General features: G+C 36.0%; 1 protein-coding gene across 19 annotated transcripts; it reads left to right on the top strand.

Moving 5' to 3' along the window:
- The first annotated feature begins 22,699 nt into the window (after window positions 1–22,699).
- RBM26 (RNA binding motif protein 26) lies at window positions 22,700–107,346 on the top strand. Of its 19 annotated transcripts, none has more exons than XM_043581249.1 (24): window positions 22,730–23,266; window positions 53,923–54,041; window positions 54,660–54,796; window positions 57,065–57,153; window positions 57,827–58,044; window positions 59,767–60,027; window positions 60,802–61,041; window positions 61,469–61,639; window positions 62,004–62,159; window positions 66,828–66,939; window positions 68,034–68,193; window positions 71,119–71,283; window positions 71,974–72,105; window positions 73,314–73,385; window positions 81,014–81,139; window positions 81,508–81,582; window positions 83,225–83,392; window positions 84,916–85,020; window positions 88,150–88,350; window positions 90,673–90,759; window positions 99,161–99,274; window positions 101,026–102,220; window positions 102,870–102,928; window positions 106,622–107,049. In XM_043581249.1, exons 1-22 carry the CDS (start codon window positions 23,196–23,198, stop codon window positions 101,113–101,115), a joined length of 3,069 nt encoding a protein of 1,022 aa, XP_043437184.1. In that variant the 5' UTR covers window positions 22,730–23,195; the 3' UTR covers window positions 101,116–102,220; window positions 102,870–102,928; window positions 106,622–107,049. The 19 variants fall into 19 exon arrangements, with proteins under 19 accessions (XP_043437199.1, XP_043437246.1, XP_043437312.1 ...); XM_043581230.1 differs by having other exon boundaries at window positions 106,619–107,049; XM_043581264.1 differs by having other exon boundaries at window positions 22,700–23,266; window positions 62,019–62,159; window positions 101,026–102,928; window positions 106,619–107,049.
- The last annotated feature ends 36,833 nt before the right edge of the window (window positions 107,347–144,179 follow it).

Genomic DNA, 144,179 nt, shown 5'->3' with positions numbered 1-144,179 from the left:
GTAGTTGTCAAAATTCTTATGTAATATGATACATCTCTGCAGTCAACTATCAATGGTACTCCATGAAATGCTTGGATTTATTTCCTGTAGTGGAAACTAAGGAGAAATGGAACAAATATTTTTGCTTCAACCTATCACTAATTTCTTTTATTTTTACCTCATTTATGAATTTTTTGTGACAATGATTCTGATTGCTACTACCTCAATTCTTTTTCTAATTCTCTCTACATGATAGAGAAAATTTTAGACTGGTCAAATGTGGCAGTTCAGAGTTATGATACTCTTAATATGAGCTTGTAGATGATCCTAATTTTTTGCCTTCTCTATTCTTATGCTCATTATTCCATTTCAGACCATCATCAGTTTATTATGTGGAATTTCTTGGATCCAACCTTTGTTCACTAGACCCAATTCTCTGCACTGACACTAATCATTCAAATACATCATAATTTTAAAAATTCCTTAGAAAACAACTACCTACATGAACTGGAGAGTGACCAAAATCAGGCAGAAACTGGAGGGAGGGCAACAATTGAAGGAAGTGGCTACAGGTTTAGATATTTATATATAATTTCTATCTTGAGGGCAGACTCCAGTGAAGGAGCTAAATTTTGGAGAGAAACCCACATTTTAGCTTCAAGAAATAAACAAAGCATAGAGTTTGGGATGACAACTATAGCTGGAAAGAAAAAAGGAAAATTTCATATAAGAGAGGTCCAGAGTTCCAAATACTCTGCTCATATTTTAGTTGAAGCCTAAGCTCTAGCTGTTCAGGGTATATTTAATGTAACCCAGGGGCACTTGGGTGGCTCAGTTGGTTGAGCAGCCAACTCTTGATTTCAGCTCAGGTCATGATCCCAGAGTCCTAGGATCAAACCCTGTATTGGGCTCTGTGCTGAGCATGGAGCCTGTTTGAGATGCTCTCTCTCTCTCTCTCTTTCTCTCCTTCTCTCTCTCTCTCTCTCTCTCTCTCTCTCCCTCTCTCTCTCTCTCTGTCCCTCTCCCCTGCTGATGCTTTCTCTCTCTTTCTAAAATAAAAAGAAAATAAAAAATAAAAACATAAAGTACCCTAGATAAGGCCAAAAGATCTGAACAGAGATTGCAGCTGCTGCCCTCCATAGGAAAGATCCTGTGAGTTCAGTGATGTTAACTACCTTAAACAACAACAAAACAAAACACAACTCTTAGCCAACTAGGAATAGAAGCAGAACTTTTTCAATTTGATAAAGCACATCTACAAAAATCTGAGAGCGAATGTCATACTTAATAGTGAAAAAACTTGAAGTTTTCCTGCTAAGATCAGGTACAAGGCAAGGATGTCTCTGGCATCATTGCTTTTCAACATCATACTATAAGTCCTAACTAATGCAATAAGACAAGAAAATGAAATGAAAGTTGTACAGATTGGGAAGGAAGAAATAAAACTGTTTTTGTTCATCGATGACATGATTGTCTATGTAGAACATAGATTGTCTATGTAGAACCCCCCCCCCCCCGAAAATTGACAAAAAAACCCTCCTGGAACTAATAAGCAACTATAGAAAGGTTGAAGGATACAAGGTTGATATAAAATCAACTGCTTTCCTATATACCAGCCATGAACAAGTGGAATTTGAAATTAAAAATACATTTACCACATTAAATTAGCAGCACACCCCCCCCGGAAAAACCTATGTATAAATCTAATGAAATATGTACAAGAGCTGTATGAAGAAATTCCAAACAATGAAGAAAGATTTTATGAAGATGATCTAAATGGACAGATATTCAATGTTCATAGACAGCAAGACGCAGTAGCATCAAGATGTCAGTTCTTCCCAATTTGATCTATAGATATAGTATAATCCCAAACAAAATGCCAGCAAGTTATTTTATGGATTCTAAAATTTATATGGGAAAAAGTCCCAGAATAACCAACTAAACACTGAAAGAAAAGAACAAAGTTGAAGAACTGAAAGATTTACTATAAAGCTACAGTAATCAAGACAGTGTGGTACTGGTCAAAGAAGAGACAAATGGACCAATAGAACAGAACAGAAAGCCCAGACATAGACCTACATAAATATAGTTAACAGATATTTTGTAAATTGAAGTATGACTGACATATAACATATTAGTTTCAGGTGTACAACAAAATGATTCAATATTTGTATGTAATGTGAAATGATCACCACAATAAGTCTACCCAAATCTGTCATAATATATAGTTAAAATTTTTTCCTTTTGATGAGAACTTTATATAAAAGATTTTTTAATTGGGGCGCCTGGGTGGCGCAGTCGGTTAAGCGTCCGACTTCAGCCAGGTCACGATCTCGCGGTCCGTGAGTTCGAGCCCCGCGTCAGGCTCGGGGCTGATGGCTCAGAGCCTGGAGCCTGTTTCCGATTCTGTGTCTCCCTCTCTCTCTGCCCCTCCCCCGTTCATGCTCTGTCTCTCTCTGTCCCAAAAATAAATAAACGTTGAAAAAAAAATTTATAAAAGATTTTTTAATTAAGCTTTTCCTTTTTTAAAGTAGGCTCCATGCTCAGCATGCAACCTAACACAGGGCTTAAACTCACAACCCTGAGATCAAGACCTGAGCTGAGATCAAGAGTCAGACACTTAATTGACTGAGCCACTTAGGTACCTCTTTGACGAGAACTTTAAAGATCCACTTACTTAGCAACTCTCAAATGTGCAATACAATGTTATTAACTATATTCACTATGCTGTACATTATATCCCCATGACTTATTTACTTTGTAACTGTAAGTTTATATTTTTTTAATGTTTATTTTTGAGAGAGAGAGAGAGAGAGAGAGAGAGAGAGAGGAGAGATCGTGAGTGGGGGAGGGCCAGAGAGAGAGGCAGAATCCCAAGCAGGCTCTGCACTATCAGCACAGAACCCCAAATGGGGCTCCATCTCACAAACTGTGAGATCATGACCAGATGTGAAATCAAGAGTTGGACACTCAACTGACTGAGCCACTCAGGTGCCCCCAGAAGTTTGTACTTTTTGACCCAGTTAACCCATCATACCTCTACCCCCCGACCTACCAATATGTTCTTTGGCAACCACCAATATGTTCTCTGTATCTATGAGCTTGTCTGTTTTTTTTGTTTTTTTTTAAGATTCCACATATAAGTGAAATTATATGGTATTTGTTTTTCTCTGTCTGGCCAATTTCACTTAGCATAATGCCCTCAAGGTCCATCCATGTTGTTGCAAATGGCAAGAAATCATTGTTTTTTACGGTAGAATAATATTCCAGTGTGTGTGTGTGTGTGTGTGTGTGTGTGTACCTTTTTTTAATCCATTCATCTGTCAGTGGGCACTTAAGCTGTTGCGATGTCTTGGCTATTGCATATAATGTTGCCATAAACATGGGAATGCATATCTATTCAAATCACTGTTTTCATTTTCTTTGAATGAATATTTAGAAGAATTGTTGCATCATATGGTAGTGCTAATTTTAGTCTTTTGAGAAACCTACATGTTTTCCATAGAAGCTGCATCAATTTACATTCCCATCAACCGTGCACAAAGGTTCCCTTTTATCCATATCCTTACCAACACTTGTAACTTTTTGTCTTTTTGATAATAGCCATTCTAACAGGTGTGATGTAGTATCTCACTGTGATTTTGACTTTCATTTCCTTAAGATTTGTGACAATGAACATATTTTCATGTGCTGTTAGCCATCTGTATGTCTTCTTTGGAAAAATGTCTATTCAAATCTCTGCTCGTTTTTTAATGAGATTATTTGGTATTTTTTGCTATTGAGCTGTATGAGTTTCTTATATATTTTGGCTATTAACCCCTTATCAGACAATGATTTGCATACAGGCAAATAGGTTGCCTTTTCATTTCACTGATCATTTCTTTTGCTAGCAAAAGCTTTTAGTTTGATGTAATCTCACTTGTTGATTTTTGTTTTTGTTGCTTTCACTTTTGGTGTCATATCCAAAAAAACCTTTCACAAGACCAATGTCAAGATCTTTTCCCCTAAGTTTTCTTGTAGGGGTTTTACAGTTTCAGGTCTTATAGACCTTAAGTCCTTAATCTATTTCAGTTTAGTTTTTGTGAGTGGTTTAAGATGGGGGTCCAATTTCATTCATTGTTTTGCATGCTTTCCCAATACCATTTATTGAAGAGACTATCATTTTCTCATTGATTCTTGGCCCCCTTGTCAAATATTATTTGATCATATATGCATGGGTTTATTTCTGGGTTCTTAATTGTTTCATTGGTCTGTATGTCTGATTTTATGTCAGTACCATGCTGTTTTGATTACTATAAGTTTGTAACAGAATTTGAAATCAGGAAGTGTAATGCCTCCAGCTTTGTTTTTTCTCAATATTGTTTTGGCTACTTGGGGTCTTTTGTGATTCCATACTAATTTTAGGCTTACCTTTTCTATTTATGTGAAAAATGCCATTGGAATTTTTATAAGGATTGCACTGGATCTGTAGATAGCGTAGGGTAGTATTTTAATAATTTTAACAATATTAGCTTTTCCAATTCAGAAAACTGGAACATTGTTCCATTTATTTGTGTCTTCTTCAATTTTTTTCTTATAGTTTTCAGTGTATAGATCTTTACCTACCTTGGTTAAATTTATTCCTAAGTATTTTATTATTTTTGATACTATTGCAAATGGGACTGTTTTGTTTCTTTTTGTTGTGTATAGAAATGCAACTAATATTTGTATGTTGATTTTGTATCCTGCAAATTTACTGAATTCATTTATTAGCTGCCATGATTTTTTGGTGAAGTCATTAGGATGTTATACTCTATTGGCAGTCGTGGAACATTTTGCTACCCATTTGGAAAAATGAAGTTGGTTCCATAATTCACATTGTGCTTCAGAATACAGTTCAAATCCAAAAATCAACTTTAAAAAAAGCCCCATAAAATTATTGGAAGAAAACATGGGAGAATTCTTTATAACCTGGGAGTGGGGATGGATTTTCTAATTGTGACTCAAAATCTAAAAGGTTGTAAACAAGATCGATAAATTTGACTATGTAAATATGGAAATTTCTGCATGCTAAATATATACCATAAGTCAAAAGACAACAAAGTGGCAACACATATCACAAAGGGCTAATTGCCCTAATAAGAAGAGAATGCAATGTAATAAGGACCAACAAACCAACAGAAAAATGAGCAAAAGATTACGAACAGTAAGGTCATGAAAAAGAAATACAAATGGCTCTGGCACTGATGTTCTATTCACTCATAATAAGAGAAATGTACATTATACCTAGATACATGTCATCTATCAGATTGGCAAAATTCAGAAGTTTGATAACATTCAGTTGACAAATATTGTTATGAAATAGGTACACTGGTCCTGAGAGAATATAAATTGATAAAAATCTTCATACATGGTAACTTGGCAATATCCATCAATATTATAAACTCATATGTCCTTTTACCTAGCAATCCCATTTTTGGGATTTTATCCTTCAGGTATACTCTTTACATATACAACTTGGTACATGTATATAAGGTTATTATTGAATAATTATTTGCAATAGAAAAATATCAGAACCAACTCAAAATGTCCCACCAAATGGGAACATGTAAATAAATTGTGATATATTCATAAAACGCTTGCTATCCACTATACAAATGTTTTAAAAAATGATTAAGTTCTCAATTGTAGACTATGGAAAGGTTTCCAACATATATTAGTGATAAAACCAAGATACAGAATAGGGTGTATGAAATGCTACTTATTGTATAGGAAAAAGTGCATTAGAATGAGACTTTATATTCATATGTGTCTGTGTATTCATAAATAAATTCTGGAAGGATACTTACAAAAATAATAACGAATGGTGTTTTTGTATGTGGAGGAGCTGAGAAATGAGTGAATGGGAATATGTTCCTGTTTTATTACATATACAAGAATTAAGCTTAAAATGTGTCATATTTTATCTACCATGTTTAATGTTTTTAGCTGGAAAGTTTCCATTTTAGTTTCGTCCACATTACCAGAACCAGAAATCTTGGTTAGAAAAATTTTTTGGAAGTGCAGGCTATTGGAAAAAGTAAATGGAAAGAATGTAATTTCAATTGCCTGACATTTCTAAATAAACTAAGTGATATTGATGTCTTCTATGTGAATATATTTTAACTGAAAGACTTTCTATGAACACATTTTATTATTTAAATGATAACTACATATTTTTCAGAATCTAACACCTTTTAAAAGAGAAAATATTTTCAATAGTAAGTTAAAAAACATAGCAAAAATGTTTGAGCTCCCTCTGCCGGCTCTGTAGTAGCATATCAGAGTGTATTTTGGTTTTATTTAGAAACTAGCACATGGTTAATGCCATTAATTCATTTGCCAATATTAAAGAGAGTAGTTTTAAACTGCGTGTTTTCCATAATCTTATATACATTAAGTTCTGCTAATATACCACTAATATTAGCAAGTAAGATGAGCATTTCAATATAAATGTTAAAGTTTTATTCAATATGTCCCTGTTCCTCTTAATACATCTTTAAATATGGTACCACTTAAGTGGATTGTACAACAAAAAATCTCTACATGCACAATATATACACGAAGGAGTATTTTAGCTTTTTAATTTATTATGGCTTTCAAACTACAGTGAACATGTTACTGTTGTGTTGGTATATTAATGTTTAATAGATTAAAAATATCATATGCATATTTTGAAGCTAAGAGGAATATAAAATATTTGCATAGCTAAAAAATAATTTACATGACAATTCTGAGTATCTATAGTTTTTTGTCATGGCAGCGCAATCAATGATGTACTAAACTACGATGTGCTTTGCAAAATTACAAGTTACCTCTTCTCTTTTTATGATTTCTATTTTTATCTTCCAGATCATTGATTAATGTCTCAGTGGTGACCATCTTATCCTTCTCTTTATCTACTAAATTCTTTAATTTTGAGAGGGGTTGAACTGAAATCTCTTTAAGGATGCCTTTTAGAAAAAACAATTCAGGGGGAGCCCGGGTGGCTCAGTCGGTTGAGCATCCAATTTCAGCTCAGGTCATGATCTCACAACTTGTGAGTTCAAGCCCTGCGTGGGGCACTGTGCTGATAGCTCAGAGCCTGGAGCCTGCTTCAGATACTGTGTCTCCCTCTCTCTGCCCCTAACCCACTCTGTCTCTGTCTCTCTCAAAGATAAATAAACATTAAAAAAATTTTTTTTAATAAAACAAAAAAAATTCAGGTTTTCATCCCTCTTTTTTTATCAGTTTCATGTTTCTCTTGTTCAGTTTTTTATCAGTTTTTTATCAGTTTCATGTTTCTCTTGTTTATCAGTTCTCATGTTTCTCTTGTTCATATTACTCTCTTAAACTACTTGTGTTTCTTGTTTCATGTGTTCAATTCTGGTTGCTGAAAAATTGAGAATACCTCATGTAGTGGAAGGTAAAGGTGTTTCCAGTCAATGGTGTGCTGGAGCTGGCTGTTAGCACCCTGTAAGAGCTTATTTTCAAGAATTTTACAAGCTAGAGGTTTATACAACTTGTATTAAAAACTATCTAAGCTTAAAATTACATCAGTTGTATTTTAAAAGGCAATAAATACTAAAAACTTATCACTTCTTATTTACTCTATTTTATTATTATTTGTACACCTTAGGTTATTTACAGCTATTGTATCTTCATGGTAGAAATACTACTGTATAATGATGTGTTCCTGTGAATCTCTTTCCAACTCTGCATTCAGTGATATGCTGATAAACCGAAATTGGCTATTTTGGGAGCATTTACACTATGGAAATTGGCAATTGCTACAGAGCTGGGCTTGATTTTTTGTTTCATTGATTGTCTAGATGTAAAAAAATGATGCATAAAATGTTACAGATACAAGCATTTGGTAAAAATCAGCAAAAACATGGTCAGAATTGATTTGTTATATGGAATTCATAATAAAGAGTATTATATATTTTATCATTTGTTGTGTGCTACATATCTTTTACAGCAGTAAAACTTATATACATACATATGTATCCATATATTCTATTTTCTAGAAAGCCAGTTGCTAAATATTAACCAGCACACCACCAGTCTCTATCTGCAAAAGTAGTATACGCAGGCAAACAGTCAATTCTCTGCCAGGGTTCCTGGAGGAATCACTGATGTCCTACTCACCCAGTCTCATTAGAAGTGCTGTGGTTTTCAAATATGTCCACACATTCTTTGATGCACCTCCTTTCTAAAGATGAGGCCTAATTCTTTTCCCCACCAAATGTGGGCTGTATGGTGACTCTAAAGAATGGAATGTGGTGAAAGTGACAGTGTTAGATTTCCCATGCTAATTCATAAAAGACACTGTGACTTCTGACTTGCTCTCTCTTGCATTGCCTATCTTGGGGAAAACCCACTGCCATATGATAGAGGACACTTAAACATCTATGAAAAGAGGCCCATGTGGTGTAGAACTTAAGACTCCTACCAACAACCATTTTGGAAGAAGATTATTCAGCCCCAGTCAAGGTTTCAAAGACTGAGGCCCCAGTAGCCATCCTGACTGCAACTTCATGAGAGACCCTGAGCCAGAACCTATCAGCTAAGCAGCTCTCATTGATCATTACTACTTCTTCAGCTCCAAGTCAGTCTTATATGATGATAATTTCTATTGGTTTTGTTTGGGGGTATTTGTGAGCCTGAGTGTTTTGTGATTTGAATTTGCCTTTTGGACATCAGCTCTCAAATTAAATTAATATCCACCTTCTAGAAAATTATATGCAAAGAAGATCATTTATTGAAGGAAAAGACTCAGAATTTTAATCTTGTTAGTGTTACTGTTTTAAAGTTGCAACTTTTAACATGCCAACTGTGATAACATGCTTTGTCCTACAACTTACGTTGGAAGTAAAATCGCTCATTGGGTGAAAAGATAGGAATATAATCAAGCTAAGTCAATTAGCTTCTCTATACCTATTATTCGTGTCTTGAACAGAGAAGCTCAGAGTGGGTGGTTGTTATTGTGTCATTGGAATGCAGGAGCATTCAATAGAAAAGGTCCAGGAAGGAACAAATTGGCTTGTACGATTCTTAGAGGTGTGCTGGTTCTGTTGCTTGGGAGGCTTGTTGTTAAACATTTTTTGATGCCATGAGTTACCTTAATTTTGTTTTAAAAAATCTCCTTGATATACATAAATCAACTATGAATATTGGTTGAATGAATGATGGAATGAAAGTTAAGTCTGTGTCAAAAGAAGAGTATATGTTGATAGAGAGTATAGGCCTCAGTGTACATTGGCGTTTGTAACAATTAATGTTTATATAACTAGCCAACTCAAACTAACCACCACCTAGTGGCTTAAAGGCATTTATTATTTCTCATCATTCTGTGAGTTGCAACTCACATTATGAGCATGATACCATGATAATTACCACGCAGAAGACCACCAAAAAGCAATAAATGACAATTTAAAAATGTATCATCTTATTACTCCCATTTTAGAAATGAAGAATGTAAGGTGCAGAAAGCTTAAGTAACTTGCCCAAAATAAGCCAAGGCATCATGATTCAGACTCTGGTGGCCTAACTACAATTCAGGCTCTCATTGGCCACACTATATACCACTGCCCCTAGTAGGAACAAATATAGGGCAAAAGGACCAGGTCATTCTTAGGTTAAGTTAACCAGTTGATACAACTAATCCACAAGCACACTCTAGAGAAAAAAAAAAAAAGATAATTTCCTTCATTTTCAAAATGTGCAGTTGAGGGCTCATTAGCTGTTGCCACCACTTTTCCCTGATGCTGTGAAGACCCTGAATGCCATAACAAAAATTGACACAGATCATCACTTGTCCAGAGTCTGCAAAGATCTTTCTGTGGTCACAGCTCCTGATTGAGAGCACCTGTCATTAGTTAAATAAGCAAATCACTAGGTTGTAACAAAAAGGTCAATACAAATATATCTGCTAACTGGTTGATGCACCCATGTTCCAACAAACCTGATTGAAGCTCCGCCGCCCAAGGGCAATCAGCATTTCGGTTCTTAGCTTTTTGGATTATCTCTTGCTGTCCAAGGGGTAACACTGGCTGAGGACACTATTTTAAACCAATGAATCCCAGTGATGCATGCAAACAGGGGCAGGTCTGATGCAGAAAGGGGCAGGGATGGATAAAGCTCTGTCAAGCCCCCTCCTCTTGGCCCTGGCACTGCCCTCTCTCTCTACACTGCTAGCTCTCCAGACATCTGACTGCCTGCTCTGTTTGGGATGTTCTGTACTTCCACAAGCTAAAAGATTTCAGACTCCTTAAGGCCATGTGGTAGAACAAGCTCTGAAATCAGGCAAATTGGGTTGAAAATTTGGCTCTACCACCTCCCACTGTGCTATGGGCCCAAATCCCTGCAGTCCTCTCTGCCTTGGTTTCCTCATCTCTACAGTTGAGGAATGAATAGTATCTACCTTATGGGATTGATGTGAAGAATAAATGCGTGTCAGCTCCCAGAACCCCATAAATAAAAGCTCCTATTCAGGAACCTGGATTGATTGAAGATGATGACATATTTTTTCTTTAATTTACAAGGACATAGACATTCAAATGGGCCTTATGCTCTACAAAGCAATTGCTTTAAGAATATCTCTAAGCAGCATTTTTTCCCTAAAGGTCTCTTTGCTTAACACATTCTTGGAACTTTTCTTCTGAAGTTGCCTCCAGCATGAATATCTTTACTGGTGACAAATCTCTTTCCTTTGGGGATGCATTATGACCAGAATGGTCAATCAGAACCAAGTTCAGTATTAAGAGGGGAATCCTTTTGGTTAAATGGGGGCAGGGGACGGGCAACTGTAAAGTCCTAATCTGGTCCGAATACGTGTGTCCAGCTCTATTCAGCTGCCACAACTCCTCACTCAAGGCACTCAGAATTTCTCAAACCTCACCATTTCCTGAACAAGCAGAGCTTTCCTGCTCCCAGGGCTCCACACCAGCTATTCCTCCTGAATAAAATGGCATAGCCTTCTCTCTCTGATCCATCTGGAAGTATCCTGCTTAAAACTGTCCTGCTCCAGCCCACAGTCAACTCTTTTGTAAAGCTTCTCCTCTACCAATGAGGCACATCAGCACAGTGGTTAAGTAAAAAGATGTGAGAGCCCAAGAACAGGGCTCAAGAGAAGCAGCAAAGTGGCCTGGGCCTGAATCCTGCCTCTACAATGTAGTCACAAGCTCTGTGATCTTAGATGAGTTACTTTATTTCCTCATGAATCAGTTTCGTCAACAGTGAAATAGGATAAAGAGTGGTAGCTACTTCAAAGGTCTGTTTTGGAGATTAGATAAGCACCTAGAACAGTTCCAGCAAATATTTGTCTAATGAAGTCCTAGATCTATAACATCTTAACTAGGTTAACCATTTTGCATCTCAATTTCTTGACTTTAAAATGAGGATAAGAAAAATAACATCAATTTCATAGGATTTTTGAGGATTAAATAATGTATGTAACTTGCCTAGTACATTATCATATATAGAGCTTTACATATGGCAGGATTTCAACAAATGGTAGTTAAAAAAAAAGTTGGCTGTTTCTTCTGATCTCCATAATGCTTTATTCATATCTCTATTATATCAAGTTATAATAGCCTAGACTGGGAACTTCTTTAGAGGACAGGAGCTTTGTCATTATTCTTTAGATAAAGGGAAAAACTAGTTAAGCTAGCAACCAGGATGTGAAAAGGGAACTAAAAGTTGAAACAGAAACCACAACTTGCAAAACTGTATTGTCACTCACAAAATAGCAAAACTGTATAAACCCATGACATGCACCACAAACTATCTTCGGACCCTTAATACCTACTCATTAGACCCATGGTATTCTGAATAAGACCACAGGCAAACAAACTAACCTAACAAAGTCATGTGTCCTAAAGATAAGACCACTGATGGTTCTAGCAACTTTCTAATTTACAAATTTTGACCAATTCCTGCCAAGGCCATCCTGACTAATTCTGGTTCTTCAAACTCTATAGGTATTCTTTCATAACTGCCACCTGTTGAAATTTGAACTCTCCATGGTGTACACTCTCCCTTGCAGCAGCCAACTAGTAAACCTAAATATGAAGAAAAATAAAGGAAAGGAAAGGAGAGAAAAGAAAGGAAAGAAAAAAGAAAAATACTGTCTATTATACATTAGATATTTGGAATAAAACAGTGAATGGTAAAAAAGCTTTTGCCTTCAAGGAACATAATCCTTCAATGTGGTAGACAGACAACTATTAACCATACAAGGTGATATAATTATAACAGGAATAAATACTGTGAACACTCAGCCCAGTCAGAAAAGGTATCCCAGAGGCAGTGGTTTTTAAGTTAAACACTGAAGTGTGATTAGGAGCTAAATACAGAATAGAGTTGGGCATGGGAAATGCTCTAAACAGCAGGGGCTCCTTGTGCAAAGGACAGAATAAAGGGCAGTGTGTTTTGGAACAGAATAAAGGACAGCTAGGAATAGACTGAGGATTTTATAGGCCCAATGCATCAAGAATATTATAATGCTTTGCCATTTGAAATTCAAAATTAAAATAATGCTAATGATAAAATACATGCAGAAAATTCCTTCTGTCTGGTTTTTCTTATCATGTTCAGTTTGATACTTTAAAAGAAATCCCTTGGATGCCTGAGTGGCTCAGTCGGTTGAGCGTCTAACTCTTGATTTCAGCTTGAGTCATGATCTCACGGTTTGTGGGTTCAAGCCCTGCATCAGGCTCTATGCTGACATTGTGGAGCCTGCTTGGGATTCTCTTTCCCTCTTTCTCTCTCTGCCCCTCCCCCATGTTTTCTCACTTGCACTCTCTTTCAAAATAAACATTAAAAGAAAGAAAAGAAATTCCAAATTCTCTAAAAAATATATTCATGTTCCTGTTTTGATGTTTTCTTCAGAATATACCAGTTCATTTATTGCAGAATGCATTATTGTTTATTTGGGGAACTACAAATACTTTGGTAAGGCAGTACTGTAGAGTGTGAAAGGTGAAGAAGTGAGATGAAGCTGGAGAGCTAGACAGATACCAATTAATGAAAGATTTAGTAAAATGTGGTTAAAGATGTGGTCTTTGTTGTTTAGTGATCTGAGTTCAAGCTCTACCATGCTTGAGCACTCACTGAATATATTTAGGCAACTCAAGACTTTAATTTCATCAGCTATAAAATGGGAATGCTCAATTGTGAGGATTAACATTCTCTCTCCCTCTCCCTCTTTCTCCCTCTGATATTCTGTCTCTCACACACTCTGTCTCTCTATGGCACTTAGCATGGTGTTTAATACCATAAAAGATGCTAAATTTCAATTAGGTATTATTATGAATAAATTTGTACTTCAGCCTGGTAAATGGGGAGTCAATAAAGGATTTTAAGTGGTAACATGATTAGCATGGACTTTTATGGATTTCTTTGGCTTCAGTGTATAACCTGGGTTGAATGACAATGAGTAGATTCTAGGTGTACTTATGAGGAAGACTCAATAAATACTAAAGATTGATTGGATGGAGGGTGAAGAGATATATGCATACATGCAGGTATATACATTACATATTCATACACACATAAGCACACATTTACAAAGTTCTTGTACAAACTGCTATAGATGATGACAGGTATAAATCTCCAGTATCCAGATGGGGAAAATGTGTAATATTAAAACCATCTGTCAAGGAAATCATATGATATGATGTTTACGCTGTCAAAATAATTTGAAATGGAGTAAGAGGAGAGGATGGAGTATCAATGAAATAAGATTGATCATGGGTTGATTATTGTTGAAACTGAATAAGAAAGATTATACTCTTTTCTGCTTCTGTGTATGTTTAATTTTTTCCAAAATAAAAATAAAAAGCATTAAAAAAAATCTATTGAGGTAGGGACCTCGCCTGTCTTGTTTACATCTATATTTCCAGGACCTAGATACACACACACACACACACACACACACACACACACACATATATATATATATGATGAATATATATTTGTTGAATGAATTAACACTGGAGAACAATTCCTATAACCTGAGTGAGAGTCTGACAGCTTAGGTTGAGAGCCAAGACTCCTGGGGTCCCTTTATCTTCATGCTACATATAGCATTCCATTAGCTATTGTAAATATGAATGCCTGAAAACAAACAAACAAACAAACAAACAAACAAAAACATCCAAAGAGAAAGCAAAGCAGATCGACAAAGTTCATTTTGGAATTCCATGAGAAGTAGGTATTTACATGCTTATATGCATAAGATCCCCAGAGAGCTTCTGTGGGGACTCTGCCATATCATTTCACTTCATTGCTTTTTATCCAACAAATATTTACTGTGGAGATGTGTTTGTCCTTCAAGCCAAGAATCAGAAGAAAATTGTATATACCCTTCCCTTCTCATTCTCCACCTGAAATAAGGAGAGGAACAGTCTTTTGGAGAAAGTTCACCTAGATGCTTTGTTTTTGTTTCCATAGTAGCCCTAGGACAAAATTGTCTATTATAAAAGTAATGATGTAGAACCTTAATTAGGGCTTTTGAAATTCAAGCCCACTTTTATTGAAGGCCAGTACCTGACCAGAGGAAAATGACCAGTGACACTGAAACAACAGACATCAGCCACAATTAAATACCCACATGAGACACTCTCTAAAGTTTTAAAGCTGCGCTGTCCAATAGGGAGACACTAGCAATGTGTGGCTATTGAGCACTTGTGATGTGGCGTTGAGGTGAGCTGTAATTGTAAAGTATACACTAGATATCAAAGACTTAGTAAACAAAAGAAGTAAAATATCAATAAATTTTATATTAATGACACATTGAAATGACAGTATTTTAGATACTATAGGTAAAATAATATATATTAAAATTAATTTCACCATTCTTTTAACTTTTAAAAAAATATGGCCACCAGGAAATGTAAAATTACACATGTGGCTCCTATTATATTTTTATTGGATAGTGCTTTTCTAAAATGGAAGAAATTTTCCTCTTCTTTAAAAAAAAAATCTTTTTATGTTTATTCATTTTTGTGAAACAGAGACAGAGTGCAAGCAGAGAGAGAGGGAGACACAGAATCTGAAGCAGGCTCCAGGCTCTGAGCTGTTAGAACAGAGCCCAATGCAGGGCTTGAACCCACTAGCCATGAATTCATGACCTGAGCTGAAGTCAGACATTCAACCAACTAAGCCACCCAGGCGCCCCTGGTTTTTTGTTTGTTTGTTTGTTTTTTAAGTGGAGAGAGGAGGTAGAGAAAAAGAATTATACAGAAAAGATCCTGAGCAATGGTAAGAAGGTGAGAGAAAACAATATATGTCAAAACTCAAGGAATTTCAACACAGGGCTCTAACCTACAAACCATGACATCATGACCTGAGCCGTAGTTGGATGCTTAACCGACTGAGCCACGAGGGGCCCCTCCTCTTCTTACGAAGAGTTCAGTGTATTAGTAGCACAACTTCTAGTCCTCTTACTCTGTACTGCTCTGCTAGGTTTTAGATCCCTTCCATTAAAGTACTGCTATAGGGAGTCATTATAATCAATTACGGGTATAAATGGAGTGCCCACTAAAGAATTGGTGATTGTCCTTCAAATTCTTTTATTGCCACCAGAAGTACTCTGATCTTATTAAGGGGGAAATGATAGTATGTCCTCTGCTCCTAGTTTACACTATTAGCAACTGCTGAAGGGTTTCCTCTTGAATTACCTAAGGACATACTTCACCACGGCACAAAGCATTATTTCTCTTTCCAAGTTATTGGTTTCTAGTCTCAGATGAGAAAACCATATTCCCTTTATTAACATGATCTTGATTCTACTTCTAGGGAAATAAAAATCCTAGCGTTACATTAAAAGTGATTTGCCTCCTTTTTGTTTTTACTTAAAACTCCAAAATTTGAAAGGGGACCCCCTCTTGCACTGTTGGGGATGCAAACCATTCAGTGCTGGGAAACACTGTGGAGGTTCCTCAAAAAATTAAAAGTAGAACTACCCTATGACCCAACAATAGCACTACTAGGAATTTATCCAAAGGATACAGGAGTGTTGATTCATAGGGCACATGTACCCTAATGTTTATAGCAGAGCTTTCAACAATAGCCAAATTATGGAAAGAGCCTAAATGTCCATGAACTGAAGATGTGGTTCATATATACAATAGAATATTACTTGGCAATGAGAAAGAATGAAATCCTGCCATTTGCAGCAATGTGGATGGAAGTGGAGGGTATTATCCTAAGTGAAATAAGTCAGAGAAAGAGAGATATCATATGTTTTCACTCATATGTGGAACTTGAGAAAACAGAAGACGATGGGGGAAGGGTGGGGGAAAAATAGTTACAGAGAGGGAGGTAGACAAACCATAAGAGACTCGTAAATACATAGAACAAACTGAGGGTTGATGGAGAGGTGCGGGGGTAAGGGGAAAATGGATGATGGGCATCGAGGAGGGCACTTGTTGGGATGAGCACTGTGTTGTATGTAAGCGATGAATCATGGGAATCTACCCCCAAAACCAAGAGCACACGCAATAAATAATATTAAAAAAATAAGTTAAATTAAAAAAATAGATTAAAAAACTCCAAAATTTAATTAAGCTTTCTCTTATGAGATGTTCAGGTTTTCAATTCATCCTGCCACATTGAAACCTTCTCAATGGCTTCTCGTCATATTTTAAATGAAATCTTGTTTAAAAATCTTAACCTAATTTACCTAATTTGACCCACAGCTATGTTTACCTAATTTGTTTACCTAATTTGACCCACAGCTATGTTTCCTCCTCATTCAACATGCTTTCACCTCTCTGGCCTTTAAGATGCTGGCCCTTCCTTACCTTGAACATCCCACAAGCTATCATGTAGGCTTGGAATGTTCATCTCTATTTTGTTTTACATGGCTAACCTGTATTCATAATTCACTTTCCTAAACCATTTAAATAACATACCCTCAGAGAAGCCATGTTTGAGCATTTCCAGTCTAAATTGCTCAAATGGTTCATATTTCCCTCCTTATAGTACCTAACATAACTTGTAAGTATAAGTTTTTTCTTATATGATTATTTGTTAGAAGTCTGCCTTCTTTATTAACTTGTAAGCTCCTTAGGGCATGTATCATGTCTTTTTTATCTACCACTATATTCTCAGCAAGTAATGGCATGATGATATGGTATTGTCAGCAAGTAGAGCAGACCTTCAGGAAACATTTGTTGAACATTGCCATTAGAAAGGCCCAGTAGAGTACAAGGGTTGAACACAGGAGATAAGGAAGTAACTGATCAAAGTACTCAAGGAGGCCACTGGGGATTACATTCAGAGCATTTGATGGAGGATAAAGTATATGTACACTAAAAAAATAAAATGACAGGTACTAAATCAATGATGGACAGAGCAAGTCAAAGGCTTGTTAGAATGTATGTTTTGGGAGACAGTGTATTTTTTTTTTAATGTTTATTCTTGAGCGAGCGAGAGAAAGACAGACAGAGCGTAAGTGGGGGAAGAGCAGAGAGAGAAGGAGACACAGAATCCAAAGCAGGCTCTAGGCCCTGAGCTGTCAGCACAGAGCCCAATGTGGGGCTGGAACTCATGAACCGTGAATCATGACTTGAGCCGAAGTCAGATGCTTAACCAACTGAGCCACCCAGGAGACCCAGGAGAAAGTGTATTAAATTGAGTCAGGTAGGGATGGTTTCAAAGAAGTAACTGGGCCAGAAAGTATGGTTAGATTTTGTTATTAACTATGAATTTTTTTAATTTATGAAAACAGAATTAGTCAGATGACTTAAGTTGTATCATAAGTTGGGCTCTCTGGGGAGATGCTGAGATGAGTTAGAAGTACAAAAGATTTATTGCAGAGTGGCACTCGTGAAAGGGAGAGAGCGGAAGCAGGACTGGGCAGGGGGAGCCATGTGACTGCCATGCACGTCTGACAAAGCTTGTCTTCCTAATGTTGAGTAGGTCTTTATACTATGCTTGACTCAGTCTTTGGCTGAGGATGGGCATGGGGGAAGGGGCTGCCCTGAGAATAGTGTAACTTAAGCTTGAAATCTGAGGCAAACCCAAAGTTAACAGCCGGAGGCTATCAGCTAAGTACATGCCTTCAGCTGGGCAGTGGAGTCCTTTCTCGAGGCAGATCTGAAGTGTACCTGCGACTGCCATACATTATAGGATGCCAATTCAACCCAAATTAATCTATAAATTCAATAAAGGATTTTTTTTGATAAGCTCAACAATCTTCTTGTAGAAAGTATTTGGAAAAAGAAAGGTTTATGTTTAGCTAAGTAAAATTTCAGGGGAAAAAAGAGCAAAAAGGAGGGATTTGCTCTGTTAAGATAGTCTGTAAGATGATGGTAAATATAAACAACATGGCACTGGTGTAGTCATAGACAAAGAGACCAACTAAGTTCAGAACCAGAGCCATATATAAATAGAAATATGACATATGATAAAAGTGGCATCAAAAATAAATGAGGAAGGGACAGACTATTGTGTATAATTACAGAGAAAAATTGGCTTGCCATCTGGAGAAAAATAAGCTAGATCCCCACCTTACACCAAATAAAGGAATATATTCCAGAGAGAATAACAATCTAAATGTGATTCTCTGGAGAGTAATGAACAATAAAGGAAATAGAAAATGTAGGCTATTTTTGTGAAGTCAAAATGCAGGCTGAGTTTTTAAACAAGAGCCCAAAGGCAACACTGAGAGTGATAAGATTATATCCATCAGCTAGGAGAGAGAACTGGAAGAACTCAAGGAGGAGTTACGTACACTATACAGAATATTCCTAGGATGAGGGCAGCTAAGGAAACCACAAGGAGATATAAGTCTGTTAGGAAGTGTCATTATGACTTGCCTGTCCAAAATATTTTCCCCTGCCTCTACCTCCTTCCTATTTAAAATTAAGCACATATCCTTCAATAAACATTTTTGAGCTCCAGACACTGTTAAGTATAGGAAGTACAAAGACGAATATGCTTGAGTTCTAGTCCTTAAAAAGTGCATAATCTAGTCAGGGAGACAGAGCAGAAAACTGAATGTTTTAACTCCTATCCTACAGGTAGAAACCAAGAGGCATCTACCTTCACCTAGGACATCAGTGAGAAGCTGTTTTTTTTTTTTAATTTAAAAAAAAATATTTTTTTATTTTTGAGAGAGAGACACACACAGAGTGAGAATAGGGGATGAGCAGAGAGGGAGACAGAATCTGAAGCAGGTTCCAGGCTCTGAGCTGTCAGCACAGATGTGGGGCTTGAACTCACAAGCCACAAGATGATGACCTGAGCTGAAGTTGGACGTTTAACCGACTGAGCCACCCAGGCACCCCGAAAAGCTGGGTTTTGAGCAATGAGGAAAGTCATTCCAGGCAACATCACTAACAAAGAAACAGGACTTTGAAAGTTTATTGGAAAATGTTAAGTAGGTAACCTAATAGTGGACATTCTGAAATGTTTGTTATTGAATGCAGAAAGTACTTTATGGAGATTATTTTAGTCTTCCCTTAGCAGCATTGATAATCACACTAGCTAATTATCACCTTTGAAGGCACAGCCAAAGAAGTACTAAAGTGATAAGGGGTAAATGTTAATGGTTAAGAAAGAGAAGCATGCTGCAAAGCACTGACGACTAAGTGTGGAGTAGTAACAACTGTATAATGGATTTAGAGGAGGAAGAGGTTGCTGTCAGCTTCATTGGTCAGGGAAGATCTCATGGAAGTGCCAAAGCTTCACTTAATCATTCAAGAATTGAGAACTGACTGTATATATCAGGAGCTGTGCTTGGAGCAGGAACTTCAAAACTCAAAACTACAGTTACTGAAGGATAACCAGATACTTGCAAAAAATAAAGCAATGAGTGTTATGACAGAGGCAAGCATAGGCTGATGTGAGAAAACCTCAGAGGGACTCTTGCTTTAGAGCAGGGAGGTCAGGGATGGCTTTCCAAAGGTGATGCCGTATGCACTGAATTATGATGGATGAGTAGGATTTCATCAAGTGAAAGGGAAGGAAAACCATTCCATTTAGTGAGAGTGGCTCCATTTAGTGAGAGAACACACCTCCCTCAAGGAACATGGAATAATAGCTCAAAGTAATGGCTGAAAGGCAGTGAAGGAAGTTTCTTTTCTTTTTTTTTTTAATATTTATTTCTGAGAGGAGGGGAGGGGCAGACACACACACACACACAGAATCCAAAGCAGGCTCCAAGCTCTCAGCTGTCAGCACAGAGCCCCTTGCAGGGCTAGCTCAAACTCGTGAACTGTGAGATCATGACCTGAGCCCAAGTTGGATGCCCAACCAATTGAGCCACCCAGGCACCCCTGTGAAGGAAATTTCTAAGGCAAATAGGTAGAGATTTGATTATGAAAGGCCTTTTATAGAATGTTAAAGAATTTGGAATTCTATCCTGAAGACAACGTGGGAGTTGATGAAGATTGTAAGCAGGGAAGTGACATGATTAGATTCAAGTTTTACAATGATTACTATTAAAGGCAATGCTGATAAAGGCAATTGAAGATGAACTGATAATGGGGGCAGCCTAAGAGGCAGGGAGATTAAAAGGCTATTGCTATTACTTATGGAAAATAAAAAAAGACTTCAAACATATACTAGCAGTGGTACTAAGAATGGGTAAGGTTTGAGCAGCCAGAGAAAGAAGAAGAGGCATTCCTCGTAGAAATGATAGGTATAAATGTTTGGAGAAGGGGAGGGTGAGCAGATCAGTTTGCCTGGAGTATACAGTATTTGACAGAAGAAAAATGATTAGCTTTTGGAAGGCTGGAGCAGAAGGCCAGGTACGGAACAGTTGGTGATGAAGTTGAAAACAATGTTGGAGTCAGCCCGTGACAAACCTATCAAACAGGCTAAACAATTAGGATGTTGCTTTTCCCATAGCAATATTAAATTAAAAAATCATTTTTAGGGGCGCCTGGGTGGCGCAGTCGGTTAAGCGTCCGACTTCAGCCAGGTCACGATCTCGCGGTCCGTGAGTTCGAGCCCCGCGTCAGGCTCTGAGCTGATGGCTCAGAGCCTGGAGCCTGTTTCCGATTCTGTGTCTCCCTCTCTGCCCCTCCCCCATTCATGCTCTGTCTCTCTCTCTGTCCCAAAAATAAATAAACGTTGAAAAAAAAATTTAAAAAAAAAATCACTTTTATTGTGGTAAAATATACATAAAATTTATGACTTTTATCATTTTTAAATGTACAATTCAATGACATTCAGTACATTTACATTGTTGTGCAACCATCAACAATGTTCCTCTCCAGAACTTTTTCCACATCCCAAACTGAAACATTTTACTCATTACAGAATAACTCCCTACCCGCCCAGCACTGGCAACTACCATTCTACTTTGTATCTCTGGGAGTTTGGCTACTCTAGGTACCTCATAAGTGGAATCATACAATATTTGTCCTTTCCTTTCTGGCTTATTTCACTCAGCTAAATCACTTTAATCAACACTCTGATTATTCAGTGGTTGAATTCTAATTTCATTCTACTCTACATGCTATATTTTAAAACAAATGTCTAGCTTTCTTGATAATCTTTCCCACTTATTGCTTAAGGACACTTCAATCTAGCAAATTATAAAAAAGGGCTCCTAAGGGCAATTTTACTCTACCACTATCTATCATTAAAGAGCTTTTCATTGTCTACTTACTCTAAGCGTCTTTATATTGGAAATTATTTTCATTTCTTTATAGTTTTACAGGTACTAGACCTTTTGCAAAATCCCACCTAGTAACTTTTTTAAAATTTTATTTTATTTATTACTTTGAGAGAGAGCGCGTGCGGGAGCAGGGAAGGGGCAGGGAGAGAGAGAGACAGACAGACACAGAATCTGAAGTAGGTTCTAGGCTCTGAGCTGTGAGCACAAAACCCAACGGAGGCCTTAACTCGTGAACCGGGAGATCACGACCTGAGCCAAAGTCGGAGGCTCAACGACTGAGCCACCCAGGCGCCTCCTACCCCGTCCCCGCCCCCACCTCCACCTAGCACCTTAATGATAGTAAATAATAGCAAATAGACCAACTCAGGCAGGATCCAAACTTCCTCAGAAGGGAAGTTAATGTAGGATGCTGATATGAAGGCTCTGTCTTTTGATACTATTTATTTTCCCTATCTGTGACTGAATCGGCTCTACATAAAGAGAATTAAAAACACACTGTTCTTATCTTTAGCCAGGGGAAAGTCTGAAGTTTCAGATGCTTGAAAACTATTAGAGAACTAATAAGATTATCTCACCTTTCTTTTGGGGCATCCCTAGATCATTACTGTTCTACCATCAAGTTGAGTAATTCTGGACAAAACACTAATCCTCTGGAAGTTTCACTGGGTTAGATTATACCAGCCTGTGCTTCCCAACCTTGTCCACACCACAGCACACACTATACGGTATTGCAGGACACTGAGATAAACGGAGGAGGCAGTACAGCACACCTGGAACCCACTGGCCGCCGTGCGTCCTCGCACAACGTGTAGACGCTCTCAAGGAGCGCTCCAGTCCGCAGGTTCTTTCCGGCTGATGCGCCACAGCCGTCTATACACAGGACGAGTGGGGCTCCCGCTGTTTCTGAAGTCAGAGGCCTTTCCCTCCGTGCATAAAAATAAAGTCTTTATTCCATAAGCGGACCAAAGCGTAAAAAGGCACAAAGGCCTCAAACGAGGCAAATACGCAAAATATCAAAGTACCGCACTCGCCCAGCGCGCTCTCCGCCGAGCTTACGTCTCTTCCCAGCAGGCTCCGGGAGTCACCGCGAGACTTCATCAATTCTCGCGAGATTTATCGGCAGCCATCTTCTTGGGGGTGCTGGGAGCCGGGAAGACCCCCCGAATCGTTCCCATTGAGCTGTCCTTCGTTTTCGCTTTCTTCACTTTTGCCTGTTCTGCGTTGCCAACACCACCTGGTTCCGAGGCTGAGAGAAAGCTCGGATCTGGGCGCGTGTCGACCTCCCGGTCCAAGAAGATTTGCTTGGGTGGAGGGAAAGGGGAGGGCTCGGGCAAACCGTTGCTGCCTCAGCCCGGGCCGGGGTCCGGGGACGGGGAGCTCCTGGCACCCCGTGGATTCGCGGCCTGCGACGGTACCCGCAGAGCTGTTCGCCGATCCGGGCTCGCGGGAACCTGCCACCGGCGCCTCCCACCGCGGCCCACGCGGGCGGCGCGCGGAGGAGGGGGCGGGGGCAGCGGCGGCTGTAGCGGCCGAGACCTGGGCGGGCGGAGGAGTGTGACGGGCCTCGGGGCCGCTGTGGATGGTTTCTAAAATGATCATTGAAAACTTCGAGGCACTCAAGTCCTGGCTCAGCAAGACTCTCGAGCCCATGTGAGTATCCGGGGGCTACCTCCTTGCAGGGATGGAAGTGGGAGATAGGCGGACACATAGATCTGTGCAGTTTCCCCCAAGTGCCTGTGATGGAGGCCGAAGCGGTGAACGGAGGTCCCAGGGTTTTTTTGTTTTCTCCTTCTTTTCCACCGTCGCTCCCAGGTTTAGGAGAGCCTGAGCTGACCTTTATCTTATCACCGAGTTGGTCCTTGAACTGGTATCTTCTCTTGTTTTCCCGTTATGTGTAGATCGACCCCAAGCCGCGCACACATTTGACGAGGGCCCCCAAATCGGTTTCCTTTCGTTTAATGAATCCAATCATAACGTCTTGCCCACAGACTAATATACCTTGTTTCTTTAAGTGAAGTGAAGTGGCCCTTATTAGGGATTAGGGCAGTTGTAGTGCAGGCCACTCACGTTTTACATAAATACAGTCCCTGAAAGAAAGGCCACGTTTCCCATGTGCTATCTGGCTCATCCGCACCTCTTCTAACTGATTGAAGATGTAACAGGTGCTAAGGTACCCAGTAAGATTCCCTTTTCCCACCTACACGTTTGTTAAGTTGGAGAGGAGGAAGAAAATGTTATCTATCCATATGGAATATTTAGCAGTTTTAAGTGGGTTGCTGTAGATGGATTGTGTGTGTGTGTGTGTGTGTGGAGATTTGTGTGTTCAGGGTGCCGGAATGTTTTAGATTGAAAAAATGAGTGTTTTAAGGATTTGTCTTTACAGTAATACATACAAAATATATCTTGATCCAGGTGCTTTATCAAGATTGGTTGATTTATAGTAAACAACTTAAAATATGGAAAATCCACTCATTTAATGAGTTTATCCAGTGCCTGCTATGTACTCTGGAAGGCTTTGGTAGAGCTTTTAAATTCCGAAGTTGACAAGACAATAATAAAGGAGTATTAGATAACTTAAGATAAAAATAGGAATGGCGGTTGTAATAATACAGGATCATATAAAAGCGTGATTAGAAGACTTCTCACAGGAGTTAGCGTTTGAACAACACTTGGGAGAAAACCATCTGTGTCAGAGTCTGGAGAAAGACTTTTCCTTGCAGAAGGAACAGCAGGTGCAAAGGCCCTTTAGCAGATATGATCACAGTGTGTTCCAGGAAGACAAAGAAGGCAATGTGACTGCAAGGAACCTTGTGATGGGGGTGGGAGAGAATGGAAGGACATGAAATTGGAGAAGTTGTCAGGGCAAATTATGTAGGATTTTCTAGGCCATGGTCAAGAGCTAGGATTTCATTTATAATGAGAAGACCTTAGATAATGTAAAGCAGGCAGGGACTGGTTTGAACTCTTTTTTTTTTTTTAAATATGTTTATTTATTTTTGAGAGAGAGAGAGAGACAGAGCATGAGCAAGGGAGGGAGGGTAGAGAGGGAGACACAGAATCTGATGCAGGCTCCAGGCTCAGAACTGTCAGCACAAAGCCCGACGGGATCCTGACCTGAGCCACGAGATCATGACCTGAGCTGAAGTCAGATGCTTAACCAACTGAGCAACCCATGTGCCCCTCATTTGATCTTGTTTTTTTTTTTTAATTTTAATTTAATTTTAATTTATTTTATTCTTGAGAGAGAGAGAGAGGGAGATACAGAATCCGAAGCAGGCTCCAGGCTCTGAGCTGTCAGCACAGAGCCTGACGTGGGGCTTGAACTCACAAACTGTGAGATCATGACCTGAGCCGAAGTCGGACGCTTAACGGACCGAGCCACCCAGGCCTGTTCTTGTTTTAATGCTGCCTGCTTTGTGGAGATTAAGGGAGCAGGCATTAATGTGAGGAGACTGTTCTGAGGGCATTGTAGGCAGAAATGTGAGTAGTTTGTATTAGAGTGGTCGTGGAAACAACAAAATATGTTTTATAAGTGGATCTTATAGAACTTGCTGATATTGATTGGATGTGGGAGATGAGGGAAAGGGAAATCAAGGATGATGACCAAGAAGTTAGCAACTGGATGGGTGATGATAGAGAAGGCTGGGAGAACACATTGAGGGGAGGGGGAAAGATAGTTGGTTTTGATCAGTAAATATAAAGTGTTTGTTATACATCTGAGTTAGATGTCAAATAAGTTGTTGGGTTATGAGTCTAGAACTCAGGTGAAGACTAGAGAAATTTGGAGTCATGCAGATAGTATTTGAAACTATGGAGTTGTGGGAGATTTCCTAATTAAGAATGTGTTGATAGGGAAGAAAGGAGGGCCAAGGTCTGAGGTAGAAGGTTGAGATTTATGTTACTAAAGAAACAAAAGAGGTGAGTTGTCAACTTGATGGGATGTTACAGAATGGCTGAAAAGGATGAAGGCAGATAAGTGGCCCTTAAGTTTGGAACGGTAGAAGTCATTGGTAGCCTTAGCAAAACAGCTTCATTGAAGTGGGGTGCTCTAGATCCCTTATTTCAGCAAATGGAGAGAAAATACGCAACAGTGTAGTGTAGTAGTTGAGAGGACAAACTCTGGAACCAGAATGGCTGGCTTTGAATATCGTCTCTGCCACTTTGCCAGCTGTTTAAAATTGGGTAAATTACTTAACTCACTGCCTCCTGTTTCCTCATCTGTATGGGGGAAATAATGAATATGTATTAATCTTTGAACACTGCCTGGCTTGTAATTAGTGTTCAATAAGTACTAGGTGAACAGAAAACTTAAAATGTTTTAAGTTGAAATAGCATTCCTTTTTAAAAAAACTTTTTTGAATATAGTTTACACATAATGTTACATTAGCTTTAGGTATACAATATGGTGATCCAGTATCTTTATATTTTATGCCATAATCTAAAAGAAGGTTATTTATAGTTACTTCATGTGTATGCTTGTGTTTTTATTCAGTTTTAATAAAGCATATAGTTACTTCATGTGTATGCTTGTGTTTTTATTCAGTTTCAGGTATCATATAGCTTACTCAGATGACTGTAGCACTGCAGTCATTACTGGTAGAATAAATAAGGCACTGCTAGCTAGAGTACAGCCTAAACCCTGGTAGGAATTGGAATTGGTCCTTTCATAATGTACATTGCTGTAGTAAAATTGAGCCCTTATCCAAGTTCCTGTCCCTTTAATTGCATTTCAGATGAATTCTTGGTAACTTTGAAAGCTAATTCCAATTATTTAAGATTTGTGGTTTCTAACCTTGGTTTTGTGAAACTTTAAGGTGTATTTGTTATCTGAAAGGATTTTTTTGTTTTACTTTAAAACTATAATTGCCAAATAGCACCTGTTTGAAGGAGAACATTTGAAGGACCAAGGGTAAGATGTAACTCAGAACTTGTATGGAACTATCTAGCTACTCATGCTAGTAAAGCATCTCATGGTTTTGGACTTCCTCTGCATTTTGAGTATGTTAATTCAGCAAACATTGAGTACTTAATCTGCTTTGTACTGAGCGGTGTGTTAGATATTGGGGATAGTGGGAAATGAGCAGAGAGGACTATCTTCGCATTGTTTACCACTTAGCAGGGAAGACGTGTTGAACAAGTAATTACAAGGCCAGTGAGTGTTACTAAGTCCAGAATGCTGTCAAAATATATGTCTGGGAGGTCAGGAAAGTCTTTGCTGATATGGTAACATTTGATCTTAGCCTGCAAGGATGAAGAGCAGTTTGCTAGGCCAAAAAGATGGGAATGGAGAACTGTGAAAGCATCCTAGATTTTGAAAAACAGATTGTATGAAAGCCCAAAAATGGAAGAAAAAAAGTGTCTTGGGGAAATTGAAACAAGTTGGAAAAAATAAAAAAAAAGCAAAGGGAAGAATAGCAGTGGATAGCTCAGAGAGAGAAGCAGGAACATTCAAGACTTTGTTGAGTCATGTTAAGGATTTTGGATGTTAATTGAAGGATAGTGGGAAGCCAGTGAAGGGTTTTAGAAGCCAGAGAGCTTTCAGATTGACATAAAAACAAACACGAAACCCAGCCTGGTTGCACTGTTTTGGCATGAAATGAAAGTTGGCAGATCTGCATTTAATGATTGTAAGGTCTGTAGATATGTCAGGGTTTTGAGTTTTGTGGGTTTTTCACATAAATTATTGAAAATGTAGGTGTTAAAATTGGCATCTTAAAATACTTAAGATTGATACCATATTCTCAAACATTTGCTTAGTCATGCTTGCTAATAATAAAATGAAATTAGATGTTGGTCTTTAACATTCATTTCTTTTTGCTAATTTGAAGTCCTGGAAAAAATTTTAAGCTTTTTTTTTTTTTTTTTTGATGTTCGGTTTTTCTGTTTTTGTTTTCTAAACAGAAAAGATTTTCTGCTGTATTCTAAGACGTTTTTATGAGTTTACACATCACCAAGTGTGGTAATTTAATAAAATCATGGACTTTTTTTAGCTGGAGGGAAGCCTTAAAATCAAGTAAAAATAAAAAAAAAACTCCTTAATTTTTCAAAAAATGGAGAGGCAGATAGACTTAATGGTGTACCCTTATTTTGTGACCTTAATAGTAAAGAACACAATGCCGCGTTTTGTCCTCCTGCTGCTGTGTAGTGCTGTGGAGGTAATGTGTAGTGGAAAGAAGCCAAGCTTTGATCCACGTGGACTGGTGTTCACATCTCAGTTCTGCCACTTAGTGAGTAATCTAAGCAAATGAACCTCCTCTTTCCTTACTGGTATAATAGGTAGAATTATACTTCTTCTGTAGTTGAAAGAATTGAGACACATTTTTAAGAGTTTACCCCTTCGACCTTCCTTAAATACTGCTTGGTTGAACACAAATAGGTTACATTACTTGCTACTGTTACTATTATCACTACCACTGCTGCTGGCTACCCACCTGTATTTGCATACATTGTTGAAAGGTTTTGTATTACTTCCAAGTTCTATGAGGTAAGCACTGTTACCTCCATTTTGCAAGTGATGCCACTGGGGCACTGAAGCAGGAAGTTAAGGTACTTGTCCAGAGTCACACAGCTAGCTATAGCATGTGACTAAACAGTAATTTAAACTCAGACTTTTTTGATTGTAGAGCCATGTTCTTAATTTACTACTACACAATACCATGTATTCTTTCTTGTAACTGTATGCACTTTTTACTGTTACATTTTCATAATACTAGCTGCAATTATAAAGGAATAAAGTTCTAAAGTGTCATGGTTATCAGTGCTTTACAGTGTAAGAAAGAAACCTCTTCGGGAACTTTTGTAGTCTTTCTCCCTTCACTCACACTTGTTAACTATACCTTTCTCACCACGTTACAATTATTTTTGTTCCTGTTTTACAGGAAGAACTGAAAGGTGGTCTTTTTACTCCTGAACTTTATTCCTGTTTCCCTCCTTTGATCTTTCTCTTTTTACAGACCCTTTTGGGCTTAGAAACTCATTTTCCTGGTCTTTAAGGAAGAAGAACTCAGCAACAGTAGTAGTGAAAACAAAAAAATAAAATCATACTTCTAGTTACTTTCATACTAGCTTTAGCTTTCTTTTCCTTTTACTAGTAAATCTAGAAATAGTAGTCTTTATTTTTTCATTCCTTTGCCCCAACTATTTACTTCTTAATCCCTTGTCATGTAGTTTTTTTCTGTTTATATTCAAACCAAATTGCATATTTCAGCGTTACCAATTTATGTTAATTAAATGTAGAGATTTTTATATAAATTTTATATTCTTTGTCCTATATGTATAACATTTAACAATGTTGATGCTGCCTTTTTAACATCACATATCTTGAATCTCTAATGCATTGCTTCTCTTTCTTCGCAAATCAGCCCTACCCTTTTTAGTTCTTTTTCTTGCCTTTTAATTGTATTTTTTCAAGTTCTGTTTCCATGCCTTTTTTTCCTCAACTGTTTCTACTCCTGTCCTCTCTTGCACATTCATTTTCATGGATGGTTTCTATTATAATCTGTGCCAGTGGTTCTTAAAAACCGTGTGTGTGTGTGTGTGTGTGTGTGTGTGTGTGTGTGTTGTAGAGTCTTTGAAAGTTTGATTAAAGACTTCCTTCCTTAGGATATTGCATATGCTATATACACATTTGCATTGAATTTCAGAGCTTTTCCAAGAGAGCCTCTAGTTTCTGCATTACTTTTTCACATATGTACCTTTAGACTTGATCAGTCTTCAAAGCCTTAACCTCTTATTCCAGTTGCTAGCTAAATACCCACCTGGTTCTCCCATGAACTTCAAATTACATTTCTGAGAATAAATGTTCTCTGAATTCACTGATTTCCATTTCATTTCCTCAGATTTTCCAGGCTTGGAATTTTATTTTTTGGCTTTTCCTTACTTCATTCCTTTCCTGCATCAGTTAATCATTAGGTCTGTCTCTTTCTTTCCTGTTTTTTTTTTTTTTCAACGTTTATTCATTTTTGAGAAACAGAGCGAGACAGAGGGCACCTGGGAGAGGGGCAGAGAGAGAGGAAGACGCAGAATCCAAAGCAGGCTCCAGGCTCTGAGTTGTCAGCACAGAGCCCAGTGCAGGGCTCGAACTCACGAACCGTGAGATCATGACCTGAGCTGAAGGTGCCCCTGTCTCTTTCTTTTAATAATTCTTAATAATGACATTGCTCAGTAGGGGGCCTCGCACTCCTTACCTAAACTTTTGGGTTTTTTCTCCCCTCTAGTTCCATCCTGGATGCCCAGCCTTGTTTATATCTTCTTGTCCAATCAAAATCTTTAGCACTCCTAAATAAGTTGCGTACATTTAGACTTGGCTTTCAAACATATACAGTAATCTGCTTACCTTTCCAGTTTGTATCTTCCTATTTTTTGTGTGTGTGTCTTAATTTCAGCAAGGCTGAACTTTCATTGTGATTCTGTATCATCACATTTGTATCATGTGTACATTTGTGATACATTTGTGATACATTTGTATCCTGTGTGTCATGTATATGTGATTCTGTATCATCACATACTGTCCCCTTTTCCCAACTTTTAGAAGGTAACATTGAGCGCTTATCTTATGCTAATCATGGTGTATTCATTGAGTGTGAGCTAGATTCTGTTATCTCAGTTTTTTTTTTTTTTAATTTTTTTTTTTCAACGTTTATTTATTTTTGGGACAGAGAGAGACAGAGCATGAACGGGGGAGGGGCAGAGAGAGAGGGAGACACAGAATCGGAAACAGGCTCCAGACTCTGAGCCTGACGCGGGGCTCGAACTCATGGACCGCGAGATCGTGACCTGGCTGAAGTCGGACGCTTAACCGACTGCGCCACCCAGGCGCCCCTGTTATCTCAGTTTTAAATATGAGGAGATTGAGTCTTAGGAAGATTAAGTAATATGCTTCATTCATAGCTAATAAATGATGGAGACAAGATTTGAAACAAGACATTTTGATATTAGAGCCTTGTAGATTATGATATACTGCCTTTCTCTGTTTCACTTCTATATAAGTTGAAATCAAAGGTCAAGGGTGATTCTAGTTCTTCCAGGAAGTTATTTATAAGATCCATCCATTTGGAAGGCGTGACATGATTCTCCGCCTGGAACTAGTTTGTGTCGATTGTGACAGTCATCACTTGCACACTTGTTTAGTAATCCTTATTTTATTTAAAAAAAATTTTTTTTTCAACGTTTATTTATTTTTGGGACAGAGAGAGACAGAGCATGAATGGGGGAGGGGCAGAGAGAGAGGGAGACACAGAATCAGAAACAGGCTCCAGGCTCTGAGCCATCAGTCCAGAGCCTGACGTGGGGCTCGAACTCACGGACCGTGAGATCGTGACCTGGCTGAAGTCGGACGCTTAGCCGACTGCGCCACCCAGGCGCCCAATCCTTACTTATTTTAGCTTCATTATTAGAATCTCAGGTTCTTGAAAGTAGACTCCAAGTCTTAAATTTTAAATGTCTTCCTGTTGTGTACAGCACCCAGTACAATACCTTGTGTGTGGTATGTTTAAATGCACTGGTTGATATTTGTAGTTTATATAACCATAACCTAAGCAGAAACGAGTGTAAACTATAAAATGTGCCATACGTTAGGGGCACCTCGGCTTTCTCAGTTGATTAATGTTCCTGCTTAGAGGTTGTGATCTCACGGTTTGTCAATTCAAGCCCCGAATCGGGCTCTGTGCTGACAGTGCAGAGCCTCCTTGGGATTATCTCCCTCCCTCTCTCTGTGCCCCTCCCCCGCTTATTCTCATTCTCTCACTCTCTGTCTCAAAATAATAAATAAATAAACTTAAAAAAAAAGAATCTACCGTACTTTAGAATTTTATTTCAGAGCAGCAGATATATGAGCAGTTTGAAAAGTTATTAATTCCTGGGTCTCTTTCTCTTTATTTTTACTTCATAGCATCTTCAGATTATGTAAAGCTTAAGTGATTTTTTTTTTAGGGGGAAAGGACAGTGAAGAGTATTAATGACATTTACTCAAAGCATTTTTGAATACTGCTATGTGCAAGCTGCTGGCCTCCATGGAGCTGCCCGGAAAAGAATTAATATATGGTAATTCTAGTCTAATGAATTTTACAGCTGGTAGAAGAGTTTTTCTATAATTAATTATTGGCTAAAATATTTTTCATTGCCTTCTTCATCCCTTTAACATTTGTTGAGTTGACTCATCACCACATTTCACTGCTGCATAGCAACTTGGCTTTTCCATGTGAACGCTGACTAGTTAAAATGGATTTAGCATTTTCTATATGTTTTAGCACTTTCTTACCTTGGGCTTATAATGTTTTCAGATAAAATTATTCTATATGCATAAATCAAGAGACAGGGATAGTATTATTAGCAAAACAGAAAGTAAGATATTCCAGTGTTTGGTGTCTAACATCAAGAATGACTAATTCAGGCGTGAGCTAAATGGTTTCTGGGAATTTTTTGTCTTCCTCCTGCTTCCTTAGCCCCAGAAACTAGAAAATGAGAGAAATGAGTGGACGGTATAAGCCCTCCCCTACCAGACTTATTACTTACTCCCATTACCTCTTCTCAGTGGAAAAATCTCAGTGGAAAAATCCTCAGTTAGTCTACAAATAATAACCTCAAATTGATAAAAGTTTATTTTTAACTTGGAGTCATATTTACTATTGTATATGTGTGTGAAATAATGAAATTCACTTGAAATCTGGTACTCAGTGATTCTTGAGCTATTTTACCAACATACAAGCAAATAAGTTTATGTATTCTTTCTGCTTCTTATATAATTAGTATCATACTTGGATGTCATTCTGTATAATACATAAAAGTGTTGTCTTTTTTTTTAAGGCTGCATAGTATTTCAGTGGATATGCCATAATTTAACCATCTGTATTGATGAACTGAATAAATACTATTGTAGTGCATACATTTATCACATGACGCACCCATATATACCCATCACTTAGGTTCTGCTGTTAACATTTTAGTGTATGTGCCACTATCCTTTGATTTTTTCAAAGTAAATTGCAAATGTCAGTGAATTTACCCCTAAATACTTATCATGCATATCATAAGAGTTCAGTATTTGTAATTTTTAAAAAGTTGATATAATTTATATACAGATCTTAAAGTGTACTCTTTGATAACTTTGACAAATGCATACATCTTTGTAACTCAATTCCCTATTAAAATAAAGAAGATTACCCTCATTCTGGAAAGTTTCCTCATTCTCCTCCCCATACTCCCATCTATCCATACAAACAATCACTATTCTGATTTTTTTTAATTTACTATATATTAATTTTGCCTATTATGGAACTTCATGTAAATGGAATTTTAAAATGGGTACTCCTGAACAAGACTTGTTTTTACTTCTCAAGATGTTCTTGAGATTTATCCATATTGTTGCATATATCTGTAGCTCCTTTTTATTGCTACGTAGTATTCCATTGTCCAGTGCATGCTGTGTAGTTATAATAATGCCTATGCTATTTTTAGTTTTGACTAGTTAATTGGACACAGTTTTTGTTTTTAATCAAAAATAATACATATTTGTAATAAAATTTGAACAGTATAGAAATATAAACTAAAAGTGAGTCTTCCTAGCCCCTTCTTGATCCCTGTACATAAATACATAATTGTATATATATAAAAATATACACGTATTATGTTTATTTAGGTGTGTACAGTTGACCTTTGAACAACCCTGGTTTAAATTGCATGGGTCCATTTATACATGGATATTTTACAGCATTTTGGATGTATTTTCGTAATAACTCTCAACATTTTCTTTTATCTAGCTTTATTGTAAGAATACAGTATGTAATCATATATAACATACAAAATGTGCGCTAAATGACTGTTTCTGCTCAGGTCATGATCTCACTGTTTGTCACATCCGTGGGTGGCTCATTCAGTTAAGTGTCCAATTCAGGTCAGGTCTTGAACTCAGGGTCATGAGTTCAAGCCCCACATTGGGCTTTTCCTGTGCATGGAGCCTACTTTAAAAAAAAAAAAAAAAGAAGAAGAAGAAACAAAGATGTTTGCAGGAGTCAAAAGTTATACACAGATTTTTGACTGTGTGGGGTTGGTGCTTCTAACCCTTGTTAGTTCAAGAGCTGACTGTAATTTTTTAACATAGGATAATTTTATTCATTTTTACTGTAACTGATATTACAGGTAACAGACGTGCTACATATCCTCTCTTATGAGTATATTCTTAAGTAGTTTCCTGTGTTGTTTTGTTTTTTTCCCAGTGGTTCCATAGTATTATGTTATGGGAATATACTATAATTTGCTTTTTTTTTTTTTATTTTTAATGTTTATTTTTGAGAGAGACAGAGTATGAGAGGGGGAGGGGAAGAGAGAGAGGAAGACACAGAATCTCAAGCAGGCTCCAGGTTCTGAGCTTTTAGCACAGAGCCCAATGTGGGGCTCAAACTCATGAACCGGAAGATCATGACTGGAGCTGAAGTCAGACACTTAACTGCCTGAGCCACCCAGGAACCCCTATAGTTTGTTTTAATAGTGCTTTATGTAAGACATGGTCATTAACTTTTTAGGAAAAAAACACCTTAGTGGGGTGCCCTGGTGGCTCAGTCGGTTCAGCGTCTGACTTCATCTCAGGTTATGATCTCACTGTTTGTGAGTTTGAGCCCCTGCTTGGGATTCTCACTCTCCTCTGTCTCTGCCCCTTCCCCACTTGCACTTTCTGTCTCAAAATGAATAAACAAACTTAAAGGAAGAAAAACATTAACTTATTTTCTTAAAGTATTAAATTCCTGCACATAGTTACAAGAAGGAAAACTTCCCAGAAGGCTTTGAAATGAAAAGTTAAAGTCCTCTTCATATTTCCTACCCTAGCATTGTTAATATGTAGTGTTTATACTTTTAAAACAGCTGATTCCAGTTTTATTGAGTGATTCTTCCATAGTTTACTTAGCCATATTCTTGTCATTTAGTTCATGTCCTAGGTTTTTTTTACTTTATAAATAACTGCAATGAACATCTTCCTGTATGTAGTTTGTTTCTTTTCTCTTTCTCTCCCTTATTCTTTCCTTCCTTTCCCTCCCTCTCTTTCATTCTATATCTCTCTCTCCTTCCCTCCCTTCTCTTTTTTCTTTGTTTCTCCTCACCCCCACTCCCAGTCTCATTAGAGAAGAATTCTTTTCCAGATGTCACCTAATGCTGCTGTTGGAGGCCTTTTTAACATTAAGAGATGTGTATTTGAAAGCTTAACCAGGTGTACTTTTGGTGGTGGTGGTTTAAATCCAGTAGTTCAGATGAACTTGTTTTATGAAGTTGCGTACCGTGTTGTGGCAAGTAATTTCTCTAGTTTTCTTGCCTCAGCCATTTAAAAAGTGGCAGAAGGAGAGATAATATGTCTGTATAAATTCTGGTCTGTTTTTGCTTTGTAACTTTCTGTGTCCTGCTATTTCCTACACTCCCTGCTTCTATGCCTACATTCCCCAGTTACTACTTTTCCATTGCTTATGCAATTTCCATTGCTGGCAATTAAAAAGTTGTTATGAAAAAACGTCTATACAAACCTTAAATATAAGGTTCATACAAATCTTTTTTTTTTTTTAATTTTTTTTTCAACGTTTATTTATTTTTGGGACAGAGAGAGACAGAGCATGAACGGGGGAGGGGCAGAGAGAGGGAGACACAGAATCAGAAACAGTCTCCAGGCTCTGAGCCATCAGCCCAGAGCCTGACGCGGGGCTTGAGCTCACGGACCGCGAGATTGTGACCTGGCTGAAGTCGGACGCTTAACCGACTGCGCCACCCAGGCGCCCCAGGATTCATACAAATCTTAAAAAGTTACTGCACATGATAAATAATTGAATGATTACAAATTATGCATATAAGCATTAAAATATGCAGTTCAGCAGGTCATTTGTTGCTCTTTGTAATAGTTTCTTTTAATTGAATAAATTTGCTGGGTAACTTTGTGTAAGTTTAAGGTATAAAGCATGTTATTTTGATACATTTATATATTTTCATATGTATGATTGCCAGTGTAGTGATACTTATCACATAATTATAATACAATATTATTGTCAGTGTCCATTATGTTGTGAATCAGGTCTCCATGACCTATTTACTATTATTTACGAGTTGTACCCTTAAACACCATCACTCTTATCTCCCTTCTCCCCCCACCCCCACCCATTCCCTGGTAACTATCATTTTACTCTGTCTTTAATAGAGTTAACTTTTTTAGATTTCAGTGTAATGTGCTGAAAGTCCATCCATGTTGTCAAAAAGGGAAGATATCTTCCTTTCTTGTGGCTGAATAATATTCCATTGTGTATATGTACCATATCTTTTTTATCCTTTTATCTGTCCACGGACATTTGAGTTCTTTTCAGATCTTGGCCATTGTGAATAGTGTTATGATTAAAATGGGAATTCATATATCTCATCAAAATCCTGTTTTCGTTTTCTTTGGGTATATACCCAGAAGTGGAATCATTGGCTTGAATGATAGATCTTTTAAAATTTTTTGAGGAACCTCCGTGTTACTTTTTGTAGTGGTTGGGCCAGTTTATGTTCCCACCAATAATGTAGAAGGGTTATCTTTTCACTACATCCCTACCAGCATCTGTCATTTCTTGTCTTGTCAGTGGTAGCTGTTCTAATATGTGTGAGGCAGTATCTTGTTGTTTCTGCATTTCCCTGATGATTAGTGCTATTTAGCATCTTTTCCATGTGTCTGTTGACCATTTTGATGTCCACTTTGGGCAAATGGCTGTTTAGTTCTCATTTTTTAATTGGAATGTTTGGTTTTGTTTGTGTTTGAGTGACCGTGTTCTTACATCTTTTGGATATTAACCGCTTCCAATTTATGCTTTACAAAAATCTTCTCCCTTACTGCAGGTTGTCTTCATTTTGTTGACAGTTTTGTTTGTTCTGCAGAAACTTTTTAGTTTGATGTAGTCCCACTTGTTTGTTTTTGCTTTTGTTGCTTTTGCTTTTGGTGTCTGCTTCAAAAACTCATTGCCAAGACCTATGTCAAGGAGTTTATCATGTATATTTTCCTCTAGGAGTTTCATGGTTTCTGGTCTTAAGGTTAGACCTTTAGTCTATTTTGAGTTAATTTGTGTATATGGTATAAGATACTGGCCCAGTTTTATTTATTTATTTTTTTGCATATGGCTGTCCCAGTTTTTCCAACACCATTTTCAAATTATTATTTTTATTTTGAGAGAGAACATGAATGGGAGAGGGGCAGAGAGAGAGGGAGAAAGAATCACAAGCAGATTCCACACTGTCAGCACAGAGTCCCCACATGGCACTCCATCCCACGAACCATGAGATTGTGACCTGAGCTGAAATCGAGTTGGATGCTTAATCAACTAAGCCACGCAGGTCCCCCTCCCAACACCATTTATTGAAGAGACTATAGACTGTCCTTTCCCCATTGTGAATTCTTGGCTCCTTTATTATAAATTAATTGGCCATTTGTGTGTGGGTTTATTTCTGGGCTTTATTCTGTTCTGTTGATCTGTGTGTCTGTTTTTATGCCAATACCATGCTGTTTTAATTACTACAGTTTGTAATATAGTTTGAAATCAGGGAGTATGGTGCCTCCAGCTTTGTTGTTTTTTTCACAAGATTGCCTTGACTATTCAGGGTCTTTTGTGGTTCCATACTAATTTTAGGCTTATTTTTTCTATTTCAGTGAATAGAATATGTAGGTTATATATGTGTATATATATATATATATATATATATATATGTAATACATATATATATAATGTATATGTAACATATATATGTATATTTTATAATAGAATATATACATTATATATTTTTTCTATTTCAGTGAAAATGACATTGTAATTTCTATAAGGATTGCACGAGCTATAGATTGTTTTGGGCAATGATGGACATTTTCACAATATTAATTCCTCCTGTCCATGAACATGGGATGTCTTTCCATTTGTTTCTTTGATTTCTTGTATTTTTTGTTGTACAAATCTTTCACTTCCTTGTTTAAATTTATTCCTATATATTTTATTATTTTTGGTGCTGTTGTGAAAGGGATAGTTTTCTTTATTTTTCAGATGATTCATCATTAGTATAAAGGAATGCAGCTGATTACTGTATGTTGATTTTGTATTCTGCAACTTTACTGAAATCAGTGATTAGTTCCAAAAGTTTTTTGGCTGAGTCTTCAGAGTTTTTTATTTATTTATTTATTTATTTATTTATTTATTTTCCAACGTTTATTTTTGGGACAGAGAGAGACGGAGCATGAACGGGGGAGGGGCAGAGAGAGAGGGAGACACAGAATCGGAAACAGGCTCCAGGCTCCGAGCCATCAGCCCAGAGCCCGACGCGGGGCTCGAATTCACGGACTGCAAGATCGTGACCTGGCTGAAGTCGGACGCTTAACCGACTGCGCCACCCAGGTGCCCCCAGAGGTTTTTTTTTTTTTTAAATAGATAAAATCATATCATCAGAAAATAATGACAGTTTTACTTTTTATTTTCCAATTTGGATGCCTTTTACTTTTTTGTCTAGCTTAATTGCTCTAGCAAGGACCTCCAGTAGTATATTGAATAAGAGTGGGCATCCTTGTGTTATTCCTGATCTTACAAGAAAAGCTTTCAGTTTTTCTCCATTGAGTATCATATGAACTGTGAGGTTTTCCTATATGATAGCATTTATTGTGTTGACTTCTGGCCCTTCTCTACTCAGCTTGTTAAGATTTTTTATCATAAAGGGATATTGTATTTTGTCAAATGCTTTTTTTACATCTATTGAGATGATCATGTGATTTTTGTTTTTCATTTTATTGATGTAATGTATTACATTTGTTGATTTGCATATGTTGAACCATTCTTCCATCCCAGGGATAAATCCCATTTCGTTATGATGTATAATCCCTTTAATGTGTTCTTTAATTTGGTTTGCTAATATTTTGTTGAGAAACTTTGCATTTGTATTCATTAGGGATGGTAGTCTGTAGTTTTTTTGTTTTTTTGTTTTTTTGGGGGGGGGTATTCTTACCAAGTTTTGATGTCGGTAATGCTAGCCTCATGAGTTTGGAAGTGTTCCCTCCTCCTTGCTATTTTGGAAGAGTATGAGGAGGATTGGTGTTAACTCTTTAAATGCTGCTTGGAATTCTCCAGTGAAACTGCATGGTCCTGGAGTTTTCTGTGTTGGGAGTTTTTGATTACTGATTCAGTCTCTTTACTTGTTATTTGTTCAGATTTTCTATGTCTTTTTATTCAGTTTTGGTCAGTTGTATGTTTCTAGGAATGTATACATTTCTTCTAGGTTATATAATTTGTTGACATAATTCTTCATAGCAGTACTTTAAAATTTTATGTATTTCTGTAATATGAGTTGTAATGTTTTTCATTTCTAATTTTATTTTTGTTTTTTGAGCCTTCACTTCTTTTCCTCTTAGTCTAGCTAAAGGTTTGTAAGGTTTGTTTATCTTTTCAAAGAACCAGGTCTTTGTTTCATTGATGATTTCTAATGATTTTCTGGTCTCTATTTCATTTATTTCCACTCTGATCCTTACCATTTTCTTCTTTCTGCTAACTTTGGGCCTAACTTATTCTTCTTGTTCCTTGAGGTGTAAATTTAGGTTGTTTACATGAGCTATTTCTAATTTTTTAATACATGCATTTACTGCTATAATTTTTCCTCTCAGAACTGCTTTTGCTGCATCCACAATATTTGATATATTGTGTTCTTATTTCATTTGCTTTGATATAATTTTTTATTTCCTATTTGGTTTCTTCTTTGATCCATTGGTTTGGAAGTGTGTTGCTTAGTTTCCATATATTTGTAGATCTTACTTTTCTCTTGTTAGTTTCTAGTTTCATACCATTGTGGTCAGAGAAGATAGTTGGTATGAATTTAGGCTTCCTAAGCTTGTCATGATTTGTTTTGTGGCCTACCATATGCTCTGTGTTGGAGGATGTTCTGTGTGCACTTGAGAATTTGTTTATTTTGTTTATTTTGTTAGATGGAATGTTCTATATGTCTGTTAAGAACACTTGGTTCTGAAATGTGGTTCATTCCAGTGCTTCCTTGTTTATGTTCTGCCTTGATAATTTATCCTTCACATAGTGGGATATTGAAGTCTCTCATATTTACTTACTGTATTGTCTGTTTTTCCTTTAAGATTTGTTTTAGTTGATTCATATATCTCAGTGCTTAGGATTTGGGAATGTATATATTTACCATTGTTATATCTTCTTGATGTATTAACCCCTTTATCATTATATAATAGACCTTCTTTGACTCTTGTTACCCCTTTTGGCTTGAAGTCTAGTTTTTTTCATGTGTTATGGCTCTGCTCACCTGTTTTTTTGTTTTTTTGTTTTTTTGGGTTTTTTTTTGGTTTGTTTGTTTTCTTAGAATATCATCTTCTGTCCTATCACTTTTCAGCCCACGTGTCATTAGAGTGGAATGAGTCTCCTATTGGCAGCATGTAGTTGGGTCTTGTTTTGTTTATATATCCAGCCACTTTGTGTTTTGCTTTGTTAAGTTTATTTTGAGAGAGACACCCATGCGTACAGGGGAAGGACAGAGGGAGAGAGAGGGAATCCCAAACAGGCTCCATGCATGGCTTGATCCCACAAACCGTGAGATCATGACCTAATCAAGAGTCAGATGCTCAGATGATTTGAGCCACCTGGGTGCCACCACTTTGTGTTTTGATTGGTGAGTTAATTCATTTATGCTTAGGGTAATTATTGATATGTAAGGATTTACTACAACCATTTCATATTTTTCCTTCTGGTTATTTTGTTTCTCTCTTGTTTTTCCTTTTGTTTCTGTCTGTAAGTTGGTTTTCCATGGTGATTTGCTCAGTCTCCCGTTTTTTGATGTTTCATGTATATGCTGTAGATTTTTGCTTTGTGATTACTATGAGGTTACACAAAACATTTCAGAGGTAATGAAGTCCTTTTTCTACTAATGAAAAATTTGTCTTCATTTTCCTATAATGGTTCTATCCTTTTACTCTTCCCCTTTTATATTTTTTTGATGTTGTAAGGTATGTCTTTTTATATTGTGATTTCATTATCAGGAGGTAACTATAGTTATTTCTTAATACTTTCTGAAATCTTTATGCTGTAGTTAAGAGTTTAATATACTATCTTAAAAAAGAGTTACAGTATTCTAATATTGAGTATTCTGAGTATTTATTACCTTAATCAGAATTTTCTGTACTTTGGTCTTTTCATTTCAGCTTGAGGCACTCCTTTTAACATTTCTTACAAGTATGTCTAGTGATGGCGAACTCCCTCAACTTTTGTTTGTCTAGGAAAACTTCTCTTCATTTTTCATAGCTCAAAGATAACTTTGCCAATGGAGTATTCTTGATTGTTTTTATCATTCAGTGTTCTGAATGTGTCATTCCATTCTCTCCTGGCCTATAGAGTTTCTGCTGGGAAACCTGCTGATAGCCTTACGGGGTGGGGTACCTTTGTAGGTTACTGGCATTTTTCCTTGGGCTGCCTTTATAATTCTTTATTGTTGACTTTTGACAGTTTTCATACAATGTGTCTTAAAGAAGTTTTTTTTTGTGTGTTGGTATAATAATGTGTTTTGTCAGCATTGTGGAGTTGTATCCAGTTCTTTCCCTGGGTTTAGAAAGTTCTCAACTATTATTTAAGTACACTCTGTGCTCCCTTCTCCCTCTTTTTTTTTTTTTTTTTTTTTGAGATACCCTTATTATGGAGCTTGAACTCAAGACCCTGAGATCAAGAGTCTACTGACTGAGCCAGCCAAGCACCCCAGGGTTTTTTTTTACTTTTTAAAAATCTTAAATCTGGGGCTCCTGGGTGGCTTGGTTGAGTGTCAGACTTTGGCACAGGTCCATGATCTCATGGTTCAGGAGTCAAGCCCTGCATTGGGCTCTCTGCTGACAGTGCAGAGCCGGCCTCAGATCCTCTGTCTCCCTTTCCCTCTGCTCCTACCCCGCCTCTTTCTCTCTAAGATAAACATTTAAAAAAAAATCTTAGTTTTTTCTCCCCTTCCACCTGGATCATTTCTATATTACTATCCTCGAGTGTGCTAATTCTTACTCTTCCATATGATCTGTTCTGTTTCCAGGGTATTCTAATTCATTCTTCATATATTCATTTCTTCACCCCAGAATTTCTTTTTTCTTTTTTTTAGAATTTTAACCTGTCTGGCAGAATACTCTTGTTTGTTAATTTTGTTCCTGGGATCATTTATTGTCTTTCTGAGTTTTTGAGTGGCTCATTGAATTTCTTCGTACTAGCTGTTTTATAGTTGTTTTATAGTCTTTATCAGTTAGATTACAATATTTTATGTCCTTTGGGTTCAGTTGCTGGAAAACTGTCATTTTCTTTTTGTGATTTCATATTACAGATGGAAAGGGCCTCTGCTCCATTTGAAGTAGTGAACACCTTTCTTATTTAGGCAAGGTTTTGTTTACTTTGATTCTTAGAATTCAACAGATTTGTAATTAGGAGCCTTCATTTTGTTTTCCAGAAGGTGGCACTATAGCACAAGTCTTTGGTTTCTCTTACCAGAACTAACTCATATTAAGGTTGTAAGCAGATGCATTAAAAGGAAAAAGAAAAAGTAGCAAAGGTGGCTGCAGAGCTTGAGGAGAGGTGTATATTTAGCACTTGGGGCTTTGGGTATGCCAGGGGCCTGCTGGGGAATCTTCAAGGTGGGGTGGGTACCAGAGGTCCATGAGTTATTCTCTTACTCCCCCTTTCCCCCTCCTCCCCCTGGCAGATAGCAAGAGACACTTTCCTTCAGTTTTCTTTGCCTACTTCCCTTTCCTTCTGCTGTTCGCAGGCACTGTGGTCTCTCTTCAGAGAGAGCAGCTGGGTTTTGCCGCCACTGCATGCATGGTCAGGTAGACAGACTCCTAGTCTCCCGCCTTTACCTTCCACCTCCTGTGCCAGAAAGGCTTGCTGGCTTGCTGCTGGACCAGCCACCACCTTCTTTGCTCTTGTTGCAGCCTCTCTGGTTCAGTCCACTCACTTTAAGGTGCACAGATGGATAGATCTCTCAGGTGTCCTGGTATCCCGTGTGGAGGTACTTTTTTTTCTCCTTTGGTTATGGATGTCCAATTAGGTGTAAAGCAAAGAGGAGAGAAAAAGGGAATGACTCAGGCCACTGTGATGCTGATGATTGTAATACAGTTTAAAATGTAAGAAGTACTTTAAGATATGTAATTTAGGACTTCTTTGGGGCATTTTATAAGAAATTGTCAATGTGTTATATGTTTGTACTATTTTTTAAATGATATCTCCAATTCTTTAAAAAATTTTTTTTTTAATGTTTTTATTTATTTTTGAGACAGAGAGAGACAGAGCATGAGCAGGGGAAGGGCAGAGAGAGAGGGAGACACAGAATCCGAAGCAGGCTCCAGGCTCCGAGCTGTCAGCACAGAGCCAGACGCGGGGCTCGGACTCACGGACCGTGAGATCATGACCTGAGCCAAAGTCGGAAGCTCAACTGACTGAGCTACCCAGGCACCCCCTTATTTTACTTTTCATAAAGTTTAATTCTTTATAATAGGAGACAGTGCAAGACACAGATCCCATTTTGAAAACTGTTCATAAACTTTCAGTGACCAGTCTGTGAAGTTTTTCATGCACCTTCTCAAATTGGATTGTGTTAAAGTTTTGATCTTCTGGTTACATTAAATAGCCAAAATTGGAAAAACCATTCTGCGAGGAATTATAACTATTCATTTTGGTTAGGAAGAGTCTTTTGAATCTAGCTAGCGTTTGTTGGTTTCAGAGTAAAGAATAGGTTTTATTGCCATGCTGAAATGTTTGGACATTTGGGAGACTAGGTTATGGAATACTGGGGAAGATCAAGCTGGGGAGTAACTTAATTAGATCTTTTTTTTAAAGAATGATACTGTGGTGTGTAGAGATTTGATTAGATTGTAATATTTTGGAGACATAATATTAGTTAGCATTTTTTTTCTTGTAGCTTTAAGAGTGAGTTGTGAATGCCTGAACTTGGACTTTGGCAGGAGGTACAAAGAGAGATGGTGATATTCTTGGGAGTTTCTGTACTAAATGTATATGAAGACCATATCAGCGGTGAGGGTATAGGAGGAAAAGGCAATGAGGAAGGACTTGTCAGTGTGCTAGGAGATGTTTTATTGACTTTTTTTGTATCTGTGACAGATCTTTAAACTTGTTAGTACACCTTTATATGTGTCATAATTGGTCTCGACCTAAACTGAGAGTTGTTTTTTGTGAGTTTTTGTTGATAATGCTCTTGATTTAGTATACCCTTACATAATGTGATAATCAGTAGATATTTCTCAACACATTGTGGTCGGGTCTGGGGTAAAGGTAGACATAGTTACCTAGAATCTCTGTAGGGGAAACAGACAAGCATACCAAGAGTAACAATTTATTTATTTATTTATTTATTTATTTATTTTTAATTTTTTTTTCAATGTTTATTTATTTTTGGGACAGAGAGAGACAGAGCATGAACGGGGGAGGGGCAGAGAGAGAGGGAGACACAGAATCGGAAACAGGCTCCAGGCTCCGAGCCATCAGCCCAGAGCCTGACGCGGGGCTCGTACTCCCGGACCGCGAGATCGTGACCTGGCTGAAGTCGGCCGCTTAACCGACTGCGCCACCCAGGCGCCCCAAGAGTAACAATTTAATAGTGATAGAAATATGTGTAGATCTTAAGGTCTGGCAATTTATAAAATGTTTCTACTTGGTTGAATTTTGTTATTATTTATCTCTCCCAAGGTGTTAAAATTTGCTCATGAGTGTTCAGAAAGGGGGATTCTATGACTGCTATTTCTATTGGATAATTCTGCTGCTTCTTGGTCATGAGAGAAAACACTTCCTAACTTCTTCCTTCCTTAGTAACTGAAGGAATGAAGTACCTCAGATTTGGTTTATAAGTAGGTAGAATGTGAATGAGTAACTGAAGGGGATGCCTTTGGAGGCCAGAGTCCTTTCCCAGAAAACTCAACTTTTCTGTGAATTGGAATGTAAAACATGTACTGAAATGTGGGGTTTTATTGTGGGCTGCCGTATCAGCACCTCACTTCCGGTCCCCACTTTTCTTTTAAGAAAGAGTTCTGTGACAACATGCTATAACCACACGTGTCTGTGCTCAGTTTGCCATTTGGGTTATTTATTACTCTTTGCACTGAACAATATAGAGGTTTGTTTCTTTTTTCTTTTTTCTTTTTTTAAATCCAAGTTACTTAACATATAGTGTAATAATGATTGCAGGAATATAATTTAGTGGATTCATTGCTTACATGTGTTTATGTATAATACCTAGTGCTCATCCCAACAAGTGCCCTCCATAATGTCCATTGCCAGTTTAGCCCATCCCCCCACCCAATACCCCACCAGCAACCCTCAGTTCTCTGCATTTTAAGAGTCTCTTATGGTTTGTCTCCCTCTCTGTTTTTAACTTCTTTTTGCTACCCTTCACCTATGTTCATCTGTTTTGTTTCTTAAATTCCACATATGAGTGAAATTCTGTGATATTTATCTTTCGCTTATTTCGCGTAGCATAATCCACTCTAGTTCCATCCACATTGTTGCAAATGGTAAGATTTCATTCTTTTTGATCGCTGAGTAATGGTTCCATGAACAATACAGTTTTACAATCTGAGTTAGTGGGTCTTATCTTTGAGAAGCTGACGACTGACTTTGTCTTTGAATTAGATACTTAGCAGATACTTTCTAAATGAATTTTAAAGTTTATTTATTTTGAGAGAGAGGAGAGAGTGCATGCACAATAGCGTGAGCAGGGGGAGGAGCAGAGAAAGGGGGAAGGAGAGAATCCCAGGCAGGCTCCGTGCCCAGCACAGAGCCCTACTCAAGGTGGGCCCAATCTCAAGACTGAGACCATGACCTGAGCTGAAACCAAGAGTCAGATGCTCAGCTGACTGAACCACCCAGGTGCCCCTCTAAATGAATTTTAAAACAGTGGTTCTCAAGTGTGGTGGGAGGACTCCTGGGCTTTCCTGAGATTAAGGTCTGTGAAGTCCTCACTTTTCCAACTATTCATCTGTTTGAGGTCAGATTTCTCTATGTATTTCAACCAGAATAGCATATCCCAACAGATTGAATATAAAAGTAGATATTAGAATTGGTCTGTTTTCTTTTAAGCCATACATTTAATGGTGTTTCCAAAAATTGTGAAACATCATCAGTCCTCTCACTACATTTTTACTTTGTTGTGGAAATATAATTATCTTTTCATACAAAAAAACCAAAAAAACAAAAAACAGGGTATTTAGTTTCAGAGGAGGCTATTAGTCATGGAACTCTGCCCATCCCTGCCTTGTGTAGGGATAGGACCCAAACTGGAGAAGATTAGTTATTTTCAAGGACCAGGGGCAGCTGCCTTCCTCTGGATTCACTAGCTGTCAGAATGCATAAGCCTGGAACTGCTCAGGGTCATCTCTGTTGCCACCTGGAGAGGGCCTGCCTTAAAATGAAGTGAATTCTGGGCAAAACAGAATGGAAAAGAGGGTCCTGGTGACATCATTTCAACTCCTGGATCCAGCTATGCCTAAAGTTAACTTTAGCTTTACACTTCCCATTTATTAAATTCCTCCTTTTGATTACCCCGCCCAAAGGGCTATTTATGTTAAATTGTAGATTTGTTATTTTTTGACTTATATTTATATAAATAATTGTTATACTTATTTTATGATTTGTTATTTTATACTAAATAATTTAAATTATTTTCAGTTTTAATTTCTAATTTGGTAAATACTGATAGATGTAACCCTTTTATTTTTTAAGTTCATTTATTTATTTTGAGAGAGAAAGGAAGTGCATGTACACACGAGCAGGGAAGGAGGGGCAGAGAGAGGGAGAGAGCGCCCAAGCAGGCTTGTGTGGCTTGAACCCACAAAACATAAGATCCAAAATCAAGAGTTAGACGCTCAACCAGCTGAACCACCCAGCAGCCCCAGATAGATGTACCCCTTTTAAATAAAAGCTCTTTGGTGTTCTCTATAGTTTTTAACATGTAAAGGAATCCTGAGACCAAAATGTTTGAAAACTACCATTGTTAAGGTGTTGCTGCTATTTCTTGGGGGTAATATAGGGAATGAAAGAACTGACTGAACAGTTTTCAGTGTTGTAATTATATATATTGTGGTAAGTGTTTGCAGTGATAAGTGATTTGTATGATGCTCATGGATCGATCATGTTTAGATATGCTTATATTTTATATTGTAGAATGAAGTTGTGTGATAATTCTAAAGAATAACCTTTCTTTAAAGATTTTTTTCTCTGAAGGTTTTTGCGGTAGCTCATTACTGCATACAAATAATCTATTTTTGCCTCCTTACTTGAATTGAATGAAGCTGTATAATAAACTATGGCAATTGAGTTTTTCAGTATATGCATTATGTTTGTTGCAATGGATTTGGATTTCTAAATGATAATCCTAAGCATAGAATAATAGAACTATGACTTTGATGCAAATTAGATATTTTTCTTGAATATAAAGTGAAAATTTGGTAGGAACAGATGTGGGTGTATATCCGTGTTCTAAAGTTACTGAGTTAACATATTTAAATTTAATTTTTAATTTCCACTGCCACCTCCAGCTACACCTTCTCAAGATTACCGAAAATGGAAGCTTGGGTTCAGTTCCTTCATTTATCTTCCACTGAGTTTCTAAAGCCTTGCTTGAGAAACTTGAGTAAAACAAAACAAACTTCTTTTTGAAAAAATGTACTAGAAGGGTACCTTTTTTAATTTTAATGTGCCATTACTATTTTGAAACTCCTAAATTAAAAGGTAAAAACTAATATGAAAAGTGTGTCAGGAGGATTAATTTACAATCATTGTAACTAGGGGCAATTTGATTCATGCTGTTTAAAGTATTACTTAATAAAAGTCTCTTCCTCTGGGGTATTTTATTACTTTTTTTAATGTTTATTTTGAGAGAGAGTGAGCCTGTGCCCACAGGAGAGGGGCAGAAAGAGGGAGAGAGAATCTCAAGCAGGTTCCATGCCCAGCACAGAGCCTGACATGGGGCTCCATCCCACAAACCGTGAGATCATGACCTGAGCCAAAACCAAGAGTTGGGGTGCTCAACTAACTGAGCCACCCAGGTGCCCCTGGGAGATTTTATTTTAGCATTTGACTTTCTGAATTGCTTTGGCTTCTCCAACTTACTTAGTGTATGTACTTCCCTCCCCAGATACTGTTGGAAGAGAATGACCTTAGATGGTCACCCGTGCTAATGCTTTTCACTATTATTACTCTATCCTTAACATAAATTCAAAGATTGTTAAAATTTTACTTTTATGTCTTTACAATTTTTGGTTTAAATGACTTCATAGTGATTTGGACTTTTAATTTGTCAAAGCTCACTGAAAGAGTTAATTTTAAATCTTTACAGAAGTGAGAGGTTAGAAATCCAGCTGTTCATGAATGCTGTCTTTGCTCCATTCCACTAGACTTCTGTGCCTCAAGTGTCAAATAAGCATCCACTCCAGGCCTTTTCTCTTGAGTTCCCTTGGTCTAGGCTGTCCTTTTTCCAGATAGCCCAAAGCTGGTTTGTACTCCATTTTGATCCCTGTTTAGATTCAGTTTAATGTTACTTCATCAGGGTCCTTCCCTGATGATCTTATCTAATATGTATTCATTCATTCCTCTCCTCTTTCCTGTTTCTTCCTCCTTCCTTTGCTTCATTCCTTTTACTCTGTTTTATCCCCATACTTTACCTCAGAGCACTTGTCTACATGACAGTATGTTGTGTATATCTATGTGTGTATTGTGTCGCCTCACTATACCCCTAATGTAAATTCTATGAGAACAGGAACTTAAGTTTTCTCAAAGTTGTATCCTCGAGATCTAGAATTGCGCCTTACGTAGTACATGCTTAAATATTTTCAAAAGATGATTGTGATATTTGGAAGATAATCAGTAAATCATGTTATTTTCAGTACTTTATGAAGATGAAAAAGAAAGGATCCCTGAGAAAAGTGAGCGGTTGATCTAGTGAGATAGATTTGAATATATTTTCTTTCTCTGTCTCAGTATTTTGTCTTAGATGCTGTGTTAGGCCCAGAGGCTACTTATGTGAGTAAGAAGTTTTATTTTTGGACTTTCGTATGTTTTTGGTAAAATTCTCGTATATAATAGTGAATATTTTGTTTATAATGCCAGGTAACTTAATTTTTCTTATTACTAATATTTACAAGTCCATAATTATAAACAATACTGTATTATCTTATATTTCATATATCTGCATGAACAAAATTAAACCTAAGGGATTAAACTCTTACAGTTTTGTGAGCGATTTACTATCCATTCCAGTGCTTATCTGCCAGGGGCTGTTCAGCTTATGCTCAAAACCATTCTGATGATGGAAAACTCCCTTTCTTCTAAGCAGTTTATTCTGCCTTTGGGAGGCTTCTGGTTATTAAAAAAAGTTCATCTCTATTTTAAGCCAAAACCTGTTGCTTCCACTTACTGGTTCTAATTATATCCCATGGAGGATGTATTGAATACGTGTAATCTTTTTTGTGATAGCCCTTCAATTATTTGAAAACCCACCAAGTTTTCTCTGACATTTCAATTTTCCAGGCTGAGAATCCCTAGTAAGCTATCTGATAATGATACTCATTTACTATTCTGGTCATTTCCCAGGAATCCGTTTGAGTTTGCTTATGTAGTTATAAAAGGTGGTACCTAGAAATGAAAGCTTTGGCTCTCTTTACTGTATAGGAGAGCTGCACTGTCCTCTTTAGTACTTAGTTTTTTATTTTATTGCATCTTTATGATTTAAGTTTTTCCCCAACCACTTCACACTTTATCTCATATGACTTAATAACTAAAATACCTAGTTGTTCCTCTTCCACTCCATATTTCACAAGTGGTGTTGGCAAATCATGTCTTATGCCTGCTTTATTTTGTAGTTTATGGTTTCTTTGTGTTTTGCCCACCCAGCCCTCTTCAACCCCCAACACACACACACACACACACACACACACACACACACACAAGGGTAATTGGAGTTGGGGCACTCTGTGGTTAATTTGATGTTTTATTGGCAGATTATGTACTTGCTTGGTTGAGAAGTACTTAATGGAACTTAGATTGAGGGAATTTGGCCTGTTTTCTAAGATAGGGATGAAGTTGGTCACTAAGTGTTCTTTGTACTGAAACTATTTTCAAAATCTGTTCTTTCTTTCGCTGTCTCTGGTGTGAAAGGAGATTGCAGTCTCATTTTTCTTTCACTGTTTCTAGAATGCTAGTAACATAGCATAGGGTAAAGTCTAGCTCTGACAAGATATATTCATTCAGTCTACAAACCCCTCATCAACAGTGGCAACTGGTGCAGTAAAGTACCACATGAACAATCTTGCTTGCCATGGAGACTTTTTAAATAGCCCCTTACTATTTTAATATGATTTTCTTTGGTTAGGTGATTTAAACGTTTTTACTGCATTAATTTTGCATAGCAGGTTATTGCAAGGTGTTCAGGTAATGTAGCATTGGCACATTTAATTAAGATAGAAAAGAGAACACATATTTTGCCTTTTTTTTTTTAAATTTGTTTTTTCAACGTTTTTTATTTATTTTTGGGACAGAGAGAGACAGAGCATGAACGGGGGAGGGGCAGAGAGAGAGGGAGACGCAGAATCGGAAACAGGCTCCAGGCTCCGAGCCATCAGCCCAGAGCCTGACGCGGGGCTCGAACTCACGGACCGCGAGATCATGACCTGAGCCGAAGTCGGCTGCTTAACCGACTGCGCCACCCAGGCGCCCCTATTTTGCCTTTTCTTCTTGATTTATGACATTGTGGCATATTACTTCTGTAGTTCAGATTTTTTTACTGAACTGTAATTTTCAAGTACATACCATTTTTATTTTTAAAAATAAATATGAAATCTTATAAGATTTAAGAAAAATTGCCTCTCAAGTATAAATTTACCCATTTTTCTGTTAAATGTGAAATTATAAACCTTGCTTCTACCATATAATTTACAGTCTAACAGATTTTAAAAAGTAATTTGCCCTTTCAGACAATTTCAAGCATTTAGAATATTTGTGTATGGTAGTTGATTTGCTGTGGTGGTTGTTATTTTTATTGGTTTTTGATTTGATTCAGTTGCTTCCTGTAGAAGATGTTGAGTAATCATTGTTCAGAAATGATTCCGTCCTGCTGTTTTATAAAATTATAGTCTGTAAACCATAATATTACAGAAATCGCAAGGGTTTTTTTTCTAGATTTTTAGCTGGTAAAATTTTAATTGACTTACAGTGTCCTGTTTAGAAAAATAATGCAGCAACAATGAGATAGATTTGGTGTTTAGTTAAGAGAAATATAAAGTCACAGTTAAGTCATTAGAAAAGCCATTACTAAGTTGAAAATTCACCACAACAGTCAGACCAGTGTTGAATTAAATTGTAGCATTTGGACTCAGTGTAGAGAGTCTGAATTGGTTTATTAACAGCAGTGCAATAAAACAGTATAACACAGTGATAGTATTATGTATCACAGTGATTTCCAACAAATTGAAGTTTGTTTAGCTTATGTCTGGTTAAGTAAGTGTTTAGTCGACTGTGTTTATTCAGGTTACCTAACATGAATAGGTATTGTTTCAGGGTCTCTCATGCAGTATTACCAGATTGCTGGATCTAAGTAAAGCTATAGGTACATCATGAGATTATATTTGTCCCATTTCTTCATGCTTATTTTTATCATAGATGTAAATATTTCTATGCCCATTATGATAAAACATGAAAAAAATTGCCATAAATCATTTTGTCTCTTTTCTTTAAAGTGTGGGTTTAAGTACGTACATTGAAATAAATTTCAAAGGAAAAGTCTTAAAAAATTTTTTTCATGTACCGTTGGAACAGATTTCTTTTTTCTTCTTGTTTAGGTAATAGCCCATTTCAAGTCTTTGTAAATAAATGGAAATAGATCTATGAGGAAAGTTGACTTACGATTACTAACAAATTACCCTGAAACTTAATTTAGTAGCACAGCAGACATTTATCACCTCATGACCTTTATCATTCCTGGGTCAGGAATTTAGAAGCATGTTAGCTGAGTATTTCTGCCTCGGAATCATGAGATTGCAGTTAAGCTGTCGATCAGTTCTGTAGTCTTCTCAAGGTTCTACTGAGACTGTAGAATCGGCTTCCAAGCTCACTCACATGTGGTTATTGGCAAGAGACTCAGTTGTCTGGCTGTTGGCTAGAGCTCTCATTTCATTGCCACATGGTGCTTTCCATAAGGCTACTTGAGTGTCCTTGGAACATGGCAGCTGATTTCTCTAGAAGTGAATCCAGAAAGAGCGCATTCTTCTGCTGTTCTGTTTAGTTAAGCACCTAAATTGAGCCCTCTCTCAAAGGGTGGGGAATCAGGCTGTACCTTCTGAAGAGAAGAGTGAAGAATTTGAAGACATACTTATCACAGCAATGTAGACTAGGAAGTCTTACGTATATGATAAATGCTATATACTATTTTCTTAATAGAGTAGTTGTCAATTCTGACACTGTATTAGACTTAACCTGCAGCCTTTATGAAACATTGAAGCAAAACATAGATGGTTGTATTAGGCCTGTTGATTGACTTGCATTCAGGTTTTTCCATAGGTGTTTCTATTGTACAACCAAAGCTGTTCACTGTCTTTTTTTAAGATGTACTTTTTGATTCAGTGACATAGGTTATCGCTATACTTTTGTAGAACTGTTACAGAATAGAGCTAAATACAGAATGTACAGTTCATAGCACAAACTAGATTAGTAGATATTAATGCTTGGCTATTGCTAGTATTTTATTGTTATTCACCCTGACTTGTAAAATGGTCATTAATTAAATAGGTAACAATCTTAGCTTAGTTGAAAAAGAGTTATCTGACTTTGATGGCCCAGGCATCAAAAACTTTCTCCCCTCACTCTGTTCCTCCTTCACTTGTCCCCGCTACCTGCTCCCCCGACTCAAAAAAAAGAAAAAAAAAGAAAAAGAAAAAGAAAAAAACAACCAATAACCATAATTATTTGTTTATACTTTCACATATTTGTTATTCAAACATAAGCCAATCCAAATATATAATTTCTTCTCTTTTTCCCACACAAATGGTAATATACATGGTTTTCTCTACCTTTTTAAACTTGCCTCTTAAATTTAACAAATTCATAGGGAACATTTCTGTAGTAGGAAAACTTCTTCATTCTTTTTTGCATTTTTTTGGTGTATCCCATTCCTTGTGTAGATTGACTATACTATAATTGCTTTTTCCAGTCCTCTGTAAATGGACATTTGCATTTTTATTTTCAATCAGTGTGACAGTGAATGACTTGTACATGTGTCATTTTGAGTATGTAAGTATGTCTGTGAGGCAACTTCAGAGAAGTAGAACTGCTGTCCGTTGTACTTGTGATTGTAAGCTGCCATACCTTAGGGGCTACTGCTTTCCTCACAGCAGCCACGGTGTTTGAGAAAAACTGCTTGTATGCTCATAGTCTTATCTCCAGAATATATTTTCATATTTTTTAGATTTTTGCCAATTTTATAACCAAAAAATAATATTTCAGTATAGCTTAAGTTTGAATTTATCTTATGGATGAGGGTGTATTTTTACTCATATTCAGACTGACTTTTCTTTTTCTGTTCAGCATCTATTTGTATTCTTTGTCTTTTTTCTTTTATGGTTTTGGTCTTACTAATTGATAGAAACTCTGCATATTAGGAGAATTCACCTTTTGCAAAAAACAATTTGAGCTTTTTTTATTTGTCTTTTGACTCTTCATTCTGAAGTTTTGCCTTTTTTTTGTACAATCAAATTACTCTTGTGATAACTTGCCATAACTCAAAAAGTCTTCATTATTCCAGAGTTCCAAAGTAACTGTTTTATTTTTTTCTGGATACTTTAATGCCCTTTATAAAAGCTAAAGTTTCTGTTGTTAATGTACTATGTAGTGGGTTTTCAGGTTTTATTTTAGTGTCCTCTCTGTCTGGATTTTCTTAGCTAATTTAGTTATTGGGATGGAGGGGAAGCCTTTTTGGATTTTTATTGGTGCCACACTAATACTATGTTTTTGGTGTTTTGATACTGTTTTTACTTTGTTAAAACTTCTCTTTTAAATAATAGTAAAGCCTGCTGAGTTTTTAATACATATGTTAGTATATATGTGGAAGGATACTGAGTAATGGCCACATATATCATGTAAAATACATTACTATAAGAGAGAACTTCTATTTCTTCATTGCTTTATGGGCGAGGTGCTTTTTACATATATTAACTCACTTAACTACCGTACTGAGTCAGTTTTATAACTGGAGTTTTTAGAATGTGTAATTGCTTATGGCTAAATTTCCTTCAACATTGTTTTTTTCTTCAGCTGTGATGCAGATCCATCAGCCCTAGCAAAATATGTTCTCGCTTTGGTAAAGAAAGATAAAAGTGAAAAAGAGTTAAAGGCATTATGTATTGATCAACTGGATGTATTTCTTCAAAAAGGTAAAAAAAAAAATCTTTGGTTTAAAAATACTAGTTTATTTCAATAAATCATTTAAAGGAAGATTTTCCACAATATGAAAGAAACTCAGAGAACAGGCTCTAATTGTCATAAACAGTATATTACTGATGTTAGCCATATATGGAAGCTTTTTTTCCCTTAACATCTGTATTCTCTTTTTTAAAGCATGCTGATACTTTTCCTTAAAAGATTAAATGACTGAATGCTTGTTTATTTAAAAATAGTACTGCTTAAGAAACTGCTTTGAATGTTGTCTAGATAGTGCTTCTAACTTTTTTCATGTTGCCACCATCTAGATAATGATGATATTTATGTTTGGCACACAGGGCACGGGGTACATGGAGACAAGTCATGGATGGAAGCAACTGGCCTAAAAGCCCTGGCCATCCTAGTCCCTCTACCCTGAAATTGAATGGATTAGTATTACCATAGGATTTGTGCCATGGCACACTGGTTGGAAAGCTCTTGGTGTTATAGTGTTCTAGATTTATAAAAGTCAGTGTATATTTCATCATATTGAACTCTGATGTGTAGAGGGGAAGAATTGATGTCTTAGCAAATCTCTTTAATCTGTGGGGTTTTTTTGGTTTTATTTGTAGAGACACAGATATTTGTGGAAAAACTTTTTGATGCTGTGAATACAAAGAGTTATCTACCTCCTCCAGAGCAGCCATCATCAGGAAGCTTAAAGGTAGAATTTTTTCAGCACCAAGAAAAAGATATAAAAAAAGAAGAGGTAAGAATTTGTGTTAAACCTTGGATGTTCTTTAAAAGCATATAAGGAGGGGCACCTGGGTGGCTCAGTCAGTTAAGCGTCTGACTTCAGCTCAGGTCACGATCTCACGGTCTGTGAGTTCGAGCCCCGTGTTGGGCTCTGGGCTGATAGCTCAGAGCCTGGGGCCTGCTTCCGATTCTGTGTCTCCCTCTCTCTCTGCCCCTCCCCCGTTCATGCTCTGTCTCTCTCTGTCTCAAAAATAAATAAACATTAAAAAAAAAATTTTAAAGCATATAAGGAATTAGGGGTGCCTGGGTGGCTTAGTTGGTTAAATGTCCGACTTCGACTCAGGTCATTACCTTACGGTTCATGAACAAGTTTGAACCTTTCATCGGGTTCTGTGCTGACTGCTCAGAGCCTGGAGCCAACTTTAGATTCTTTGTCTCCCTGTCTCTCTCTCTCTCTGCTCCTCCCCCCACTCATGGTCTGTCTGTCTGTCTGTCTCTCTCTCTCTCAAAAATAAACATTAAAAAAATTTTTTTAAACATACATGGAATAATTAAACTGAATTTTACTTTTTGTATTTGTATTGAGATTTCTCAAGAACATCCCTTGGAGCAGTCATAGGATTTAGCCTGTTGTCATACTCACGGCTGTGATTTCTTACAGCAGAATCAGCATAGGGAAAAGGAAAAACTGGGTGTTGCAAAGTCTGGGGGAAAATAGGCACAAGCTTCCATAGGCTTCTTCCAGTGGAATCACAGAAGATCTTAACAAGTAGTTCAACACATGTGAACCAGGGAAGCTCTTAGCGACTCAGTGCCCAGGGTTTCAATTTAGGGCTGGTCACACATGAACCTTCGGCCTAATATGTACCAACATTTCAAACTCCCAGAGGAGAGCATGTGTGCAGCCTAAAACCATATTGTTTACACAAACAATTCAGGCATATAGTGAGCTATTATTGTCAGGGAATGATGGGAATCCTTCAGAAATCAAAGTTCACAGATGCAAGCCAAGAGCTTACCTTACAAGAAGCAGGCCTTTCTGAGGCTAACAGTCTCAGGTTTACTTTTAACTCTTTTATGCATAGTATCTTACCCTATGGACTCGCATTAAAAAAGGCTTTTAAGCAGTGTTTCTTGAAGTTTGGCCTAGTGATAGGATTTCCATTTTTCATCCAACATAGAACACTTTTGACAGTGAGAGGCTCCTCCCAGAGGGATATTGGAACAACTGGCATAAATGGACACAGTTATATTATCCTGTAGACTGCCTGCATCAGAATATCTTAGACTTCTTGTTAAAAATGGAAAACCTTGAGCCCTGTCATATTTACAGAAGCCACATGTTCAATATTTCCTCTATTTGTTTATCCTCTAAATCCTGTTTTTCCTGGTAACACCTGTTAATGTCCTATGCAACCTGTGTTCTAGACAGTACAGCATGGAAAATTCTGGCCTCAGAAAAGTAGCATTGGTAAAGGGAATATTTTCCAGGGGTGCTTTCTATTAATAATGTAATATGAATGGAGGCCCCTTGTAGAAAGGAGGAATGTATAGCTGCTGTACTGCTATGAGAAACTTGAAGAACTGTTTCACCTTGTTTATTGTTTTTTCATATGTCTCTCTTTCTGACTTGGTTAGTTTTTTGTTTATTTTTGAAAAAAAAATGTTTTTAAATTGTTTTAAATGTTTATTTACTTTTGAGAGAGAGAGAGAGCGCGCACATGCACACACAAGTGGGGGAGGGACAGAAAGAGATAAGGAATCCGAAGTAGGCTCCAGGCTCTGAGCTGTCAGCACAGAGCCCAATGCGGGGTTCAAACTCAGGAACTGTGAGATCATGATCTGAGCAGAAGTCGGACGCTTAACCAAATGAGTCACCTAGCTGCCCTTTGACTTGGTTAGTTCTAATGCATTCTCCTATATTTATTAATGTGTTTGGTGCCAGACCAAATTCATGAAACCAAAACATGAATGTATGTTGGAATTTTGAAAGAAGGAATAAAAGTGGCTTTAGACTAATAATGTTAAAATGAGAACACTTGTCTAAATGTTTTTTCACAGCTGTTACTAAGATAAACATTTTTGAGTCTTGTTTGAATTTACTTTAACTTTCAACAAGCCTTTTTTCTATTGTTAAATGAAATGATTGTACTTCGAAATATATATTTTTAATGCTTTTAGAAGAAAACGCTTTTCTGTTTTAATATCAGTTAAGTCACTGAAATAGTAATATGGCAAGGAATAACTTGCTAAACTTAGCAAATTTTTCTTTGTATATCAGATCACAAAGGAGGAAGAGCGAGAGAAGAAGTTTTCCAGAAGGCTAAATCATAGTCCTCCCCAGTCAAGTTCCCGATACAGAGAAAATAGGTGATCGATTTATTGAACCATGTTCACTGTTCATACATTGGATATCTTTTATATGAATGCTTAGACTGATTATCTTTTGTTTAGGGGCAAGTAGTGTGTACGTTTCTATTGGTCTAGGACAGTGCAACTCAGTCCTTTCTTACCAAGAGTATTTGTGTCAGATTTGTAGGTTCTGGAAGTGATGTTTAGAAAAGTGCTTGGCATGCATTAATTATTGCTATTGTTTTTATTTCCATCTTCAAATTCCAGTGAAATCTTAGTGTGAGAACGTTTTTTGCATGAATTTTTCCCTTTAGTGTAAATAAATTATTTTTCCCCACTAAGGCTTCAAAAGCATTTAGAGGCCAATTATATGTGATACATGCCTGTAAGTATGAGTTATATGTACAAGATTGTATGTTCTATACGACAGGATGTACAGATGCTAAATGTAAAAATGTCTTTGTGTATAAGACAAAGGACTGAGTTATTTGGGAGGTTTTTTTTTCCTTTAAAAGGTTTTAGAGTTCTTGAGCAGATCATGTTCAGTTTTTTCAGTTTGAGTTTCCTATATTTGCGGTGGGTTAAAGAATCATAACATTATAAGAATTAAATAATACTTTCGCATTTAATGATTCTTTTCCTGTATCCACTTAAAAATTATTTTCCTAAAAGTGATCATTTATTTCTTTAGAAGTCGTGATGAGAGGAAAAAAGATGATCGTTCTCGCAAAAGAGATTATGATCGAAACCCTCCTCGAAGAGATTCATACAGAGATCGGTACAATAGAAGACGAGGCCGAAGTCGCAGTTACAGCAGGAGTCGGAGTCGAAGTTGGAGTAAAGAGAGACTTCGTGACAGGGATAGGGATAGAAGTAGGACTAGAAGCAGAAGCAGAACACGAAGCCGGGGTAAATAATTCATATATATGTATATTCTGATTAGCATTCTTCTATTGTGAAAAAACTGTATTTGAGGGTTTTAAAAACAGTTTTAATTTTTGTTAGTGTTGTCTTCATTTTTTCCATTTTGATGTATTTTGTGGTCCAAGTGAATGCTTTTTTAAAAATTTCTTCTAAAATTTTTATTTCATGCACATTTTAACCACAGTGAATCACTACTGCATGCCTTTCAGAATGACTGAAGGTGAAAAGGCTGACTCTATCTAGTATTAGTAAGGATGGAGATAAACTGAACTCTTTGGAACATACTTTTATAGTATCTTAAAAATTAAATCTATACATACTGAATGACCCAGCTATCCTAACGCCTGAGTATTTATGTAAGAGAAACAGAAGTGTATTTCTACGGAGACTGTACATGAGTGATCATGGTACATTCATTTGCAGTAGCCAAACACTAGAAACAACTTGGATGTCATGTGAATGGATAAACTGATGCATCCGTACAGTGGATGAAAAGAACAGAACTTTGGATAATGTGTGTGACACAAGGATGGATCTCAAAATAATACTGCTGAGTGAAAGAAGCTAGACGAGAAAGAATATATTTATATATAAAATTTTAGAAAATGCAAATTAATCTATGGTGATAGGAAACAAATCCGTGGTCACCAGGCATGGAGTAAAGGACAGATGACTTATTAAGGAGCAAAGGGTACTTTTGGGGGTGATGATTATGTATTAGTGTGTATATTATTTTGGTTACGGTGTTTGGTTTCACATGTGTATACATAGATACAATTCATTAAATTGTATAAATGTATTCAGTTTATACCTTAAAATTAAGAAAACAATTAAATTTCTCATTTCAGATGTGTGTATTTGCAAGAGCATGTCATTTCCAACATGTATAATTTTTCTTCCAGTGTGTGTTATTGAAAGGAAGAAACCATAGGAGATAAAAACAACTAAAACACCTTCAAATAGAACATCTTTACTCAAGCTTAGATTTTTTGCTACTCTTTCAGCCTATATTGTACAGTCACCTTTAGTTATTGGGAAACAATATTTATTTCTGTTATACCAAGTCTGCGTATAAGCTTTATACTTCTCTGTTACTTTTTTCTTAGTGTTTTCCTCCTCTGTGATCTAGGTGTACTAGGCCTTTCCACATATCGCTTTATGTAACTAGTCTCCTTAATCCTTTTCTCTTTCCTTGGGACCATAGACAGCCTAGATAGTGTTTTTGTTCATGTTTAATATGAACTTTTTTTCCTTCCTCTTCGCTCATCCATTTCTATCTTCAATAAATAGCTTTCACCATTAATATTATTAATAATGTATGGTATTTATTAAAAAGGCATGCTAGGAACTTTAGGTAGATGACAAATGTTCATCACAGAAAAAATAACCATATTTTAGTTCTATGTTTTGTGGGCTGAAGTTATGCATTCTAAGATTGTAGTGAAGAAAATCTCTTTTTTTCTGTAAACAGAAAAAATGTTCATTAAGTATAGCAACATGATATGTAATTTTATAGTATAGGTCATATTGAAAAGAAACCGCTGATCTTGGAACATTGTATATTCATTTAGTAGTTTTCAAAAGAAAAGGAGGACTGTGTAAAATATGAACATTTTTTTCTGTTCAGCAAAATTACCACTGTTTTGTAGATCTGGGACTTCTTTTTAATAGAGTATAATTTTATAAGTCATTTATATTTTGTTGCAGAAAGGGATCTAGTAAAACCTAAATACGACCTGGATAGAACAGATCCACTAGAAAACAATTATACTCCAGTCTCTTCGGTACCCAATATATCATCTGGTCACTACCCTGTACCTACGTTGAGCAGCACTATTACAGTAATTGCTCCTACTCATCATGGTAATAACACTACCGAAAGTTGGTCTGAATTTCATGAAGACCAAGTGGACCATAACTCATATGTAAGACCACCCATGCCAAAGAAACGGTGTAGAGACTATGATGGTAAGTCTTTCTAATGTTTCATGATGGACTGAGTCAGTATTTCCAGTTGACAGCATTCCATGAGTCTAGATTTTATAGTTACTCAAAGATAATTAATGTATTGGAAATGGTGGTAAATTAGTCTTAGGCACTTCTTGAATTCCTCGTATTATTTAAACCCTCATTAGTCACCACTGACTGTTGTATACCAATTTAAAGATATTGCTTATTTACACATAAATCTTAATATATTTTTGAAGTTTACCAAACAAAAATATTTACTGAGTTATTTGAGAATCTGCTACTGAAACATTCTTGACAAAACTTACTTCTTTAGAAGTAAATAGTTACTGGCATGTAAGCAGAACCTAGACATGTGACTCTCACCTGTATAAGAATTTTATTAATGAAGACTCTTAAAGTTTTACTGTAAAAGTTTTATAATTTGTATTAAGGCTGTAGTTGCAATAGTCTTAAAGTTTTTGGTGAGATTTAAATGAAATATTTCTAGTGACAAAAAGTATATATACTATATAATATGTATATTACGTTATAAAAGTTATATATTATGTCTTGCTAGCTAAGTAGACTTATTTTAATTTGGTGATGTATTTTTTAATGTGTGTGTTAGCTATATTATCTACTTCAAAATTATATTACTGGAAATTAGATCTTATATAGTTAAACTGGCCCAATATTAAAATTTTTTTATTTTTAAAGGTCTTGCCTTTGATAACTTATAGAAAATTTATATATCCAGCACTTAACCATATTTTTAATTATTCTTCCTTACAGAAAAAGGTTTCTGTATGAGAGGAGACATGTGCCCTTTTGACCACGGAAGTGACCCCGTAGTTGTAGAAGATGTGAATCTTCCTGGCATGCTGCCTTTCCCAGCACAGCCTCCAGTTGTTGAAGGACCGCCTCCTCCTGGACTTCCCCCACCTCCACCAATTCTTACACCCCCACCTGTGAATCTGAGACCCCCAGTGCCACCACCAGGCCCATTACCACCCAGCCTTCCACCTGTCACAGGTAAGTAACTACATTTGCTTGCTGGTGCCTAATATCTGTCTCTTCATAGTCTTTACAAAGTTAGTGGTTTGATGCTTGCTTTTGTTAAGAAATATCTAAAGTAATCCTATAGTTGCCTGCTAAAAACTAAGAGCAAGGTACTCTTACTTAGAATATACTCTGACTTCGCAGGCTTTGCCAGACCTATGGTTTACTGTGGTTTGGAGTGGCCCTGACTTAATGCACGTCCCTGATGAATCCCAGCTGCCAGTAGTCCTTTATAGCTTATAAGACAAACCTGTTTTTGGTATACATTAACAGGATATCTTACCTTAGAAAACTAATACAGTTGTAAGAACTTGGGAGTTTGTAGATATTATAATTGTGCTGATAAATGAGAATATCATGTTTGGATATATAGTAACTTATTTTATTTGTTTGCTTTCAGATGATATTTCTTATTCTTTGGTTTTGACAGGACCACCACCTCCGCTTCCTCCTTTGCAGCCATCTGGCATGGATGCTCCCCCAAACTCTGCAACCAGTTCTGTTCCTACCGTAGTAACGACTGGCATGCATCACCAGCCTCCTCCTGCTCCACCCTCTCTTTTTACTGCAGGTGCAGTTTTGCCCCTCTTTGTATTCATAATGTAATGAAGTTTTAGAGCAGAGTTTTAGGTAGGAATATAAAAATGTCTAGAGACTGACTAGCTCTATTAGATTTATTTTTCTCACTAAAATCCTATAGAATAAGATGTAGCTGTAGCGAATGGATGTTAAATGCAAGTCCTCATTTATGATTTGTTTCAAAAACTAAGTTATATTTTGTTTAATAACATTTTCATTTTTATAAAACTAAATTTTCTTTTTGATACATACAGCATGTTAGCTGTATATTAGAATATGTTGTGTAATGTACTTTTTTTTATTATCAATGTAAAAATATTACCAAGTGGCGTTTTATAATTGTTTTTTAATTACAGTTTTTGTATTACCAGATACATATGACACAGACGGCTACAATCCTGAAGCCCCCAGCATAACAAACACTTCCAGACCTATGTATAGACACAGAGTGCACGCACAGAGGCCTAACTTGATAGGACTGACATCAGGGGATATGGATTTGCCACCCAGAGGTACCCCGGTTAATCTTCTCTTCTTATCATTTTCATATCATGAATGGCAAGACATTTGTAAAGAATGTGGTCTTGCATTTATTGGGGTTGAGAAAGGGATGGTGATTAAGTTTATTCCTCTGATGCTTTGGTCTCTCTTAAGAGAAAAGGTAGTGTGTGATTCTCTATTTCTGTTACTGGTGCCACTTTATTCTGCCACCTAAGGGGAAAGGAATTTCCCAAAAGTACATATTTTCTAAGGTAGCTTTTTGGGGTATTTTCTATCATTTGCAGTCTTAATTGGTTCATTTAAACTCTTGAAAATAATGCTTAATTCCTGAAAATAGATATTTTTTTCATAGATTGGATAATGAAATCAGCTTTACAAACTTGTGGTTGATATGCATTTTACATGTATTGAATTTGTTACATTAAGCAAAAGGAATTATTTTTTAGGAAGTGACTCATTAGCTTCTAAAATTCTCTTAGAGGAGACAGACTATATGATAAGATTTCTAAATGAGAGAAGACGATAAGAGTTTTGATGATAAAGTCAGAAGCTGGGGGGACCTATGTATAGACTGCTGGGAGCAAAACTGCTGTCCTGGGGGTGCAAACTGATAGGAAGGTTCAGAGGAGGGAGAGCACTGGTATTTGTTTGAAAGAGGGAGCGTTTGCTACAGATAGTATTTGACATCAGGGGATGAGGGATTGTTAGACATAATGGAAAATATTATGTAGGCCAATACTTATAGATCTTTTTCCTTAATTCAACTAATTTTTAAATCCCATTTTCTTTCTAGTCTTGCCTTGCTGTCTTTTTTTTCTAGTCAAAAAAAAAGTCATGCCTCATTAATCACAAATAAAATAACCCAACTTGTTAATTAACAGTCAATACCTAATGTGGTTTAGTAAGCTTGTGATTACTATACTTGGCATTTTTTGATTTGTTTGTTGAAACTCTCGGATTCTGAGCATCTAACTTCAGTGTTCAGAGCACTTTTTATAATAGAGATATGAGGAACATTATAATTTATATCCAGTTTAATTTATATCGTCTTTGACATCAGAGGAAAGCATTTCATGTGGATGCCACCTTTCCCTTCATACCTTTTAAATTCTCATTGAGGAATTCTTAATAGCTATCATTAACAACAACTAGAGAAGAAAAGATTTAACAGTTTTATGTAAGGGACATAAGATTTCTCATAAATGAAAGTTATAAGCCACTTAAGATTGTGGCTCTTTATCCCTCAAATCTCTTACTTGACTAGTTCAGAGAAAACCCTTTTTTTCTTTGGTCACTACTTAGCACGTATTTTCTTTTCATCATGCCAATCAACACTTCTTGCTCTTACTGGAACCTCCCACGTGAAGTCATCTCTTACCTTGCTGCTTTGGAATGGCATAAATATATGCTACTACAGATCAGTCTTTACTAGACCCATTCCAATGCCAGGCAAACTTTTTTGTTGGTTATTAAGGAAAGGAAGAAGGACCACACTCCCTGCAAACAACCTTGCAACAATGTAGAAGTTGCACTGAGGGTAGTTTCAGCTCCACATGCTTGTAGTTACAAGTTACAGGAAGTGGCCCTGTTGAGAGAGAAATGTCTAGTATATATGGTTAGAAATTTAAATGCCTTTTCCTATAGAATCATTGTACATAGTGATTATTTTTGTACTGTTCTTCAGATACACCCCGTACTATTTTGTGACCTGGTTTAGGAATATATTTTCCAGTAATAACATTGTTTCTCGGTACCACAGAACTGATTTAGCAGCCCATTTAAATTGAGTAGTATTTATACTAATATATTCTCAACTCTTGTCATTCTTTCTCCCCCTAAGAAGTTTTCATCTTTTGCCTATTTGGTTTGAAATTTATTGTCCTGGATGCATAATTAAAAGTTTTTAATATTGTTTATTATATAATACTGTATGTACATTTCTTATAGTCTGTAGATGGCCTTAATTTAAATTTGTCACAGACTATTATGTGATAATTATATCATTATGTTTCATACTTTAAACTTATGAGGAATTCTCATTATTAAACAAATGAAAAAATATAGGCGCATTGATGCCTTAGAATTCCTAGTATAAAAGTGACCGAGGGGCTCTGAGAATTGTTCTTTTCAGATTTCTAAGGAGGTAGAGAATTTGATGGATGTTCCCTTCACTGGATATATATAGAAATAAGGGCTGAGTGGTTTTTCATTTGCTGTCAGCAAAAAAAAACCAATTCATTAAAAGGATATTGGGGGAAAAACTCAGTACATATAACTAATAGACACGTTTGCTAATTATATACCAAGAAGAATTTGCTTTTGTTTTTTTAACAGTCTTAAATAAATAACAATGAAAGAGAATCTGATAGAGAACATAGATGAATTGGAACAAACACATCACAGTGACTGGGGGGAAAACTTACTACTGTCTCTCTTAGTGAACCTTCAAGTAAAGAACATAATAAAGTAAAAAAGGATATTTGATAGCTCAAAGACTTCAAAAAACCTACTGATCCAGGCTTGGGAGACAGGAGTAAGGTCAAAAATCCTGTTGCAGAGTCCTGCAAATCAAGAGAAGATAGGAGGAGAAGGTGATCAACAGCATTTAATACTCTTGAGAGGTCAAATAAGAGAAGGATTAGGATTTATTTATAAGCTTAAGCAACAAGTTAGGACATCAGGGAATTTAGGATAAACAAGTTAAGTTCAGTAATGGAAGCAGCTGCCAATTTCCAGAGGAAATTGGTGGTAGGGAAGCAAGTTAGCAAATGTAGACAGACACCTCTTAGGAAATAGCTGGGGGTGGGGGGGGTGGGTTGGGAGGGAGGGAGAGAGAGAGAGAGGGAAACACCTGTGTCTGGAGAGGAAGTAGTTTCATGCAGTTTCTTTTAAAAATGGAGTAATTTGGGGGGCCTGGGTGGCTCAGTCGGTTGAACGTCCAACTTCGGCTCAGGTCATGATCTCGCGGTTTGTAAGTTTGAGCCCCATGTTGGGCTCTGTGCTGAAAGCTCAGGGCCTGGAGCCTGCTTTGGATTCTGTGTCTCCCTCTCTCTCTGCTCCTCCCCTGCTCTCACTCTGTCTCTCAAAAATAAATAAAGATTTAAATAAATAAATAAAGATTTAAATAAATAAATAAATAAATATGGAGTAATTTGAGCTTGCTTCAATTTTTTTTTTAATGTTTTTATTTATTTATGAGAGAGACAGAGACAGAATGCAAGTGGGTTAGGGGCAGAGAGAGAGGGAGACACAGAATCCAAAGCAGGCTTCAGGCTCTGAGCTGTCAGCACACAGCCCAACGCGGGGCTCGAACTCATGAGCTGTGCGATCATGACCTGAGCTGAAGTCGGCCACTCAACCGACTGAGCCACCCAGGCGCCCCGAGTTTGCTTCAGTGTTAATGGGAGGGAAATGTCAGTTTAGAGGAAGAGGCTGAAGAGGGAGGAAAGCAGCAGAGCTGTGGGGCACTGATTTTGCCAGTTCTTTATGTAGAATAAATTTCTGGAAGGAGAATCCAGAAGCAGAAATCCAGTTAGTACAGTAGATTACGTGAAAAGTAATGCAAGTTTGTACTAAGATTGTCTCAGTGAGAAATGAGAGGAAATATATGCAAGATGAATTGAAGGGATATGGGCAGAGTCAGAAATCAATATGATTGGGAGAATGTTAGTTTCATTGATAGTAATGTTTAACAAAGATTTTAAAACATACATTTGATATAAAGATAATTTGTATTTTGTATATACTGTAGTGAATTTTGAGAAACCTGTAGGATTTCCAGAAGATGGCCAAAGAAAACCAACAAATTAAAAATTTAGGACTTATTCTTAGAGCAGAGCTTGTGTGTGGTAGAAAGATTGATACGATCTTCTGTGTGGAGATCATAGTTGTAGCCATCCACGAGAGAGATTGTGCTGAAAAATCCTCAGTTCCTTTGGTTAGCTATTTGTTCAAAAATACTAAGAATAGGATATATGCAATCAATGTATCCATTATATTTTTCTGTGTGGATTAAGGTTTGCATGTTTTAAGCTTTAGGGTCATTTGGGAATAACAGGTTAAGTGTACTGTGCTTGTCAAATTCCAACAAAGTAAATGTAAAGTGTTGAAAGTAGCAGATATATATAGCTCTTCTGCACTGTATTTCAGTCTTGAATATTTACTTTTTAAAGTCAAGTATACTTTATGTTACTATGTTGGTACTTAAATAGGCAACTCACTTCAGTCGCAACTCTGAGTTACCAGTTCTTAAAGAAAGGTCATTGGATTAATATTAAATTTTGAATCTTTTAGGTTGTGCATTTGATTTCAAAACTATGAACTCAAAGCCTCAAGATAGTTTATTTGTTGTTTATTTGTACATTTACTTATTTATGGTGAGGGTGATGGCAAATGGAAACAGTGATATGGATTTTACCCTCCACACCCCCAAAAAGTAGCTTACAAAGTCATATTTAACTTGACATGTAAGAATTACTGAGTCTTCTTTACTTACGTATGACATGAACTCAAAATAAGTTAAAGTCCCTTAAATTACTATATGTGAACATACATTTAACTATTTCTTCCAAGAATGTATATTTGGACAAAAGCCAGAACTTTGTTTTCACTCTGCATTTAAGGAAATAGCTATGATAAACAGAAAATATTAATCTGTGCTCTCTTTTCTTTTCAAATAGAAAAGCCTCCTAATAAAAGCAGTATGAGGATAGTAGTGGATTCTGAATCAAGGAAAAGAACCATTGGTTCCGGGGAGCCTGGAGCTCCTACAAAGAAGACCTGGTTTGATAAGTAAGCTGGCAGGGAAAATTGAGGAATTTTATTATGCAGTGATTTTTAGAATACTGGAATATTATTATGACAGTATAGTATTCTCTTTTAAAATGAACGCTCTATAACTTTGTTCTATAGGCGATGCCACACTAGTGTGTACATTGGTTTCCAAAAGTTTTTAAGTTAATTGGCACTTGGGAGGCATTTTCAAATGGAATTGGTGTGGTAGTTGAGGACACAGTTTTTCCTCTTTCTGTCATCCTGCATCTCCCCATAAAACACCCCTTCACTTAGAGATGTCACTGAAAACTACCTATATAAAGGATAGTCGTGAGCCCATTAAGGAAGGAGGTTGGGTCTGGTTTGGGAGGAGGCTTTAGCATGTAGGCCAGTCCTGTTAAGAGCTAGAAAGTGATCTTTTGGGGAGCAGGGGAGGCTGGATAGACACAAATTGTCAGGGAAGGGCTTCAGAGAAAGAGGTAAGGAATCTGAATTTTGGGGTGCGTGTGATGATTCTCTTATGAATATTTGCAAGTTAAAGGAGAGGATCACACTTTCATACTTTAATATCATTTAATAATGGCTAATACCTAGTTCTGGCTCTGCCTGTAATTCTGTGATTTAAGGCAAGCAGGGTAACTTCCCTGGGCCACAGTTTTGTCCTTTATTCAATAGTCAAATTTATGGGCTATAGTTTTGACATTTTTTCTGAGTTGGAAAGTGGTTGAAACAGTCATTTCTTGTTTTTAATCAGTGTTTTAGAATAGGATACATTTCAGTAAGCTAGCTTTTGCAGAAGTACAACAAAATTATATATGCAAATTTATTGAAAGAGGGTGCTGGATCTTTCCTGCTAAGAATTTTAAGTAGGAATGGATTTAAAGTGGAACATGATAAATGACAAGAACCCTTCTCATTTGGCTTCTATGAAAGATATATATACTACTAATGGAAATTTCAGTTTTTGGAAGAAATTTGAATTTTCTTTATCAACCAGTAATTTCAGTTTTGAAAAAAAAATTAAGCTTAAGTTGTAAAACCTCATTAATCTGTACTTGATAGGGGTCAGGATTTACAAATGAATGTATTAATCAGCTTGATTTTTGTTACAGGCCAAATTTTAATAGAACAAACAGCCCAGGCTTCCAGAAAAAGGTTCAGTTTGGAAATGAAAATACCAAACTTGAACTTAGAAAAGTTCCTCCAGAATTAAATAATATCAGCAAACTTAATGAACATTTTAGTCGATTTGGAACCTTGGTTAACTTACAGGTAAGAGCTATGAAGTAATTTTGTGGTTTTTGCTTATTTTAGGAGGAAACTTAATACAGTAGAAGAATACTTTTATAAAGGAATACGGAAAATTTGCTTATGTTCTAAATTTGGAAAATTGGAAATGAAATTAAACTATATTTTTGAAATATTGTGTGATTTTGAGTAAGTTTTTTTACTTTCAAAAAGCAGGAGTGTGATCACATTTTATGTACTGTTTACCTGATAGAAGTTATCATAGAATTATAAAAACTTTAAATCGTCAAACTAGGAAAATCCAGTCTTTATAGTAGTGTTCATTTCCTTAGTTTCTCCACATTATTACTGCAGAAAGTTTCAGTCTGATTATTTTTGCTGCCTGTATGTGTTGGGAAGCATGTAACAGATACCTTTGGGGCCCAAATACCATGTAATCCATAATTAGTTTAAACATTTACTTTTTCCCCTATCACTTTTGAATGTCCTTCAAGATTAAATATCAATGTAATTTGTATTTGACTTCACCTAAAATCAGACCTTGGCTGGAGTGTATGTTAACTTGTAAGGTTATTCAGTATTAAGTTTACATTATTAGGTATACTGAAAGTGTTAAATAATGTAGGGCCTTTTTTCCCCCCATTTTTGTCAGCTAAAATAATTCTTTCCATTAATCTGATGAAAATAAGAATAAATTTTAGAGAGTACAGCTGATGTTATTTGGAAAATTTTGCTTTCTTGACATTTAAATTTTTCTTTTTTTAGTGTTTATTCATTTTTGAGAGAGAGAGAGAGAGAGAGAGAGAGAGAGCGAGCGCGAGCGTGAGCGGAGGAGGGGCAGAGTAAGGGAGACACAGAATCCGAAGCAGGCTCCAGGCTCTGAGTTGTCAGCACAGAGCCCAATGTGGGGCTTGAACCCACGAACCTCAAGATCATGACTTGAGTCGAAGTTGGACACTTAATCAACTGAGCCACCCAGGCGCCCCTCTTAACATTTAAAAAATAATATAAAAGTAACATGAAAAAAATGAATGCTTCCTTGGTATGGGGCAATAGAGATTTATATAAAATTTAAAGAAAGTGTTTCTCCTTCAGCTGTGTGTCCTTCTCAGTTCCCCTTACCATATATCCCCATAATTACATTATTCATAATTTATCATGTATTATTTTAGATTTTTTTTGTATTTCTGTGTCTACTTATCATTCAATCAGTACATCAAAAACTGGGGCGCCTGGGTGGCGCAGTTGGTTAAGCGTCTGACTTCAGCCAGGTCACGATCTTGCAGTCCGTGAGTTCGAGCCCCGCGTCAGGCTCTGGGCTGATGGCTCAGAGCCTGGAGCCTGTTTCTGATTCTGTGTCTCCCTCTCTCTCTGCCCCTCCCCCGTTCATGCTTTGTCTCTCTCTGTCCCAAAAATAAATAAATGTTGAAAAAAAAATTAAAAAAAAAAACAAAAAAACCCAAAAAACATATATATATTAAAAAATATATGATCTCACACTTTGTGAGTCTGAGCCCGAGCTCAGAGCGTGGAGCCTGCTTCGGATTCTGTGTCTCCCTCTCTCTGTGCCATGCTTTGTCTCTCAAAAATGAATAAATGTTCGGAAAAAAATTTTTTAATAAATAAAAAATATATAGGCCCGTGGTATACGTATTACCCTGTAATTATCTAATCTTGAATGTCTCTGAATATCTTTTTACAGCAATACAATTGTATCTCCCACATTTAGATCCAGACACAAAAAGTTTTCAGAATGTTCTTTTCCTTGTGCAGTTTAACTGCCCTGGTAAAATTAAATTTAAGAAATTTTTCAAAGCTGAGGAGCAAAACACAGTATCTCACTGTTGTTTCAGTTTGCATTTCCTCAGTTACTAGTAAGGTTAATATCTCATCTCTTTACTAGGCCTTTTGCTGTGTATGCATACGACCTGTATTATTATTTGCAAAACATGTTTTTAAAAATCATTTAAAAATTAACTTTATTCTGATTAGGCCTATGGGTAAAATTGAAGTTTTAAATTCCAATAAATGTATGATTATTAACATGCTACCTAAAATCACCCTTGTAAAAGTAAATATTTATTGAATACTTACATATATTCTCTGTTCTATATAAATTATTATTTGATTCTTAACACTACAGAGTGAGGTATTGTTATCCCATTTTTGAAAAGGAAACAGAGTCACAGGTTAAATAACTTGCTCATGGTCTCCCATGAACATAGCAGTCAAGGTTTGAGTCATGCAGTTTGATTTAGAGTCTGTGCTCTTAGTCCTTATTTTGTATTGCTTCACTACCAATGACTTGTGTACCACACTTTAGAAAACACTACTATTACTGAGAGTACAAGAAATTTGAAGTGAAAAGCCTTGGATCTGTTACCTGTTATTTGTATGGATCTGCAGACTCACATACTCTGAATCTCATTTTCTTTATGTGTAAAGTGTAATTGCTATTGTTATGTAAATCCCTTCCCCCCCTTAAATTTTCTCACACTCTTGGAAATATTTTTTGACAGCTGCGAATATGGAAATTTTTACAAATGGATTTTTCTGTAATTTTTAGTTAGAGTCACCTCTTTCAAAGTAGTTTACTGGCTTCTCCTGACTCTGGATCTTGGCCTCATCACTCATTGATATAGGGATTATTTCTCAGTATTAATATTGGGGGTAAAAAATGAAACGTTTTGATTGCTTGTATATAACATTTGTGCAATGAGCGTTCTTTACAAAGTATTACATAGAGGAGGCTCTGGTTCTATTCTGAACAGTACTCAGTTTACCTTTCTTCTGGAGTGAAAGTAAACCATGGTAAATAATCTAGCTTTAAAGAAAGGGTAAACAAAGAATAGTACCGGGAAGGACCAGAATCTCATCTCTTGAGGAATTTTATTGGATGAAGCACTGGATTCATTTGTAATTCAGTGTTCTTCATATTTTAAATCTTAGGTTGCTTATAATGGGGATCCTGAAGGCGCCCTTATCCAATTTGCAACATATGAAGAAGCAAAGAAAGCAATATCAAGTACAGAAGCAGTGCTAAACAATCGCTTTATTAAGGTTTATTGGCACAGAGAAGGAAGTACCCAGCAGTTACAAACTACTTCTCCAAAGGTAGGAGAGAGATTTGTGTGAAATTCAGTACTTTCCTTAGAAAGCTCTTAGCATAGTGTTTAAGAACAGAGTTACTGCAGTCAGGTAGACTTGAGTTCAGCTTCTGGCTCTTCCACTGCTGGCTGCAGAGACTAAAGGAAGTTACTTAATGTCTCCAACCTGTTCTCTCATTTTATTATGAAGTGAATTCCTAGTTTAGACAAATATAGGATGCTAAGTTAGAGAAAGGTCCCTGGTAGGCAGTAGACACTCAGTATATGGCAGCTATACATTTTCCAGAAACTCAGACTGTGTGTTCATCTTGGAAATCCTTCCCTTCCTCTCTCCCTCCTTCCTTCCCTCTTTCTGTTTTTCAGTCATTGAGCCAATCAGTCTGTAAAGTTAGATCAATTGCTTGTAGGAGAGTTTTATAGCAATTTGTTTCTCAATTTAACTTTCTCCTTTTCATTTAAAAGATACAAAAGATACAGCAAAGGGTAGATTTTTAATTTTTTTCCCCTACTTTAGAAATAATTTATGCAAAGAAAAGCGTTTATGGGTATGTGTGAAGGAATTTGGAAGACAGGTTTTGATTGTAGCCTGTGCTTTTAAAACTGTATCTGTGTGGGCAATTTAATAACAAACTAGCAAAAGTTACTTTCCAAGTTCATGAACTAATCCTCTTGGTTAACGTTTTTTTCTTGTTCTGAGGTAATGCAGCCCTTAGTCCAGCAACCCATTTTGCCTGTTGTGAAGCAGTCAGTCAAAGAGCGGTTGGGTCCAGTACCTTCAAGTACTATTGAACCGGCAGAAGCCCAAAGTGCCAGTTCAGACCTTCCTCAGGTAAATGAAAAGTCTTAACATTGTGTCTGTCACATAGCAAGTTCTCAGTAAATTAGTTTCCCTTGTGATTTGAATTATAGTTAATTGTATATATTTCATACAGAAATATCATAGTCTGTACATATTTGAACTCCACCTGTAAATTTTCTTTTTACCATTACCATAACATTTTCATATTCTACTTTTTCCTATAGTATTCGAATTTTAAATTCCTCTCTCTCATTAATACTTATTTTTCTTTCACTTTGTGGAGGAGGTACTTTTCAAGCAAAACTGCCTGAAAAATGAAGTTCAGTGTAGTAAATCTTATTTTTCCTGTCATCTTTTACTTAACTAGAATTTTATTCCAGAGAAAATTGTACACCAAACTCAACCAAAAGCTTCTGGGAAGGGAAGGGATAAACCATCAAGTTTAAGCATGCTTTGATACTATCCTGTTTCCAGTTATATATGCAGCAGTCTCCGAACTTTGCATCACTTATTCCTGACTTTCAGATTTTCTTGTCCACATGTCATTCCCTTCCCCTCCCTTCCACACTTGAGTGGCAGTTTCTTGTTTCTACACCCTAAATGTCTGAAACTTAGCTTTCTTTTGTCTCTAGATGTTTAAGCATTTGCTGTTTAGAGGTAGGATGTTGATAGGATGCCACTTCCTTAAAATAGTGTTCCTAGATAATTCTGAAGCATGAGGTATTGAGATTCTATGAAAACATGCAGAATGGAAATTGATAAATTCTTAGTTACTAAAAAAAAAAAAAAAAAAAAGCCCAGTCCTGTGATCTCAAATCATCACCAGATCCAGTATATTTGGCTACAAACCAAACATACTTTAGGAAAGAATGGCATTTACTTTTAAGCTCGAGAAGCAGTCATATATTTTAATTACTCATACTCACATCTAATATTTACAATGTTCAAACTTCCTACTTGTCAACATAGGATTCTAAGAATTTATGATTCTGTATTGATGGAGGGGGCTTTTAGTAAGTACCTTACTGCATCATTTTTTATGATTGAGTAATACTGCATACTGTTTGTTTTTCCATACACGTTTTCTTTCTGTCACTTTGAAAATGGCCCAAGTTTTTGTCATTAACATCAAAATACTTAAAAGAGTCAGTATAAATTAGTAGAATCATAATGTTCAAAATCCCAACAGATGTATATGTTTGGGGAAACACTGAATATGTCCATTTTAATTTTTTTAGAATGTAACTAAATTATCTGTGAAGGACAGGTTGGGTTTTGTATCAAAGCCATCTGTTTCAGCAACTGAAAAGGTAAGAAGAATAGCATGATGTGTTTGTCTTGGCTTCATAAATGTTTTCAGGTGGCATCTTAAGTTTTTAATTTTTTTCATAGTTCCAAACTCTTGCTTCTTAATAGTATCTGTACCTCTTACTCCTACCCTTTTGCTTTTCATTTGCTGAAAAAGAAAACTATTTGCCCGCCTTTGTTTACTTTTTGCATTAGCATTTTAATATCTGCCTTTCAGTATGTGTCCATGTGCTTCCTTCTTTTTGTTTTTTCTTTTTATTTACTATAATTTCTTTAGAGATATTGTGCATTTTGATTTGAAAACTCTGGCAGCCTAATAGAAAAGGCCACAAAGTAGGAATTTACCTGAGTTTGAGTTTCTGGCTCTTCACATACTAACAGCATGAGATTGGGCAGTGCTCCTAACCTTTCTGATTCTTCTTCCTCATTGGTAAAATGATGATTGTAATATTTGTCTTGCTCATGGGGTTTGTGAGGATTAAATAAATGATTGATTTAAAAGTATTTAACTGGACAGGATGATGTAAATGCAAGTTTTTTATTTATTACTAACAGCTATTGTGCATAGCCTGACAGTTTGTCATTTCTTTTTTTAAATGAGGATATAAACACTGATTAAATTAAGACTATTTATGTACCTAACAGTTCAGTGTAGATGTGTTGTTATTGTTTTTTTTTTTTTTTCTATTTAGGTATGAGTGAATGCTTTTGTTCTTTAGTCTTACTTGAGGTATGTGGAATTATAGAATAGAATTAGGTAGTCTTTCTCATTTCTATGTCCTCACCTTAAAAGGAAGGTAAGGCTCAGATAGATACATTAGGAATTTTGAGGCAGGACTGGAATGTGGGTCTCCTATTTCACATCCGTGGCTCTTTCCATTATTAAGATTATGTAGGAAGTTGACTTCATGCGTCCATAGACCAGCATCCCATGAGATGGCTGACTTTCTTTCTCCACTGGTTCTTCAGTGTATTCTTTTCCTTATTTACCATGTTAAACTAAGGCAATTGTAGAAATTTGAATCTGAATCTAATTCTGTATATCCGATTTTCATCTTGGGCACCTCAGCAATACTTCAGGCGTGATGTGCCTGAAATGACCATTTCCCACATAAATGAATTTCTGGTACCCCAACCTGTGGAAGTTACATCAGCATTTTCTAAGTTGTACTGTCTCAAAAGCCCAAGAGTCATTCACTTGTGTTTGTCACCCACTTCTCTTTTTCTGCCACCCTCAGTTTCCAGCCTTTAGCTGTGGTGTCCTAGCTGCATGTTCCTCCTGTACTTTCTACTACCACCATCCTGCTCAGAGACTCACTTCAGTGTTAACTCTTGAAGAAACTTTCATTTCCCCGGCTAAATAACTGCTTGATTTATAGTTCATCAGACCTCAGTTATTCTGGTGCAGTTACCTCTGCTCTAGTCCTTCCTTTCTACCTTAATGCTCCCTTTTCTGCTCATTGTTTCTCAGTCTTGCCTGCCTTTTTTTCCTTTTTTTGGTGGTGATTTTCCTGGATTGCATTTTCCTCTTAAGTGGATTCAAATCATTCTTTTAAAGACTGAAAATCTCTTTATTCTATGAAATCTTCAATTTTTTTCCATATCATGCCTCCTTATTTCTGTGAATTTGTCCATGTATTAATCTATTGTACTGAATTTAGCTGTATCTAAATATTTACTTTGATTAGGTTTATTTTCCTTGATAATAAGTAACTAAGGAATAAAGAAAATAAAGTCTGTTATACTTTGTGTAGTACTGAGCAATTCTGGAGAGGCCTAAAAACCTTATGCTTAACATCTGTTTATGTTAAGATTTCAACTCTGAAGTTGATGTGTACTTATTATAGGTTTTACAGAATCTTTCTGGTATGTTTGCATCTGCTTTTGTTTTTTTAAATGTGTTTTGTATAGCTTTAGGATAAAAGGGATATAAACTTGGAATCAATAGTATACATTTACTAATATAGATACCAAAAACTAAATTTGTGAAAAATCACTAATGGTAGTGGGCTGTTTGTGAAAAAGAATTACTTAGGAAATACTGTAAAGACTCTTTTGAGGAAAGCCATAATGTACAAATGTGTAACTTTCAGTCATCTTCAGGGAACCTGTTTATAGAATAGCGTTTTGTTTTTGCTTATTCTTGGTTGTTCCTGTTCCCCAAGTCTATAGGGGTTTTCTCTGAAGAATCCTTAGAGGTTAGTATTTCAGAGAAGTCTTAGGAAGGTTAGAAGAATGTTTCCCGTCATCAAATATTGTTTAAATTCTTTTTTTATTCTTCTTAATTGAAGGCTGGGTAGTACTCAAAGCTAGTATTTATACGGTATTTCTGTCGTTATTAAACCAAAGAAGTACACATATACACAGATTTTCCCCTTTCTGTGAACAACACTGAGTAAACCCTTGAGTGATTCTTTATTCTAGAATTCCATTTTTGTGAGAGGGTGGAGAGAGGAAACTTAAAACCTAATTGATAACTGTTAAATCTTAAGGTATTGCAGTAGCTGTTAAATAGGTATTATTTGGAAAGAGTGATCAGTGAAATGATGTTTGAGTACCTGTCAAGAGATAGAGCAATTTATCAAGAATAAGGTGGCACTTGTGTGTATACCATCCTGGTTAGTCTAGAAAAAAGACTTCTTAGACTGTCCAGATTATCTCCCAAAGCTCTTCTAAAGACTAAGAAGCAAGTGATTAATCACTTGAATATTTAATGTTTGTATGTCAGACAAGTTTTAGGTGTATCAGACTTTTGTGATACAGGATGTTGTTGTTCCTTAGCAGTACTTTTTTTTGTTGTTGTTGCAATCTGAAAATATATCTTGGTCTCTGTGTTATGACATGTTAACATATGTACTATGGAACCTTTGAAAGGGAAATTGTGTGGTATTCTGAAGGAACATTGCATGTCTTTTGGAGACTTCAGCTGTTTAGTTAGCAGCTGACAGTCTATATGATCCTGCACAAGTCTTACCCTCTGTTTCATGAGCTATAAATGCAGTCATCTAAGTGACCCTTTGATTTTTTTAATTTGCATTTGTTGTATAATTTTGCTGTTGTAAATATAAAGGTTAAGGGAATGTATGATCATTTCCTACTTTTGATTTTTTTTTTTTTAATTTTTAACATTTATTCACCTTTGAGAGACAGAGAGTGAGCAGGGGAATGGCAGAGAGAGACACAGAATCAGAAGTAGGCTCCAGGCTCTGAGCTGTCAGCACAGAGCCTGACGAGGGGCTTGAACCCATGAACCGTGGGACCATGACCTGAGCTGAAGTCGGACACTTAACCGACTGAGCCACCCAGGTGCCCCTGATTTTTTTTTTTTTTTTAATGCATTAACCTCTCTCAGGATTATTACCTAGATTATTTAGTTAGAATTATTACGATTATTTTTCTTATGGAGAAATATGATTTCTATAAAATTATTTGCTATGCTAGATTTTTTGGAAATCAAGCTGTTGTAGCAGCAATTGATTACTGACTACACGTTTTTTTCTTTGACATTAAAATGTTTTTTGTAAGCTCTTTAATCCCTTTGTCTCTTAAGCTGCTTATATTCTTGGGGGAAAAAACTTGTTAATCCCTGAAAATATTTTATAAATCTAACTTTATTTTTTAAATATTTTTTTGATGTTTATTTTTGAGAGAGGGAGACAGAGTGTGTTCAGGGGAGGGGCAAAGAGAGAGGGAGACACAGAATCTGAAGCAGGCCACAGGCTCCGAGCTGTCAGTACAGACCTGACCCGGGGCTTGAACCCATGAATCATGAGATCATGACCTGAGCCGAAGTCGGACGCTCAACCAACTGAGCCATCCAGGCGCCCCTTATAAATGTAACTTTAAAGTAAAATGCTATTCTCGTTAGAATTCCCAATTAAGGTTGGTTTTTGCTATAGAAAAAAACACATCAGTTTGCTGCTTTATGAGAATATCATATTAATGTTTAGATTTGTTAAAATAATTTACTTATAATAAAAGTTGACCATACATTAATTGTATTAATAAGCTATATACACATAACTCCTCACATATTCTCTTTTTATTACATTTAAACAAGGCATTTCTGCTGTAGAAACCTGTTAGAGCTAGCTTAGATCGTCACAGTGAACCATAGTAACTGTTCCTTTTATATTTGATTCCAACTTGGACATTAGTTATTAAAAAAATAACACTGATGACTTTAATATATAAGTCTTCTATTTTTAGTAATTTTTACAAAACACTTTTTTTTTCCCTTCCACTCTTATCCATGAGAAAAATCTGTTTTTCTCTTTCTTTACAAGTACTAATGGTAGTTATGGCTGGTAATATTTTACATTGGAAATAAGATAAAGAGGTATTAATGGATTTCAACTTCTTTCTTATTAGGGAATTGTTTTTTGTCTTGAAGTAAGAGGTATGAGTGATGTACATTTTAATAACGAAGCATATACTTTTCAGCTCACCTTTTGAATTCAACAGACCTTTGACACCAACCCTGACAAGTATATTACAAGGAAGGAAAATTACAAGCCAATAGCTCATGAATGTAGACATAAAAATCCTAAGCTAAATATTACCAAATGTTTAGTGATATGAAAAAAGATAATACATCCTGGCCAGGTAGGATTTATTCCAGAAATGCAAGTTTGAATTAACATTTGAAAATTGGTTTAATTCACCTAAGGGGGAGAAGGGTGGGAAGAACCTCTTAAGATTATTTCAGTAGAAAAAGCATATGATAAAATTTATTAGTCATAATAAACAATGTGCAAAGTAGGAATAGAAGGAAACTTCCTTAATTTTATCTACTAACATACTGAATGGTGAATTATTGGATACTTTTCCTCTTGAGATCAGGAATGAGAAAGGATATCCATTCTCCACTTTATTCAGTAGGGTGGGGCCTAACCAGTTCAGTAAGGCAAGAAAATGAAATAAACAGTATAAAGGTGGCAAAAGAAGAAACAAAATTATATTTACTCACAGATGACATGATAGTATATGTGCAAAATCCAAAAGAATTTACAAATCTTTGGAATTCACAGGTGAATGCAGTAAGGTCAATATATAAAAATATAGCACATGAAGAAACTCATTTGGAAAATAGAGACAGTGTGGTTGTTTGAAAGGCCACAGCCTATGCTTTGACTTTGTTCTTCGGAATTGCAGCATCTTCTTTTCTGTTGGATTTGTTACTTCATTCCACTGGTTTCATTTTTAACAGATTTTCTTCTCTTTTATCACAACTCTGTTCTTTTGAAAATACAGATGTCCCTTGCTATTCATACTCTTACTTTCTAAACTCTGGAATCAAATAGATTCAAATACTGAGCAGTATTTGGATTCATATAGTTCATTGTTTCTAAGACATTTTGCTTTCACTTTTTAACACTTGAATATCTTACGGTATTGGTGCTCATGGTTATAATTGGCACCCTTTTCGTCTTTAATAGCGGTTTATTATCATAATGTGTTTCATAGTGATGTCTTGAGCTCAATGAAATATGTTAGCTGATGTTCTGTTTGTACAGAGGGAAGTTTCTAGATAAAACAAGGAAGTGGGATACTTTTAAAGGAGGCTTGTCATATACTTTTATTTACTTTGAATCACCACTTCTTACTTAGCCTGATATTAGTTAATAAGTATACTTTGAAAAAGGAGTGTACTGAAATTAAGGAATGCTGAATTAAACAGATTGCATTACATGGGTTTCTTTACTTCAGGCTCTCTCACAACTTTTATGGTAATAGACATTTTGAAACTAGAAGATAGGGTTATGATATTCGTTACTTCCAACTTATTTGAGTATAGAAATCTTTTCTATACTCAACTTTTCAACTTGTCTTGGAACCCTCGTGAAGAAAAGTTTAGGAGACACTCAAACTCTGTCTTTAGCATATAATGTTGTGTTTCTCTCTTTATGAAGTTACTATCTAATCCTTGTACAATCCTGCAGTTTAACATTGTGTAGTATGGTAAGGTAGCATGGAAGAAATTTGCCTCTAGTGTTACAGAGAACAGTGACTGAAGTCAGACTGCAAAGTAACTCTAGATTTACTCCATATTTTACTGAATGCAACAATTTCATTATTTGTTAGTGATGTCAGGGTATTACTTTTCATTATATAAGAAAATTACCAGATTTGATATATGTCAAGTATTATAAAGAACTTTTATTTTTAAACATCATCTGCCTTGCATGCAACCAGTATAATAGTATTCTAAGCTTTTTTTTTTTTTAAGTTTATTTATTTTGAAGGGGGGGGTGGAGAGAACAAGGTATGGGGGCAGAGAGAGAAAGGGGGAGAGAGAGAACCCCAAGCAGGCTCCACACTGCCTGCAGAGTCCGATGCAGGGCTCAAACTCATAACTGTGAGATCATGACCTGAGCCAAAATCAGGAGTTGGTCACTGAGCCACCCAGGCACCCCAACAGTATTCTAGATTTCTGTTTCACATGGAGGCTAAAACATTCTTGAATACTTAGAACAGTGATGAATTGCCTATTCTTTGTGATGTTCCCTAATCTAACTGTATGATAGATGATTAGAAAATAGTGTCTGCTTGTTACTTCTCTAATAGACCTGGATGTTTACATTTTACTAGCTAAAACGGTGGGCTCTTTTTCTCATTGATAATCTTGTTTGTGTAGTTCCTTTAACCTCTTTTAGGTCATGAACTCCCTTAACTCTTTGGAAACTTCTTTTCCTCTGGAAAGTTACACTGTTCACACATATGGTTCCATGTTTAGTTTTTATAACATTCATGGATTTCCCTTAAGGGATCTCTAAACTCCTAAGAACCAGTAACTAACCACTCCATTGAACCTACAACTTTTTGCTTTTGAAGGATAAAAAAGGTAGCCTGTACAGTTTATTTTCTTGAGTTGACCCTTGTGTAGAAAAGATTGTCCATCCTGATCTATCATCATTTCAGTTTAATTTGGTGCAAAAGTGTTCATTGAGTATTGACTACGTGCCCTGGCACTGTTTTAGGCACTGAAGATAGAGTGATAAACCAAGCCAAACGTCCCTACCCTCATGGAATGAATTTTTGAATTTGTAAGGACATTAGATGCCATCAACTTAAACATTCTCATTTTAGAGATGAGCAAGCTGAGGCCCCAAAAAAGTGCCTAAAGTTAACCAGGGTCTCATAATTATTGGTAATAAGGTTTAGGTACTAGAAAAAGCACAAAGAGGAGAAAAACATGGTTTTGTAGACAGGGAGAGAGACACATAAATTAATATATCATCAGATGATTTTTATTAAATATTTGAGTAACTGTAGGAATAAAATTTCACGGAAGGATCTGGGTAGAAGAAATAAATGATTAGGGCTTTGTGACTATATCACGTCAGTGTTTTTTTCTTGATTTGAAGTTTTTGTATGTTCTTTTTTTTCTATAGGTATATTCTGTTAATTTTTTTTATAATTTAAGCCTCATTCATACCCTTCCTTTCAAATCACTAAATGTGCTTTAGTTATTATATGTATATAATACATTTATTTCAATGTACTGAATTTTGACAAAAGTGTTTTAAAATTGAGTTTTATAGAAAACAAGATAGGTAATCATGAATGCTTGATTGTTGTTATATGAATGCTTGGTACATTTTTTAAGAAACTGAATTTGTATTGGTAGGTGTTGTCTACATCTACTGGCCTAACTAAAACAGTATATAATCCAGCTGCTTTGAAGGCTGCACAGAAAACCTTACTTGTTTCCACCTCTGCAGTTGATAATAATGAAGCACAGAAAAAAAAACAGGTAAATACAGTTAGCAGTGTACAAAATTTGCATGTAGGAAAGCTTTTCTGTGTGTGTGTGTGTGTGTGTGTGTATTTTTTTTAAGGGTTATCACAAAATAGAGCTAAAAGAAAAGTGTATGTTGGCTGCCACTGAACTTTTATTTTTCATTGTATAGCAGTAAATATTAATTTGGGAAGGGGGACAAAAGGTTCTCTTGATTGGTCTTAGGAACTTACATACATAGTTAACTTTTGCATACCAAAACTTTGCATTTAATTGTTATTGCCAAGCTTCTGCATCCACAACCATTTGTCTTCTCTGGAATATCTGTTTATCAGAACAATAAACAGTAAGTATACTAGTGATATTTTGATATCTTTCTCTAGGAGGCACTGAAACTTCAGCAGGATGTAAGGAAAAGGAAACAAGAAATTTTAGAAAAGCACATTGAAACACAGAAGGTAAAATATTTAAGCTAGATTTGGCAAAATATAGATGTTATAATTTTGAGTAAATTTAATCTCACACTATATAGTTACTTTTAAGAAACTTTAAATTGATAAGGGTAACACTGAAATTTATATAAATGATAATGTGTATGTCAGTTGATTAATGTGTATTGGGGATGAAGAGCATACATTAAATGGTGAACTGGGGATTATATTGGTTTAAAGGAACTGTGGTGGCCGGCGAAGTAGAAATAAGGAATGTTTATCCAGATACGCTGCTGCACAGTAGTTTGTCAACAGATAGTGAATTGGAAACTTTTTCTCAGTGTTGAGATATGTACCTTTCTTTAATTTTCTTGGGATCCTCTACTTTTGTGTTGTCCAGTGGGGTAGGGAATAGCTACAACCAACTTTTGAGAACTTGAAATGTTCCAAGTTCAAACTGATATGTGCTGTAAGTATATAAAATATAGGGGCACCTGGGTGGCCCAGTCGGTTGAGTGTCCGACTTCGGCTCAGGTCATGATCTCACGGTTCGTGGGTTCGAGCCCCGCGTCGGGCTCTGTGCTGACAGCTCAGAGCCTGGAGCCTGTTTCAGATTCTGTGTCTCCCTCTCTCTCTGCCCCTCCCCTATTCATGCTCTGTCTCTCTCTGTCTCAAAAATAAACATTAAAAAAATTTTTTAAAAAAAAATACATACCAGATTTCAAAGACATAATACGAAGAAAAGTAAAATGTCTCAATAATTTTTGTTGAAGCTTATAACATTTTAGATATACTGAGTTTAATACAGTATTAATTGACTTTACTGGTTGGGTGTTTTTTGTTTTTTTTTTAATCTTTTTAATGTGGCTGCTAGAAAATGTAAAATTACTTATGTGGCTTACAGTATTTCTTTTGTACATTGTTGCTCTAGGTTATGACATTTAATTAGTGCCAGTTCCTGATTATGTCTCGTAATAAAGGTTATGGCATCTCAAAATATTAAAAACACAGAAACTTTTTACATGTTGGCTTAAAATGTATCTTTTCTAATTTAAATTTGCGTATACAGTACTTGATAAAGAAATCACAGTACTTGACACCAAAACCTGAAGCTACCTTGACTCATAAAACCTATAATATGTGGTATCTTTCACCCCATATTACCTTGTTTATCTTTTGTTTCCTGTCCACGTTGGCGATACCATTCATACGTTAGCCAGTTCCTATTCCCTGTGACAAAGAAAGTAATTAATTGTTTTAAGATCTCATTATGTGAAGGGAACCATAAAACTTCTGTGTGTCTCTCTGGGTTGTAGACTACATTTGGAGTGGGAATACTTAGAGACCATAATACCCACAAATACATTAGAAAGTAAAAGTATTACTTTTTGAAGTATTGCTTCAAATCGACAGCTTTTCAGTTGAATTTCTTAAGGTTGTATTCTTTGAACTTACATTCTGAGAGACCAGTGGCAATGTAATTCTTCACAAAATGTGCCAAGATTAAGGCTTGAGTTGAGATAGCATCACCAAATCTGTTCTGCTGTCTTAGTGGTTGTAAGCCTTGCCATGAATATGTAAACTAAAACTAGTAGTTACTTATTTTTATATTTATTTTGCTATGTTTACTTTGTGTATCTTAGTTTTTCTTTTTTTAAAAATTTGGCAGATGTTAATTTCAAAACTAGAGAAAAACAAAGCAATGAAGTCTGAAGATAAAGCAGAAATAATGAAAACTTTAGAAGTTTTGACAAAAAATATTACCAAGTTGAAAGATGAGGTCAAAGCTGCTTCTCCTGGACGTTGTCTTCCAAAGAGTATAAAAACCAAGACTCAGGTATTTTAATTTATGTTGTTATTCATATTACTACTTACTGAAAACATTACAGTGCTGCATTGTTTAACATTGTTTTCCTTTTAGGTAATAACCTTTGCTTAAAATCTGACTATTACATGCTAACATTTTTCCCTCCATTAATTAATAGTAAATATATACAAACAAAACTCTATTCATCTTTTAAACTTTTTAGATTTCAGTTGGAAAAGTCCGTAATTAGAATATTTATGAATAATAATAATAATAATAATAATAAAAAAGATATCTTGAGGACAAAGTGATACAGGTACTTGAATGCTTGATGAATACTTGACTGAGGAGTTTGAACTTTGTAAGTTCCTAGTCTAAAAGGTTAATAAACAAAAGTAACATTTTGACAGCATTATATAGAATTGATTAAAAGGAGGGAAATTTAGATAGATCAATCCATTAGATATAAATAAGGAAGGAAGATAATTTCACCTGATAAGCGATTTTTTAAAAACTTCAGAGTTATATAGTATTTATACTTGGTGTTGTGTGTATGTACATACATGTGTAGAATCATGAGTTCATATTGATATTTCTGATTCTAATCCAACACCCCAGGGTTCTTTTCCTCCTTATTCCATATTTTATCTTCGTGTTCCGTTCCCATAATGACAACTTGCTTCCCACTAACACCAGTACGGTACTCATTTGCACAGTCATTTAATACATTCCAAATAGTTCCAGAATTGCTACAAGAAGCCCACTTCCAACGACTAAGTAAAAGATTCAAAATTTATTTGTATTCTTTAAAAGTTCACTGTATATTCGACTAAGGATATAGAGTCAGAACTGTGGCCTAGGATTACTTTTTTTTTTTTTCTTTCTGTGGTTATGTTATCAACTTGGTAAAGTTAGGTGTATTTCTATTGATAGTCTGTTTTGAACCCCTTCCCTTCATTCTTGCTGATTTAATATTATTTTGAATAAATAAAACATAAACATGATTGAAAAGTTAAACTATATAAAAAGGTATATATAGAAGACCGTTTCCCTTTGATTCCTGCCACTCTGTTCCCATTCTTCCCTCCCTCTTGGCGTGTATGTATTCTTTCCTACATAAAAGCATACTGTATAGCGCTCATTAACACTTTGGGTTTTTTTGTTTTTCTTTTCCCAGTCATTTCCTGAAAATTAGTTCATATGAGTCCATAGAAACCTCACTTTGGCTTCTGTACGGAAAATGAATTATAGGGAAATCAGCGGAAGTAGGAACAAATTAGGAAGCTGTTGTAGGAGTGTAGACCAGACATGATTGATGGCTTGGACTAGGGCTGTAGGACTGGATGGAGATAAAGAAGGAATGTATGGATTAAATGGGAATGTATAAAAGTTCTTTGTAAAAAAAAAAAAAAAATATATATATATATATATAAATACAGAAACTATTATATATATAAGTAATATATATATTAAAAACATTTTTTATTAAAAAACATTTTATAAATGTAGGATATGAATTATTGTCATTTAAATTATTAATTACCATTTTCTAGATGCAGAAAGAATTGCTTGATACGGAACTGGATTTATATAAGAAGATGCAAGCTGGAGAAGAAGTCACTGAACTTAGGAGAAAGTATACAGAATTACAGCTGGAAGTACGTTTCACCACAACTACCCAGTATGCTAAAGATGAACAGATGTAGTAGGCATGGTGGTCAATTTGAAAATGTATCCCCTCATCCTAATCAGTAATTGTTGGTAGTCTCTGACAAATAGGAAAGAGAGAAGAAGTTAGCAAATGTTTCAGACCTGGTAGATAAAATCGTTCATTTAATGAGGGGTGGCAGCAGTTCTACCTCTACACCCAAGTCCCTCTACTTCTAGTAAGTTTGGTTCCTTTTCTAGCTCTCCTCCCTGAGACCAAAATCTATTAAAGCCTTTTCAGGTATTCTTACAAGAGATCTTCTGTACATATATAGGCATATTATATTAAATTGCTATAAGGCCCAGACTTTTACTGGAGAACTGTATTGAAAACATGCTTACTTAAGTTTTGCCTATAGATGGTGCTGTGGATGTTTATAAAGGAAAATAAACTACTTTCTTCTCTAGTTTAGCTATATGATTATTTTTTGTAAGAAAAATCTAGTGACATTATGAAATTATTACAAATTAGCATTTTGTAACATTTAGCAAAAAGATGTTTAAAATTAAATGTAAAAATGTTTACATTTTGAAGTACAGAGATATTAATGGCATCAATGTAATTGGTACTTGCCTATATTTATCATCGTTTGATGCCACAGTTAGCATTTTTTTACGGTTCAGGTTATTTTGCTTCATCTGAGAATTATGGGTTTTTTTCCCAAATTTGTTAGCACCCTGGTGATTTTTTTTTCTGACCTAGGACAAATCTGAATTTAGCACTGGCGTCCAGGTATTAACGTTAACAGACTTCACATTTAGCAGCCACTTTGCTTGTATGAAGGCTCCGTCTTGTTTGTCATAGGAAATCATAGGATGGCCTCTAACCCTGTGTACATCTTACGTTCTCTGGAAAGTTGGTAGGCTGCCTGTACATCTTAGACAAGATAACAGGTTTTGAAAAAGATGTGTTTCTTTTATGTTAATATAGAAATTGTGTTTTCTTTATTATGGAGGATACTTGCTTGTGTTGATGGGACTTAAGCTACTACATAAAAAGTTTTGGCGCATAAAATTTTAGTAAATAATAGTTCTACCAGAATTCTTTATTAGTCCATATGCTTTGGTTCTCTATCATGATCTAGCTAAACACTGAATGGCATTTTCTGCTTTTCTTTTATGATCGCTAAACTTTATAGTTTGTAGTTACTATTAGCATATGCAGATATTATAATGCAGTATGTCCCAGAGTGTGTCATTTAATATGCCAGTTCCATTCTTTGTTAACAGATCTTAGTGCAAAAACTTCTAAGGCCAAATAAATTTGGAAAAGGTTAAACATTCTTTTTGCCATAGGATTTCTTAGAGGTTTTTAATTTGTTAATCCCTAAATATACATAATCAGTATTCCATATTGCTCAAATTTATTTGTCCATGGACCCCCTTTTTCAGGCAACATTTTGAGAGAGTATTCCTCAGAGCATACTTTTGTATATGCTACTCCCATTATGAACATTAATCCTTGACCTGTGAAGTTTATTATTTGGATTTTAGGTTATTACTTTAGCTAATGTTAATTAAGATGAATTGTCTTGAGATGAAGAAACAAATATTAATACTTGAAAAGATCTGTCATTGGTGCCTGCTTGACATTTCCACTTGAATATCTCACATCCTCAGACTCCCACTTGTTCAGAATTGAGCTTATCTTGCCCCTAAATTCCATCTACACAGTTACACAAACCAGAAATCTGGGAATCTTCATTGATTCCTCCCTTTCCTTTATTATCCATATCTAAGTAGTTACCAAGTGTTATACGTGTTACTTCCAGTATGTCATAAATATGTTCTCTTCTCTCTTACTTGTATTGCCACCAGTGTAGACATAGCTTCCATCCTCAGTTGTTGGGGCTACGTTAGTAGCCTACCAACTGCTTTCCCAGCTTATTCTCATCTTTCTTCTACTGTGTTCTTAAAACTAGCAAGAATAACATTTTAAATACTGATTTATTGTATCACTCTACTTCTCTACTTAAAATGTTTTAACTGGTTTTCATGGCTCTTAGGACAAAAATAAAAATCTTCAATTTAGTGATCCTTAAAATTTTTCATGATCTGGTTCTGCTTATCTCTGTAGCCTCATTTCTTCGTCCCATCTCGTCCAGCTACACTGGATTTCCTGTATTTTTGAGTATGGTGTTTATTTTAGCCTTGATTCCTTTGTTCATGTTGTAGCCCCTACCCCTCACCCTTACCTTGCTTGTTCTTTGTTTCTTCTTTGAGTCATTCAACACATACTAAATATCTACAGTCTGCCAGCTGCCATTGTAAGTGCTAGGGATCAGGTGGAAAATAAAACAAGGAAAAAATATCCTCGTGGATATTGTAGCATATTTATTGCAGATCTTGAATGTTCTGTTCAAGTCTTTAAGTAAAGCATTTCCTTACTTTTTTAATTACTTCTCATTAATATAATTAAATAACTTGGTTGCCAAATGTCTCTTTACCCCTCTAGGATTTGAGTTTCAGGAAGGTAAGGACTCGAGCATAGGAAGTGCTCTTTAAATATTTGTGGAATGAAGGAACGGTGTGCTTTTCATGTGGAGCACTGTGGCGGAATAGAAGTTAAACATGCTACATTGGTTGTATGATGATGTTAGTGTAAGTGACCAAAGTGATAATTTGAGATAATTATACCTACTGAAGCCACCAGGCAAATAAATAGACACACTGTATTCAAAGGTCCTAAGTGGAAAAATTAATTTATTGTATATTAATTATGTATCTATGTATTAAACTGGTGAAGTAACATTTTCATACTGTGTATTATTTGGAAATCAAGAATTGCTGGTCATCTAATGATACAATCTGAGATTTGGAAAATAACGAACTTAGTAGAAAAAGGCACATTTAACAATTTTAAACATGACTTAAATATTATTTTGTTTTCTAAATGCATTAGCTACCTAAGTTTACGCTCACTTTAAAAACTAAAGCCTTAACTTAAATTATGATACCCTTTTCTAAGCCAGTATTTGAATATGATATCAGATTGTATAAAAGTTTGATAGAGTATATATAACGTGTGGCTTGTGTTAGAAATTGTGGCATTTAACTTGTGTGTCTATAATCTCTTCAAGGCTGCGAAACGAGGGATTCTTTCATCTGGTCGGGGTAGAGGAATTCACTCAAGAGGTCGAGGTGCAGCTCACGGCCGAGGCAGGGGTCGAGGTCGAGGTCGAGGTGTGCCTGGTCATGCTGTGGTGGATCATCGTCCCAGGGCACTGGAAATTTCTGCATTTACAGAGAGTGATAGAGAAGATCTTCTTCCTCATTTTGCGGTACTTTCTTACTGTCCAACAAAACAAGTACTGATAGTCATTGTTGGGGATAATGATTAAAGGAGAAATTATGAAAATGATGAGTAATTTAATCCCATTAATCTGACTAAAGGGTTTGATTAATCTATAATTATCTTTTGTTAATTATTTAAAAAGCAGACATATTTTTGTTTGTTTATTATCTGGAAGAAACATTACCATTCTTAACACCTAGTAGGCCTTCAGATACTGTGAAATGAATGATTTAAACTTTGCTATTGCAGAGGGAAAAGTTCAGTAGTTTAGTGTCATTTGATACTTTTAAGGGAAAATTTAACATATGTAAGCCATCCAGATTTTTTTAAATTACGATGGAATTTTATTTGTTAATACTGCATTCTTGATCTAGCTGACCTTAGAAATGAAGCAAGATGAAATTTTGATATATGATCTTGAAGTTGCCTTAGTCAGTGCCAGGGTATACAGTCTAATACAGACTGACTGACTTATGAGAAAGGAGAATGAGATTCTAGTCCTGGCTAAGCCATTATTTGACTTGGACTTCCTGGGATCCATTTGGCTCATGTGCAGAATGGAAATTATATTTGTTTAAAGGCCGTTTCAACTTAAACGTTGTGATTAGTGGTATCCCAAAGGTTAGTTACTAAGCATCAGTCATGCCTTCAGGCCTATAGTAATTGCTCTGGAGATATGTAGGAAATAACCAGTTCTTTACCTTCCAAGGATTTTATATATATTATTTTAACACAGATGAGTTAAAGTAAATTATAAACATAATTTATGGCATAATCAAGTTACATTTATTAAAAACTTTAAGTAGTAACTTAGAGAAGTATCTTTTACACAGGCATATGATCGAAAAAGGATAGTAGAAAATTTCATAAGGCAGTAAAACTGGAACTTAGATCTTGAAGGATCAATAAGCTTACAGAAAAGATTAAATCTTTTTGGAAATTCAGATTTATATGTTTGACAGTCACTTTCTAAGCTGTTAACAGAAGTTACAAAGGTGAAACTATACTTTGTTGGGACATAGAGAGTTACTGAAAAAAGTGGTATATGTTTATGAAATTACTAAAATTAATATTTAAGGAAGAGGAGTCTGGAAAGTCCAAATTTAGTAGTGGTAATGCACATTTAAAAATGATCAGTCTTTAAGAATGCAGGTTTAAAGCGTAGTTCTCTGTCTCAACCTGGAATTTGAACCTGTGGCAAGTAACAGAAAAGAACCTACATTTTCATAGGACTGCTGACTGTTACAAATTGTGATTAACGAAATGCTTTCTTTAGTTTACCCACTGGGCCCGGTGGTGGTGGTGGTGGTGGTGGTAGTAGTAGTGGTAGTAGTAGTAATAAAAATCATAGAGCATTTATTTCGTGTCAGATATTATTCTGAGTGCCTTATATAATTCAATATATTATGAATTATTTCAACAACTCTCTGAGGTAGGTGCCTTTATTATGCCCACTTTAGAGATGAAGATGAAGCATGAAGAGATTATGTAACTTGTTCAAGTTCACACAGCTAGTACCTGACAGAACAGATTCTAGAGTCCATTATCTTTATAGAAATTTTCGATACAGAGTGTGTGCGTGTGTATTTAATGAGATTATAATTATAATTTTATTTTGGGGTAAAAAAGAAGAAAGGTATTAGTGACGATATATAAAGGATTAGAAATTTATATGATAAAGGTTGTTTGTAGAAAAATCTTTCTACATATGGAAAAAATAAAATCCAGCAAACCAGAAGCAAGCATTGTTTAACCTGTTTAACTCTTTATAAGAGTGTGGTGTACAGGAGTATGTGTTAAGAGTGAAAGCAGGGTCAGTTTGAATGTTAAACTTAAATCAAAAGACCTGGACTCTCCTGGTATTTAACTAAATTACTTTGGGAAAATTATTTAAATTCTGACTCTTTTTATTTGCACCATCTTTAAATTGAGAACGGCACACACAAAAATATGAATTCTGAGGATTAAATATTCTGTTTTAGAAAGAAGGTAGCACGTTATGGGATTGGAATAACGAGTGTACAAGGAAAGGCAATAAGGAAACCCAGTGTTTGACACTCTTTCGTTGATTTAAAGCACAGTTCAATCAAGTATAAGTTTCCCTAATTCTAAAAAGTGTAGAATTATAAACAGGACCACTCTTTATCTTGTAACATCAAGTACTAAATGAATTATTCATCTTTTTTTCTGTTAATCACCATGAATTGTTATATATTCTGGGTTACATTTATTGGTGTTTTAAAAACCATTAGGATTTTGGATGTTTCAAAATATTTATTTGGAGAAAATACTTCTTTTTAATTTAAAGCAATATGGTGAAATTGAAGATTGTCAGATTGATGACTCTTCACTTCATGCAGTAATTACATTCAAGACAAGAGCAGAAGCTGAAGCAGTAAGTATTAGAAATCTAATTTATTGAAAATTCAGATTTAAATGTTTTATAAATATTTCTTTTAAGTTTTAATATAAAGGAAAACATTTTAACTTACTAAATAACTGCACTTTGACAGTAGATAGGTCATATGAATTGGAATTCATGGCCACAAAGAATGTCCTAAAGCAGTTAGGCAATTCTGTTTATAACATGATAGAATAGTTACCAAGTTGAATGTTAAGTTGTATTGTCTTGAGACACCAGCATTTCTCCTTCCTTTCTCTTTCACCTGGGATAGGGCCATCCCACTTTCCATTACCCTTTTTCTCAGCTGGCCCAGAACAAAGTCTGCTTTGGGAGAATGAGTGATGAGAGAGAAGGTAGAAGCTAAGATACAATCCTGATGGCAGTCCTTCTAAGCCATCTCTTATCCTCCACTTACTAGTCCCAGTAAGCTGAACTCTAAAGAAGTGTCCCTAGCTTAGCATACCCCCCAACTAGGCCTCTACAACTTTTTGCAATGTATGATATATAGCTCTAGCTTTTAGGGTCTTTATAGTAATCTTAAATTATGTGTCTTGAATTGTCTTTACAAAGAATGGCCAAGTATATGCAACCTTGTCTTTCATCTGGGTTTAAAAGATTAAAAAAGGGGCGCCTGGGTGGCGCAGTCGGTTGGGCGTCCGACTTCAGCCAGGTCACGATCTCACGGTTTGTGAGTTCGAGCCCCGCGTCAGGCTCTGGGCTGATGGCTCAGAGCCTGGAGCCTGTTTCCGATTCTGTGTCTCCCTCTCTCTCTGCCCCTCCCCCGTTCATGCTCTGTCTCTCTCTGTCCCAAAAATAAATAAACGTTGAAAAAAAATTAAAAAAAAAAAAAAGATTAAAAAAAAGGAAAATGAATATGAGGTGTGGGAGATTTATAGGAAATGTTTTTAGCCTTGTGTGTTCTTTCTTCAGGATTATAGAGAGATACATGTACCATTTTGTCCTTGGAAAAATGCTGTAAGAGTTCCAAACAGTTAACCTAATGTGAATGGAAGAGTGGTATGCCTTTCAGAAGTTTTAACTTGATTGTGGTCTAAATTAAAGTTTAAAAACACTTTCTAAATTGATTTATCTTCTTTATAGTGAATACTCCCTGACAACACAATGATACCTTATTGGGGACCTAACCTGGTAGGAGTTGCTCTTGGGGCATTATAACCACTAAAAGAGTGTGGGTCTGAAAAATCTTAGTTAAGCATTCAGCTGGGGCCCTAGAATAACCAGTTTTAAGATCAGTGATGTAGGAGGTGGATCATTTTATAGACTAGGAATGGATCCTAGAGTTATGTTTTTTTAAATCTCGTTTGGGTAATCTTTTCACTTAAAGATCGTTTGTGAGAGTATTATTGATGAGAGTTTAAAACTTCTTAAAACTTGTATGTATATATGTTACATTAAAAACTAAACCCTTTTTAAAATACTTTATAAAATTTTTTTTTTTTGAGAGAGAGAGAGGAAGGAGTCAGGTACTTAACCAAAGTAAATCTTTGATCAGGTTTTTTCAAAAAGTATTATTGAGTATAAGTTAAGAATAAGCTTCCTTTAATTGATGCTTTAGTGACAATTTTCAGTGTAATGTGTTAGGTAGCTTGAGTATGTCTCTTTATGTTCTATTTTCTAGGCAGTAGTCATAAAACAATGGTAGCTGTCATTGTTAAAACTTTTCCTTGCTTATGTGACTGAGGAATAAAAACCTCTTAACCCTGAAATAAGTATTGGAAGTTTTGCTCTTAGAAGATTTATTGACATATACCTTTTTTCTTGGGTGTTGCTTTTTCCACCTCACGTGTGTGTGTGTGTGTGTGTGTGTGTGTGTGTGTGTGTGTGTGTGTAAAATACAATTCATGTTTTCCAAATGAATAGCAATCAATTCAAAAGACTAGGGATTAATGCATAAACAAGACTTTAACGCTGAATTATATGGAGTTTGAATATGTGACAAAATAAGTTAGATGTAATAAAGAATTACATTTTCAGAGTAAATACCATTTTAGTTGGAATTATTCAATAGGCTGAAACGAAGAACTACCATTGCCATGATACACATTTGAAATTAAGTTATGCAAGTTGTTAAATCATAATCATTTGCTTAAACCAAAAAATTCTTAAAATTTTGTAACCTTCCTATTGTAGAAGAGAATAGAAAATAAGTTGAAGCTGATCTTCTACAAGCAGGATATATAGGCTAAGGCATTGGTTTTCAAACTTCTGGATATCCAGGATCATTAACGTTTAGGAATTTAAAAATTAATATGTTGACATAGAGGTATCAGTTTTTAATTTTATCAAGGAAAATGCGTTAAAAGTACAAACCATATTTCATGCACCATCATCATCATTTTATAAAATAAAATTTTAACACCAAAAATATAAGAGGATATAAACTCAAGGTAAGTGATAAGTCTTCCCAAGGGGAAAAAAAAAATTCTCAACCTTTTTCAGTGTTTCTTTCCAAATATACCATTGTTCTTACTGAACCATTGTCCTAGATGAGTGAATGAATGTCTCTGTATTTTCTATAATCAGTAGATGCACAATATTTCAAAGTGAAAGTACAAAATAAGGTACATGAGACATTCAAATATGACTGAAAAGTGAGAGATTGTCCCCAAATGGATATACCAAACATAATCAACCATGTTAATGGACTTTAAGTTGTTTTTATTCTTTTACAGTGTAGCAGTGAATATTCTTGGTGAATATTTCTCTATGTATGTATGTGAATATGACTATAAGATATATTCTTGATAACGTTATTGCTGGATGAAAGGATATATGCATTTAAAAGTTCTGAAATTGCCCACCACCCATATAGGTTGTACCACATTTGCTTGCCCACCAAAGATGTATGAGAGTGCCTTTTCACCATACACTTGCCATATGTGTGTACTCTGCATGGTGGTTTGCTTATGTAAAATACATGGGTACATAAGCCATCGTGAGATATCAGACAATTTTATTTTGGTAAAAATAGCAACTCATTTTTAACACACTTTTATGATTGAAGTCGAACATTTTCGTGTTTAAATACTCTTTATTTCTGTTTCTGTCAACTATTTGTGTCATTTGCCTATTATCTTGCTGAGTTGTCTATTCTACTGATTTTTTTTTCTGAATGAATTATGGGAATTCTTTATGTACTAGAAAATTAGCTCATGAGTTCTAAACATTTTTATGAAAATTCATAAGAATTTTATTTGAAGTAAGGGATAAACTAGGTGTCTACTTGATTTCATTGAGTAAAGCTAGTTTTCCCATAATTTCACCTGTAGGATGTAAGGGTACTCTTACTTAGTACTGTTCTCTTCCATTGATCAGTTTTCTTTCCATGTGCTTCTTCCTCACCTTTAATTAAGCTAAACTTTATAATATATTTTAATAGCTTTTCAAGGCTGTTGTTTGAATTCCCTCTTATGCCCAGCTATTATTATTCATTTTCAGAATCTTCGTGGTAGATGTTTATGTGTTTATTTTTCATATAAACTTTAGAAATTACTTACATGGTTCTAAAAAGAATACTTTATAGTAGAATTAACATCTTTATGATACTAAATACTCCTCTAGCATATCATTGTATTTCAATCCTTTTTTATCCTCTGAGAGCATTTAAAGATTTTCTTTATATAGATTAGATATATATATATTTGTATGTATTTTATTTATATATAAGATATAGGTAATATACATGTGTTGCAGATTATATAATATAAAATATATATAAACAATATGTATAATTTCTTTGTATAGGTAAATATATTAGTAGTTCTCCCCAGTCATTTAAAGAACGAGGTATTTTTTCCATTGTATTTTCTCTTGATTGTTTGTATGTAGAAAAACTATTTGTTTTTATTAAATATGTGACTGTCGTTTTACCAAATTATCTTTTGATAGTTTTATATTTTGTTCTTTTGGGTTTGTCAAGTATTCATTCAATCATAACACTAAGTAATGGTAGTTTTACCTTCGTCTTTCATGTTTATAACTTCTTACTTTGTGTTGTTTAATTGTTAGTACCTTCAGAAAAATGTCATTCAATAGGGCCACCTGGGTGGCTCAGTTGGTTAAGTGTCTGACTTCAGTTCAGGTCATAATCTCACAGTTCGTGAGTTTGAGCCCTGCGTTGGGCTCTGTGCTGACAGCTCAGAGCCTGGAACCTGCTTCGGATTTTGTGTCTTCTCTCTCTCTGTCCCTCTCCTGTGCGCGCGCTCTCTCTCTCTCTCTCTCTCTCTCTCTCTCTCTCTCTCTCAAAAATAAATAAACATTAAAAAAAAAAACCTTAAAAAAATAAAAAAAGAAAAATGTTAAATAACAGTAGTAGTAGTTGTGTATTTACTCATTTACTCACTCATGAAGTGTCATTCGTTGTCTTGTTCATGAAATGAATGAAAATGGTAAATGAATGAAAACATTTTTAATACTTTTAGTAATATATATGATGCTGACTTTTTAGGTGAAGGTAGCATGCAAATGATTCCCATTTTTGAATGCTGTAGAGATTTTTGGGTTTTTTTTAATCAAAAACAGATTTTATATCATAACTTTTATGTATTTGTTAGAAATTTGAGGGTTTTTGTTTTCTTTCATCTGTTTATATTGTTTCCTAAAATTGAACTATTTGCTTCTGGTATAAATTCCCACAGTATTGTATTTCTTTGATAAATCCCTGAAATCTGAAGTCTGTTCTTTGGTTTTTTGTTTTTTGTTTTTTGTTTTGGTTTTGTTTCACTTTTTAAAAAAAATTATTGAGATATAGCTGACATACAGTGTTATATTAGTTCCAGGTGTACAGCATAGTGATTTGATAATTCTCTGCATTATTCAGTACTCACCACAAGTGTAGTCACCATCTATCACCATGTACATTATTACAGTTTTAATATTTCCTGTATTATACTGTTCATTTTTGTGACTTTTTATTTTTAACCAGAAGTTTACCTTTTAATCTCCTATGTGTATTTCGCCATTCCCCTACCCTTTTCCTGGACTCTGGCAACCACCAGTTTGTTCTCTGAATTTAAGAGGTTTGTTTTTGTTTTTTTAGATTCTGTATGTAAGTGAAGTCATGTGGTATTTGTCTTTTTCTGACTTGACTTAGCATAATAGTCTCCAGATTCATCCATGATTTTGCAAATGACAAGGTTTTATTCTTGTATTTATTTTTACTTTTAATTCAGTTTTCAAAAGTAAAATTGGTTTGTAGGTTGGGGGAGCGGATATTATTTTTTATCATTTATCCATTTTACCTGACTTCATAGAAACTACTTGAAAAGTTTCCATCTTTTGCTTTGAGTTAATTATAAGTAGCATTGGAGATATATTTTCTCAAAAGTTTAATAGAATTTATCTGTGAAATTATCAGGGTTTACTGATTTTAGACCATGTAATCTTTTTTTTTTTTTAACGTTTATTCATTTTTAAGAGACGGAGGAAGACTGCGTGAGTGGGGGAGGGGCAGAGAGAGGGAGACACAGAATCTGAAGCAGGCTCCAAACTCTGAGCTGTTAGCACAGGGCTCCAACTCACAGACTGCGAGATCACCACCTGAGCTGAAGTCGGATGCTTAACTGACTGAGCCACCCAGCGCCCCCTAGACCATGTATCTTTTTAAAACCTTTTTCTTTAGAAAAGATTTGCTTATATATATATATTTTCCTTTTCTGGCTTTACTTTGGTACTTTGGTAATTTTTCATTTGGATTATCAACTGTTTACATTGAGATGAGCAAATTTAATTTCTTCCTCTGACTCTTCCTCATATCTTTCTCTGAAGTTACTTGCTCCCACTTTCCTTTCTTATTTTGTATATTTTTATGTTGAGCCCCACTTCCACCTTTATGACCACTGCCACCTTGCTCAGATAAGCATCCCCTGGAATATATTTAAACATGTTTTTTTATTAACATTTTATAAGTAGTTATGAAGTTCATTTTTTAATGTACATTTTAATAAAATGGTGGCAGAACTCTTGAAGCAGATGCCACAGAAATGAAAAGCACTGATCTAGCTGATACTATATTATTAAGCATCAGTAACACAGTATGATACTGGACTTGGCCAAAATATTCCACAGGTCATAGGACAAAATAATGTCAGAATAACCAAAAATATTCTGAAAAGCATACCAAATTCATTATGAAATAAAGAATATAGTAATGGTATGGATAGAGACTAGGACAAAATTGATCTAGAAAAGACATAATAAGTATATATAAAAATTATAGAGGATTACAAGGAAATGCTTTATTTAAGTCAGGGAATTTAAATTTACTGAATAATCTGTAAAGAGTGTTAGGACAATGGACTGTTAGGAAAAAAATAATACATTATTATGTCTTTATTTTTGGTATCAAAAGATGAATAAAAGTTTTTTTTTCTTTTTTTAATACATGTGACTAGTAAAAAGCTAGGGGATCTCTGAAAATAATCCTAGTGTGGAAAAGGCTTTTTAAAGGACTGGCACAACATAGATAAATTACAGAACATGAAAATTTAAGCTTCTTTATGACAAATACAACAGCAGTAAAAACATGTATTATAAACAAAAATCCAGATCCATTTGAGAAAAGAGTATTTTGCCAAATATGACAAAATTCCATTCAAGAAATTAGTTTAAATATGATGTAAAGTATGTTCCCATGTGCATGTCATACATATGTATATACACAAACCCTTTTAGTATGTGTACAGGACTTTTTTTAGTGTATTGCAGAGCTTTTTCCCAAATTCTTCATGGAATGGTGGTTATCTCTTTGGGAAGGATTAATCATGAATTACAATTTTTTATATTATGTGACCTGAAATTTTTGAATTTTTTAGATAATAAAATGGGTGGGTTGCAGAACTTTTTTTTTTAACTTTAAAGATTTTATGTCACAGATTATCTAAAATAAATTTGCCTCTTCACAAAGCAAGGACTCCGTTATCTCAAAAATTTATACAGCCAAGTAGTCAAAAGTTTCTATTGGAGAACATTGATAAAATGTTGAGTACATCTAACTTTGAAAATCATCCTGTAAAATGTTAAAATTAAAACTTTAGAGAGTTGTAGACTCACCTTATAAATTTGAAGATGTATGTGCTAAATATAGAGATTTATAATACTAGGTCATCAGAAATGTTTGTCAAGAACCTATAGAAAATGTCAGTGAAATTTTTGGCCTTTTTTAACTAGATGAAAAGATGGACTTTCTGAGTAGACATTTTGCATGAGTCTATTTGAATTCCTTACGGTAATATATGTATATATATATATACATATATTACTGTAGTATATTTTTATGTAATAGTTACAGGTTTAAAAACTTGCAAGTTGTTAAGTGGAATATCATATATAAGTACTTAAAAATTCTTTCAGTTACGTGACACTGTGATGAAGCCATGGACTAAAAACTCCTCCTGAGCTGCATTTTGATAGGCACAGAATCTTTTAAATTTATCATAGATTTTTATGTGCAGATTTAAAATTTATACCTAGAGACTTTAATGTCATACAACTTATGATCAGTTGTCATTGAACATGTAATTGTTTCTAGATTTCACATTATGCTATACTTTGAGGTTGTACTATAAATCTTTTGTGACTGTGAGTTATTTCAGTATGTTGCTAACATTGATTTATATTATTAGTTCATGTTACTTTAATTTGAATGGACGATTTCTTCACCAGCCACTTAATGTAACAAATACTAAGTTTAACTTATATCCTATGCAGTTCTGAAAGCTTTGTAGGAAGTACTTTAGTTTCAATAGAAACATTCAGGGTTTCTTTTCTCATGGAGATACTTACGTTTTGTAACAGTGATATGTCATACATCGTAAATTTAAAAATAATGTGATACTTTAAACTACTGATGTAATTTTAAAATAATATACTTTACGCATGCAAAATTATTATATTTGTTAAAGGTTTCCAGTTTGTAGTTACTACATATGTCATTTGTAAATTAACAAGAATTAAAATGCATTAAGATACATTTAGCCTTGTATTCTCATTGAGACTTCAGAACCTACAGCCAAGATCTTGAAATGGTTTGAGATTGTTGCTTGAATAGCAGTTATTGTATTATAAACATGTAGACATAGTTCTCTAGTCAGATACCGGCCAGTAGTAAAGTAGTTCTGTTGAAGTATGAGAAAGTGTTCGTGTTTCCTGTTTAAAGGTATTTTCAATCACACAACTGATTTTAGAAGTAAATAACCATAAAAAGTAAATTATAAATATAATAATAAATAGTAAATGGAGAAATAACCACAAAGTAAATGGATAGCTGTCTTCACTTTTGTTTTACTGATTTAAATATTAAGTACTGTAACATTTCATTGTTTTCTTCAGAAATTATTAATGTTCTACATTCTAATGTTCTTAATTGTTTTAGGCTGCAGTTCATGGAGCTCGTTTCAAAGGGCAGGATCTAAAACTGGCATGGAATAAACCAATAACTAATATTTCAGCTGTTGAAACAGAAGAAGTTGAACCTGATGAAGAGGAAGTATGTTTTTTTTTTTAATTTGTCTTTGCCCTCAAATGTTCACATTTTTTATGAAATGTGATTTTATGGCTGTGATTTTAACATAAAACTTTTATTCCTGAGCCATATTCCAGGCAGGGGATGTCAGATAAATGCAGACAACTTTAAATTTTCTGGATTAATGAGAACTGTGGATTGCTAATCCAAAAAAAGAAAAGAAAAAGAAAATCATATATATATATATATATGTGTGTATATGTGTATATATATATATATACATATATATACATATATATATACATATACACACACATACTCAGTTTTCATTTACTCTTAGAAAACAATAATTATTCATTAGATTTTTATCCACAGGAAATCTTGTAATATTTTAAGTTTAGAGTATATATCCTACTCATTTGCTTTATTAACATTTCAGGTTTCCTTTATTTTAATTCATATTGTTTTAGTTCATTAGAGTGAATGCCTGCTAAATGGTAGATACTGTGATAGGCACAAAAATGAATAAGACACGGTCCCTATCCTCAAGGAGCTTATAATCTGGAAAGGGGGGTGGTGACAGACACATAAAAAATTAATTCTAATGAAAGGCAGAGTGATATGCTCAATAAAGATTTGAACAATACGCTGTGGGAACCCACGGGAAGGAGTGATTATTTCTGTCCAGAAGAATCTTGAAGAAGGTGGTGACAGTGGAGCTGAACCCTGAAGGTTAAGAAAGCTTTCCATAACCAAGAGCTGGGACTGGGAATATAGTTGAGAGAGGCATTTTAGGTGTGGAAGAGGAATAGGTATGGAAGAGTCCCTTTTTCTTGGGTACAGCAATCAGTATGGTGGCTTAGAGGTGTAAGCACAAGGAACAATGAAATGGGAGAGCACTTTGAAACCATACACTTAAAAATAAGCAACTCTATTTTAATCATGAAATAAGCTGTAGGAAAAAGTTGAGGAAGTTAATAAATAAAGGTAAGGTGGGGAACTGATTCCATGTTTTACCTTTGTTAGATTCTTGTAATGGCACTTCATTTTGTTTGAAGAGCATTTGAGGCTGTTATACATATCCGTAGTCAAATGCAAGAATAAAATGTGTATTTTGAAACTCATATACATGATTTGTCATTTTATATTTTAGATTATACCTTTGTCCTTCCATGAGTTTGAATTGAATGGGGAGAAAAGCAGGAGAGCTCCTGGTATTAGGTATTTTGAAAAGTTTGAAAAGCAGTCTGAGAAGCTTTTATGAAGGGAATGGGGAAAAGCAAGGAATTCTATAAAAGAAATGTTTGTTACATATAGCAGAAAAGAAATATAAATCTTGATAGACTTTTCTACAAGTTAATTGGTTGATTTAGTGTCCAGGGTTAGGGTAAGTCAGAGAAGATTTATTGATATTTTCTTTCTTTCTTTTTTTTTCTTTTTTCTTTTTTTTTTTTTTTTTCCAACAAAAGGTATTGAGCAATGTTTTGTAGGTGTAGAAGATGGCATAATTTGATTGAGTGAGGCAGGAGAAATGGCATGTACAAAAAGCTTACTTAGATATTTTTTTAGTGCCTGTTTGATAGAAGCAATAGAATAGATACTGTAGAGAAACCATTGAGTGGATAAAGGTTGCTTTTCTTTGTTTCTTGAATATTGTAGCTATAGAAATACCTTTTGTATTCGACTCTGTTGAGAGAAATCAGTATTTAAAAGTGTCACCTTTTTTCTTTTCTTTTTTTTTTTGGGTAAATTCCTAAATGCATTTTAACCTAAAGTTTCAGGAAGAGTCTTTGGTGGATGACTCATTACTTCAAGATGATGATGAAGAAGAAGAGGACAATGAATCTCGTTCTTGGAGAAGATGATTTGACTGATCATTGATCTGCATATGCTAGAACTCTACCTGTGTTTCATTAGTATTATCTAATGTACTTTTACATATTTGTAAAAACAATTTTTTGGTAAAATGTGATGAAGATGGATTTCACAAATAGACAAAAGAGAAGAAAACTACCTTCTGATCCTGTATTTTGAAAGATTGATGTTTGCATTTTATTTCAGTAAACAATTGCTAAAGACATCACACTAGAAACATATGCAATGTTTTTATTACATACTTCTACTGAACATTACAGAATTCTTTGGGTTCTTTGTAATTTAATGAATAGGTCTAAAAACTTATGACCAATACTTGTTATAACTTAGAGGATTTTGTTTTACTCCAAATAAGGAATGAATTTGCATTTAAAATCTTAATGAATGTTTTCAAAAATGAATAGATAACATAGTACTCTAACTAAAGTCTCCAAGTTATGTATTCATAATATTACATAGTAGTATGCTTAGGCTTTACTATGTATTAGCCTTTTGTTGGACTTGTGTATGTATTTTACCATATGGGTTTTAATGATAACGGTGTATGACTGCTTTGCATATGAGTCCTTATACATTCAGATGTTAAAAATAAAGCGGAATGGTCTCTTGAAAAGAACAGAAAAGAGAAGAAAAGAAAATGACAAAAAAAAAAAAAAAAAACCCACAAAGACCAAGACAATGTTCCTTGATTTTAAAAAAGAAAAAAAAAAAAAAAAAAGAAAGAAAGAAAAGAAAAAAAATTAAAATAAATAGACCATTCCAGATGGTGATCTACCCTTCCCCCCAATTATCACAAAAGGAGCTATAATCACTAACTTATTAATAATGATTACTGGTACCTTTACAAATAATGTACAATCCAATGTTAAAAATTTATACCACTTCAGTTTGGTTTGATCCTATAAATTTTCAACAGCTGTCTTAAAATTTAAAAGCAGGCTGATTAGTTTGGAACCAGACTTCAAGTAGAGCTAACATTTGGTGAATAAGAAAACATCACATTACATTTTGGATGTATGAAAGAAAACTTGACCATTTGAAGATGTATGAATAAAGAAATGTACTATAGATACTACTTTAGGAAAACACTGTTTGGTAAGTGTTCCAGTCTGATATTTTAAGTGTGCATTTCCTATACTTTGTATAAAAATCTTTGACATTTGACACAATATTGTGATTTTTAAGTGGATTTCTCTGGCAAATGAACGTGATCATTGAAAGTTGATAAAACAGCAGTTTCAGGAAATAAATGCATTCTTTGTAGATTGAGGGGGTGGGAGATTACCTATTTATCTTTTAAAATTCATCATTTCAGTTGCAAGTGTTCCTGCCCCTCTTGAGATTATAGTGATTATATTAAATGTCACATTAAAAAAAAAAAATCACTTTCTTCCCATACTGGGATCCTCACAGTCACAACTGTAATTCCAAACACCATAATCTTCTGTCAGTGGGGTAAATAATGGATGCTTTTCCTCTTTTTTTTTTTTTTTTTCCTCCCACACTTAGGGTTAAAGTTGTATATATGTTCCTGATGATAATGCTATTTCATAGGAATGTTTGGGCTTGCAGTTGGTACACGTGTTAATATTTAAAATTTCAAAATCAATTTCTTTTGTCAAAATAGTGACTTTACTCAAAAACTTCTTTACTTAGATCTGTGATATATTTTTATGTAGTCTCTTGTATGTTGACTATGTGCTATTCTGATTCATTAGGTAAGTTTGTTTTCTTTTCTTTTTAGTAGTCGTGAAAGGTGCCAAATTGGCAGAGGCTCACGTTTCTTCTCTTTACACCAAACAGGTATTATAAAGAAAGAAAATCTTTCAAAGGCCAGTTAAATCTCCATGCTGATTTTTGGCTTTATAGTTTGATTAATACATTTTAGCCTGATATTTTAAAAATTATTGTAGAATAATTACTTCCTACTTAAATCCATAAATAGCTTATCAGTTTCCCTAGTCTTAAATTCTCTAGTAACCCCAAATTAAAATGTTTTCTTAAGCCATATTGCTTTGAATGAATCAGAAAACAAGCGTTTCAGTTTGGTCCCAAAGTATGGGGATTAAACATTACACACATTCATTAGGGTCACAATTATTCTCATTAATAAGATCTTAGCTATAAATATTACTTAGTATTTAATGATTGGATTTTTAAAATTAATGTTTATAAATACTAGTACTCTGTATGTACTATCATGTTTGTGATTTAAAACTTAAGATATCCCTTTGAAGTAGTTGCTGATTCCCATTTTACAGATAAGGAAACTTAGGCTAATAGAGTTGGAGTGACTTGCCCAAAGTCACAGCTAGTGAGTGAAAGGACTAGATTTAAATGCCGGCATTCTGATTTCAGTGCCAATTTTTTTTTTTTTTTTTTTTTACTTCTACATTGTTACTCCTTCCTAATTATTGATTGAGCATGAGATTGTGTTTGCAGTAAATGTGGTAGTTCTTGCACAAAATTAGTAGACTTCCTGGTCATTAGTTAGTTCATACCTTTACACTCCCTTCTAATACAGCACTTTGTTCATATCTCTGTTACAGTACTTATGTTGTAATATAATTTATCTGGTTTATATGTCTGTCTTCCCCACTAAATTACAAGCTCCTCTAGGAAGGGGACCATGTCTTATTCATCTTTTTATCTCTAGTGATTATCACAAAGCCTGGCTCATAGTGGGCACTCAGATGTTTGTTGGATGAATTAACGAATGAATGCATATTTAAATCTCCAATAATGGAGTGACAATTACCACCCTTGTTAATTCTTATCAATTTTTCAAAAGTCTCTCCTGAAGGTCTTCTCCGTTATTGAGACTATTTTGCTAAACAAGTGATACAGTTAAGTATTGCAACAGTGGGGTTACAAATACTGTTGGAGGAATGTACATGTAGTCTTAGTGGAATTTCCACAGCAATTAAGTAAGACATTAATAATTTGGAGTATTAAATGTTGTCAGTTTCAGGAGTAAAACAGCTTTTGGTTTCTGTCAGTGTATAAGAATAGAAATACCAAGAGCCACCAATCTAGTCCATCCCACTAATTTTCTTTATATCCAAAGATGACCTCGCATAGAGTACCAGATAAGAGATTTAGCTTATGGTCCCAGCTCTGCAACTAACTCTCTGGCCTTAAGCAAGTGTCAACCAGGAGTGTTTCCTTGTCTGTAAAATGAAAAGGCTTGGACTAGATGATCTGTAAGGTCCCTTGCACATCTACAGTTTCCTTGGTGGTATATTAGTATTTGATCTAAAACAACTTAATATATCTGTACCAGTTCTCCCTATCTGTTGCCATTATTTCTGTCATCAATGGAAGCAACTTAGATTTGGTTATGATAATCTGTGTAACATGTCTTGGTACAGTTTTATATATAAGTCTTCCCAAATGCTCACCGTTGGTTGGTGCAAAATTCATCTAACCTTTAAAGTATAGATAAACTTCCAAATTCACTAGACTTTTCCTACTTATAACTTTTCCCTTTGCTTCTAAACTCAAAGGCTAAAACACTTTTGCTATTACAATATGCTACCTAAAACTTGAAACACATTTTAAATTCTACAGTTCTCCCAACAAGTTCTTTGTTTTAGTATAGATCTGGGCTGAATTTGAAGTCAAAAAGGATTGAGAACAATGTAGTAGTCACTGCTTACAGGAAAAAATTGAGAGAAATTATATATTATTGGTTAAAAGATTGATTAGGATTACTTCAAGGGATGGTTGAGTTGTCATTTTACATATTTCACTCAGTATTTTATGTCTACTTAAGCAGTGTTGTTTAAATGTTACTGGATAATTGTAAGATTTAAAAAATTAATTTTAGTATTTAACTGATGCCCAACCATTTAATGAAATCATGTTGCAGGAATGGGAGAGTATTCCATAGCTCTTGTTTTACTGTAATATGATCAAGTGTATCAACCAGTAGTTTACTATAAAGATGAGACTTTAGTGTTTTAGCTGATGACCTGTAGAAAGTATGGCTGAGCTTAAATGTAGGAAATTTCCTGTGACTAGAACTGTTTATGGGAACTGTATTTCCAATCTTACTTGGAACACTAATCATTGACTCTAAGGGTTACTTAAGAAAGCAAAAACAGTTGCTTGTTTGATATGTGGAAATATGAATGGTTATTTTAGAGTGTTATACAAACTTTATCAATCTATATATTTTTTTTCCTTCCCCTTACACATGATGTGAACCAGTTGTAGAAAATTAGTTTTAGTCCTTGTAGAATTTGTATAAATATTTGTAAGCTTTTTTCCTTCCCTTCCCTTCCCTTTTAGCCTTTTAAAACAAAGGCTGCATGAAATTCTGCATGAAATTCTGGCTAATTAAATTAGTTCACTTTTTGGTCTTTTCTCTCAGGGCTTCTCTTACTCTTCTAAAGCCCTGTAAATAAAAATGAAAATTCAATTTAGGATTAAACCATCAGGGAATGATGTGTGTAAGGCAGAGAGGAAAATTTCCTTTTCCCAGATCTCAGGAACTACCTTGTTCTTGTTAACTTCCTGAACTGGCTAGTTATTCTAAGGTATGTATACAGGCTTTTAGACAAGAGTAGTTTTTTTTTTTTCTCTCTCTCTGATCATTATACACCTATCAGATGACAGATTATCTTCCAGATTAGCTACCTAAAAGTTCTAAGAAAGAAATAAATCTTGGTGAAATGACTGCCATTCTCAGTAATTTCTAATTGAAAACGTCATACTTGGTTAGTAGAAAAATTCTTAATTTGGTAAATAACTTTCTTGCAGTTTATCAGTAATATGTACTCATTACTTAGTGTAACTGAAAGCATTTTTTGCGTTTTTTTGTATCAATTTAAGATTACTTGTTTCTTTCTAATTACTCCTCCCTATTAACTTTATTTCATCCATCCACTTATCTTCCCATCATCCAAAGTTAGTCTTCTTTTGTATACCAAGCACTGTCTCATTCTGATGTGTTCTTTTTATTTTTGGTTGTTAATCATTGTGTTTAGTATAGAATTTTATGTCCTATATTAATTAAAGAATGAAGTCATTATCATATGGAGCTTAAGGAAAGTAGATCCAACTCACAATTACTTTGAAATCTTTGGGAAATTTAAGAAGATTGTTCTTGCTTTAATTTTTATATACAGTGTCTTGGAATTTGTTCATAATTTCTTAAAACTACTTTGCCTGCCCATACTTCTATAACAGTTTGCTATTTTGTCAGTTACTGCATTTCCTAAGCAGAAATTGTAGACCACAGCCATGCTGTAGTGCTGAGATCTTTGTGGCTTAATGTTTTAAGGAAGCATGATGCAGAGAGGTTTTGTTAAAATCATTAACCCAAAGCTGATTCTTTGTGGAATTTGTTTCAACTTTGATTTTGATTCCTTTCTGAAATAGATTTTTTTTTAATGTTTAGAAAAGTTGGCGATCAATTTATGGTGTGATTCAGTTTTTAGATTTACTTAGTATTTTCAAAGTTTTTTTAATAGTCTTCTCTTTTTCCAGCAGAGAGAGATCATCATTGCCTGAATTTAGCTTTGTGACTACAACAGCAAGACCTGTTCCTGTCTGGAGACGACTGTTAAAATATCATCCTATCATTTTATGTTTGCTCTTTATCAATTTGAATAGATGTTTACATGTACTATAATTGGCATTTTGTCTCTTCACAGTTCTCTAATTGGTACATCCGAGTCCAGAAGTATGTCTGAGTGTGTGCTTTGTCTGACCTTATTCTTAAACGTCTTCTCCCCTTACTTTATATCCATTTATTTTTTAAACACTAAGAAGGAAAAAGACCTTTTGGTTTCCTAATATGAGATAAGTTCAGTCTCAGCCACGTTGAAAATTGTGTCTAAGAAATCTATAAAGCCATGATATTGTGTTCATTAGCATGAACAATTTAGAATGAAGAAAATGATTAAAAAGTTAAGCATCGGTTTGGTTTTAATTTTTCTGGGTTTTAGGATACATTTCTGGGGTTAAGGTAGTCACTTAAATGATTTTGAACAGATGCTAAAATACTTTTTTATACACTATAATAACTTGCCTATTTCTTCTAAATACACTTACCGAGGTTGTTGCCAAGGCCACTTACCCAAATAATATTTTTAAAAAATTTCTTAGCTCTTCAAAACCAACAAGGAGAATAATTTTCTTTCTTTTCAAGTAATACAGGATGATCTGTGGATTATAAATATTGAGAAATTTCTATTAAATGTCTGGTTTACACAGTTTGTCCATATTTTCCTCACTTGCAATCAAGACATCAAAGACAATCTTAAAAGCAAGGGGAAATTGTGTTGTGTGTCTAACATTGTTAAAGATTATAGTTTTCCTGTCTTAAAAGGTGTATGTCCATATTTATTTATAAGCAGTGTGGCTTAAAATTATTTATAAAGAGTATGATTAAATCTTATCCTAAATATTCACCCAAAATACCATTTTTTGTAATGGGCACCATATAAAGAAGTTTTCAGAAAATTAATTTCTGAGTATTTCTTCATAGATTCTCATGAGGCATTTGAGAAGTTTGGAAGTTGTTCTTAGTAGCAGCTCTTTATTAGAAAAGTGGAAATTACACTTGATTCTATTTGCCCTTGTTTTTTTTTAGTTTCATTCAGCCATGCTCATATTTTCATATTTTTTGTGCCAAGTTGACTATTCTGCAAACACTTCTTTTTGAATATTCAATGCATTTGTCTTCGTGAAAAATAAAAAGAATGAACACATCAATCATAATGTAAATTATCTATTTTGATCCACATTAGTTGACAACAGCTTCCTGAATACTAGGCTTGATTTAAGGGAAAAGTACATGTTTCAGAAAGTCTTCTAATATAATTATGAGTTGGTAGCCTGCAGGGCATTTTTAAAATTAGACTTGTTTTAGTTCACATTTGCAAACTAGCATATAGCCACAAGGAGTTCAGAGATATTTTCCCAGATTAGTTCAGTATTTTTTCTTTTTAAGGAAAGAAAATTCTCTTCCCCTGTGATAGTGATTTACTTGCTAGGTTAGAAGCCCAAAGAACATAGTCTGAAGAGACCATACTTGTTAACAGTTTCAGTTGGTTTTTAGATGTGGACCACATACCAGCCCCCTCAACTTTACTTTGTCATCTTTCTTTTTTCTTTCCCTTGCTTTTAAATTAAAAACAAAATAAAGCAAAACAAAATTGAATATGCCATTGGGAATCAGAAATGGAGATGATTTGATTCTCATTAAGATCATTGTGCTTTTTGAAAATTTCTGTGAGAGCCAATAGGTCATTACATATTTAAATTCTTATATGTTGATTAATTAAAGATGAGGATTTTCATTATTTCATTTTCCTAAATAGGATTCTCATGGAGCTATGTGTAGATAACTGTACAGAATCACTTTTGTGTAATTGATTGAAGCAGTTTACCTCTGCATGATTGCATTATGGAAGCCTTTTATATATCTTTATATTTTTCAATATTCTTAGATTTTACACTATTAGCGGCTCTAGTCATGCTATATTTGTTTTTTTTAAATAGAGTTTATAAATATTTATGCTCAAAATACAGATCAACTGAATATTTTTTGATCTTGTTTACAAGATAAATAATACTTTGATGCAGCCCCTCAAGTGTCTTAGGAAAAAGTTATTGGTGCTACAAAACCTTTCAATATCATTTTTGAACCTGTTATCTAGACTTCGCTAGGCTTTAATGTATGATCACTTGTGACTTACTCTAATCTAGCAGCATAATTATAAAAGTGGTCTGTGGTGAGACAGGAAAAGAGCCCAGTCCATTAGAAACACCCCATAATTTAAAGATACGATACAGAATGACAGTATGCTTATTTGTGCCCAGCTTCCAAAAAAGAAAATAGTCTCTTCAGTTTGTCATTAGCTCTTTTGATAAGAGGAATTTAATCTGGCTAGAATAAAAACAATACATTCAGCATGGCTCAGTTTTCCCATATTTCACATGGAAAATTTTTCTAATCCTAAATATGGTGTAATCCTGCTCTGCTTCAAATTCCCATCTATCTTTGCTGAACAGGAGGCAGGGTAATTCTTAAATATTTATAGAACATTTGATGAGTTGAAAAGAGATGTATTATTTACATTGTACAAGTTTTGCGTTGGTTGTGTAGATTGTTTTCTACATCTATAAGACTCATTCCAGCACCTTAGTGAATGTTCTAAAGATACAATTTTTAAGTATCAGCAAAGCATTCATAGATACTTACTTTTGATTCTCAGAATCCTGAACCTGTTTTGGGTGTGTTATTACTTCAGAACATGTTATCTGGCACAAGATTTCCTTTAATAAGTGGTTTAGTTGTACTCAAGTTCTGTGGATTGTTGAACCTAAAAACACCAAAGGAGTCTTTTCTTGTCTGGAGACTGGGTTGTTCCAGTTTTTAATACCTGTGCCCATAAGTATCCCATTTCACGAATGTGTGTTGGCATGGGGAAAAAATTCCCTGCTCTTTGAGTGGAGCGAAAGTAATTGGTTAAGCTGTAGCAGCTTTTTTTTTGTTTATTTTTCAAAATGATAATAAAACTTGAACTGAAAAAGGTAAAACTTGAACTAGAAAACTACTCTTGTATGCTTAGAATGTTTATAGTGTTACATGTTTATGTGGGGTTGTCAACATTTTTATTATTTATAGTTGAATTATGTTGTTTTGTTTGTTAAATATCCATAATGTTTATTATTTTTATATTTTGAAAATTTTTAAATAAAATAGTCTTACTAAAAACAGTTGTAACTTTTTAAAATTGTCCTGCATCTTGCATCAGTTATATGACCTAGTAGAAAGAAAAATTTGCAGCCCTCAGGCATTGTACAATTGAGAATTCTGAAAATGTTTATGTATGTATACAAATGGCTCCAGGTTGCCTCTTCCCCTCTCTACCCTCCACTCCCACTTTAAATTGTTCTAAGTCACCTTTGGTACCTGTGTGTTGTTGGCCTGATGACTCCTTTTCTCACACATCTACAAATCCTCCATACCCTTCTTCCAATCCCTGCCTCTTTTCTGCTAGAATTGATCTCTATTCTGTTTGAAGGCCACGGTGCTTCTCCTTATCATTATCATGAGTAATAACGGTAGAGTACTATTGTGATGTCAAAGAAAGACTGCCATATATTCTGAAGTGAAACTAGATGTAAAGTGCTTATACTGTCAGCCTCTAAAGCCATTGAAACTTTTTGGAACGTCCCCCCATAATGTTCAGTTTTCATCTCAACATTTATTCTCCGGGTCTGATTTGACCTGCTTTTCCAGCATTCAGCATGCTCATTTCATATTTAATTGCATTGAGTGATAAATATTGCCATATTCTTTTGTGTTCATTGCAGATAATACCTTCTATCACCTATAACGTGGGTTAAATAAGCTTGGTAATCATCTGTCTTCCACTTGTGACACTGCTTCTACAAGAAAATACATTATCAATCTCAAAGTGTATAAGTCTCGATAAAAATCTAGTTAAAGAAATCTGGTTATGCAATAGTAGAGGACTCTGGCTTGAAATAGTAGAGGACTTTGGTTAATAAATAATGATGTACTTAGTAAAATTGTTCTTAAAACATACTTTATGTAATATATACATATACAGCCCCTGTGGAATATTTGCAGATTGAGTGTGTTGTCAGCCTTCACTTAACCTGAAAAAATATTTCTGCATGAAATATGAATTTGGTCTTTAAAATTTTTTTTAAATCACATGTCATACCTGTTATGTAGAAAAGCTAGAAATTAAAAAGGATGATTGAAAGCCTGTTATTTATAAGTGATCACAGAGCATTTAAAAATGGGGTTATATAATGTATACTGTTTTGTAGTCTTTTTTCATTTATGATACTAGGTTTATACCATTTTTAAAGCCCTTCCAGTTTGTAGATAAAGCCTAATGTATTGAGTCAATCCTCATTTTAGGCATGTAAGGCCTTTCTTTTCATTTTTTATTTTAACATAAATGATACTGTATCCTTGAACATCTTTGATTATTCCTTCAAGATGAATTCTCAAAACTTTTGGGCCAAAGTATACTTGTTTTTAAAACTCGTGAGTCTTTGTCAGTTGATCTTTTACAAAGGACATAATGTGTGAACGCCTAGATTCTTTAGTATTCTAGCTTTGGAGAACTCTGTAAATTCAGTTCTTTGCACGTGTTAAAATTTGTTGAATTTATATTCATGTTTTAGCAGGAACCAAATTATGCCTGATACAGTAGTTCAGCTCGGATGCATTAGTTGACACTATTATTAGTATTTTCTACAATATGCCATTGCCAAGATTTTGTATACCATAGCAAATTTTTTTTCCTTGGAAATACAGATTTTTATAATTTTGTTATGGCATTTTATAAATTTTTAAGAACTTTTGCAGTCTTGTAACTAGTCTTTTGAAAGGTAGAATGATAATCTTTACTAAATAAGATTTTTTTTTAAAAAATTTTTTTTTTCAACATTTATTTATTTTTGGGACAGAGAGAGACAGAGCATGAACAGGGGAAGGGCAGAGAGAGAGGGAGACACAGAATCGGAAACAGGCTCCAGGCTCCGAGCCATCAGCCCAGAGCCTGACGCGGGGCTCAAACTCACGGGCCGCGAGATCGTGACCTGGCTGAAGTCGGACGCTTAACCGACTGCGCCACCCAGGCGCCCCTCTTTACTAAATAAGATTTTAAGAATGGCAGAATCAGGACTGGAATTTCCATTTCTCAATACCACATCCACTAGAATACACGAAGACCATGTAATTTATAGCAACAATAAACTCCCCATATTTTTTATCTCTAAATTCCTTTTCTCCAGAAAAAACAATTTTCCCCATGAAATTCATGAACATTTGTTTCTGAAACATAAAGCATGAAATAGGCTGAAAGAAAATTATAAAGAAGTGGGAGGATGGGTTCCATATGTATTTTATTTCTATGTCCTAAGCCAAAAAAACAAAAAACCTTTTTGAAAAGATAATCCAGATTCTTGAGAAAAATAAAAGTCCTTGCAAACCATGAACATTTTCCTGAGCTATTTATGTAATGATGTTTTATCTAATATTTAATATGCTGTATCATATGACATTAAATTCTAGTATTTGAGGGTTTGGAATGTGGCAGAGTTCTCTCGCCAGTATTTGATCCACTTTTTTTTAAAACCTAAAATGTGTTATGAAGTGTACAAGAATGCACTTTGTATTCAGTGCTAAAGAGAATCATGATTCTGATTATTTAAAATACAGTATGCAATGTATTTTGAAGATTTTGAATTTAGGATGTGGAATTAATGAAAAGACTTCTGACTTCAAGGAGGATAGAGTGCAAATTGCAAAGTAAGCCTTTAAAGTCTTCCACATTTTGGAACATTTTTAATGTTGAAATGTTACTTATTCCAAAGGTCTTATTTAAATAAAATATTTTAGGGACATGACCATCCCCCCCCCCCTTTTTTTTAGAAATTGGTGTTAGGAAGAAATAGAAATTGTAGAGGTCTGAGATTTTGGAGTAGAAATGGCTAGCAGTCATATTGGTACTAAGTTTAATGTAGTAGTATTTTTGTGTTATAAGTCTAGTAGGTTATATGTCAATTTCACATTTTTTTTATCAAGTTAATATTCAGAATTAACAGAAATTAAAGAAATGATAGAAAAGAAGATCTCTGGCACTTAGCAATTGTCATGTCTGAATGAGGTAAGAATTTAAGCACCCAAACAGGTAACTTTTAACAAAAATATTCTTTGAGTATTGATCTGATTGTTAGCCATGACAGCCCTCACATATGTGATATTTGTAAATACTAAATGGATGAAAACTACATATATTAAAAATGAAATAGAATCATAACCAACCGTTCTTTGATTAACCTAGAGTGGGTTTTTAAATTTTGTTTTATCAAGATTTCCATTGAAAAATAGAGACTCCTCAAATTGGCGGTACTCACAAAAGAACAGAGCCTTCTAAGGTGCTGAAGATGGGAAAACCAGATTTAATCTTGAATTTGCTAAAGTTCTAATGGAAGGAAAGCATCCTATAAGCAAGTAATACATTTTTATTTTTGTCCCCCCCCACAACTGATAAACTTTATTGAGTATCAAATGTATAAAAATTACATTAACACGCATCCAAGAATACATTAATTCAGGGTTCCTCTTCCGTTCCTTATGGGAAGCACTCGATATAGGTGTGATGATAGCAACCTGAGTGAGTTCCAAGTTATCCCACCACCACCACCACCACCACCAAAAAAGACACCCTTTTAATCTGCCACAAGAGCACCTCAGCACAATTTATATTCCCACATGAAGTCATAGGCCAAACCATTCAGATATAATGTCCAACCAACTTCAATTTCCTAAGATTTCCACGGCTATATTCTGTGCCCTACCTGTGACCGCTCTTGCCTGGGAATTTTCCAAAATGTGAACACTTCAGGCCTTCCTATGTGCAGTTCTAGCTATGGCTTACTACAAATAAACATAAAAATTGTATTTTTACATACTAACATTGAGCACTTGGGAGAGTGAAATTAGATACACAATGGTAGGTACACCCATACATGGAAAAAAAAAGATCTACCTAAATGTAAATCTAACAAACCGAGGACAGGGCTTGTGTGCTGAAAACTACACAATGCCCATAAAGAAGACCTCAGTAAACGGAGAGATGCTTCATGGATTGGGAAATCCAACATAATAAGTGTCAATTCTCAAAATTCATATGCAGGTTTAATGCTTATCAAAATCCCAAGAAGTGTGTGTGTGTGTGTGTGTGTGTGTAACAAGATTCTCCTAAAATTTATATGGAAAAGCACTAGAATACAATAATTTTGAAAAAGACAATGTGGAAGGAGTCCAATTCCAAGACTTACAGCTACAGTAATTGAGACTGTTTATGATGGATGGATCTTTATGGGAAGGATAAACACATGGATCAAGGAGACAGAACACAGATCTCATAAAGATGCACACGAATATGCCCAACTGATTTTTGGCAAGGTAAAAACAATTGGAGAAAATAAACCTTTTCAAGTGATCCTGGAACAATCACTATTGGCAAAAAACGAAATGCCCTGTTCCCAGACCTAAGACTCAATGGATTCAACAATTAACTCTAAATGGATCAATGACTTAAATGTAAAACTACAGACCGTGAAGGAAATAGGATAAAGGAGAAATTCTTTGGGATCTAGGACTAGGCAAAAGTTTAGACTTGATACCAAAAGTATGATCCATAACAGCATGATAAATTGGACTTAATCAAAATTTAAAAACTTGCTCTGTGAAAGAATCTGTTAAGAGGATAGATAGTAACATAGGCTACAAAAGTGGGAGAAATTATTTACAATCCACATCTAGTATGTGTCAGCACTGGATACAGAATATATAATTATTTTTTAATACATGTTTACTTTGAGAGAGCGAACAAGGGAGGAGCAAAGAGAGGGAGAGAGAATCCCAAGCATGCTCCACATTGTCAGCACATAGCCTGATGCAGGGCTCGAACTCACAATCATGGCCTGAGCTGAAACCAAGAGTCAGATGCTCAACCGACTGCACCACACAGGTGCCCCAGAATATATAATTCTTAAAGTTCAACAATAAAAAACAAACAATCCAACTAGAACATGGGCAAAAGGCAAACATTTTACTGAAGGTAATGTTCAGGTGACAAGCACTGAAAAGATTCGACATCTGCCATTAGGGAAGTGGAAATTAAAACCACAATGAGATATCCTTACATATTATCAGAATGGCCAAAGAAAAAATAGTGACAAAACCAAATGCTGGCAAGGATGCAGAGAAACTGGATCACTCGTAGATTGCTTGTGGGAACGTTAAATTGTATAGCCAGTCTGGAAAACAGTGTTTTCTTAAATAGCTAAACACTGCAGCTATCATATCCACCAATAATTGTACGCCTGGGCATTTAACTTTTTTTTCACACAAATACCTGTACATAACTGTTTGTAATAAAAACCAGGAAACAACCCATATGACTTCCAATGAGTGAGTGATTAATCTGATACATTCATTCCATGAAGTACTACTCAGCAAAAAAAGAAATATTAATACATGCCACACCTGGATGAATTTCCAAAGACTATGCTGAATGAAAAGAAGCCAATCCCCAAAGGTTACATAGTGTGTGGTTCCATTTATATAACATTCTTGAAATGACATAATTATAAAGATGGGAACATAGTAGTTGCCAGGGGATTATGGAGGTGGTGGGTGTGACAACCTGAGGGATCCTTAAGGTAATGGAAATGTTCTGTCTCTTGACTACCAATGTCAGTAACCTGGTTGTGATCTTATACTATAGTTTTGCAAGATATTACCATGAGAGGAAATTTGGTAAAGGATACATGAGATCTTTATTTCTTGCAACTGCATGTGGATTTAAATTATCTCAAAAAGCTTACTTTGAGAAAAACATAAAGGCAGAGTAACATCTACTTCCATTTTAGGGCACAATCTGGGGAAATGTCTTGGAAAGATGTGTGTTCCTCATAAAGAATAAGGTCCGGAGAGCAAGTATTTGAGGTATATTTGTAAGAAGAGTCAATTGAGTTTGCATGCTTGAGAATTTCTGGAAGTACTGCAGATTTACTTCTCCCACTGGTTACACTACAACCAGTGCCAGTAAATGAAGTAGTTCTACATACATGTTGACCTTTTATTCTTCCAGTCAGCACTGCTGCCTAAAAGAGACTTCATACTGAGGAAAGGCAGAGCTCGCCTATGCAAAGGTGGGTGAAGATGAAAACAACTGATACTTACCTTGCTTTTCCTGCCCTTTACCATAATTCAGGGGTTGTGGGGGCAGGGCAGGGAGCACGTTGAAATCATTCAAAAGAGAAAAGAAACATAGAACAAAAGCAAAATTATAAATTAAATTCTCTGAAGGAAAGAAGCAGAGTTTTATGGAGTATAAAGTGAATGAACCTGACCTTTGATGTCAGGAAAGTCTTCCCACAAAAAGTGATCTTTTAGTTGAGATCTGAAAGCTGAGTAGGAGCTTACTAGAGGGGGAGCATATTCTTGAAGAATGAACAATTTTGTACAAAAATACTATACAGGGACCAAGTATGGTATATTTGAAGAACAGAAAGAAGCCCGGTGTGACTGCAATGCAGAGATACACAATTTGAGAATTATTTAGCATAGAAATCTTAATCTATAAGATTGAGATCCCTAGAGATCACATATAGAATGAAGAACTTCTGTGATATAGGCAGATTCTGCAAAGAATTAGGACAGCCAAAGAGGTGGGAAGAAAACCAGGATGGTAATTACAAATAGGGGCCAAAACAACAACAAAAATTTGTTTTAGGGAGGAGGGAGTGATAAAAGTGTCAAATGTTACAAGGCAAAGTAAGATGAAATATGAAAAATGTCCATTGGATTTTTAGGATAAGGAAGTCATTAATGACTCTGGAATGTTTCTGTTTTTATTATTTTTTTTAATGTTTATTTTTGAGAGCATGAGTGGGGGAGGGACAGAGAGAGGGAGGGAGACACAGAATCCGAAGCAGGCTCCAGGCTCTGAGCTGTCAGCACAGAGCCTGACATGGGGCTCGAATTCATGAGCTGGGAGATCATGACCTGAGCCCAAGTCAGACACTTAACTGACTGAGCCACCCAGGTGCCCCTTGCTTATTTGCTTTTTAATGATGGATATGGGAGCCAAAATGAATAGGCTAAAGAGTAAAAGGAAGATAAGGATATAGAAACAGAGTACAGGTAGGTTTTTTTAGAAGAGTTTTAAAGGTGGAAGAGAGAGAGATTAGTAGTTTGCAAGGCAGGTAGGATAATAGAAGGCCAGACAATCATGTTCAAATCTTTACAGAGGGGCCCCTGGGTGACTCAGTAGGTTAAGCATTCGACTCTTGGTTTTGGCTCAGGTCATGATCTCATGAGTCGTGAGTTCGAGCCAGTGTGGAGCCTGCTTGGGATCCTCTCTCTCTCTCTCTCTCTCTCTCTCTCTCTCTCTCTCTCTCCCTCCCTCCCTCCCTCCCTCCCTCCTCTCTGCCCCTCCCCTGCTCATGCTTTCTCTGTCTCTCAAAAAACAAACAAACAAACAAAAACAAGACAAAAAACACTTTAAGATCTTTAGAGAAAGGAGTTCTAATAAGATAGAATGAACAATAATGGTAGTTTAAAAACATAGGATAAGAAAAGATCCAAAGCACATTTAGAAAGAGTGTCCTTAGATAGTAGTAGACACAAGTCCTCCATTTTAACTGGCAGCAAGGAGGGGAAGAAAATTTCGTGTTCTGGGAAAGTTTGGTAGTAGAACTCAGAGTTTCCGTTAGATGACTTCAGTTTTCTTTGCATCTGGTGGGAATATCATTTGCTGCATGGTCTCCCCACCCCCCGTACAACTGCTGAATAGCGCCCCCTCTGCTTTACCTTCTTTCCCAGTTACACCTGAGCATTCCCTGAATATCTGCCTTAACTAGTCCTCTCACATTCTTCCCCACCAGATTCAACTGGACCCTTCACCACAGCCTCTATGGCCAATCACAGTGGTCTCTGTTAAAACACTGCTTTACTGGGTGCACCCAGACCTCACAGTGCCTCTCCCCTACCCACACCACACCTTTAGGGTGGCAGTGCTGCACTGCAGTCTGAAGAAGCCACTGACCCTTCTCCAGCTCCATCAGTCTTTGTTCCTGGGACACAATGCGTAACATCTGTTCTTTCTCGAACACAGCTCCTTTTATTTATTGCCCTAAACCTCTCAAGCCAGTGAGTCAACAAATATCTTGCCATCTCTTTTATAATCCTTTTCTGCTCTATCTACTCTCTTTCCTGATATGTAGGGGGAAAAATTCCCATAAATATCAATTTATGAAAATAAACTTTCATACATTGTGCTGACAACTTGGAGCCTAGAGTCTGCTTCAGATTTTGTGTCTCCCTCTCTCTCTGCCCCTCCCCCGCTTGTGCTCTGTCTCTCTCCGTCTCAAAAAATAAACATTTAAAAATTAAAAAAAAAGAAAAGTACTGAGAGAAATGGCCAGGAGCATGAAGCAATTGGAATGTAAAGGGTTTTAAAAGAAATGGAAGCTAGAATAGAAAGAGTCTGGAAAGAAACATGGTTCAGAGCATGGTAAGAACATTGAATTTCATCATGCTAAGGTGTCGGGGAGGCATGGAAAGGTTTGAAAGTTTAGAAGAAAGAAGGGGATGGAGTGGAAGACAGAGATGAGGGCAGAGGAATGTGAAGTGATTATATTTGCAGTTCATTTTTTACAGTGATGAGGAGGATGTACTGGAAGCAAGGGAGACACTGGGCATAATAGGGGCAGGGAGACTCCTGGATTCTAGGCTGAGCAACAAAGTTTGGCTGTGTCATACACTGAGTTGAGCCTGTGGGATTGGGAGAAAGTTTGTAGAACAAGAAAAGGAGTTGAATTCATGTCTGACATGTTGAGCTTCAGGGCCTCATGGGATATCAAGACAGAAATATCCTGTAGGCAGATGTCTGCTATCCAAAGTATAGGAGAGAAGTCTGGGACGGAGATACAAGCCTAAGAACCAGAGACACTATATGAATGAGATTTCCCAGTTAGGACATGTAGCATGCAAAGCAGGAAAACTAAGGATGGTAAACCCCAATATGTGCAAGGGCCAGAGAAGTAGATGAAAATGAGTTGCTAGGAAAAAAAAGAAGACCTAATTGAAAGGATGTCACGAAAGCCAATGAAGATGAGAACATCACAGATGGGGGCTTGATAAAATAAGACGTAAGATCAGGACAGCAAGGACCCGTGGATTTGCCAATTCAAAAGGCCATGGGCAGTTTCATGGAAGGAGAAGTAAGACTGATGTTTGGCAGAGAATGAATGTAGGAAATTCAGAATGGAAGGCAAAATTTAGGATGGTAGCTTGAAGACTTTGCTGGGTAAAGGAAAGGAAAGGTCTATATTTTACAGACTGAAGGAAGAGAGTCAATGGGAAGGAGGGAAGAATGTAAGAGAATTTGTAACTGATAGACATTTCAGGGTGCACGGTAGAAAGGATGGCAGAATGAGTTGTGAGAAGAGTGACAGAGCACACGAGAACATGGTCATCACAGCCCCATCATTTGAGGACTGCCCAAGTGTGATACGGCAGAAAGAAATGCATGGAACTAATGGAATTCTGTGTTTCAAGTCAGTTTTGATAGAAAGTTCTTTTGCTCAGAACTGAGGCAGCTGTGAGGTGTTAGGATATGTGGATTACTGTTTTCACCCAATCCCTAGAAATCTTAACATTGCTGGAATATTGTAAATTGTCCATTACAAAATGTAAGTAACTTGCTGATAGTAATAAGCACCCAAATGTTTGTAAAATAAATGGATTAGGCTACCCTGGATTTTTCTGGGGAAAGGGAGAAGGGAAATTATATTTTATTTATTTAATTTTTTTTAGAGAGAGAAAGAGAGAGAGACAGAACACAAGTAGGGGAGAGGGGCAAAGGCAGAGGAAAAGAAAATCTTGAGCAGGCTCCACACTCAGCATGGAACCCGAAGTGGGGTTCGATCCCATGAAGCTGGGATCATGACCTCAGCCTAAATCAAGAGTCCAGTGTTCAACCAACTGAGCCATTCAGGCCACTCAGAAGAAGGGAAATTATAAAATAAAAAAGGTGTAGGAAGGACTATTGAGGAGGGGGAGAATCCCAGGGAAGGAAGACAGAATAACAAGGCCTAGTGCCAGAATAAAAACACCCAGTGTAAGGGAAAAATGTGTTTGTTTATGCTTGCTGTGAGTAAAAGAAAAAGATTCCCTCCCACCCCCCTGAACTGTTTGCTTCTTTCAAGGACTGTATCTTGATGATTAGGGTAATGAAAATCTTTCCAGGGCAAGAGTTGGTACTTTGGTTTCTGCCACTACTTCCTAAAAACAACCGGTATAAGATGACTGGAGAATGGAGGTGGAACACCTGGGGTTTAGTCACTATGTGACCTCAAGCAACTAATTTACAGTGTCCATCTCAGTCTCCTCATATGTAAAATGGAAGTAAAAATAATACCACCTTCTCACTGAACTATTGAGAAAATCTGATGAAATTATGTGGATTAAGGATTTTCTTGGAATATGGTAATGGCTTAATGTATTTTTACTTATCTGAAAGGCTCAGAGAATAGAAAATACTTCCTATGGGCTTCATGTCTTAGGGAAAAGGAAAGGCCCACACAGTTATAAGGAAAATGGATGCAGGCTAGTTCTACCATCTACTCCCAGTGCCTTATTCAGAAGGATGAATTGGATTTGCCCTCAGACCTGGTCTGCTTTAGATATAGAGAATGCTATGGAAAGTCTCATCATTTCTCTTTCTCCCCTCCATCTGCTTCTAATATACTCTGAAGCCCTGATCTTAGGAGGCTTGGAAGCTGTGGAATAGTGAGAGTTGAACTCTTTGTGTTGCACAGAACTCAGGCTGCTTCAGGTACCTCTTGTGGGCTCAATGTCTTGGAGAAAACTGGCTTCAGAGGTATATATGACCTGGAATTCCAAAATTAGTCAAGGTTGGTAACATTACTCTGTGCCTCTTTTTCCATAATATCTCATCCTTTTCTGTGTCTCTACTCCATTCTGATCCTTCCACTAGCTAAAAACTCTTTTCTGTATTTTCCAATGTACATTTTTGGAGGGATTTTCTAATTGGCTAAATGCACTCTGTTGTCCTACATCAATCAACTATTGCAAAAACAACAGCAACAATAACAACAAACAAAAAAACTACAGATGTGTAGGAAAACATCCAAAAAACCCAGTAGCTTACAATAAGGCTTTATTCTTCTGCCTGTCTATAGGTTGACAGTGATTCAGCTGATCTAGAACTGGAGTCAACTGAGAAGCTTTGCTTGAGGCTACGGGTTGGCTTCAGTTATGTTTCATATATGGTCATTCTGGGGCATTCTTTTCTCATGGTAGATAATCGAATAAGTCATGCTTCTTGAGACATCAGTCTGGTACATTGTCACATCTACCCATATTGCATCAGCTCAAGCAAGGCACAGCCAAAGCCACCAATATGGTAAAAATATACTCTTCTTACTCTAATAAAGCAATGTCTCATGGGAAAGAGCATGGGTGTAAAATTCTAAAACAGGAAATTATGGAGAATTGTAAACAGTGACTCAAGCTTTGTCCCAGACAACTATAATCTATGTGTGTATCAGGTACCCACTCTCATGTAATCTTTGGCTGTGCCTAACAAAAGTCTGCTAAGTAGAGCATCCCACAGTGAAAATAGGCCAATGAGCATGAGCCACCATGACTCATGTCTAGTGTGTGAACTCTAGGAAAGGTGTCAATAGAATGAGGGAATAAAGAATAGAAGGAAATGGATAACCCTCGTTTGAAAATTTTCCATGAATTTGCTTCAAAAGTAAAGGTTAGTCAGGTCTGTTTGGAGGTACATTTGTTGAAATGGATAAATTATGATTCAAAAGAAATTAAGTTGTGAACCCTCAAATACTTGTCTTTTAAAAAAACGTTTTAATGTTTATTTATTTTTGAGAGAGAGAGTGCGAACAGGGGAGGGGCAGAGAGAGAGGGAAATACAGAATCTGGAGCAGGCTCCAGACTCTGAGCTGTCAGCATAGAGCCCTATGCAGGGCTGGAACTCAAGAACAATGAGATCATGACGTGAGCTGACATCAGACACTTAACCAACTGAGCCATTCAGGAGCCCCCAAATAGTTGAGTCTTTTTTTTTTTTTAATTTTTTTTTTCAACGTTTATTTATTTTTGGGACAGAGAGAGACAGAGCATGAACGGGTGAGGGGCAGAGAGAGAGGGAGACACAGAATCAGAAACAGGCTCCAGGCTCTGAGCCATCAGCCCAGAGCCCGACGCGGGGCTCGAACTCCCGGACCGCGAGATCGTGACCTGGCTGAAGTCGGACGCTTAACCGACTGCGCCACCCAGGCGCCCCACCAAATAGTTGAGTCTTAATACAAGTAACTACAGGCAGTCTTTGCTCTAGACCACCCCAATGTACATGAATTTTACTTACCACAGTTTTAATAACACCAGTCCCACACACTACGATTCACAATCAGTTACCATAGTGTATTAACTGTGAGTGTTTAAAGTACTAACTGCATCACTATCTCTTAAGTCCACAAATGACTGCGTAAATAAGAGATGTGCATCATGATCAGTAAACAATCACATTGCTTCTTTCTAAGTCTGTCTGTGATTGGTCACTGTGCATCTTTTATTTAGTTCATGCATATATAGCATGTTGCCTTCTTGTCTCCCAGTGATAAATTTCATGTAGCAGTTTACAAAAATAGGTAAAGGAGTGTTAGTTACAACAGCTTAAAAGTAATGGAGGCAGTCATTGTTCTTTCAACAGCAAAGAATAGAAGGGAACAGATAGCTGTCATGGAAGAGGACTGACTCACAGCTGGTGTTTGGACTTCTAAGGGGATCACACGCAGCTGAAAAAGATGCTGGAAGGATACACATAAGACTGAAGTGGGGGGGTGGCGCCTGGGTGGCTCCGTCGGTTAAGTGGCTGATTTCGGCTCAGGTCATGATCTGGTGGTTCGTGAGTTCAAGCCCTGCGTCAAATTCTGTGTCTCCCCACACCCCCTCTCAAAATAAATAAACATTAAAAAAAAAAAAAGACTGAAGTGGGAGCGTCTCTTCTCCCCTTCTTCTCCCTGTAAGTCTTCCAGCAGTGCCTCCTATCGGCAGTTAGTCTGGCAAATGTAGTTTGGAGACACACGGTTAAAGCCAAATATAGAAGGGTCGGACTGGGTCTGAGAAGCAGTAGGTAAATAACTGTAATAATTGCCATCACAATTTCTCCTAGGTATTGTTGCAAAAATAGGATTGTTGATGCTTTCCTTTGCTACCTCAGATCTTTGAAGAAGCATTTCTACAGGGCCACTGTCATAAGTCTGCTACACCTGTAAGTCATGCATTGAAATAATGTTGCCCAAATATCAATCAGGGGTCAGTTATAAGCACTTTTTCTTGGTCCATAAAAGTCAGATACTTCCCCCTGCAAAAAGCTATCATGGTTATTTGCTAATGGTTTATTTCATTTTTCCTCAAATGGCTAACCTTTGTGTGATTCCATGTCTAAGAACTTAGCTTGTCTTCTTTCATCTATTCTCGGGCTGTGGGGTTGCTTTTTCTTTACTCTCTTTCTTATTTGCCTCTCTACTTCTGGTAATGAGGTATCCTGGGTGTTGATTCTTTGAGAGTACTTTTCACTTTGCTACTCAAAAAAAAAAGAGGCTAAGGAATCTGAGATTTTAATTTATTTCAACTTTCTCGGTTTCTTTCTTATACCCCTGCTGGCCCACTGGGAAGAAACAAGTCTACCCCTTTGGAGAATTTGAAGCTTATACTCTGGAAAAGAAAACAATGGCTTACACTTACTTCTTAATATATTTTTGGTTTTCTTTTACATACATTCTTTTACACATAATCAGCATTTATGTATGATAAAGATAGATAACTACAGCATTTGAGCAGCTTAAAAAAATACTAATAAGAAGTTTTGGACTCCTACTTGACTCCTACTGGTGACAGTGACACTGGAATGGAAGAGGAAAATATGAAGAGAAAGTTTAAAGTTACTAATTGAACAACCAACTGAAACACTAACATAGGTGATAACTCTTGCTTATATTCTAATTTCATATATGTCTTCGATATGATAAGAAGCTATAAAAAGGAGGGGTGCCTGGGTGGCTCAGTCAGTTAAGCACTGATTCTTGGTTTCAGCTCAGGTAATGATCTCATGGTTTGTGGGTTCGAGCCCTGCATTGGGCTCTGTGCTGACAGTATGAAGCCTGCTTGGGATTCTCTCTCTCCTTCTCTCTCTGCACCTCCCCTGCTCGCTCACTTGCTCGCTCTCAAAATCAATCAATCAACCTTTTTTGAAAAGAAGCTCTAAGAAAGATACCAAACAGTTAAACTGACCAGTGCTTCTTTTTCATCACATCCTTTTGTGTTTTACAACTTTTTATGGCAAACTTTTAGAGGCACTTCACTTTTGATTAAAAAAAAAAATAGTGTTTGTTCCAGAGAGCTGGACTAAGCTATTGTTAGTTTTTTAAAAACTATGCCTCCATGGCTTTAAGGGAAGATTGGATTGGTATGACATACCAATGAGGTCTTTATGATACATTGGTCCGCTGACACAATTGGTTGAGAGATAGCAAGCGAAGGCTCTAAACCATTATCTATAACATATAATCTAGTATATAACACATATGTACATATAATAAACAAAACTAACATTTTCTATGAAGTATTCATTCCTATCAATCAAGTATAGAAATAAAAAGTGTGTTCTAGTGGAAAGGGTCTTAGGTGATAAGGGTTTGGTTCAGCCTCTACTACTAATTAGCTCTATGACCTGGGCAAAGCCATTTAACCTCTCTGGGATTCTGTTTGCTTATCTGTAATAAGAGAGAATAGACCAAGAGTGACAAGCAGGATTCATCGTGACCACTAACTCTAGAGAGCAGCCTGTTTGTTAAGTGCTGAGTGGAGAATTCTAAGGCTGAGTCTGGGCTTAATGAGAAGGAGTGCCATGATCGATTAGTGCTGTCTGCTATGGGTGCAGGAGGTGGAGAGCAGCACTGAGAGTGTCATATTTTAGCTGTCTCCCTAGACTAGATTACCTCCAAGGCCACTTGTGCAATGCCATATAATTCAAGTTATTCATCACGTAAATTTACGTTTGTAAACATAAAATAAACTTGGAAAAACAAACCTCAAGTTTCCCTGATCTAAATATGGATTTTGTAAGAACACACTTTTTCCTTTTGGATGTGAGAATGGAAAAGGAAGGTTCTGACAGAACTTTTTTGAAAGAGTTTTAAAAGAATGTAAATTTATCTCCCTTCACTCTTCCATTCTCTCCTGAAATATTTATTAAGTACCAACTTTGAAATTGACACAGTGCTGTGTGCTGAATATTTGCTGAATTGAACTGAAATGGAGGATAGAAAGATGAACAGACACAGCCCTTGCTCTTGTGGAGTTCATGGCCCAGTGGAGATGGCATATATCCTAGCAGGTATAATTCCAGTACAACATGCTAAATGCTGCAATGGTCTTATGAATCTCAAAAAATGAAATGACTAACTTTGTCTCAAGGAGTTGCTGCAGGTTCTACAGAAATGACATCTGAGCTGAGTGTTAACGGACGAATAAAAATGTGTCTGGTGGAGAAGGATAGTTTAGGTATGCTGGCACTTTTGAAAAATAATTTCTCCCCACAAATTATTTATATTTTTCATATTGTTTTGGTTGAGGTAGAGTGTAAAAAAATGAAATATAATAGTTAATGAGAATTCTGATGTTTAAGAAACTTGAGTCAAATGGTGGAAACATAATTTGAACTGCCTGGGAGAGGAAGGATGAGGCATTTCAGATGGAAGTTTAAATATCTCTTGGTGGGGCGCCTGGGTGGCACAGTCGGTTAAGCGTCCGACTTCAGCCAGGTCACGATCTCGCGGTCCGGGAGTTTGAGCCCTGCGTCAGGCTCTGGGCTGATATCTCAGAGCCTGGAGCCTGTTTCCGATTCTGTGTCTCCCTCTCTCTCTGCCCCTCCCCCGTTCATGCTCTGTCTCTCTCTGTCCCAAAAATAAATAAACGTTGAAAAAAAAAATTAAAAAAAAAATATCTCTTGGTGCTAACACCAGGAAACAACCTGGTGGCAGAGATGACATAACCATGCTAATCAAGACTGGACATTCAGAGAGAATGGAAGAGGGCACGCTGACTGGGAAGAGGGTTGGGGATTGGAGGGGTTCATGAAGGAATTTGTGTGTGGATTTGGAAAGGGGTGGCCTGAAATCAAGGACATCCCAGGAAAGGACCTAGCTTCTCTAGGAAAATAGAGACATAAATAGTATCTTGTGCTGGGGAATGGCAGTGAGGTTAAATATGAAGTTATGAGAATGACAATCAAGATCACTTGGTCAGGTGAACAAGAGGAGTCAGCTGCCAGAAGAAAGGTGATGTGGAACCCAGGGGAAGATAAGCTGATTGCGTATAGTGGGTGAAGATTTCATTTCCAATGTGTGCGAACTACCCTCCACTCCAATAGAAAAAAACACCACAGACCACGACTGCTTCTGGGGAGAAAGTGGGGCAAAGTCTCAGATGAAGGGCCTTCTTGGAGGGAACAGATCCAGATCGCAGCTCCTCCTCCTTGTGAGCTATGGAAAGCTTGGGAAGAAGTGAGTGTGACCCAGACTGTAAATTTGCTGATATAAACTTGAATGTTGTTTGGAGGTTGCTGATGTTTTCAGTTGTGACCATGTCTTGGCATGCCTGGTAGATAGTGTTAGGAGTTGGATTTGCTTCTTAAGCTGTGTGGCTCCATTTCAGCAGCAGAGGAGCCTCATTAGTATCGTGATTGACTTACAGTGTCGTCCAAGCCCTCACCTGTATGAGACTGGCCATGAGACTGAACAGCGGGGGCTCTGTCCATTTACCCACTGAAAAAACACATTTATAAATCAAACAACAGGCCTTTTGTTGTTCTAAAAGGATAAACCCAGATCTGTTAGATGAATAAAAATGTGGCTCATGTTCTGAATAACATAGTGTGGGTCCTGTATCTGCCACACGCAGTTGGGACTTGTGGGAATATACCTAGGTTTAGTCACACAGCACACTTTTGGGGAAACCACTCAATGAACTGATCATTTTCTAGTTCATTCAATGAGCTCTAAGCAGCCTGCGTCCAAGTTGCCAGCCATGACTACCACTCCTTTCTTCTCCTGGTGAGGCATAAATACTATCAGCAGAGCTAAGAGAAATCAATCCAGGTTTCAATTTAGGTGCATTATTTTCTGGCTGAGAATTGTGTCTGTGGCATGTGTATTTAATTTTGGTTAATTTTTTTCTTGCTAATTTTTTTGTAACGTAAAAGAAAATTTCACAGGGCATGGTGAGATTTCCCTACTATATAAAAAGTGTTTGTTCTCCTTTAGAAAGTTATTAGGGCAGATCTACTAAAGCCATGTATTCATATTAAAATATACATGCAGAGACAATGACCCAGCAATCCCAGTCCTAAATATGTACTCCATGGAAATGAAAATATATATGTCCCAAAGTGAATGTACAGGAATGTTCAGCAACAAACCAAGTGTTTGTCAGAGTAGAATATTCTGTACATCCAATGGAATATTATGCAATGAAAAAGTATAAACTGCCCTTCCACAACAACATGGATAAATGTCCCAGATATAATACTGCGTAAAGAAGTCGGACATTCCCACCTTCCTAAAAATGAGGTCAGACCAGAAGAGTAGATTTTGTATGGTTTGATCTGTATGAATTTCAAAAACAGAAAAAGAGATTTGTGCTGACGGAATTCAAAAGAGTGGTTACATTTGAAGGGTTAGTGGCTGAGAAGGAGCATATCAAGGGTTTCTGCAGTGCTGGTAATGCTCTATTTCTTGATCTTGATGGTGGCTACAGGTGTATTTACTCTGTAAAATATCATCGATGTATATGATTTGAATGCTTTTCTGCATACATATTTTTACATTCATAAAAAATATTAAGAGGTTAGTTTAGTAGTGAATGTTTTATTTATATTATTCTAGTCTTGCAAAGATAGGCTTAATTATTTCTTAGGAGCATATTAAGGTCAAGTCTTTTGCACAAGAATTGGTATTTTTATTCTGTTGTTTTTGTTAAATACGTTATGTATAGCAATTAGTATTTTCTGAATTTTGTGACATTCTCTACAGTAGTTAATTTTGTGGTAAACCGTGATGAACTTTAAGAGGTAGACCAAGGTAACAAAATATGTTTCTTACAAAGAAATAAGTTTCTTACAAAGTAAAAATAATGTCGATTAGCTAATAGCATCAATTGATTGGGACAAATTATGTTTTAATATTAGGTATTTATTTTCTTCAGCATGAGTATTATGTAGCTCATTTAAACACGATTGCCTTTGTTACCATCTTTACTTTCTGTGTCTCTTCCTGTTGTATCGTATTGCTTGGCATTCTTCTGTTTGATGAAGAGAATTTAAGATTATATTTTCCCTTCATGTATGTATTTATCCACAGAGTACACAACCATGGGTTTTTCTGTCTTTTTGTCTTATATCATTGATGTCTTCCCAGAAAGGGATGTGTGTGTGTGTGTGTGTGTGTGTGTGTGTGTGTGTGCACGTGCAGTGAAGTGATAATAGAGAAATTGTAGTCAGATGCTGAAAGAAACCGAGGATGATAGTTCATACCCCTGTTTTCAGATAGGAGAATCTACCTTCTGAGAAATTTAGTGTTATAGAACATTCTATTAGGAACTTGTAGAGACAATAAAATTATAAGACCTACATGAAGCAAATGAGGCAATAAGCTCTAGTGTTTTCCGACCCTTCTGGCTTGATAGAATCGTGGACTGTTAGTGCTGGTTGGGCAGAATGCAGACAGCCTACAACCTCATGGAAATGTCACTCAGGATCTCCTAGGTGCTGGTGACTGTGCTCTGAGGCTCCAGGCATGAAGGAGGTGCCACCCTGAACCTCCATCTCTTTGCAGAGAGACAGTGGAAGGTGAACTGACTGTACCCCCTTTGCAGAGAGGGCCTCTGCGCTGCTGGAGATGGAAGCCCTTTAAGGAGAGGGCTGCGACATGGATTTCCTTCCACCGTGCTCCGCTTTTAAATTTTTTAAACTTTGCTTCAGTCCCAAGGCCTGTGGTAGAAAAGCACAGCTTTCCAATCTTATCTATTTTCCAGGGTAGGATAAACATGTTGGGTTTAGTTAAATTATGAATGCTGATAATATTCATTTGGTACAATTTATATTCTTCTTTTATCTTTTTATTTTTGACAGTTTAGGCTGGGGCATAAAGCATAATTATATTCTTGGCATCCTCCCTTAGAAGTTTTAAATCAGTTCATGAGGCTTTCAGCTCCGCTCCTGTCATTTATCCATCAGCATTCAGTCCATTTAATCCCGGCCTCTCAGCTGAGCAGCCCCTCGCCCCTGTTGTGAGTGATTGGCCTGCTCCACTGCTCCCAGCTTCTCCTGTCACATCGCATTTGCATAAAAGAGGACAGATAACCAAATTTGAGCACACAAATGAAAATGCTAAGCGCTAAACCTGTCACAGTTGTTGTTCAACTAATTGTGAAAAATTTGATTTGCTCGCCTTTCACTGTTTGTCATGTGGACCCCCTTCTCAAATGTGCCTTGGCTTCTGCCTCTGTATATGTAGCTTTTAAACTCTTGAGCACAAGCAGCCCACCCTGGGGATTACTTACCTCTCCTACCAGCTTTTAATGTTGGCTCATCTTCTTGACTAAATTAGGCCACCATGGCAAACAAACACATAATTAAAAACCCAGGAAAGACAACTGCAGCTGTACTTCTTAAATTGATTTTTACAATGCTGCTGTATGCCTCGGTATGCTCTTCCATTTGATAATTTTATTTCTTTATATAACCTCTAGTAGGAGAAAATTGAGGATGGGTGCTGTGGCAAGCTTTGCTATTTTGAAACCTACGTTGGTATTTTGTTTCTTACTTTCTGTTCCTCCAATAACAAAAAATTGTATCATGGGTCTTAAAAAGCACATTTCTATTCCCTAATACTTTACCTGACATGCCAGTATACATTTTTAATCAAGGTTTCAAATGATTCCATTTGAAACAGTATTAGAAACAATGGATAAAATTCCTTGGCTTACAACACTCAATCACATGAGCTCCTTTTAAATGGTATGTGATAGGAGTGTTTTGAAAATTTGTATGTGTAATATATATGGTTTGCTTCAGTGTTCATTATGCAGAGGCTTTAACTAGTCTCTTTTTATAGGTGTTAGGTTGATAATTTCTTGATGCCTATGAAAACAATACATATGGTGTGTCTATAAAGTGAAAAAAACCTCGTTTTCCGGGAGTCACACGAGAAAAATGTCTCTTTTGTTGATAACAGAACCTCTGGTTGCTTTACTACATTAATTTGTCCCTAATATTTTAGGTATGTAATGTCCAAGCAACAATGAAGATGGCATTAACTGAAGTTGAAACCTTTTAAAGTTGAGTACAGTTTAAATTACCTTTGAGAATTGGAGGGCTATAGTCTTGAAATTGGGTTGAAGTGAAATGTGACATTACAGTGACAGTTTGTGGTTTGCAGAAGTTAGATGTAACATCGTTTATTGCAGTAGTCCTTTGAGATTTATTTGTAGTAGGTCATAAGACATGGATTAATTGAAGAAATATTTGATTATATATCATTTTATACAGTCCTATCCTAAAGAAAACAATGTGGTTCTCTTTACCATAATCCCCCAAGATGCTGAGGGATTAAATCTAACTTGAAAATTCAAATGTTCACTAATCTCTTTACAATGTTTAATCATATTTTAGTTCAAAGAAATTAGATTATGGTATGAAATGCTCACTACTTTAAGACATACGTGATAAATTTAAGAGTTTAACTTTTTTTTTTTTTTGATGGAGCTGGGGGAATAACTTTATTCCTATTACTGGTTGTTTGTTTATACTTCACTATTTTTATGTCATTATAATGTCTTGTTTTGTGGATGAAAGTTTCTGTGAACCTGTATGTATAAATTTCAACTAGATGTGGCTAGTTACCTATGATCAGTATTAACTATGAGATTTTAATGTCTCTAAAACAAAAATGTGGAAAGGACCACAAGATTAATTTAACACTCCAGGAAGGATTGAATGAAACCATTACCAGAGAGCTCTCTTATTATGACAGTACAGGCCCTTACACAGATTAGGAACAAAATAAATTAATAAATCTACTCCATTGCCTACTTTCATCTTACTTCCAAGTTGTACTAATTCCTCTTCAGAAATATTTCTTAATATTTATCTATATATTTCACTTCCGCACTCATTAAATTGCAGATTTTGTAATTATGGAGGCAGCATTAACACTGTGGTTGTTAATTGGGCTTTAGAACCAAACCGCATGGGTTGGAAACCTGTCCCAAACTTTCAGTAGCTGTGTGACCTGGGGCACAAACCTGTTGTTAGTTACCTTCAGATTTCCCTTCTACATAATGGAGATGATAACACTTTCCTCATAGAAAAGAGTAGTTATTAGGTTTAAATGAGTTAATGCATGTGATGCTTTTAGATCAGAATTTGGCACATAGTAAGTACTCAAAAATAGTAGCCATTATTATAGTTGCAAAATGATTAATGCTTTTCTTTTTGCCTTTAGCCTATTTTAAGTACTTTTCTAAGGTTTCTAAGCAATCACATTTAGCACTTCAACGGCTTATATAATATCCCATAGTTTACCAATATTTTCCCTAAAATTGGATATTCATATTATTACCAGTTTTTTGTTGTTTTTTTGTTTTTGTTTTTGTTTTTGTTTTTGTTTGTATAGAAGCACAGCTATGTGCATTTCTCTTCATGCAGGCTCCTGTCTTCCCAGCACCCTACGTTTTGTATTATTTTTCTGAGTTAAGTTTCCAGAGGTTGAGATTTCTGTTTCACATAAGGCATGTAAATTTTAATGGATATCGAACTATATTGCAAAATCCTCATCCAAAAAATCTGAACCACTTTACAATGTCAACTTTAATTTCGGCCCTCACTAGTGTGGTCTCGCTAGAATTTCCTGCCTTTGTGTGTTCGTTATCTCCAAGTCCTGTCCCAGGTCGAGGACTCTCCAGACTGCTGCTTTGCTATGCCTGATGCCCACTTCTTATTCATTTCACATTAGAATAGTTCTTCTTAATCATGATTTTTCTTATGCCAGTGTTAGAATTTTTATTCTGGGGCTTCTACTTCTTTTCGAATAAAGTTGAAAGCTTTTATTAATTAATATAAATTGTTGGGCCAATTGTCATCTACTAAGCCAACTATTTCTATTTTATTTTATTAGGAGGCTGTGTAGCCAAGTTCCAAGAATGCAGGCTTCAAGTCAGACAGATCCAGGTTTGGGTCATGATGCTATTATTTACCGAGTTGTGTAGCCTCAGGTAAATTCTACAAAGGATCCTTACTGAGGATAGGAACAATCACATCAACCTTGTATGGTCACTATGATAGAAGGTGTGTGAAATCTTGGCAGGCATTAGATACTCAAAAATATTAGTTAATTTGCTCTTTCAATCACTACTATATTCCTATTTTTGCTCTTTTCTCAAAGTATTTCCTGTAAATATTTTTCCTCTTTTATTTTCAAGCCATTATAAACACTGAGATTACTTTTCCCCTCTCTGCTGAATTTCCATATTTTTTTTTCTTTGAAATGATTTTTGCTCATTTCTTTATATTGGATCTACTCTCTCTAACAACTACTTGTCTTATACGGGCTTTGAAGAGCTCCCAAATGGATGCTTTTACATATAGATGTTTTTGTTTGAATATTAAATTGGGATCAAGGGCTGAAGAAGTCTATGAATTAATACAAAAATAAAAGTTATCAGTTGGGTGGGGAAAGGAGAAAAGAAGAAAGAAGAGATTTATGGAACGATTTTTCTTCCCCAGTAATAAAACCATGTTGGTTCCTGAATGGCTTAAAGATGGCTCCTGGTGTTGGTGCTGGCAGAACTTGGGGTAAAAGAAACAGAACAGCCAACAACTCTTTGGCTAATTATGTTTATAAATGTTTTCTCATCTTGCCCTATTTAAAATTTTAATTGTATAAAAACATTTCTCTGACCTTAGGAAATGTACAAGTTGGAAAAATAAACAAAGCATATTTTTAAAAATCACAGACAAAAATTATGAAATGATGCCACCAGCATGACACAGCATAGACCAGGGTTCTCAAACTCAAGTGGTAAGGAAGCTGAAGAGTATATGTAGTCCCTCAGAGTATTAAATTTTAAACAATAGCAACAGCAACAACAACAACAACAACACCATGTTGACTAAACAGAATACACCTGAGTGTCATGCTGTGGGATGCTGCTTTGGGATTACATAGTTGTATACAAATTAAGTTCTATTTACAGAGCCAACCATGGTTCAGGAAGAGTTTATGGATGAATTGGTTCTAGGTTTTAAATGACAAGTGGGATTTGAAGTGGGAGATAATATGCTAGGTAGGGACAATGGATGGGGAAAGGCAGAGAAAGAGAAATTAGGTGATCTTTCCTAAAATCAGTGAGTGCTTTGGTTTTGTTTGGGAGGGAGTCACGCCCCATGACAAAACTCCCAATGATGAAAAGGAGATGGTTGTTTATACTGTGTGCAGTGGTAGTTATAGAAGAGTCTTCCCCTTTCCTGGAGATTAACTTAATAAAAGTAATGTTTTGGAATGACTGTGCAGGTGGCATGCTGAAATCAGGAGATAGAAAAGCCTAGAGAAAGGGAGATTAGTTAGAAGATGATTTCAGTGGTCCAGGTATGAGTTACTAGGTATAATGATGATAGAGACCGGAGAGGGAGGAGTATGCAAAACAAAGATTTCATAAAAAGAATTAAGTAGGCCTGGGACCAGATAAAATTTAGAGTCAAGAAACATGAGGAAATCAGAGTTCATCGACAATTACAACTTGGGCAGAATATTAACTAAAATAATGAAACAGAGAGACCTGGCTTTGGAGGAAATTCTGGGTGCGATTCTAGATTTGTGGAGTAAGATATTCAAGTGATGTCACATCCATGTAGCTGGATGATTGAGATTGGAGGTGCTGATTTGGGTCAAATTCAAAAGTTACATGGTAGGAGGAAATAGAGAATAATGAACAAGAGTCAGGAGATATAACTTGCTTTAGTAGTTTGACAGTGAAAGGAAAAAGAAAACTGGGGAGATAGCTTGAACAAGCAGGAGAATTATAAGAAAGTTATCATTTTTGAAGAAAGCGGCGGGAAACTGGAAGGAGCCAGTAAAATAGGGGCACCTCTTTCCTGTGTGAAGGTAATTGTTGGTTTTTTGCCTGCCCAATGCAAATCACACGACCCTATTGACTAAAATCCAAACCCACATTTCCTTGGACCTGAGAATTAGAACAGCCCTTTTTGCTGTTCTGTGGATAAAAAAAAGAGGAAACCCCCTTTTTTCTTGCATGAATTAAGATCAGAGTTTACGGTGGGAAAATAAGCTACTATAAATCACAGAATTGTATGTGAATTAAATATGTTTTAGCAGGGTTTTTTTTTTTTTTTTTTTGCAACCTTTAACATCTGCTTTGGAATTTTGTTAAGTGTTCTATTGGATTTATGATGTAATGACAGCTTTCTATTAAGAGTTTCGAGACATTATAACTGCCAAGACCTGGTCCCCGCACAAGTGATTGTCATACTCACTCACAACTCTGGCAGGCATTAGGACTCCTCTTCAGTGTCTGGTTCTCCTTTGCCTCCTGACAGTTGGGTGGGCGGCTTTTCTCCACCTGCTTCCCTGAGGATAGGTATGCTCTACAGTTCGCTTTGGCCAAGGCCTGTGAGAGGGAGTAGAGTGTGTCAGTTACAGCTCAGCTACCCAGCCTGCTCATGCCTCCCATCAGCCATGCACATGCATGTTGAGGTAGAGATGCCTTCCGGCTCTAGCAGGTAAGAACGAAGGCTGCATGTGGAGATGAGCGACACTGGAGTGTCCTACTGTCTGTCATCTGGAAGAGTGAGAGAAACGTTTGTTGGACTTTTCTTTTTAAACCACAGCATAATCTAGTTTATCATTGTTAATAAAATGACTGAATTGAAAAAAATATTTAAAAAAGCAGTTGTAGCGTGTCTAAAAGGTATCTCCCTTCAGTTGCCTGAAATTTTTATTGTGATTCAAAGTATGAATCTTTATACTTTGCCAGATGTATAGTTTTATAATCACAATAATCATGTATACAAAGGATGGTAATAACAGCTAACATTTAATGAGCTCTTGCTGTGTGCCACGGCCTGTTCTAAACCCTTGTAAGCTTTGTGCATTTCTTTTCAGCCCTTTTGACAATCCTCAGAGGAAAGTCCTATTAATAGGGCCACTTACAGATGAGGAAACTAAGGACAGAAGGATTTGTGACTTGTCCATTGTGGGTTCAAAGTTCAAACCTAAGTCTCTGATTTTAGATGCTGTGTGCTTAGCCACTGCAAAATGGCCTCTGGATGTCTGCAGGAAGGGTGAGCTGTAATTTACACTCTGAATGTCTGAATGTCCTGGATCCTGTGGTTTCCCAGTGTAAAATCTGGCTTTTTCTTTTATTATAATTTATATATAATTATATATAATTATATAGTATAATTATAATTATTATAATTTATTATAATTACATCAAACTTTCAAACTTGAGATCCTTTTGCTACTAATTAGTAAACCATTGAGCTAAAAGACAAGATCTAGGTTATTTTGAAGAATGAAAGCAGTTTGTGAAGATGAGAACCCTTGATTAGCCTATAGGTAGGAATCAGGCACAGCTTGGTTAAAGCGATTTACAGTTGAACCATGAGAAGTAATTTAATCGATTGGTTGATTCTATATGTACAGGGATGGAAAACAAAGAACAAATACCAGTATATTGTCCTCTTCAAAAAAGGACAACACTAGGTATGAGGATTCAGAGATGAATAAGCGTGATACCTTAAGAAGCTCACACTCTAGTGATATGAGATGCTGATAATAATAGCAATAAATCTAATATTTTTGACAATTAAAAATGAGCCAGTATACTAAAAACTATTAAACTGTGCACTTAAAAATATGTGCTGCGGGGGGGGGGGGGGGGGGTGGCGCCTGGGTGGCTCAGTCGGTTAAGCGTCTGACTTTGGCTTTGGTCACGATCTCGTGGTCCGTGAGTTCGAGCCCCGCGTCGGGCTGATGGCTCAGAGCCTGGAGCCTGCTTCCGATTCTGTGTCTCCCTCTCTCTCTGCCCCTCCCCCGTTAATGCTCTGTCTCTCTCTGTCTCAAAAATAAATAAAGGTTAAAAAAAAATTAAAAAAAAATATGTGCTGGGAATTTCACAGACATTTCTCACTTAATCTTCAAATTAACCTTATGTAATCACTTTCCATGTTATAAAATCAATAAAATATCTGAGCTTCAGAGAGGTCAGTTAAGCTACATGAGGATACAGTGTGGGAAGTGGAGATGATGTCCAGTTAATTAGACGTCAAGGCTAATGCCTTTCTTTACTTTACTAGTATTTCTAAAAGTGTGTTAGATCCATGTCAATGGTACATTACCTATTTTAATGTAGTACCTAAATAAATACCTTATTTTAAGAGTTAATGTGTTTATAATTTCTACTTACTGGAAGTGATATTGATTTTCCGCTTACAATAGTAATACAGCAAAACCTTGGATGGTGAGTAACTTGTTCTGTGAGTGTTCCGCAAGATTGACAAACATTTCTTTTTTTTTTTTTATTAAAAAAAAATTTTTTTTTTCAACATTTATTTATTTTTGGGACAGAGAGAGACAGAGCATGAACGGGCGAGGGGCAGAGAGAGAGGGAGACACAGAATCAGAAACAGGCTTCAGGCTCTGAGCCATCAGCCCAGAGCCCGACGCGGGGCTCGAACTCACGGACCGCGAGATCGTGACCTGGCTGAAGTCGGACGCTTAACCGACTGCGCCACCCAGGCGCCCCGATTGGCAAACATTTCTAATAAATTTTAACTTGCTAAAGACTGATGTCTAGCAATACCAGTAGTATGTGATGTCATACGTCACATGATCACAACTGAGCCGATGGTTCTTGAAAGTCTCTTTGATACACAACTGCTTTGGATTACAAGCATGTTTCTGGAAGGAATTGTGCTTGCAAACCAAGGTTTTACTATATGTAGTTTTATTTTAAAATACATATTTTTAGATGGAAAAATTAAACTGATTGCAATAAAAATAGTATTCAGGGATGTAAAAAGTTGTGAACATGGAAGTCCAGGGCTGAAGTGTGGAAAGCAGTGTTCCAGGCCACACTGTACCTTGGCTGTCCAAGGGCTGACAGCTGAGGCTAGGCTACACTGTTGTAACAAACAACTCTTAAATCCAAGAGCTTCAGGAAAACAGTTTGTTTATTTATGGCTCACATTATATATCTAACAGGACTGGAAGAGACAGTGGTGGGGTGGAGGTGTTTCTGTTCCATGCAGTCTCTCAGGAAGCTAGACTGACAGAGAGGTCCCACTATTTCATGTCAGTCAACTGGAGGCTGGAGGATTAAGGGGAACCAGATCCATGAAAGGTTAAAGAGTTTGGACCTTATCCTGAGGGCAAGAGGGATTAGTGCTTTTAATGCCTTTTGTTCTATTCATTGCAAACAAGGCAGTGTCATGGCCTAAGAAGATAATACAGTATGTGGCCTGGGGAACCTATCACTAAGATTTTTGTGATTCAAACCTAATATATGAAAATCCAGGCTTATATTGCAAATACACATGGGGATTGTTCAAATTGCAAAAGGATTCTTTGCTTAAATAAAGGATTAATTTTAAGATGCTCTTTAAGTATAAATATCCCTTAGTATGTACTGTTTGAAATATTGAAATGAACATTTATTTACTTCTGTGTAAACCCAACTTTTTTAGAAGCTCTTCTGGGGTGGGGAGTTCCGCCTGTTGCACAAGGAAGGTAACAGTGTAACATTAAAATGTGAATATTGTTTCCATTAACATTAACAGCAAAATGAATTTTCTTTTCTCCAGGTGAATGCAATGAAAGCGAGTGTAATTTAGGTGCTAAGCACTGTAACACATACAAATTTGATAGGCAGAGACATGTCTTTAGTGATTATTTGAGCTCCCAAACTCTTGGTTTATGTTTCTATAATAGCCCTTACCATGTTTTATTACCTGCTTACATGGTTGTCTTCTTCACTAGCTCCTTGATGGCAAGAGTCATTAACTTGGTCTTTCCAGCACATGACACAGATCCTGGCTCTTAGTAGGTGCTCAGTAAGTATTTGCTGAGGGACTAAATAAACACCTTGCATTTTTCAAACCAAGTTCTAATGCAGAATGCTTTCCCAACGGGTGTCACCTTTGCCAACCATAGTTTCTTTTTAATTTATCAGTCCTCAACCTCCCTTGGGATTTCACCTTTGCTGGGGAGAACAGCTAAATCTTTAAGTAATCCAAGACAAATAAGAAATACACTTCAAGAGAGCCAGTGCATCCTTAAATTGTTGATTCCTGTGACTGAGTGAGAAAAATGAGTGTATCTGTGTAGTCAAGAAATAAATTCTAGGCAACCTTAGCATAGTTGTCTGGTTTTGAAACATTAAGCCCAATTTATCAGCCATTACACTCTAGTTAAGTACTAATCAAGTTTATGTTTCCCCTCCAAGCTAAGTAATAGAGAAGAACTCTGATTGCAGGGAACACTAGGGCCATCTATTACACAGTCTTGAAATGCTGGTGACTTTAATTTCTACAAAGAGCATATGCTTATTGTGTTTAAATGTCAGTTTCACAAAAGCCATACATCTCAAGTGGGATAATCAAGTAATAGGAAAATAATTTGCAAAAAATTGAGTTCTTGATTTATCAGCTCCTACTATGCAAGAATTTTTTTTTCCTTTTAGGTAAATTTCCATTACAGTCTTTTTATGTCCAGAAGTGCATGCATTGATGCAGATACCAAAGTTTCTACCACTTGTGCCGTTGAGAGCTCTGGTTCCCAGATGATCTCCATTCCCTCTACTCTAGCTTCAGCATCATTTGTTATCCTTGAGATTTAAGTGACAAGCCAGAATTGTGGCCCTGTATGCGTTTGCTTCTGAGAGTGCAAAACTTCCAAAGCAAAGAGGTGGGAAGCAGATGCACTCAGGGCTCAGATCAGCACTTGAGCTCAGTAATAAGGGACCTGCCAGTAATGAAACCACCTCAGAATAATGAAATGGTTGCACACCGTACAGAGCAAGCCCCATCATTAGATTGACCACTACAGCTACAGGAAAGGAGGACCTGTGCTTTAAGAGAAGCATTGACTGGCAGATGTTTTCTTTTGATACTTCTGATAAACGGTATCGTTCAGAGGCATTTAAATCAGTGCATCTTTGTTTAGATGAGCTACAACGCTGGGACCACAATGTATCTATACATTATGTTTTAGAGCATCTAGGTCTAGGGACCAATTTTTTGGAGTTCTTTGTTAATCAGAGAGGCACTATGTAAACCAGAAGGAATTTCCTCTGGTGGAGGTAGGGATGGGGATCAGCCATTGTCTGAGCCTCAGCTCATGTGATTATAGTTCCAGTTCAGAAAGCAACACTTAAAAGCTATTTAGATGGAGGGGAGTGAATAGGGATGAAGAGACCAATTAACCAATTTTTCTTGGCCTTTCCTCACACATAGACACATTCTGTACAACACCCCAGTTTTGATGTATTATTTTAATTAATCCCAGTCTTTTGATTCCTGCAGAAAGAAGGTTAGCAAATGTAACAATGCTCGGGAGTTTCTTTATCGTAAAAGACACATAATTTCAAGCATTTAATAAGGTAGATTTATTCTGGGTAGTTTAGCTTGCACATTCACTCAAACAGCCCTCCCCAAAGACAACATTAAAAATGTGATTAGTTAGCTGCCATCAATAACACAAAATAGGAAAATGCTCTCTGAAGGGACAGCTTTGCGGAGGGCACTGCACAGTGTGTAGTAAAAATATATGGCCTAATAAGTTTACATTTGCAGGCTCATTTGTTAAAACTCTTGAATTTCTAATTTGTGTCGGAAAGATAAATGGATGGAGCCACAGTAAAGTGTGAGATTAATACTGATGGATGGGGATTCAGTTTTTTGCTGGCTTCTTAGTTCCACACAACCCAGTAGGCAGTTTATAGGAAAGCCAAATGTAAATAAAAAGAAGGACATTATTTACTCTGGTTGAGACCAATTGCCAGTTATTTTGTTCGTTTCAACCCTACTGTTAAGGAAATTTCTATGTAATTTAATTATTATACTTCAGTAATCAATGGGCCTACAATTCACAATTTGATGTTTCCAAGATCGGTCCCTAAAAGTGCTATTATGTAAGGGACAGTTGGGGATTGTCTTTCTTATTGTATTTCAAGAAAATATTTCCCAAGTCAGATGGTCCCTTAAAAAAAAAATTCTGAGTACAACATTAGAAGAAGACATGGGTTCTGAAGAAAGGGAGAAAAATAGTGGCTTTTTCACAGCCAAGGATTTAGGAAAACAAAATGAGATTCTGTAGTGAAGGAAATTGGTAGGAGAAGGTGACTTTCATGGTTCTCTTTGCCATCTTAAACACTCCTAACCAGGGCACAACACTCAAGGCCTTCAGCAGCCTCCTGGAATGGAGTTTCCTAATGCCTCAGGAATTTCCTGCCTCTGTGTCATTGATGACCATCAGATCACATATGGCAGCAATGGTCAGTGGCAGAGAGAAGGGGGAATCAATACCCCAAACACTTAGTTTGACAAAAATCTCTCTAAAATCAAGAGATGAATCTTCAACACGTTTGTAAACTCAGTTCCTTTGGCTGAAGCTAGACATGTTTCTAATTATGAAACATAAGTTTTGTGTCAATGTATCAAAAGGTCTACTTGGAGGGATGGGAATCAGCAAGTTAAGCCTGCCCCCCTTCCCTCTATTCCTCTTCTCTTTCTCTCCCTCCCTCCTTTTCTTCTCTGTCTCCCTCTCCATCCCTCCTGTCTATCAAGGTTTGATCACACACCTGAATCTCCAGGAGAAAATCTCTAATCTTCTCTAATTTTCTCACTGATTACACTTGCCTCAGCAAGCCCCAAGAGTTAGTGTGGCACAGGGGAAAAAGCCTTGACCAAGGGAACAGAAAACTCCGGGAGGTGGCTCTGGTTCTACTGCTTAAAAGCTGTGTGATGCACAAGTCACTTACCCTCCCAGAGACTCATTTTCCTCATCTCTAGAATGGACACAATGTTTATTATAAGGGCTAGGTATGCTGTATGTATGGCATAAACATTTAACAGTGCTTTAGAAAGTAGTTTAATTCTCTATATTTAATTAAGCTGAAAAATAACCTTAAATATTAAAAATTATAAAGGAAAATTTAAAAAACCCAATATTTTGATTGAGTGATTGTGTGGCCATGTCTGTAGGTGTTAAAGGTACCCAAAGAGCACCTCCATCAACATGATGCCTGGGGTCATTGTTAACAGGTATTGATTGATTCAGAGGGGATGCATGGAGGATTCCAGTGTGGGGCAGGAGGTAGGCCCATTGCTCCCACTGCTTCCTCTGCAACGTAAGAAGCCCAGGCTGTCACTGTGACATGCACTGGCCTGAGGCCGTGGCGTCCAGGCTTGGACTGGCCTCTCCTGAGCCCCAGTAGCAACTTTTAGCCTGGGAATCTCTCGAGAGATTTCTGAATAAACTATATCTGTCCATCTGGCACTGTGCAGCTAGTTTCTTCAAAGAACTATCCCTAACTGGCAGTTCAGCTACGGCTAATTCTAGTGCTGATTGTTTTTGTGTTCTCTGGTTAGGTCAGTCCTGGGAATGTGGCCTTGTCTGGAGATCTGCCTCTGCTCTAATCTGCTTAGAAATTAGCAGGTGGTGCTTACAAGTCCAGAAGTCAGCATTTATTGAGCACTTACTTTGCCTTTCAGAAGGATCTCTTTTCATAGGAATGCAAGAAAATGGTGTTCACTTAAGTTGAAGAGGTGACCCAGAGTCAGATGTTTGGCCTCTGAGGTGGAATGCAAAGGAATGGAGGCACTGTCAGGACACATAACCACACACTCGTTTTAGGGAAAGAGCAAAAAAAAATCCAAATATATTGACATTTTTTATAGGGAGACATTGATTCTAAAAAATGAAGCAATATGTAGAATGAAAATGAGATGTTTCTGAAAGTTTTCTTTGGTGAGTATCATTTGTAGAAGACTCGAAGCTGGAGATTACTTTGGGAAATTCTAGGAATGGATTTAGCATGCACTTAAGGCCCCCTTGCTTAGGGCTAAGCAGAATTAGAAGGGGTATAAAACACAGAGGAGTTGTATTCTCTCCTTTAATAGGTACTTGATCTAAGGCACTATGGGAATCTGTACTGGTGAATGAATCCTCTTTTCAACTCCAAAATGCAGATAAGAGCATTTTCAGGGTCTTCTTAGGTGAATTTGTGTTACAACATGAAGAAGCAGATTAACGCTGAAATGTATAGGACTGTATTCTCTTACTTAAACATTCTAAATGATTCCTTATTGCCTACAAGAGAAAAATTCAGGCGTCTTAGCTCAGCGTACTAGACACCTTGTAATTTATTTCTAAAACTTATCTTTTCGACCTCATCTCTTATATTCTCTACCAGTGCATTCTGGTCTCATTTACATGGAACCCATTTATAGCTCCTGAAAACACCGTGTTTTCAGGCAATGCCTTTGTTTTCAGAAACTGTTCCTTGGACCGGAATGTTACTCTCAGCTTCTGGTGATGCCATCCCTCCCCTAACCTTCAAGGCCAAGCTTAAATGCTGCCTCAAATGGAGCCAGTGAGCACCTTCCTTCTCTCTGCTCCTCCCTCATGCTTTCGTCTATCACTCAACCATTATCTGCAATGGTCTGTTTGGCTATTGTTTCTGCACATAAACTGTGACCCCTTCAAAGAGGCAAACCTATGCTATTGTCCCAGACAGAGTGTAGGGACAAAGGCACAAGTAGTCTGGAGAAGAGCCATTATTTCCAATTAGTGCCTTGGAGTTTTGTGACTGGGAGCACGACAAGATGGTGGTTGCCAGAGTCAATACTCGAGTGTCATGGCTAAACACATTTATAGATATTTATGGATACTTTTTAAAGTGTGTGTACTTGGGGTAGGGTGAGGTTGGCTAAGCCAGAAAGCAAAGGCAAATTTAAATGCTTGAGAAAAGTTGATCGACATAGAAGTCTGGTATAACATTTCCCATCATTATTCTGAAAGGCCTATATATTTTTGAAAACCTTTTAGGCTCACTAATAAGCATGTTTGTGGCCTTTTGCTCTTTAATGTGATAAAAAGGAATACAGCTCTTCAGGTGACAGTTCTCAGTCTGTTAATAGATTGTAAGAGACTGTATAATGTTGATTTCCATAAAGCACAGCCTAAGTGGATGTTCTTTAGAGGCCTCAGACTTTCCAATCTGAAATTCCATTCAGTCAGACAATAAGGAGCCCTATTTCCTGTCAGTAATCAATAACTCGAATCCCTCAGAATCAAGCAACCTGTCAGTCCCTTGTTTAATCAGAATTTTAGGAAGGATTAGTTCTATAATGAATCCTTGTAAGTTTGCTTTTAATCTTCTCCATGTTGATGACATCCTTGCATATGTATATCCACATTTGCCTCTCAGTGGGAATGCATATTTGACATTTCAAAGACTACAAAATATGATCTAGAAAATAAACACTGCTGTAGTAATTTTGATGGTTGATCATCTGTTTAATGTAATGTCAGTTAACTTGGAGACTGTATATTAGGCTGGCTTGATTTATTATCAATTTTCAATGCTATTTAGCCATCCAAAACAAAAAACAAAACAAAACAAAAACCCCATAAGATCTTGGGAGGATGAAGGGTAAAGACGGATGTTTTTTTTCTTTGTGGGAAGATTTGGCAAGTATTTTCTAGCATCTGAATGTAGGTTATTTTGATTAATTGTAAGACACAGAAAGCATTTTATATTTTCAAATTTAAGGAAATGATATTCCAGGAGATGGACCTACTGGTTTATTCTTTATTTTATTTCATGATATTGGTGAACTCTCCTCTTCCTGCCCCCTATGAAGAGAACAAAGGCCTCTCTTCTTGGTTGTATTGTTTCATAACCTTCCATGGAATTCTGTAAGTAGGGGTTGGTGAATTTTGTGTTTATGACATTATTGCTTTTGTGAAAATGTTCCAGATTTTGTTTTGTTTTGTTTTGTTTTTTAAGTGAATGATCAAATGTCATGCAGACCTAGTTTTAGAATCGAACTTGTTACTATATTTTGGATCCTGATTATGTGAAAACATTACATGGAATGTAGAAACTTTCATGTCTACCTAATTCCATCTTTTGAAAATAAAGATACGAATTTAAGTATCTCATATATGAAATCAATCTAAAAAGAGCAGATAATTCCCATTGCAGCTCAACAAACATTTGGCATATGCTACTGAAATAACCAATATGATGGTTGCCTCCCTGCCCTGTGTTGTCCATTACAAT

The sequence above is a fragment of the Prionailurus bengalensis genome, chromosome A1, assembly GCF_016509475.1.
Source record: "Prionailurus bengalensis isolate Pbe53 chromosome A1, Fcat_Pben_1.1_paternal_pri, whole genome shotgun sequence".
Lineage (NCBI taxonomy): Eukaryota > Metazoa > Chordata > Mammalia > Carnivora > Felidae > Prionailurus > Prionailurus bengalensis.
The sequence above is the reverse complement of the archived record's forward strand: the minus strand, read 5'-3'. Positions and strand labels throughout refer to the sequence as shown.

Bases quoted from the DNA above. Each gene is read 5' to 3' on its own strand.
- RBM26 (XM_043581249.1), top strand. From the start codon at position 23,196: ATGGTTTCTAAAATGATCATTGAAAACTTCGAGGCACTCAAGTCCTGG. The intron at 81,583-83,224 runs GTAAAATATTTA...AAAATTTGGCAG, and splicing joins AGCACATTGAAACACAGAAG to ATGTTAATTTCAAAACTAGA. The intron at 88,351-90,672 runs GTACTTTCTTAC...TTTAATTTAAAG, and splicing joins ATCTTCTTCCTCATTTTGCG to CAATATGGTGAAATTGAAGA.